General features: G+C 39.3%; 3 protein-coding genes and 1 long non-coding RNA gene across 8 annotated transcripts; all 4 read right to left on the bottom strand.

Annotated features, from left to right (window-relative positions):
- Positions 1 to 2,814: 2,814 nt before the first annotated feature.
- On the bottom strand, positions 2,815 to 66,871 carry lypd6 (LY6/PLAUR domain containing 6). 5 transcript variants are annotated; one of them, XM_067604561.1, is made up of 5 exons: positions 66,587 to 66,871; positions 23,605 to 23,781; positions 11,251 to 11,349; positions 5,410 to 5,540; positions 2,815 to 4,425 (listed from the first exon to the last, which is right to left on the bottom strand). In XM_067604561.1, the coding sequence occupies exons 2-5, from the start codon at positions 23,720 to 23,722 to the stop codon at positions 4,252 to 4,254; spliced, it is 522 nt and encodes a 173-aa protein (XP_067460662.1). In that variant the 5' UTR covers positions 23,723 to 23,781; positions 66,587 to 66,871; the 3' UTR covers positions 2,815 to 4,251. The 5 variants fall into 5 exon arrangements, 3 of the variants coding, with proteins under 3 accessions (XP_067460662.1, XP_067460663.1, XP_067460664.1); XM_067604562.1 differs by lacking the exon at positions 66,587 to 66,871 and adding an exon at positions 25,642 to 25,747; XM_067604563.1 differs by lacking the exon at positions 11,251 to 11,349.
- Positions 66,872 to 72,750: 5,879 nt separating this feature from the next.
- LOC137192170 (uncharacterized) lies at positions 72,751 to 82,851 on the bottom strand. The gene is made up of 4 exons (XR_010930531.1): positions 82,714 to 82,851; positions 79,752 to 79,872; positions 73,008 to 73,160; positions 72,751 to 72,897 (listed from the first exon to the last, which is right to left on the bottom strand). It is a non-coding gene; the product is annotated as an uncharacterized lncRNA (long non-coding RNA).
- A 27,868-nt stretch (positions 82,852 to 110,719) lies between these two features.
- On the bottom strand, positions 110,720 to 111,658 carry LOC137192068 (olfactory receptor 6N2-like). The gene has a single exon (XM_067602604.1). The coding sequence runs from the start codon at positions 111,656 to 111,658 to the stop codon at positions 110,720 to 110,722; it is 939 nt and encodes a 312-aa protein (XP_067458705.1).
- An 8,905-nt stretch (positions 111,659 to 120,563) lies between these two features.
- Positions 120,564 to 121,490, bottom strand: LOC137192067 (olfactory receptor 11A1-like). Its single transcript, XM_067602603.1, has one exon. It carries the CDS (start codon positions 121,488 to 121,490, stop codon positions 120,564 to 120,566), a length of 927 nt encoding a protein of 308 aa, XP_067458704.1.
- Positions 121,491 to 124,281: the final 2,791 nt, after the last annotated feature.

The following is a 124,281-nucleotide window of genomic DNA, read 5'->3' as shown; positions in this document are numbered from 1 at the left end:
AGCAGCTGGCACAAAATAGCATGCAACACAGATTGATTTTCAAAGTAACACTAATACGTTTATGCACTAGTGCTACTTTCACATCCTTTGTACAAAAGTTTGCCAGAAGCCAGTAAAGGCAACTTGTGAAACATCTTTTAGCTTAGAGTTAATACAAAAGCCTGAACCTGTTAAATATTGCCTGATACAATAAGATGTATCAGGTATTAGCCCTTGAACTACTCTGGCAGACTGTTGACAGAACAAACTGGACAATTTTTAAAACAATGTGTCTATCAATCATAATGATAAACCGTTTTCCTCTGGAATCCTGGTTTGAACAAAGTGAGATGAGAAAAAGAGAGTGTGCGAGACAGTGACAGTGAAACAGTGAGAAGGGAAGTGGGCAGCCTCCTCTGTGTCTTGGGCCACCAGCCTAAACAAATTTCAAAGCCTCCAGCACAATAACACTGTAAATGCAGATACAGCATTTTCTCACTAGCATACCGCTGAGTGATGGATGAGAGATTTGTCATGTGTATTCCAAACACAGAACTCTGGGACTGCAGTGGAAAACATTAAGGGCTCTAATTTTATGAATTAAAGGTGTAAAGCACTCATTCCATATCCTCTGGTCCATAGCATGGGTTGGTGTTTGAGATATGTGAGTGCAGGTGCAGTATAATTATAATATGTAATACTTTAACAGAAAAGTACTTACAACATTTAGGAATGGAAGCGTCTCCTAAGAAAACAGCTATTTAGTGGCTAGAATGTAGCTTATTCTAAACCAAGCACATGTAACTTTTGCTGGACAGCCACAAGTGGTAATTACAGATTTACAGGTATTAATGAAGAAAATCCATAAAATCCTCTCTCTAGCTCAATGTCACACAGCAGTAGCCTATCTAAAGTTTGCTAGCATTAGCCATCATGAGCAACTGGTTATACCAGACTAAGGCTGTTGCTTGCTTATGAATTCAACTTTCCAAGAAGACGGTTATTTCTTTTTTCATAATGTACATAGTCTAGTTTTAAGGTAGACAATGCCAAAGTAATATGAAGTTAACACAGTTGGTTAACATTTTTACAGAGATGCTGACATAGCTCTTTCAGTTGTTCTCTGTTTATCATGAGGCATATGACAATCACAGCTACACTTTCATAGAGACAGGCAGAGCCACAGTAACAGCCTACAGTAGTGGCCCCTGGAATTCTAAAATTAGGGCACAAATGAGTTGTGAGATGAAAATGATGGTGGTGCTGGAAGAAAAGGTCAGGACTAATCCTCCGGTGATTGAGGATATCTATCAATTTAATGGAAATTCAGTCATTCTTTTTCAATGAACCAAAGAATTGATAAAGGGGAAATTTTGATCTGATGGTGGTCCTATGACAAAGGTCACAGGAATATGTGCTTTCTGGCTTTGAACAAATACATTTATGCAATTATATGCATAGGAATTAAGGTCCTGATGAGTTTTAAAAGTAAACACAACAGACTAAATTATGATTTGAATTGTGGGAATTCTGTCAGCATTATGAAAATGAAAATGATTTAATTACATATTTAAGTTAAGAAAGATTGGTGACAACTTGATAATCAAGAGGGGTTTGTCCATCATGGGTTGCTATCAAGTAATGTCATGGACAGCTGTCATATCATTGGTTGCCCATTGAAAGGTCACTGACAAACAAGGTTGAATTTGAAATTGCTTTGACTTTGAGTGGCAGTGCAGTAATATCTGAGCATGCCCATGCTAGCGCTGCCACAACAGCAAGTGTACACTGAAAAGTGGCCACTAAAATTTGACTATGTATATTGTGTTACTCGACATAAAGAGGTAATGTTACAATAAATGATGCTGGTTTTTGAGATGTATATACACCTGGTACTATTTTAAAGCAGAAATTGTCAGCGTGATCACAATCATGAAAACTTAAATGGTAGCTTGTAAAAATATGATTTCTGTTATGTGTTTAATGCTTAAATTCTTTCAGCATCTGTGCATTGATTACACAATAGCTCTATAGTGTTTTAGCAGGGTTTTTTTATGTTGTTGTTCCATGCTAGTACATGATAGCAGAAGTTGCATGTTTGCCCCTTAGGGAGGTGAGTGACCAAGGCAATGGAAATTGCAAAAAAAAATTTTTATGTAGACACGGAAAAAGAGGGTCTAGTTTAATTCTAAATATGCTGCACATTGGAATAGAATGTATTGTATTTCTTAATCATAATACTAATGTTTGAATAAGTGAGACTGTCCTCCAAAGAAAAACAACAGGATCAGTCATTTACTTTCAATTGGCAGCGCCCTCTAGCAGCCATAGTAAATATGACACAGACAGATATACTTTTCAACAGTGATTTGTAATAGTTTTGGATGGCACAACCTAAAACCTGCTGACAGGGGCTTCAGATCAGAGAATGTGTGTCATTCTGGAGTGCATGGACTTGCACCACATTTTGTTGTTTAAATGTTAAGTCTTGTTACACAATTTGTCAAATTAACGGTTAGTATTGTTCTCATGAGTATATGAACTTTCTACAACAACAGCTCTGCATCATGGCCCTTGATGTTTCACATCAACATCTGTAACCTACAGCTAACATTTCATACTTCCACTTTTTTCACAAGAACAGTTGATATAAAAATAAATACTATGTATATGTATATATGCATTCAGTGACATACATCATGGATTATAGACTCACACATGCAACATCAAATCCTAAATACTTAAAAAAGACTATATACTTGCATGGACAATGTTCTTCAGTTCTTCCATTACCAGTCTTTAAAGCTGCATTAGTGATTTTTTGCCAGTATGGGGCAGAAGAAATCCAAAAGAAGCTGACAGACACACAGCACTGACATATTATTGCATTGTAAAGTTGGTTAATAATTCTCTGTGGATTCGTCACAACGAGCCTTTTGATCCAATTCTGATATAACAAGTGTTGAGTTATGAGTTATATATGCAGCTGCATGCCACATTTACACTCTGTTTAGACAGGCTTTACTGATTAAGGTCAGTAGGGTCATTTTAAAGCAAGACTATGTAACCTTTAAACAGTGGCTCATTTTATTTCCCAAGATTCTCTTGAGTCAATTGCTTTAATGACATAATTATTAGGTGTCCTAATACAGTATGCAGAAAACAACAAACATGTGGGTGTGCTGTGTATACTTCTAATTTTACTTTGGTGATAAAACCATTTAAATGTTTACCTGCATACCTGCTGAAATGTATGTCAACAGTAGAACAAGTGTAGAAGAGTCATTGTCAGTGAGCTGACTCAGTAATGTCAATTACATATTAATATTAAGTATCAAAAGCTGGCCATACCAGGCCACGTAAAGCTGTAGCAGTTAAACTTCTATATAGTATATATACTATATATAACTCCTGTATTTGACTGAGCAAGAGCATGGTTTAATACTTTGAATGTGAATGATTTTAACATTTCATTTACAAGGAGAAAAAAGTGTAATTTCCTCTTTCAACGCTGACATAGTCTTGATTTAATATTGCATGTGCTATTGCAGTAGCCACAATTTTAACCATAACAGCATTTTTTTTACTGTATTTTACCTTTTACCTCAATAAATGATTAATAAAAATAATTTATATTCCTTGTAGCATTGGTGGAAATCTTTGTCTTTCTACTTTTCTGCCAACGTTCAGCCCATTAATACCTTGGGCCTTAACAAGTATCTTGTAGGAAGACAGCAGAAAATGAAATGAGTCAAAATAAAGTACTTCCATGTATCAGAAGATTGATCGGTTAACTTGTAACTATTATTTCCTCATGGATCATTTCCTGTTAAATAGAAAATGATGTTCTAACTTTTGTTGCAAAGAGGTACCAACTTTTCTGTATTTTGCCAAGCACCTTCTACCGATCTTCTACATTGTGACAGTAATATATTTGGAACAACATTATTTATGACTGCCGTCTGGCTGGTTGGACAAACATGTAGCAACACAAAAAGTGTAGTAAATAAAATCATTCTTTAGGTAACAAACTAAACAACATGTTAAGATGTTTTATTCCCCATGGTCAACAGTGATAATCTCATCTATTAAAGTCACTACACTGTGCAATGTTAAGTGCCTATTCTTTTGATAACAGATTTCAAATGTGTTTGGACCTGACAGGAAAAGAAACTGTCCAAACTGTCTTATGTCGGAGTACAATCCAAGTGGTTCACTGACACGCTATAACTTTCCAGTATACCTTGATGAAGTTGACTGTGCCTTCACTTTTCAAACGCCACTTGAGACAATGAAGGAACCAATGATGAGAGAAAAAGTTAGTGCGTAGCTTTGTAAAAGTCCAACAGTGTTGCTGAGTGGTGAGGTGGTGGTTAAGATGGCATCTGTTTCATTCCATGGTACTGGTAGGTTACAGATATTTCCCTCACAGCAGGCTATGCAAACCTTGACAGAGAGACACACATTAAAAACAATATGAGATCTCAATTAGTGAACGATTTAATCTCAGATCATCATATTGATTTATTTTGTCTTACTGAAACCTAGCTGTGTCATGAAGAATATTTCAGCCTAAATGAATCCACTCCCCCCAGTCATATTAATACTCATATTTCTCGAGACACTGGCCGAGGAGGTGGAGTTGCAACCCTTTTCAACTCAAGCCTAATCATCTACCCTAGATCTAAATTCAATCATAACTCATTCAAAAGCCTTGTTCTTAGTCTCTCTCAGCCAACCTGGAAAACTTTACAGCCAGTTCTATGTGTTATAATGTACCGTTTTATCAAACTTAGTCCTTAGTACAGATAAAGTAATTATAGTGGGTGATGTTAATATTCATGTGGATGTTGATAATGATTGTCTTGGCACTACGTTGATCTCATTATTAGACTCAATTGGCTTCTCTCAGTGTGTAAATAATCCCACTCACTGTTTTAACCAGACCCTAGACCTTGTTCTGACTTATGGAATTGAAATTGAACCTTTAATAATTTTTCCACAAAATCCTATTTTATCAGACCATTACTTAATAACTTTTGAATTCCTATCACTGGATTACACGCCATCAGACAAAAATGTCTTCATTAGATGTCTATCTGATAGTGCTGTAGCTAAATTTACGGAAGCAATTCCATCAGTACTGAATTCAATGCCATGTCTCAATACTACAGAGGACTCTTATGTTAACTTTAGTCCCTCCCAAACTGATAATCTTGTTGATAGTGCTGCAGGCTCATTAAGAATAACACTCGACTCCATCGCCCCTTTAAGAAGGATGATAATAAAACATAAGAGGTTAGTTCCATGGTATAACTCCCAAACCTGCAAACTAAAGCAAATATCGTGAAAATTTGAAAGGATATGGCGTTCCACCAAAGTGGAAGAATCTAATATTCTTGGCTTGTACAGATTTTCCCGGCACCCCACCTTGTTTCCTTCATGATCCATTTCAGTGCATCCTGCCGAAAGACAGTCCTCCAGGGCCACACAGCGTTTAGTCACAGATACACTGTCTCCCTCCACATCTATTGTGTGGCGTGTGTAGCAGTATTTGGCCTCTGAAAAAAATGGAAATTCAGCTTCAAACATTTGCAGAGATAACCACAACACTTGGAGTTATACCTACAGGAGTATAAGAGTAGTAGTTCTGAGATTGCTTCTCTTAACCCCCCCTTCTCTAATACTCCCCTGTGGAATTTGAGCTGGACTGTGTTGAATTAGTCACATACAATCTAAAAAGCTCCATGTCCTCAGTGTCAATGTGGTGATGTGGAAAACCACAAAAAACATGGAAATAGTTAGTTAGCCTATACAACATTATACTGGTTGAGCTCTCTATCTCAAACTAAGATTGATATTTTTTCAAGCAAAGAATGTTCTTTTATGAGTGAAGCCAGCAGGTACTTGGTCACTGCTGGACAGATTTATAGCTTTTTCTTAATGACTAGGACACACGGACTAGCTTTGATTAGTTCCTGTAGAGCATTAATCTGAGGTAAACTCAACTGTAATCATTGGAGGCTACTGTAAATTGAGGGGCTGTATGCTTAAGTCTTCATAGCTCAGAGAAACATCAAGCAGCCAGCAGCATTCATAAACGTAATGATATAGAATCTTCTGGGTAGCAAGAATGTCAAATCCAAATAAAAATGTGTACAATGTGTGCACTGTGCAATGTACTGACACAAACACCACGGGGTACCACTGATGGCGCTATGTGGTGCTCTATTAGTGTATAACGGCAAACATATACGTGCACTTGCACAGGGTGATGTGGTACAAATTCCTGTTGACAGTTTTACACTATTCCACTGACCCAACACCTTAAATAACTAGCCAGCAAAAAGCAGGAACACATAAGAATGCCAACAGTGAAACTTCTTTTACAAGAAAACTCCAGTGTACCAAAGCCAGACTGTACATTTTGCTGAACAGTATCCACTCTGGCCACAAAAGACAAGTGTGGTAAAGTGGTAGATGCTGAAACATTGTACAACCGTAGTACAAGTAGAGAAGATGAAGTCAATGAAATGATGAAATGACTGTACAGTAGTAGTTGACAGTTGTCAGTTATAACAGTATCTAAAGTTTGCAAATGTAACCCAGATTACATCTAGACCAATAAATAGGCATACATAGCAATTGAAAACAATACATAAATACATGCAAATAAATCATCCCTGACAATAAATAATCTGTCTTAAAAATATATTAAAATCATATAGTGTTGATTTCATATGTGATATAATACATTTTAAAGGATGGGTTCACAATTTTTCAAGTGTGTCTTAAAACAACAGCCAGTTGCCCATATGGACATTGAAACATGTTTTTCTTGCTGTAATCATTCCTCCTGTTCATACTGACCATTAGATAATCCCTTCATAATGCACTTACGATGTGAGTGATGGGGGACAGAAATGTGCAAAAATGTATTTAAAGGTTTGTCTGAAGCTAATACGACATGTCAGCTGTCCAAATGAGTCAAATAAAGCAGATATCTTTCAATGTTACAGTCTTCTTAGTGCCAAACTCCATCTTTTTGTTACTATACTTCCACTGCAGCTCAACAGGGAAACACTGTCTGAGGAAACAAAGACGGAATTTGATGCTAAAAAGGCTTTAAATATGACAGATATCTGCTTGATATTACTAACTCAGACTGCTGAAACCTCATAGAGACAGACAGAGAGCACTTTTCACAGCTGATAGGGCGAGTACAGTTTATTCTTATACAGTCAGGTACTGAAAATAATGGACAAAAAGCCTGTCCAGATATATACAAAGACAAGACAGTAACAGAGTAACTAGGATATGGGGGTAGATTTATTTCATAATGATTTGTGTGAACAGATCCGCAACACCTTCCACACATACAAAAAAGATTTGTAAACTCACAAAAATATTTTCGGATCGCACGTGATTACCTGCTGACAGCGTCATTTCCAAATTTCAAAGTAAGAGCACGCAGTCTTTCTATGAGCTATTTTTTATTTTTGTTTTTTTAATAATCAGTGATAAGTAACGTGCATTCATTGTTTTATGTTAATGTCATGCAGTGATTATTAGTGTGTGTTTATTTATTCTATGTATATTATCTAGCTCACACTTTCGTAGACATCTCTGTTTGAGTATGAAAGGCACGAGGATGCTTGTGGGCAACGTTCAGTTCTCTAAAGCGGTGGCTTAGCTGCTTCTTCAGTTGGCAATTATATACATATATAAATATACATATATAATATACAACAAATAAACACATACATGCACAACTGCATGCTCTTACTTTGAAATGCGGAAATGATGTCATCAGCAGGCGATCACATACTATCCAAAAATGGCCGAGTGATACGAGTGAATTTTCGTTTGGACCTGTGGAAAATTTGTTTCAAAACTCTGTGTGTGTAGAAAGCAAATCCACAAGCGTAGAACTGAGATCCACAAATGTTTTTTCGATTCACAAATAAAAACTGAGTTCACAAATGCCTGTTGGAAAGTTTTAAATATTAGGAAGATATTCACAAATGCTTTTAATTTATTTGCAAATTAATTTAATGTATTCACAGATATTTTTTATTTCTGAAATTTGTTTATGTATTTGCAGATCTGTTTTATATTTGCAAAATATTTTTGTGAGTTTACAAATCTTTTTTTGTATTTGTGGAAAGTGTTTTATATTTACAGATTACACATTTACACCAAGCGGCAACCTCTGGGGCTGTAAAATGAAGCCAATGCGGAAGTGCTAAAAACTGCAGTTCCTTGAATGGCCACTTGAGGCTCCAAAAGCGAGTCAATCCCCATAGACCCCCATGTTAAAATGTCCAATTTTACAGCAGAAATAAACATGTTTACAGCCTGGTACAAAAAACGGTTTTGGTCTCTATAGCTAATTTCCCCTTTCATAACAACTGTACGGGGGGTGAATTTTTTTTATAACTCACCCGTTTAAATTTCATTAAGCCGTAAAGTAATGCATAATGAAGGACATGGCTGCTTTGAGTGACACGTCCGCCAGCCACTAGGTGGCTTGTTTCAGCCATTCGGCCTGCCTCTTTGCCCATTTTTGATTGGCTGGGAGTTAGGCAGCGTCATGCACTGCCAAGATGGAGACGGCCGGAGCGGCTCACTTTGAGCTTCAAAACCACTCGGGTGACGTCACTGTAACTACGTCCATATTTTTATACAGTCTATGATTTACACACAGATTGTCGATCTGTTTACACAAATCACTATGAAACAAATCTATCTCCATACTAGGAGCATGGGGAATGGGGAATGGCAACTGTAAAAATACAACATTGTAGATCTAAATTTGGACAATCAGCCTGCTCCATAAAGGGCTGTCAACTTTGGAGCACATTACCAACTGAAATCAAATTAATTCCAGATATATAATCTTTTACTACAAAGGTTAAGTGCTGGCTAAAAGCAAACCAGAGCTGTACCCATTTTTAGCTAATTGTATTGTATTGTTAAAGCTATAATATATAACTATTCCGCATTAAAATTTCTGAAAACAACTGGACCTATGTTATATATTTTGTTGAGTTGTGTACTTACATTATCCCAAATATTTCCAACAATTTTTAAAAACAGGGAAATCCTAATTTTAATCAAGGTAACTGTCTGTTTTATTTGGTCACCTGTCAATGGTGTCATACCCCTCTACCGAAGAGTATATGCACAAAAGATACATGTGTCGACACTGTGGTTGTCTGCCACAAAGTGTATATGCAGACAAGACAATACATCGGCATTGTGGTTGTCTGCAAGAAACTGTCTTAAATTGACTTTTATTCAGCCGTATTATTAAGCCGTATTTTTACGATAAACTTTTTAGGTCTTGGTCATTTTTGAATATATCTTTTAACTGGATGAAGGATTTTAGTCATTGGACGTCTGGATCTTAAGTTATCATAGAAATAAGCTGAGCGAATGTTAGCAGCAGCTCGGCTGACAGCCCCTCTCAGACGTCCTCTGTCTGCCAAACGGCGTCGGAGAAACACTGATTTTTTTTACATGAAACTGCTTTATTCAGTGTTTTTACCCGTTTTAATCCCTGTGCACGCTTGTTATTGAGAGGAGGAGACCTCTGTGGATAATTTGGCTCCCAGTAAAAACCTGCTAAACATCTGGATCTTAAGTTGTCAGAGAAACAAGCTGAGCAAACGTTAGCAGCAGCTCGGCTCGCAGCCCCTCCAGACGTCCTGTGTCCACCAAACAGCGTTGGAGAAACACTGATTTTTTATTTTTTTTTTTACATGAAACTGCTTTATTCAGTGTTTTTACCTGTTTTAATCACGGGTTCTGTTTGTTTTGGAGAGGAGGGGACCACTGCGGATAATTCAGCTCCCAGTAAAAACATCCTGAACAATGAACACCGAAGTAATCCTAACCTGGAGAAGCTGGTTGTTTAAAAATTAAGGAAACAACTCCCATCATCCCTTGCTTCTTCACATCATCAATCTTTTTGTTATTGTTTTGACTGAGAGTCCTAGTGGCAGACTTTACATATTGTGCATTTAATTGTTTTGTTTTTTTCAAACTGTACATCACAAACAATAGTTTTTAGTATGTGTATTTCATCTACATCTGTAGTGTATTGTGGTTTTATGATAATGAAAGCTGTATGTTTTAATTACACTGTACATGTAAAGCCCAACTAGGTACAAAAGTTCAAAAATAGCAATAGCTATAAACTCTCTGTGCAGCACATCAGTTTCATGCTCTATATTGGAATTATGTTAAATTGCAATGTCCCTATCAAATAAATAAATTAAAACTTCAAACAGAGTCAAGGAAGTTACACGCACAGACATGCAATCATTTTCCATTCAGGCTCTTTTTACAGATTTTTCAGCGGAATGTATTCTGTGATTTAAACGTCTATTACAAAAACTGCATACCTTTCAATTAAACAGCTGTTCTGTTTTTACTTTCATGTGTGTTCTCTGTAACTAGCAATGCAAAGGTTTTTGAGATGCAGGTTGTCTGTGCAGCTCAGGTTGGGTCTGTCTCTTCCACCACATGGCTCACAGCCCTGTATGCACTTTTGTCTTCTTAAAGGCTCAGTTTTTCAATTCTGCAGCTTAAAAAAACTTAGTTCTGGGTTCTTTACCCTGTTGGTAGTTTATTCCACCACATAGCAGCTTTTAGACATTTTTCTGTTGTTGTTGTTGTTGCAAAGGGAAGTGACAAGGAGGCACCTTCACTCAATACAAAGTCAATGGAGAGCAATGAATTGTTTTCCCCTCCAGGCTGAGCGGGACTTCATTGTGCTCTGTCTCTATATAAGCTTCAGATAAACTTTTAAATGCATTTTTGCACAAAATGACTGTGTGGACACACTGGATTTTAGCCCCTATCTCTTACATTGAAAGCACATTTGAGGGGGATCTTTTAATAGCCAGTATGAACTGGAGGAATGATTACAGCAAGGAAAACCACTTTCACTGTTCAGATGGACACCTGACTGTTGTTTTATTACACACTTGAAAAACTGTGAACCTATCCTTTAAGTGAGGTTCAAAAAATTTGTTGACAATCCTTTTTGTTTGAACACGACCCTTCCTTTAATATCCTCACTCTCCAGCTCCTGGGTTATGCAAACATTAGCAACCATAAGATAATGGCCATATAATATAATATTTTATAATTCAAGAATGTAATACCACTTATCTCAAAAATTACATAGTCTTATTTAAGATATTTTAAAAAAATGTGTGTAGTGCATATTTTACTCCTCAAATGTCGACAGAAGAATCTTACCAAATGGGCAGTACACGTCCGGTGCCCAGCGATTACACTCAAAGTTATCTTGTGAATCTTCACAGGTAAAACACTTGAATCCACCAGGAAATGGAGTGGCTGAAAAAAGAAAAAGTAAACAAAACCTTCTAAACAGACAGCACTATCATACTTGAAACTCAAAATTGGTTTTAAGCTTTGTCAGCAAAAGTTTTTATTGCCTCATATCACAACAGGAATATCAGCTTGTCTTTGATAAACTTGGCTTTGATGTCTGCCATGTGGATGTCGATTGGCAGCTGTGATTGACAATTGGCTCAACTGCTGCTCTCCCTGGCTCCGGGACTCACACTGAGACTATTGTCGCAATATGTCACAAAGTTTAACGTTACTTGATAACTATACTTGCCCTGTTAGTTAGCTAATGTTAGCCCAAGTGTGCAGCGATCAGTGTTCCCAGTAAGTTAGCATTAGCTTAAGTCTGAAGTAGCGGGCATGTTTCCAGAGCGGGAAAGGCAACAACCCGCACTCCTTATATGGAACGTCCTGGTTCCAAACGGAAAAGATGGCGCCTACCATAAGCCGCAACTCTGGGCTTCAAATCGGCTCCAATGCAAACCAACCAGTGACGTCACACCTCACTACGTCCATCTTTGTATAATCTATGGTCTTCACACTTTATTGATCCCCAGGTGAGAATTTATATTTTACAGCAAAACAAGAGACTAAGGGACTGTTCATTATTTATTTATTTATGAGAGGGAGAGGGGTGGTGCAAACAGGGCCAAATAATATTTTAGGCACTGAGGAGGGACTTGTGTTTTTTATTTTGGCTTAAGAGAGGGACATATAATTTTAAATGGTTGCATTTTGTATTTATTTTAAATATATGTTTTCTTTTCAGAATATGTGTTTTACCACTGTATGGTGACGGGACTCACAAAAAGTTTCTGAGGATATAAACCATTCAAACCTGCCTCTTTGGTTTGTGTGAATGTGAGGGGTTAAATGGAAGAAACCCCTTTTGTCAGCTTATCAGAATTTTGTGCCTCTACAGTTGCTGTGAAGAAATGCTGCTTTCAGCTCTGTGATTGGTGATCCAGCTATAATTCTATCTTTCTTTAAAATGGGCGGGCTTTGTTGTTGCTACTTTATGACAAGTTCAGTCGGCTGTGTGCTGTGAATGGGTCCACACAATTACATGCTGTGGTGCACCGAGTTGGCAGAGTCTTCACACCATCTGATAGTTATCGTAAATGGTAAGTGGTAAATGGACAGTCACATTCACCTATTCACACACATTCATACGCTGAATGGGTACAGAGGCTACCATGCAGGGTCCCACCTTGCCCATCAGAGGAAATCTAATCATTCACACACATTCACACACTGATGGCACAGCCATCAGAAGCAATTTGGGATTAAGTATCTTGCCCAAGGACACATCAACATGTGGACTGGAGGAGCTGGGAATCGGACTGCCGATCTTCCGATTAGTGGACAACCCGCTCTACCTCCAGAGCCACAGCCGCCCCCGTAGCTATGCCAGTAGATATGCCAGATCCGCCACCAAATTTCATCAGTGACAGCAGCATTAACATCATCACGACTACATGGCTTACACAAAAACAAACAAGTCAAGGGAGATTGATAAAACAGAGAACTGATGAATGTTATTCTGGCTTACATAAAATCATATTGTGAACATTACAGTCCATACTGGCAATTATTTGTCAGCTCAGAAAGCTACCATAGCTTTTGCCCTGTAGTCCGACATTATTGTTTGTTGTACCGGCACACTGAAATGGAGTGGACCCGGTCACAAGCCAGCAGGGAAAAAAATTATATTCAAGCTGGGGGTAATGGTTAGTGAGGATTATCCATGCCTTTTTCAGGATTAACTTTTAATGGAGTTAATTGGCAAAGGAACTCCTACACCAGAGCTAATTTGGCGCAGAAAACCAAGGCTTTCTTCAACTCCAGGTTTTCGTTTCAAGTAACTTTCGTTAATGCAACCATCAAAGGTAAAAGGGTAAGGGGTTTTTAAAATCTAATAATGGCTGCGGTACCAGCTGATATTATTCTGGCCACTGGCAGAGTCGTAGGCTTATTGAATTTTGCTGGTATGTGTGGTAGGACGACTGGCTGTCATACACTCATATTCTGCTGAAGTGCACACACAGCTTGTGTGATGATGTGATTGTTTATAAGGAGGATTTGCATTTTGCTTAAGAAATTATTTGTTTGTTTTGGTGATAACTCTTACTCCTGGCTGCACTGGCTGGACTATTTTTGTTTCAGAGCTGGAATTGTCATAGGTAACTTTGCAGAAATGTTACTGTAGGAGAGGCAACAGTAAGCTGGACTGGTAGTTTTTTTTCCCCGACAAGGGAAGGGAGGTCAGAGGGCCAAGGTTTAAGTAATGGTTGGAAAAGGTCAGCTTCCTTTTTACTTTTTCCAATCCTACCTAACTTTGGTGTGAATATAATAAAATATGGTTATTTATGGTGGAGGGAGGGTCATGCATCTTCCCCCAGACACTCAGGGAGCCTCAAGGGAAAATATTTGTAGCTCCAGAGAGGGTCAAGATAAAAATAAAAAACAAAGTCATACCCCAGCCATCCCCTCCCTCTAATAAATAACAAACAGTCCCTAAGACATAACAAAACAGATCAATCTGTCAATTGCAATTGATCTGATTTTTATGTGAGTTCCAAGTCAGTCATACAGCATTTCATTTCATTTGTAGGGTGATTTGTGAATTTCCACCGATCAGAATTCTATAGTCATATTTAAGCATATCATATCACCATCTATATATGTAAGAAGAAAGAAAGAGACAATATGATATGACACAATACAATACAACTATATTGTCAGTTTGCAGTGAAATTAACCTCTTTAAGAGGTTTACACACAGATTAAACATACAGTTACACATATGACACTTTTCATAGACATACAAAACACATCAAATGACAATCATACATATCACATCATGTCTTCTGGATTCAGATCTCGGCAGCACACTGATCTTGGTTTAACAACAGGATAGACTGATGCATAAAATAATTCTTCAGTCTGTTGTGTTTAAATTGAGGGACTCTAAATCACCTATTAGAGGGCAAAAGTTGGTATTTTTCGGATTAAAACATGCAAGGAGTCAGAAGAGATACGATTAGCAAGTCTAAGCATGCTCTTGTTGTGAGCTATTTGAAAGGAGTGTGCCACAGGTTGGCCAATAATCTTTGCGCAATTCGGATTTGATGATATAGTTTAGTTTTAAGTTTCACAGGCCGTACTGCAGTATAGCATGAGACTCTGAATAACTTATAACTTATAAAACAAAAATAATCTGGCTACTGGCTCCATAGATCTGAGTCTACAAAGAAAGTAAATGCCTGCTGTATCTTCTTACAAATAAATTCTATATGAAGAGTCCATGATAGGGTGGCATCTTAACATAACATCCAGGTACAGTGGAAACCGCTTATAGTGATAACATCTGTCCAGGTTAAATTGATAAGCAGATGGATATTATAACTAATTTTTTTTTCTTTTTCTTTATTTCTTATACAGATTATCATCTAACTGACATTTTTATGTTTATTACATGAATATAAAGTAATGAAATGGGCAGCTTTGGTACTACCTGAATTTTATTAACTGTTTTAAAATACAGAACAGCTGTTTCAAACGCTTGTTGTTTCGCTGCTGCATCTCATTGGCTTGTTTTTGTCAGTTTGTTATAAGCTTCAAGGAGAATACATTTTTCATCGAGAGACTTTCTTTTTCCCATCATGATTTCAATGTGCACGCAGCACCAGCCTCAGGTAGCCAGCCGGAAGCAGACAGGTGTGTTTAGGCTGCGGGGATGGGGGCCGCAGTGGCCCGCAGCGAGAAAGTTGAACTGGAATCAACTTTTGGAGAAACGCAACCCATAATGCTGTGGTGGCCAATCACAGCACGCCATCAGACTGAATAGAGCTTTAACCCTGCCATGAGGGAGGACAAAAATATTACTAGGAAGAGGGGAAGACATTTCTCTTCATTTGAGAGAAAGAGAGAGAGAAAGCAGTGGTCGAGCAAGCTAGAGAGTGGATGAGGAGAGGGAGCAGTGGTAGCAAGAAAGTTGGTGAATGAGAGGAATAAAACATTATTTTCTGATTGTTTCATGGCAGTTACAAATAAACATGCCCACAACCACACCCCGCATCTCCGCAGGTTTGTGCGGAAGTGTGGGGTGTGGTTGTGGGAATGCCGCAAACTCTGATAATGGTGCCGCAGCCTCTATTGTGTATCATGGGAGTAAAATAGAATTACCGTAGTTTTAAGAGAATTATTGAAACAGCGTTTGTATAGAAATGATTCTGTCCCGGGCTTTTTAATCTATAGAAGAAGTTGATCACTGTAACCGTGATCAGTATCAACGGTTTCCACTGTATTTGTATGAAGAGACTTGCTTAATTTCTACATTGTGGATTGTCACTGGAGGCGACAATCAGGAGGTCATGATAGTCATCTCCATGATCCAAGTCTTGCACAGTATAGAGTCTACAACCTTCTGCTAATTGTGCCGTAGCCTGCTAACCTGCAGCAGTTACATCCTGATTGCTTCAGTGCAGAGTCTGAGCAGAAGAAGGAGAATGTTCATGCAGACCATGTGCTGGGATCAAAAGGCATCACTGTTTGCTTTCCAATTTGGCACTATAGCATCAATCTGATTGGGCCCCCTCCTCCAGACAAAACCTCCTCCCATGTGACAGCTGAAGGTCTGCAGGTCAGACAAAACTTATCTCAGCAAAGCCTGTCAATCAGTGTGATCTCTCTGTGACCAGACTATGACCCCTTCCACCCTGTACTAAAGACTAACAGCTGTAAACTCATGGATATCAGCCCGTATGGCTACCAGGGTGACAACACAACACACATAACTATTTCACTTGCAGGTATGTAGAATGCACAACAAATGACACACATCTGCAGTATCCATACATGGATGGACATGGAGGAAGGTTATGTATGTATTTTTTCTTTTTGTTGACTGTGGGGCAGTGGGATTTTTTTTTTGGCACAGCAGGGAAGGGCCTTTTACATTTTTCTCATCCCAGATTTATATTCTATTTCATCCAATAACTGGTCAGTATGATGGCTTTTGTGTGCACCACGATGTGGTATGGCCACATGCAGAGGACAACAATCCTGTACACCTTATATCTGAGGTGGCGTTCTTTCTGGGTTTATGGAAACTCATTTCTGAAGACCAGACTAATGACTCCTCTAACTAGTTCACGATCTGTAGAAAGCTGGGTTGTAGCAACTCACTGAGTCTTGGAATTTATTAATCCTCTGACAGCTGACATACGGAAATACGGAAACCAGGAATCTAAGGGTTACAATGTTCTAGAAAAAAATCATGTTTACATACCCAGAAAATTATTTTTTTTAAAGGTAAATAAGGTGTTTTGTTTGGATTTCAAAAAGGTCTCATATCTCCAAAAGCTTTTTGGTAAACATGGAAAACAAAAAATTGTTATTAGTGGGTTTTTTTCTCTAAAAACAGCAGTGCCTCCTTTTTAAAGTGTGCTTGTCTGCAACTGAAGAGGAACAGAGAAAACTAAGTTTATGATGCTAAAAGTAGCTTAACAAACAGAGCCTACAGCCATTTTCAGGTAAAACACAGCCTCAGCTGCGCCTCTCCCCCTGTGACTGCGGAAAATTGCATCAAGACTGCATTTGCCCAAGTGCTGGCTTTGTGCCAGCAGGAAGATAGGGCCTTATGTTAGTGTGAGGGCATTAAGTTCAGACTGCCATGTTAAAAGTATCACAGAAATACAGGTCAGACCTGGTAACATTGCTGTCATGACCAACATGTTAAATTTCCATTACATTTATGTAATTAGCTACAGGTCTGAAGGCTGTCACTTTAATAACATCATTAAAGTGGAGGAGATGAACAAAACTTATAAATTCAGCTTTTCTTTTGTACGAAAAAAATACAGGGGTTTGCTTTGTGTAAAAGTAGCAGTTATGATTTAGCAGCAGTAATACTGTATGACTTCATAGTAATTTAGATGGTGACTATGGAATGGAGTTGACTAAAGACATCAAAAGGGTGAAAGAAAAAAATAAAGAAACATTTTGTCTGAATCACAGAGACAGCCAAAAGACAGTCATTAATCAGCTTTTTTACACAGATGTATGTCCAGCATTCCAGTTAACCAATAAATAAACATGAACATGAACTAATAAACTCAAGATAAATGTCTGGTCTGGCTGACTATGAATGAAATACTGGACTATGAATAATAACAAAGGTGAAAAACTGTTTCATAAAATAGTTAAGCAAATATCTGTGGTAAAAACAAAACAAAAAACAAAACATGTTCTTCAGCTAGAGGGAGTACACTTATCTCTTCTTAATGGGATACATCAATAAAGAGTCCTGTTTTTTTTACTCAGGACCTCTAACATCCTATATGACACTTTGCTGTCCAATGTCCAGAGATGTCAAACTCTGTGTTCTCTGCAGAGCCATCAGGGTCCATCAAGGGGGCACAGGTCCACAGACAGAAAAACACAGGTCAGATTAACTGTAATGCAATGCAAGGATTCCACATACCATACTTCAAAGTAATAGACCCAGGCTCTGACTGAGACTGTGTGTGTGTGTGTGTGTGTGTGTGTGTGTGTTTGTGTTAGGACTGCAGGGAATGCAGAAAGCTGCACTAGCTGCAGTTTATTCTGCCTCATACACAGACACCCTGAGAGCTCCTAGCTGCCAGTCACCACTGAACAAAGACTATGTCTAATTTCTTAAACTTATGAATCACAAACAGTGTGTGAGTATGACATAGAGACTGGAGACAGAGACAGAGTGAGCTCTCCATGGGGCCCATTACAGGAGTCTTATAATAACAGTGCTTCTCTAATGGCAGCTAATATCAGAGGTTGAAAGTGAAGGAATTGGTCAAATGTTGGGTCATGGCCCCCCAGGGATCAGACAGCGCTAACACAGGCAGCACGCCAGTCCCCACTAAAACTATTGTGTTGTAGATTCTGCCTACAAGGGGCAAGTCATGTCACAACACATGGTAAAACATACCACACACATACAGTGCCAACAAATTCATATGTACACACACACACTAATAACATAACAAACATAAAAATGAGTGAAACTTTTCACAGACAACTGAAAAACCTCTTGCATTCACACTTGTGAAACCACGCAATAACACTTGTCACATCATGCACATACACCAGTAAGATCATGCATGTAGCAGTGAAAGATTCACACAGTGATTCACCACTTTGATCCCTTGGCTGTTTTGCTTGGTTTTCACTCTTTATTGATAATTATATGTATTAGCTAACCATGTGATTTTGTTAATTTCAGAATAAGTCTATTTCCACAGGTTTCCAACACACATTAATGGATAGAGGAGAGTGTCAAGGGGCATAAGCAGTGTGCAAAATACAGGAACCTTCAATTAGCATGCAGGATCCACTGAAAAGAACAAAATATATATTTTGGGGGGTAAAATTAAGCTAACTATTTTGTTTTTGCCTATATTCTAAATTTGCAATTAATTTGCATATAGAAATGTTTCAAGATGAGGAGCAGCACAGAAAACTTGACAGCTTGTCTACACAGAAAGTTTTTCAGCTGTGTTTTTCAGCCATCTGTCTGACGGAAGAGATACGCTCCTATTGTAATCAACACAGCAGCTACAAAGCTGCATATTGCCTTTCTATTCACTCGTGCTTTATGTGTGAAACTTCTACCCAAAGCATATTTTTACACTTCAAGTCTATTTTCTTTTGTTTTGCAAATGGGACTATAGTGATTGTATGAAATATAAATTAGGGTCATATGTATTGTATCTGCGTATCACCATATGTGAATGTGTGAAAACATTTTGTATGAACACATTCAAATGTGTGAATATAAAACAAACAACAAAAAAAACGTGAAAACTTTTGATCAAATTAATTCAAATATTTTAATGTGTAAAAAATATCTGAACAAATAGATTTAATTTTTGAATCTGCAAGGAGATCTGTAGCTGTGCATGACATTTGTGAACAAATGAAAAAGATTGCACAAATAATTTCTAATGTGTGAGTGCATAAAGCAGATTTACACAAAGGTTTGCAGTTACAAAAAAGGTTTGCAGTTGCACATCTATCTGTTTGTGGGTGAAAAAAAGTTCACACAGAACTCAACTGTATGTGTGAATCCAAGTTTACAGCTACAAATCAAATCTACAAGTACAAATCACACCTACAAGTACTACATTTGACGTTTCCTCCTGAATAGCCAATTGGGATGCTCTGAAATGCAGGGGTGTGTCTGCTGAAGGCACTGAAAGCACGCTCCAACTGGACAGCCTCTGAACTTCTAAACTTAACAATGCTCATGCCGAACTCCCATATGAAAATACACATTTTAAAATAGGCCTTTTTTTTTTTAGGTGTGGGACAAGCAACATAGATATTTTAAAAATAAAGTAATGTTGGGAGCCACTGTTTGATTTGGCACCCATTTTGTAGGTAAATGTGGGCTTATTTCAGTAAAAATGTAAATTAAATGACTAGTTAATCCGCAATCCATCATCAATCATTGTTATGTTAAATTGTGTTGTTTTCCCAAAGGAATTCAGTGTTAAATGTACAATATGTAATTTCTGCCACTAGGGGTCTCTCAATCAAAACAATCACAAAAGAGTGTGATGATGGTGTGAGGTAGCGTGGGATCATGGGAGTTGTTGTCTTCATTGTTAAACAACCAGCTTCTCCAGTATAGGATTACTTCAGTGATCATCATTCAGATTGTTTTTACTGGGAGCCGAATTATCTGCAGAGGTCTCCTCCTCTCCAGAACAAACAGATCCAGTGATTAAAACAGGTAAAAACACTGAATAAAGCAGTTTCATGTTAAAAATCAGAGTTTCTCTGACGCTATTCGGTGGACACAGGACGTCCGGTGGGGGCTGTTAGATGAACTGCAATAACAAAAGACAGAGTTTGATGATGTTGTGAAGTAGCAAGGGATGATGGGAGTTGTTTCCATAATTTTTAAACAACCAGCTTCTCCAGGTTAGGATTACTTCGGTGTTCATTGTTCAGGATGTTTTTACTGGGAGCTGAATTATCCGCAGTGGTCCCCTCCTCTCCAAAACAAACAGAACCCGTGATTAAAACAGGTAAAAACACTGAATAAAGCAGTTTCATGTAAAAAAAAAAAAATTCTCTCGTTTCTCCGACGCCGTTTGGCAGACAGAGGACGACTGAGAGGGGCTGCGAGCCGAGCTGCTGCTAACATTCGCTCAGCTTGTTTCTTTGATAACTTAAGATCCAGTCATCCAATGACTAAAATCCTTCATCCAGTTGACAGTTTCAATCAGGCAACCGCAACGTCAATGTATTATTCTGTATGCATATACTCTTTGGTAGAGGCCATTGTAGCAGACAACCACAATGCTGACACATGCATCTTGTGCACATATACTCTTTGGTAGAGGGAGTATGATGCCGTTGACAGGTGACCAAATGAAACAGCTGTTGATTAAAATTACTGATTTCTCTGGGTTTGAAAATTGTTGGAAACATTTTGGATAATGTAAGTACACAACTCAACAAAATATATAACAGCTGTTTTTAGACAGTTTAATGCAGAATAGTTACATATTATAGTTTTAATGTTTCTCTGCTGAAGAGTCTGCTGGCAGCTTCATTTTGGCTGTCAGCCTTGAAGCAAAAGCCTCTCACGCCATGCTTTTTTGGTGAAGTGCTGCCCGGCAAATGCTCTCCCTCTTTTTTTTTTTTCTTCGGACTTCTACAATCCTTTTTTTTTCTTTTTGTACTTTATTTAAGGCTTTCAATTTAACAATGACGAAACCAATTGAGAGGATGTACAAAACGATACCAAAAAAAAAAAAAAAGACAATACCAAGAGGGATACAAACCGGACAAAACAAAAAGGCTACAAGACAGTTTACAAGATAACATATATAGTCTTCCAAAGATGTTGTCACTATGTGTACAAATTAAGTGTAGGATAAGTGATTAACATGAAGACACATATGACAGTGACAGCACAAACGGGAGGCAGAAAGGACCAGACAGTAACCCATGAAAACAATAACATGAGGGAAAAAAAAAAAAAAAATATATATATATATATATATATATATATGTATAAATTTAAATAGATAAATAAAATTTAGGCTTAAAAATAGATATATGTATGTGTGTGTGTGTGTGTGCACGCGTGAGTGTCTGTGTGTGTGTTAGTCGGTAAGATATAGAGGGAAGGGAGGAGATGGGAGGAAAGAGAGGAAGGAAGGAGAAGAAAAAACAAAAAGCTGCAATGTTGTTGTGGGGGGTCTCTGGTTGGGCTTCAGGGTGGAACCAAGATGAGTTAGGACAGAGTTTTATAATTATTATTATTTATTTTTTTTTTTTAAAATTTTTCTTCTCGCCCTCTACACACCTGTCCACCAACCTCATTTTATAATTTGTTTGGATGTCTGTCTGTCTCCTGTTCTCTCCTTCCCTCTCTTCTTTGCTCTTATTGCTCTCTCCTGCTTTAGGCCGCCCCCAGACCTGTAGGAGGTTGCTGGTCTGTTGCAGGTCAGATACCCTCTAGAACAGCCCCCACCCCTATAGGAGGGGTTGGGTCTGAGGAGTAACTTTCTTTTTGAAGGTGGGTTTGATGGGGAACAGGCCCTAGACACTAGGCTGTCCGAACCAGCCAGGACCCCCAAGCCACCATAGCCACCTGGGCCCAGTAAGATGGGGAAATAAAACTTAGGAAAAGATGGATATATGAGCGTGCAAACCAGTTAGTAAATAAAATAAATAAATAAATATATATATATATATATATATATATATATTGCTGTGGAGGGAACATAATGTGTGTGTGTATATATATATACACACACACACACACACACACACACACACACATATATATATATATATATATATGTGTGTGTGTGTGTGTGTGTGTGTATATATATATATACATATATGTGTGTGTGTGTGTGTGTGTGTGTGTGTGTGTGTATATTTGAGTCTAGTTTGCATTGTTAGTTTCTGATTGACACTGTGGGTGTATGTGATGTGCTGTTGTGTGAAGCTTTGTATTTTGTGTTTTGTATGGTGTGTTCTATGTGGGGTTTTTTGTTGTTTTGTTTTGTCTTTTTGTTTTTTGTTTTTTTGCTTTGTACTGTTTGTTGTTGTGTTGTTGTATGTTTTGATTGTAGGGGACAACGGATGCAAATTAGCTTTGAGCTAAACTAAAAATCTCATGTTAAAAATCAAAGTAAGCTCTCTACGGACAAGCGTCATTAACGAATATCTTACTTTGTAAAATGTCCAGTGTAACCGGTAACACCGGTGTTGTCATGAGTTTATTAGTCGGTGGGAAGATTTCCTCATCGTGGCATCCCTCCCACCCAGTCAGTTTGGAGCATGGATCTATAAAGAGAACTGGATACAGCGTCGGAGGCGGGGCCCCGTTCATTCCTATGAAAGTTGCTCAGTGGTGCATGAAGCAAAAAAAAAGTCCCTGGATCTTCCGCATTGTGCGGCCCATAGAGCATGCGCACTAGTGACTTTCGCTGGCTGAGTCGGTTTAGCCCTCCGGCTAACTTGAATGGGGATAAAACAATTCAATCATATGGCTCTTCTAGGCTTCTGAAATGTGATCGGACTGAATGGATTTAATTCTGATAATTAGACAAATCATTTCGTGGGGGTTGTGACGCTCAAAAAAATGTATCTGCTGATTAACAGACCTCTCTTTCACAATGTAAGTCTATGGGAAAAAGTCTTTTTGGGCCAGTGTGCCTCATGTGACGTGGTAATTACACGGTTTGGCCGCTATGTCAAATTTGCTTCAAAGCTTGGTGCTCTTCCTGTATCCAGTTCTCTTTATACATCCATGGTTTGGAGTGGGCTGGCTTGCTCTGTACTCCTGTGATTCAACAAGCCATTCATATTTGATGCCCCTTCTTACATAACATGGGGCAGGGTTAGGCTAAGCCAAGATAAGGGAAAAAAATTTGCCCATATCATGGGGGACCAATTTACAAATCACCTTCCATGTATGTTGTCAAAATACAACTATTAATGTGATTCAATGTGTTATCAATAATATTATCAGTAATGTCATTCACATGTCACTGAATGTAATGTGAAATTTTGGAGAAACATCATTAGGCTGTGTGTCTGCTGACAACTAACACTGTAGTGAGGTAGAGCAAAGAGAAACAGATGCCACACAAGAAAACTCCTCCAGACAAATTTATATACACAACATATTAATAACATGTTATGTGCTGTTGGAAAGTGGACACTTACTTGAGGGGTGGAGGTAGATGATATCTTGTTCAGTAAAGTCTCTGGTGTGGACGGCTTTCAGAAGATCCAGGATGACGGTCAGCACCAGGACCCAGGCCACTGTAGGCCAGTGCTCCATTGCTGGTTACTATGGTTTCACACATGCAGCTTTCTGCTCGATGAATGTCAACCAGATACCTGTGATGTGAAACATGAAAACCAGAAAATCTTTAGGTTATGGCTGAATCATGCATGAATGTAGGCTGAATGTATGCTATATAGTCTTTGTATAGAAATATCGAATAGAGTAATTCATTGGAGTTTTCTGAAGTGAGACCTTGTGCATATTTACAATCTTGATATCCATCTTTGGTGTACCTGGTCATTGTTGTCAAACAGCATAGCAGGCACTATGACTCCTTTCTGTCTCTGTTCAGACATTTTGACTATTGTTGCTCATGCTTAGCACTTACTTACTGTGTAAGGTTTGTAAAAGTATGGCAGAGGTGTTGTATCGGATTGCATTAGATTGCACAGGTGTTTCTAATAAAGTTCTCAGAGAGGGTACAAACTTAATGGCAATAGCCCATTTTGCAAATACTGCCATCTTGGATTTTGATGTGCTGATGACATAGGTGGCAGGATTGATTGTGGGATAGTTTGGGAGCATCACAACAAAAGCAAGTCATCTATGACATATGACTATTACCATCTGTTCTCTCATTGGCAATGAAAAAAACGATTAATACATGTAAATTGCTTCACAATTCTACATATAGAACCTTTAACAAGAAACATCATCGTCAGTCCCATATCACCCCAATTCTTGCCTCCCTTCACTGGTTTCCAGTAAAACATAGAATTGACTTTAAAATTTTACTAATTACGTAGAAGGCCTTGCATGGCCTGGCCCCTGAATATATATATCAGAGTTGTTGAGCCCCTATTCTAGCTGTCAGCCTCTACGATCATCTGATCAAGGCCTTTTATCTGTTCCTCGTTCCTATTTTAAATCCAGAGGTGTCCGTGCTTTAACTGTTGTTGCTCCTAAACTGTGGAACAGCTTTCCCCATTCCGTCAGATCTGCTGAATCTGTGTTTTTTTAAGCAGATGCTGAAAACTGATTTCAATAGGTTAGCCTTTTTATCAATACTCTGTTTGCCTTTAGTTTTGATTATCATAGCTGTGTGCTTATTTCTTGTCTATGTATCAGGCATATGTATGTGTATGTATATGTGTATGTATGTATACTTGCATTTGTATGTGTGTATTTTATCCTATATGTGAAGCACTTTGTAACTGTGTGTTTTAAAAAGTGCTATATAAAGTTATTATATAAAATAATGTGTGTGTGTATATATAATTATTATATATTATAAATTACTGTTATTATATATAAAGTTGTGTTCTATATTTTAGATATAATATAGATATCTCACATTAAAATATATAACATTATCAAGCCTATTTTTATTTTTCTGTTCCATCCAGACCACACAGACCCAAGTGGCGAGTTAATCTCACAAGGTTACACGAGACTGTAATGTAACATCTCTGCGCACCATCATGCCATTTTCATATCTGGATACAGATACAGCAAGACTGCGAGAGAGCATGGCAGAGAGATAAAATGACACTGTATGCCACAACTTTTAAAGGTAAATTAAGTCAACATTTGAAAGGCATGGCATTATTTCATATATATATATATATTTATAAATAAAATGCCACATTTTGCCAGCTAAATTAGCTAATTTATATAATGTGGTCAGGAGACAAACAATGTGCGCTGTTAGGTAACGTTGATGTTAGTCTTCCAAAACCACATTGCACTTTCAAAGTTGAATATGTGATGTGTTTGGAGGAATAGTAAATGATAGCCAGCATTAACTTAGAAGCTATCATTAGCTTACATTAAGTAACATGCGGCTAATGCTAACTTGTTAGCAAGAAGCCTCCACCTTTCACGGCAACTAAGTTAGCTAGATATAATGCTGGTTAATGCTATGCATCCCTTTGTAATGTTGAGCAGATTTCACCAAAAGTTTACTGCGATACCTTTGTTAGGAATTTAATGTAGCTAATGTCAGCAAAGCTACTGTTAGCTACACTACCATTTAGTGACTGATTCGGTTAGTTGAGGCTCCTCAGACAGGTGTTACAAATCAACTGGTTTTCCCGTTAACTGGTTACCTTTGTGTAAACATCAGGCGTTTCTCATGGCGACAGTAGATGTTCCAACCACAGAGAGGAAACATAGCTGACCTTGCAAATGCCTGATTATGATTTTATATCACTCATAATTTCATAGACTAGGCTATCCATCTGATTTAATTAGGTTATTGATGGTTTATGGAAAATATGATACAACACGTTCAACTCACAATAAGAAAGCAGGGTGCTGAATCCTTAAAGTAGTGAAAATGAATAAAAAAGGCTAGGACAGCAAATCTAGTTTACTTATTTTTAATTGCTAGAAGGAGGTTTCGGGCAAGACGCCCTTCTTCAGCATGTGTTCTGGTAATTTACACAATCAACATAGGTGGGATTAATTATAGACATCCACAACTGGCACAATAGGTCCATCCCAGCAGAGGGAGCTACAAACATATAACGTAGAGTCATGACATATTATAGGAATACAGTAATAAACAAAAAGGAAAAACAAATTCTGTTCAGTTCAAATACAAGCAAATAAAATCACCTTATTCATGTAGTAGATTCTTGACATAAAGCAAATCACAGAGAATTATATTCAGTTCATAAGAAACAATTTTTAGAGCGAACTGCCTCACAATATGAATAAATTTTGTTTATATCTTTTATTTGTTGGTAAATGTATAATCACAATATTACACTCAAGGGTGTGCTTTACACCTGGGACACAGTGGATGCGTGAACCTCAGCAGTGCGTGTGCTTCGCTGAACTGCTGTGTCTCTCACGCTTGAAGCATCCACACTGGAAGCGTGTCTGCTGTGGCACTTCTGCCACTGGCAGACCAACCTTTCTATCGCTTTCCCTATCTATTTCTGCTGAGAACCGCGTGCATCACGCGGAAAAAATAGGCGAGACCTCGAATCTCTAGATGAATCGACGCAGCAGCCTTGTGTGAGACGCATGTCTCACACAGGCTGTGTGTCTGCTCTAACCTGTTAGCATGGGCGCCGAAATGAAAAGCAAGAGGTTCCGCGATGCACACGCGCTGCTCACGCATCCAGTGTGTCCCAGGCGTTACCTTATTGTTGGCACTTCAGTGATGTTTACCGCATCACTGTCGTGCCAACAATAAGGGTAAAGCACACCCTCTCGTGTAATATTGCTTAAGTAATGTCTCTCCATACCCCCTACACTTAAAATTATCACACTTTAGCATTTGACTCAAAAGAATCATCCAAATTACAATGACATGTGTCTGATCCTCAGTAGTTTACTGTATGGTAGACTTCTTTTTAATGCGGGTGAGTGAAAACTGCTAAAATGTAAAAAAGTATTACTGTCAGTTTTCTTTTTTTATACTTCAGTTTAGGCTATGTAGAAGTTCCCACTTTTTCACCAAAACATCCAAAAAAATACGTTCAAGATCAAAACACAATGTGAAATTAATGGATTTCTTCCTTCCTTGAGTTAAGTGACTTTAGTGAAACTGTGGGATCAGAAACATTCTTAATCATATTTTGATGTATTTTCTTCAAACTAAAAGCTCTCCACCTGGGGTTCAACACCAGATGTTAAATCTAAAGGAAAACGTACAGTGCACTGTGCTACACCACTGAGCCATGCAGCTTGGAGAACAACTCATACACTCAAACACATAGCCAATTTGGAGCAAAAACAACTACATATTATCTTTGGGGTTTGAAATACCTCTGGTAGATTAACTTGTGACCACTGTTATTGCATTGATCGCAGCCACACAAGCCCAATTTGTTGCACCTGTGAAGTTAAACATTTTTTGAAGATCAGAGGTTTTAATGTGTTATAATGTATTATGTTGTCTTTCTGATGACATACCTCTGGTGAAGTCACAAAGAAAGTTGCATTAATAAAACTCTTCATGTCTTCATTGAGTGATTTAATTGCTGCCCCCAAACTATGGAAAACAATTTCATTTACTTCAGTTTACCTTCACTAAATGCATATCCATAAACTTGTATCAAAGGAAGGTCAGCATCAGGGTTACTAATGAGCGAGTCAGGATAGAGTAGTTCTCTTGACTAGTAGAGGACCAGGAGTCTAATCTGTGCAAATCAACCAATGCGCCTGCTTGTCAACAAGACAGGTTGTGTATGAGGACAGCAAACATGTGGATTGAGCACTGAGTTTAACATTTTTAAAACCGGATTTCTCTGATTATAATATAATTGAATGCACAATTGTGTACAGAGTAGAATGAAAATGAAACACAATCTATTAGGAATGCATGATAATATCGGCACATCATTGGTATCGGCCAATAAATGAAATATCGGCATCAGCCAGAAATTAACATTTCTGCCGACTATGAGAGGCCAATTTGTTGCTTTCTCCTCCACCGCCTTACTGTGCTTCCCTCCACGGACTGTTTCATCTTGACGGTCCCGGTGCTTACTCCGCAGGCTCCACATCACTCAGCTGCCCGTTAGACCTTCTGCTTCTTCCCACTTTAACATGAATAGAAAACTGGATCCAGATGGAGAGCCAGGGCTACTGTTAGCTGAGAGGCTAGCGGAGCGTTAGCCGCAGCATGGCCAGAGGGAAGCACAGCCAGCTAGCCTCCACTTGCCTCCCAGCTAACGTTAACCCCTGGCTCTCCATGTGGATCCAACCAGAGCTCCCAGCCCCGGTTTGTTATTGAGGTTAAAGTGGGAAGAAGAAGCTGGTCTGACGGGCAGTTTGAGTGAAGCCTGCAGAAGAAGCACCGGAACCGTCAGTGTGAAACAGTCAGCGAAGGAGCTGCTATGTTTGGCTGCAAAGATAGGAAACACCTCGGCTGACAGGCCCCTCTTCTCATTTCTCAGTTTGCACATCCTCCATTCCTTTCCTCACCTCCTCTCCTCACATCTTGGTCCCTCCCACCTGAGATGCGAGCGGAGTAGGCAAGGAAGAGACACGAGGAAAGAGAAGTCGAGGCAACAAGCATTTAACAAAATGAGACATCTGGAGTTGTCATGTCATAAATATAACATGCGGTACAGCTGCATCATCTGTCCATTGTTTTGTTATAGCCTACCGCTGTATTTTATGATCTCTGACAGATGAGCATAAGAGTGTTCAAGAATGATATGATAAGAATGTATGGATGTCATACATTGTTATATTTTATTTAACGAATGCGCGCACACACAAATATATATATCCTTTATATATTTTATTATGTGAAGCACTTAAAAGCAGGAGGATGGAGGACAGAGGGGAGACTAGGAGGCACAAAATAGAAAAATGAAAAGAGCCCAAGATGTCTCACTCCGTTTGAAAAAAAACAAACATTGTTTTTGGTTTATAATGGTGGTTGGCAATTAGCATATTAGGTGCATTACCGCCACCTTCTGCTCCGGAATGTGGACCTGAGATTAAATCCTACACTAATAAACTCAAAGAAAACTTGTTACTGCTCGACCCACTTGGCAGGTTCATTTAAGTTTTAATGCTGAGCTTCTGAACTCCAGTCTTCCTCAGTTCTTCCTTCATATATTGTGTTTCTTGATCATACTTAGTACTTGCATGCATAATAGTCTCCTCAGCCAGCTGGAGAAAAAATATGTGCATGTATCGGCAGCGGCATTGGCAACTGGCAAAAAATCCAATATTGTGCATCCCTACAATCTATAGTTTATTCTGTGTTGAAAAATAGGACAAAACAAAGTTGCAATTTCAACGATGATTCCCCTTTCAAAATCGAAACAAAATTCCAACAGTGATTCAGTGTTGACACAAGACCTTAATTAACCCATGTTGAAAAGTAAGACGTTGAAACAATGTCGTGATATCAACGTTGATTCACCTTTCAAAATTGAAACAAAATTCAATGCTCATTCAACCATGATCCACGACATTGATTCACCCATGAATTAACATTGAAATGCCGGCTGGGATTTGTTGAAATAATAATTTGACAATTAATTAAAGAATTAAGACATTCCCATGGTGGGAGATTACTTCATCCTTGTTTACTCCAGAGAAAAGAGGGATGGTCTCTCACAGGCAAAGTCCAGAATAAAAACAGGAACAGAGCAGTGACTGAGACCAGTTTCATCTATCACCCTGCAGGTAAAGTAAGGCCATACTGGCCCACTTCGAACATTGGCTCATTCAACAGCCAGGATACACAGGAGAGCTTGTCCCGTAGACAACACACTGCTCTGACATGGAAGAAAAAATGGAGCCATCTGCAACATTTGTCACATGCACTTGACTTTGGCCCTTTGTGTGGTTTTCTCCTGCACAGCCAGATGCATTGAAGGGCCTGCTGAAATCTGGACAGGCTCATTGTCAATGAGCTAACTCAATGAGTAACTCACAAAGAGCTATCTAAATACTCCATACAGGTTCATACACTGTGCAAATAAGCTGAGTCCCACGTGTCTCAGTCATACATAAATATTTATCTCTAAAGCTCCCTGGGTAATTGGAATTGGAACAGTGCCAGCTGACTCCACATGAGGAGTGAGAGTCAGAAAGAACCCTGCAAATCAAATATATCACAGTGTACAGGGGTATGCTTCATAATGCTAGATATTTTAAAATCACAGAAATAGAACCTAAGGCATCCAGAAAGCTTGACAAACCTGGCAGTGTAAATACATCATTAGGGGCTGAAGTTAAACTATTCTGAAGAGACACACATGTACTAATCCATGGATCGATTCATAACAGCCATGCACATATAGTATATGATATAAGTATATGACAAGTCATGAGAAAACTAGGCATTAAAATACTAGCCATTAAAAACAGGCATTAAAATACCTCTGGAGAAAATCAATCAATCAATCAATCAATTTTTGTTTACATAGCGCCAAGTCACAACAAAAGAGCAGGTCTAGACCATACTCTTCAATTTACAGAGACCCAACAATTCCCCCATGAGTAAGCACTAGGCGACAGCAATAAATTTCCCTTTAATGGGTAGAAACCTCAAGCAGAACCTGGCTCTTGGTGGGCGGCCATCTGCCTTGACCAGTTGGGTTGAGAGAAAACAGAAAACAGAAATGCCAACAAAAGGCAAACACAAAACATAAGCAATATGTTGTAAAAGAGACACTATAGGAGAGAAAAAAAAAATCCAGATATCATGTCACAACCCACCTATAGATGGCTCGCATCCCACATAAAAAATGATGTTTAAATTTGGTGACTGGAAGGCTTCCATTAAATCTGTGCCATTATAGAGTAGATATTCTAATTTATGAACATTTGCCTCCTTGATTTAATGTAGATTCTAAAGCATTCAATTTGTCCAAAATAATCAGAAGAGGAAGTTAATGCAGCGCTGAAAAAACGAGTTCACACATGGTTGACAACTAAAACACACTGCTTGATGGGAGCATCTAATAAGATCCCACTCTATTGGCCTCTACTGCCCCATACTCAATGACCCATAAGACAGAACAAATACTTTGACAATACAAGACCCAACTGAAAGAGAAGCAAAGGCTTCATTCCAAGTTGGGAGGAAAGCTTCTCTAGAGCTGGATAAACTGAGGATTTGCAGCTAATAAGTAGCAGAGGGGACTAGACCAGAACAACAGCAGAGACCATGGTTTAGAAACAACACAGCTAAGTACACAACATTGCATGAATGAAGAGACACCGCATCCCTACTGTTGACTGAGCCCTTTGTCTCCAAACCGAAAAAAAAGGTTAATAACAATCACTTTAAACAGAGGTTCTTGGTTAGAGTCCAACTGGATGCTTGGGCCCCTGTTCCCAGTAATCCATCCTTACTACTTCAGTGTCTAGGCAAAGCTGAATTACCAAGTGGGCAAAGTTGGCCCCAAGGTTCACTATGTGGCAATTCATGTGTGGCTTGGAATCAGAAAATAGCTGCTACAGTGACCAGAAGTGGTAATTACAGGATGTTTGTTCATTTTAAAATGTAGTGTGACTGCAGTAAAAGAATCATTAGCCATACCATACCAAGAGAGGCAATAGCATTGACTGCAGCCTGACAGCTGAGGGATGCCATTTGCTGAAAATTTGTTCCTTAATAAAATCACATCTCTGTCCAACCAGAACACACTGACATCATACACACACTGTAAAAATAAGCCTACCCTTTACAAAGATGAATGTTTCTCTATGACCTGTTAAGGATCAGCATCAGTAAATCCACTTTGAAATCGTGGAAAAAAGATGCTCTTTGTAACTTGAGATCTTGGATCAGAACCATCACATTTCTGACTTTTTCTACGGTAAAAGTACCCCAGTCAATGTTGTTACAGCAACCTCTATGTCTGCATGTACACTGGAAGTGTTGAGAAGCAAACACAATATGTTGCTATAATGAAAAAGAAACAAAATTTTCTCTTGTAAGAACGTGACTTTGAAACTTGTTATCAATCAGATACAAAATATATGTCAAACAGTAAGAGTGATAAAATAATTAAATAAAATGGTGTTTTTGTATTTTCTTTGTTTGGCATTGTCAATACATTTTATGACGTCACCAAGACTCAGAATGTCCCATCAACATGGTTCTTATATCCCAGGAACTGTGACAGCCTTCTCTAGCCATTCATATATGGACGTTTGTGCTGTATTGAAAACCTCTGGTCATCAAAACAAAAACTTACATTTCAATTTCCATTTTTTTGTTTTTCTCCATAAAAAGTATCCTAAAACATCAATAATACTGTGGAAACTGCTTATAGTGATCACGTCTGTCCGGGTCAAATTGATCCACTATAAGCAGATGATTATTATAACAGTTTTTTTTTCTTTTTCTTTATTTCTCATGCAGATTACCATCTAATTGACATTTGTATATTTATTACATGAATATAACGTAATGAAACAGGCAGCTTTGCTATTTACCTAATTTTATAGACTGTTTCAAAATACAGTACAGATGTTTCAAATACTGGGTGTTTCGCTGCTGCATCACACTCATTTTTTGCAGTTTGTCATAAGCTTCAAGGAGACTACGTTTTTCATTTAGAGACTTTCTTTTTCCTGTCATTTCAATGTGCACACAGCACCAGCCTCAGGTAACCTGCTGGAAGCAGATGGGTTGTGCATTTAGGCTGGGGGACTGAGGGCTGGGGGCCACGGTGGCCCACTGCGAGAAAGTTGAACCAGAATCAACCTTTGGAGAAACACAACCCCTAATCCTGCAGTGGCCAACCACAGCTGGTAATCAGGTTGATTAGAGCTGTACAACCCCGCCATGAGGGAGTACAAAAACATTACTAGGAGGGGGTGACATTGACATTTCTCTTCGTTTGATAACATTAAAAGTTAAGTTAGGCTTTGTTGTTGGCTTCCTGACTCATTTTATAAAAGACGAGAGAGAGAGAGAGAGAGAGAGAGAGAAGCAGTGGTTGTGCGAGCTAGAGAGTGGATGAGGAGAGCGAGCACTGTTAGCAAGAAAGCTGGTGAATGAGAGAATTAAAACGTTATTTTTTGGTTGTTTCATGGTGGTTACAAATAAACACGCTCACACCTCCGCAGAAACCTGCACTGGTGCACCCCAACACCTGATAATGGTGCAGCAGCCGATAATTGCATATCATACGTGTATCATGGGAGTAAGTTTAAAAAAAATGATTAATTACTGTAGTTTTACATTTTTTTCCATATCTTTTCATGTATGAAAATACCAAAAATGAAAACTGTAAGTGGACTACTTGATTACTATAAGCGAATTAATGAAACAGCATTTGTATAGGAACAATTGTGCGAGCTTTTTGATCCATACAAGCAATTGATCACCACCATGATCACTGTAAGTGTTTTCCAATGTACTTCCCAGATGCATGATAGCATTTCTGAATAGCCTAACTTGCAAAAAATGCATGTATGGAAAGTACACATACCATGAGCTGAAAAATTAAAAACAAGCAAAGATTTGGGTTAGAACTAAAATGGAGTATTGAACTGAGCAAGGTTTCATTTATTACTTGTGAATTCAGGTTCAACTATTTTCAAGAGTGACGATGTGTTCATTCTCCTTTCAAAAGTTACACAGAGTTGCTCTAAGAAAGTTAATGTAACTGTTAACTAATGACATATTTTGCAGTGACTTTCCTGGGAAGCAAGAAAGCCCCGATGAGCTCTGTGTACAATTATTTTAAACCACAAAGCAGGAAAGAAAGGTTTTTAAACAAGTAGAAGAGCCTTGTGACCTTCTAACCTGTGCTTGATTATCTTTTCTTTTGCTTTTACTCTATTAAGGCAATTTCTGCCTCTTCTTAATGAGACACACTGTGGGGAAGAGCTATCACAAAAAGTTGGAAATCCAGTCATGTTGAAAAGCAGTCATTCACAAAAACAGCAACAAACCCACAGGCTGCAGAGTCACAGCCTCTTGTAATGGGCTACTTTTTGACCAGGCACTCTGTGGCCATGCTGGAATCCATCAAGTTTCCTCCTTGAGATTCTTATCACAGCTGAGGTTGACAATGTATTCACATTTATCTCTGTTGGGAACTATGCTGAATTACAATGTCATAATTAGCCAACAGAACTATTGTCATGCCCAGAAATATTTCAAATGAACTTTAATCCGATATTTTCACTCTCTTAACCAGTCTAAAAACTTTTTAATAAATACTAAATCATACTAAGTAAAATGTGCAGCAATGCATACAAATGAAGGATGACTACATTTTGGGTTACAGTTAGGGTTAACATAACTATATGTCAGTAGAGGCAGCAAAGGTTGCATCAAACTTAATTACATGTTGATTTAATGCCCCACCTAGGGCATAAAACTATGTAGATTCATGACTAAAACTGTGTACACAAAAAGCCAGAAATAAGTCGAAAGCTCTAGAGCAAGCTAGTAAGTGATCATTGAAACTATTTTGTCACAGATTCATCTTTGTTTAACTGTCTCGGTTTTGTGCTCATCCCTGCTTAATTCTAGTAAGGCTCTCATGAGGAAGGTGGTTGTACATTTATAATTGGTAGTCTGTTGTATTTATACGGGCTGTAAAGTGTTTGTCGATTCTAGTCCAGACTGTTCACCCCTGCATCCAAAGAGACACTGTTTTTCTTGTGAAGGTGGGTTTTCTGTAGTCTGTTTAGAATACCTATGACCCTATCACCAAGACAAAGCATTAGTATTAACATCCTCTTGCAGAGCTGGCCATTCTCCTCTGCAGCATCATGTGGGGCAACTCGTGGTTCAGCTGTGGTAAAATACAACCAGATCAGTGTTACAGTATAAGTATCCCAATGAGAAGGCTGAAGACGGTTTTCAGAGAACAAGAGGAGAATCAGCTCTGGCAGCTGTTTAACCTCTGCCACATCCTTTCAACCCAGAGGAGAACAGTTTCTATATGAGGAGAGAGGTAAAAGACACCGACATCTCATTGACATGGACACGGGTCTGGTTTCAGCGGTACAGGTGTCCTCACATTGGACTACGGACACAGATGGATACTATCTATAGTAGGTTTTCTTATGCAAATACTGCTTGGAGCTTAAAAACCTGATTTTTTACCAGGGATGGGCAAATATACGACATGTATTGAATTGAATGTATTGTAAAACACATTCGTTCTTTTCATACACTTTAAATGTATGAAAAGAACTTAACATAATAGATTTGTCTTCTACAGCGACTTAAGTCATTTATTATTAAAGGATCATACCAGTTCTTTGGCTAGTTTTAGCCCATTAACTACAGCTGGCCAACCCCTTAAAAATGTTGCAGTGCTTTATCTCATATCGTTGCCAGCATACACTGGTTTTCATTCATTGTCATGCAATATAAATATCAAGTAGGTGCCTGTTGAAACTTGCTTGACATGTTTAATTCTTTCACATTTTCTGTGAAAACTACGTTATTGCTGTGTGGTGATCCAGTGCACACGTGTAAAATGAATCCATAACCATGCAACAATAATATGTTACATGTATTAACATGTAATACATTAACATGTATTAAAATTGTATAAAATATCATGCACTGGAAAACAGTATAAAGTATACATGATTTATAGTTAGGCTTAAAACTTGCAAAAACACTGGTATGGTCCTTTAATTGATTACAGTGTGTGAATTATGTGATTGACATAAAATCTATGGGTCTTGTCCATCTATACTACATTACAAGTCCAGCACAGTTACATGTATTTGGATTACTTCTTAATTTTTTTTTCCATTGCCAACAGCCATTCATGTATGAGGACCACAAGGTTCACAAAAATAGTAATAGAGCATTTCTTTAATTAATAACTAATTGTACAATGAAAATAGGAATTAATAAATTACTTTAAAATCAATTAATTAATTCATATAGAAATAGATTAAATTACAAAGTAATTCGTTATTTAATATTTTAATGAGCAATAAAAAGAGGAAAATTAAAAGAATTTACAAATGAAATAATTATCCATCAATAAATTGTTAAAATTAAGAAGGGATTTACAAAAACAAATTTAAAATAGTCAATAAGTACATAATTTAAAAGTACATTAATGGATTCCTAAATAAATAATGGAATTTCAAAATCAATTTGAAAAAGCAGTTTTAAAAAGTGAAATAAATAACTGAATTTACAAACTGAATTAAGAATACAGCTTTTAATCAGTAATTTAAATGTGCAATTCCCTCTCCCATTTGCATTTCCATTTCCCTGCTGCTTGTCCTTTTCCTATTAGCTATTGGATTTGCTGAGCCATTTAGCTTCTCCTTTTAGCCACTGCTAAAACAATGCATATCAGTCTCCCCCGGAAGACTGCCTTCCTGTTTGTATGTAAGGTTGTCACGTTATGTCCGTGGTTTGATTGTTTGTAGTGATACTCAGGTTTTATTCTAAGAAATGTGGACTAGCTATATTGTGTGTATGTAAATAACATAAGTCTAATTGATGATTAGCGCCAATCACAAACTCGTAATCTGAAATGGAGTGGAAACGTTAGCCAGCTAACGGTAGTTCTCCTGAATCAGCCGGTTCATCTCAGCAACTTACAGAAAAAAGGCACTGGGTGCCTTGAATCTGTACAGGGCACAATGAAATCAGAAGACTATCAAGGCATCTTGGAGCGAAACATACAGCCCAGTGTCAGAAAGCTGTGTCTTAGTCGCAAGTCATGTGTCTTCCAGCGGGATAATGACCCCAAACATACATCCAAAAGCACCCAAGATTGGATGAGAAGAAAACGTTGGACTGTTCTGAAGTGGCCTGCTATGAGTAGTGATCTAAATCCCAATGAACATTTGTGGAAAGAGCTGAAACTTGCAGTTGTGAGATGGCACCCATCAAACCTGAAAGAACTGGAACAGTTTGCTCAAGAAGAGTGGGCCAAACTACCAGTGGAGAAGTGTGGAAACCTTATTCAGAGTTAAAGAAAGCGCCTAACTGCAGTTATTGCCTCAAAAGGCTGTGCTACAAAATATTAAGTTAAGGGTACCAATATTTTGGTCATGCCATTTTAATTTGTTTTACTGTATTAAATAATATACAGTTGTAAATTCAAAAGCAAAGTTTCAGTTATATTCAACGTGAAATAAAGAATGATGGATATCATATACTTCTGTCAGTTCCAACTTAATACAGAGAAAAATGTAGTTTTTTTAAAAAAGGGTTGAAGGATACCAGTATTTTCAGCCACGTCTTTGTACTTGGTCATGCATCCCTGTTTAGTCACTGCTCAACAAAAAAAGCCTTCAACATGCATGTTGCCACTGTTCTGAACACCACCTGAAGTCCTCCTGAGGTTCACCTCCTGTGACAGTGTCTGACAGAAAGTGGGTTTCACAACACAAACACAGTACCATCCAGGTTGCTTGTATGGACAGAGACAGCAACTTCTACCCTGAACCCAAACGAGATCCAGCAACAGCTTCTTCCCAGTAACAATCAGATTAGTTGCTAAGGACATTCATACTGTTGTGAAATCCAGTTCATTCATGATATTACAGTCTTCATGTACTATGCTACAGATTCATACAATTTGCATAGGCTTTGATGTCTGTATGTGTTTATAATCAGAAGTGATCAGTCGGTGGGGAAGCGTTATGATAAAGATTTTTTTTAGCCTAGCAACAGATGTGAAATGATATTACATAAATATAGTAATTTGTTATCACCCAGGTTAATCATTAGGTAATCTATTTCTCATTGGGTAATTTATCACATATCGATGTTTCGCAACAGTATGAATGTCCTTAGCAACTACTCTGATTGCTGCTGGGAAGAAGCTGTTGCTGGATCTGGTTCAGGCTCAAGGTAGAAATTGCTGTCCCTGTGCATACAAGCCTCCTGGATGGTGCTGTGTTTGTGTTGTGTTGGCGACCACATGCATGTTAAAGTCTGTTGTTGTTGAGTAGTGACTAAACAGGGATGCATGTATATATATACAGTGCTGTTTGAAAGTTTGTGAACCCTTTGGAGTTTTCTGTATTTCTGCATAGATATGACCTAAAACATGATCAGATATTTACACAAGTCCTAAAACTAGATAAAGGGAACCCAATTAAACAAATGAGACAAAAAAAATGTTTTTTTCATTTTTTTCATTTATTTATTGAGGAAAATTATCCAGTCTTACATATTTGTGGGAGGCAAATGTATGTGAACCCTTGCTTTCAGTAATTGGTGTGACCCCCTTTTACAGCAATAACTTCAACCAAACGTTTCCAGTAACTGTTTATCAGCTCTGCACATTGGCTTGGAGGAATTTTAGCCCATTTCTCCTTACAGAACAGCCTCAACTCAGGGATGTTGGTGGGCTTTTCAACATGAACTACATGCTTCAGGTCCTTCCACAGCATTTCTTTAAGATTAAGGTCAGGACTTTGACTCGGCCATTCCAAAACATTATCTTTCTTCTGCTTTAACCATTCTTTTGGTAGAACAACTTGTGTGTTCAGTGTTGTTGTCTTACTGCATGACACACTTTCTGTTGAACTTCAGTTCACAGACAGATACCATAACATTTTCCTGTAGAATTTGCTGGTACGATTCAGAACTCATAGCTCCATCGATGATTGCAAGCTGTCCTGGTTCAGAGGCAGCAAAGCAGCCCAAACCATGATACTACCACCACCATCTTTCACAGATGGGTTAAGGTTCTTTTGCTGGAATGCAGTGTTTGCTCATTGTAATCATAACGCTTCTCATTCAAGACAAAAAGTTTTGTCAGTTTTGGTCTCATCCATTCACAGACCGTTGTTCTAATCACCTTCTGGCTTATCCATGTGGTCTTGAGCGAACCATAAACGGCAGAAATGTTCTTTTTTGGAGAGAAGTGGGTTTCTCCTTGCAACTCCATGCACATCATTGATGTTCAATGTTCTCCTGATGGTGGACTCATTAACATCGACTGTAGCCACTACAAGAGAGACCTTTAGTTTTCTCGACGTTACCCTGGGGTCCGTTGTGGCCTCCCGGACTATTACACACATACTCTTGCTGTGATCTTTGTTGTTCGACCACTCCTGGGGAGGGTAACAATGGTGTTGAATGTCCTCCATTTGTACATGACTGGTGGAGTCCAAACCCTTTAGAAATGATTTTGTAACCCTTTCCAACCTGGTGTGTATCAGCAACTCTTCTTCTAAAATCCTCAGAAATAGCCTTTGTTTGAGCCATGATACACTTCCACTAACCTGTGTAGTGAAGCTCAGAGTTTGACAGTGAAGACCCAAATTTCTCTTCTTTAAATAAGGTAGGGCCTCCCAGACTCACACATGATTGTCATCCCATTGATTGAAACAACTGACTGTAATTTCCCCTTCAAATGAACTGATAATCCTAGGGGTTCACATACTTTTGCCATGCACACATATGTAACATTGGATCATTTTCCTCAATAAATAAGTGAACAAGTGTAAGGTTTTTGTCTCATTTGTTTAACTAATGTCTCTTTATCTAGTTTTAGGACTTGAATGGAAATCTGATCACATTTTAGGTCATATTTATGCAGAAATAGAACAAATTCTAAAGGGTTCACAAACTTTCAAGCAGCACTGTGTATATATATATATATATATATAAATTTACTCCTGTAGTTATTGATTTATTTTAATTTACCATTATCAATGTGTTCCATGTAAATATAATTTTGATAACAGTAAAAAATAGAAAGAAATTAATGACAGATTTGTCCACATTAGTCTTTTTCAGATCTTTCCCAATGTTTCAAACAGTCATACAGTAAAATTAGGTGGTCTGACCATGAAACACTTATGATATTTACCATTTAAAGACATAATTATTATTATTGTTTTTATAAATTCATTTATTTTTACTTAACCATTCTTTAACCTGGAAAGCCTCACTAAGATGACACTGACAATCTTTTTCAGCAGTGTCCTGGCCCAGAGTGACAATGACCATTACTATTAACTAATGGTCACTATTAAATATTATTAGGATCTCTTCTTTTAATACCTGCATTTTCTTAACTTTGTCATTTTTGATAAACATTATATAGTGTGTAAAGTGTGTAAAGATCACTGGATGTTATTCACACTACTAATCAAGGCAGACAATTGACAGATTCAAGACATTTATTGGGCTTATAATTCAATACATTTGATCAAATCATACATGACAGAGCCAATATGACTGACTTGTTGATGAATACACAAAGTAAATACAGACATGGCAAACAAAAAGTCTGAGTGACTGTAGTCCTGCCAGAGCTGGGGGCTGAGGCTGCAGTCTGACCAGGGAAGGGATGTATGGAGGTCTGAGGTCAAGGAGAGGATGACCAGAAAAGTCTGGACAGATGCTGGAGGGACAGAAGTCAGTATGGCTGATTGTGTAATAATGACCATAAAGTGTCTGTTTATATACCGACAGCAATAAGGGCCAATCCCATTTCTTTATTTTCATTTTACCCCTCTTTTTTGAGTGCCCCTCACCCCTTGGAACAGAGTTACAAGGGGTAGTGGTTGAAATATTCCCCTATGAAATGGGACAACGCTTCAAGACCTTGAAAGTCATCATTATCAGCAACCCGTGCTCCTACCCTGCCAGTGTGCACTGATATTAGAGGAGTGGTAACACGCAGCAACTTTGCTGCTGGACTTAAGGTAAATTTCAGGCGTCATATTCCATCAAAAGGGGAAAATGCGACATGTAAATATGCCAAAATGCGGCACTGTCATGCACAAGTCAACCTTAAAACAATGTTATAACGTTAGCTATTTAGCTAGAGACATGAGCATACTAACAACACACACACGACTAGCGATTTTTTGTTATGTTTGTAATGAAGAAAAGGTCTATATTACATTGAAATGACATTAGACCAAAATGATCCGATGGTTATCATAATTTTTAAATCTTCATTTAGGATTTATTCATGAGATTTCTCATGACGCTCAGTTTGGAGTGTGCCTCTGAAAAACCTCCGTTTGCAGGGCCATATAGCCCTGGCACTTCACCCTTCCCCTCTATCTCAACAAGAACCAGGACATCCTTACCCCTACATATGAATGTGTTAAACGGAGGAAAAGGGGCAAGTGGTAGGGGAAAAGGGTGTATTGGGATTGGGACTAAAAGTTACATTCCTCACCATGTTGCACTGATGCACTGAAGGACTGGAAAGATGAGACCAGTCCAAGGAAACACCATTCACTGTGATCACAGAGAACCTTTCAGTTCAGATCGGGCTGGGTGTCTGGTGACTGTAAAGAAAATATGCACAACCCAGTGAGTGCTCATCAGTACAGATCAGCTGTGGAAAAAGCATGATGCTGAACTGAAACTATGTCCTCACCCAGTGTACTATCCTCATCCTGGATGCTGTTTCTGCAGCTCCATCTGCAACTACTTCATCCTGCTGTCTGTCACTCTGCTTTTACCAAGAAAAAAAATATAATCTCAGATATAAAATACATTAATACATTAACAACCATGTCAATCTGCTCAACATGCTGCCTCATATTTCTTCAGCAGCTGAATGAACGTTAACTGCACTGATTCAGAGACAGGCAGAAATTAAGAAATCTGGCTTTACTGAACCTGCAGGTCTGTGTAACACTTGTCAGGTGAATTTTCCACATAAAAAATGAAAAATAGAAAATCGAATTCAATTTTCTAAAATTGTATTTTTTGTTCGTCAGATCAATGTATAATTATTCTAACTTTCTATTTGTGGAAAGTTGGATATTAAAATGGAAAATGGAAAAGAGAGGGCGAGGTCTAAGCACCCGACTCATCTTACATCTGACTGGCTGGCGGGGGAAAACGGGTTAGGGGAACGAGAGAGAAAAGAGGAAAAAATGGGATTACGTTTTTTAATTCACATGAAAAATGGAAAAACAAAATAATGCATTTCTTTATCCTGTTATCAAAGAAATCGAACACAGCTTTGGACGGAGGGTTCACAGACTGGGAGGCAGCAATGCCCTTCCTGTGCCTAGTCTGCCGGAAAATAGAGAACGTCAGCTGAGTAGGTGGTCCTTCAGTGTGGTCCAGGATGCATTGCATTTACACTGCTAAGTGACTGTGGTCACACGTGGCCCAGACCACCTCCGAATGTGGTCTGAGTGATCGGATCTCAGTGTGTCTTCAATGTGTCTTGGGTGTGTTCACACCTGTACTTAAAGCTGTCCACTTGTGATCGGACCACCATAGACGCATGTTAATGCCAGGTGTAAACAGGGTCAGAGTGATAACAACTACTACCATAGTAAAGTCTGTGGGCACAGATTATGAATCAAAGAGCACAGTTTATAAACCGTGCGCACAGATCTCTAAACAGAGAGTACAGATTTACACATGGATCTTTTTTTTCCCTCAGGTGACCCCTTGGGGGCTCCGTATGTTCTAGGCTCCTGTTTCTGATGTCCACAAAGTCCAGCTGGATTCTTCCCTATTCAGAGCTGTTCTGATGCTGTTGCTTTGGTCTGAATCTGTGAGTTTACCACGGTCCAAACCCAAAATAGGCCTAGAATCACTGCTCTAGAGGGTTGTAGGGGGGCTGGAGGCAATCCCAGTTGCTTTTGGAATTCTGTATTAACAGCAGCTGTAGCAGTGAGCGACAGCATAGCATGTGAACACAGCACTGATGGCTTAAATATGCTGCCAGGTTAAAAGGGTGCATGTTGCAGTGAGAGGAGTATGCCATGTGAGTGAAGCAGTTACTCGAGCTGGGCTGCCTGAACTGGCTTTGCTTCATTTGTTAACTTGGGGTTGAGTGGAGTTTTGCCTGCTTGTACCCAGGACATACCTGAAAAGATCATGGTTTTAGTGTCAGGAGGAAAATCAACACACAAATAGGACTACAAATTGTGCTGTTGCTTACCTTTAAATATATTTATTTCCACAAATAACATCATTCTTTCAGCTAAATAGGCTGACTACACTGGACACAGCTCAGTTGTCATTGCCCTAGGCCAGTTCCAACACCTGGACATCCAATGTTGTGACTAAGACTACATATACACTAAACAGTCTTATTTCTAAAACTTTGTTTTCATGTGAAAATGACTTGCTTCCTCCTGGAATACTATGTCATGTATGGATTCACATGAGTAGCCAGTAGTCAAGGGGTGTGATGAAGGTTTATTTGAGCCAAACTTGATAGGGCTGTGGGCGGTATATCGGATAAATAAGGCTGGGAACCACTGTTGTAAAGCACTGTCTGCTTGGTACATCGCTGTCTAAGTTTCTTATTTGTTAAGTTATGATGATGAAAATGATGGATATTATTACTGCTACACTTTATGTGCAACTTTGTTGTCCATTGTTTATTCTTCAGTTCAATGCATTGTTTTGGTTTTTTTTCCAACTAACTGTTAGCGTTGCTGTAATAGTACATCATGGCAGATATCCTGTTAATCTGAGGAGAACAGTGCTTTGAAAGAATGTAGGACGGTGACTAACTCCAAACATATGCAGGTGTCAAAGAAACGGATATTTGACATCTGGCCAATGAGCACCAGTAAATTTAAATTTAGTTTAGTACCAGTAAATGTGACTGAATGTAAAACAGCAGGTGTGTACACAGAGAAATAATGTATTGCAGCATTGTGAGAAGACGTTCTTTCAGCTGCGCCACAGAGACATCTCCTCTCACACATTTCTATACACAGAAAACTATTTATGTCCAAACAGTTAACATGTTGCAGGTGACATTACATTACATCAAACTTAGAAATGCAAAGGCAAAGACATGATGATTGAAAGAATGTGTGTATTAGTTCACACATGCGCAAAGTTACTACTGTCTACTACTATGTACTATCTGTATCTGCTTATGTCACAAAAATATCTGTGTTCAGATTATAGGCCATACTAGCTCTTGAGGCCCCATTGCATTTTTTAAAGGGGATTGTGCATGCAATGGGAGGAGGTGCAAATTAAAATAAATTCATTGTCTATTGTGAAATGTCTGTTTAAACACAGTGCTGCAGGCCTCATGAGGATCACCAGGTAAAAATAACACCTCTGGAATATCCGTCAGCTTTATCCTGCACTGCACAACAAGGAAAAGTGTCTGAGTATTGAACTTAAAACTTTCTACACCTCCTTGTTTAGGCTATTCATTTACATTCTGGCACATCTGCATCATGAAAAGTCATTCTGCTTTGCTGTACAGTCAACAATCACCTTGAATACTTTGACCTGAAGACGAAGTCTGAATCTGATGATTTTGAGAAAAGAGATCTGATGAAGTTTATAGCGCACCTATTTATATGATTTCTACATGGATTTATAGATGTCTGTCCTTGATGGACATCAGAGATCCTGACACCACTGCGAAGAGTGGTGTCACTGGTTGCAGCAAGGTGCAGCAAGATGATGTGTGTTTAGATATGACAGAGTTTTGACTCTGAGAAGAAACTGTATTACGTTTGTGGTAAATTGTGCCAATCAGGGACAGCATGGGGTGGTGGTGGTGGACTGTAAAAATTCCTCCAATCTGTGGGGCATAAAGTACTCTGGCCAGATTCACAGTGATGGAAAGAGGGAGAGAGGAGGGCTGACAAATCATATTGAGGCATTTCCAGTTGTGAATAATACAGTGTAGTGTAGACAGACAGTGTACAGTGGGTGAGAGTGTAAACAATCACACCCACTGTAATACTCAGCTCATTTAAGATTATTTGGCCAACATTCGGGCTGTATTGCAAAGCTCCACATATTCACACAGAACGTGGATCTTTGTCCTCTAACAAATCCAATCAGTAGTTTGCTACAACCGCAGCCAAAAAGCCCAGCATGGTCAATGAGACAAAAGTGGCGGAACAATACGGGACAATGTGTGGATGTACAACAATCCATCACCTCCTGTTGTTTCAAATGTGGTTAACTGTGCTGCTGTTTCACAACACTACACATTCAGTTCTGATCTGCATCAAGAGGCCGGCTGGCTGGAAACCTACATGCTCAGTTGGTTAATCCAGGCACTTCCTTTTGAAGTACTCCATCATTTTAATCCTCAATTTAGACTGGAAGATAGGAAGTTTGAAAGTAAGTAAGCACTGCCATGTTTCCATATGGTTGGGATACCATACCAAGCAAAGCTGTAAGTAAAAACCTATATCCATTCAACATGAACACACAGCAAAAAGGGTTGTTGATGACATCTTTTTGCTTCACACAAACAGCAGTAAACAAACTATGGCCAAAAAAAATCCTTCCTGTGGTTCACAGATAAGAAAGCCTTTAATACGCAGCAGCAGGAAATGTCCAGTTTGTATTAACAATAACTTGCAAATACAAGAACGCATCAGGAAACAGCGAGGCTTCAATTTGTTCAATTAAACTGTCTGTGGGGATTGATTTTTTTATTTTAATTTTAATACAGATATGAAATTTTGTGAACGCATCCTTTGAGACTTAAAGGGCTCTCCAGTGATTTACTATGTCACTTCTATAAAGTTTGGTGATTCACAAGAAATAGATTAAGCAGAGCCTTTACTCCCTAAGTTTCAAGATCCAGAAACACTGGATCCTACATTCCTCACTAATCAACCACATCTTTCAAACTGACGACCCAGTTAGTAACACAGGCTTCTGTTATAGATTTCTAAATTCTCAAAAATCACTCTGACATCATTTCATCTTTTGTCTCTCAATACTTTCTTCCTGAACCCACTGACGACATAAATCTTTTCATAATGGCTCACTTCAGCCCCTTTCACACATGAACTACAACCATGAAGCTATCCAGATGTTACCTAGAGGAACTATGTGTAAATGCAAATGTCCGAACAAGTTGGACCGGACATTACGTGGACTCTGACAGAGGGTCATTTTCCAGAAAATTCACAGTGAGTGAGCAGGCCTGTTGATGATGTTTCTATCATGTGGCTGGTGCTGGATAAATGCAGCACATCAGCTAAGCTGCATTGTTTTCACTGGGCCTGAATGTTCCACTGTGAAGCTAGTGCTAATGGAAGAGACGACTTCCTGAGATTTCTCATAAAATAATAGCGGTTTTATTTCTGGTGAAAAGCTTAAAAACGCTGAATTACACAGTATACTTTGTACCTCATGTCCTGCCTCCTGCATGCTCTACCCAAGCACTGCCCCCTCCCCTGAATTCATTTCCCTTCATTTCTTTGCCTTTCTACCAACTACACAGGTCCAATATAAAAAGGCATAATCAGACACGCTGCATAAAGCCCAAAGCTTTTGCTCTGTATCGGACCAGCAAAACCGGAAACCGATCCAAATCTACACAACTGTATTATTATTGCACAAAAAGGGAAAGAAATGATTGTTAATTATTTTACCTTTATTCACAGAAAAATATGAATGTTGCTTCAGTATGTTCTACTCCCACAACTACCACTATGACTAATGCATGAATTATTCATGTTGTAGAAGTGCTGAACTTCAAATGAGATCATCAAAGCAGAACTCTCCAGAGGCTGTAGAGAAATCAGCTTCTCTGCCCTCTGACAGGTTGAAGACCTTGGCTGACTGCTAACATAGGTCACTGTAGGCATGTAAAAACATGTGAGGATTTATGCAGATACTTAGTAATTCACCAACAGACAGAAAGCTTGTGAAAATAGTAAAGGGAGAAAAAAATTGGTTACTCTGCTACTTTTCATCATACAAAGAACATTTATGAATGCATTAATTACATTATCAGATCTCATCTAAACATGAAAATTTAAACTCTCTATGATTTCAAAGTGTTCTCAGAGTCTCACAAAGATTTTGAAAATGTTTGAGATTGTGTTTGCAGGTCAACACAATCTCAAACATTTGCATGATGAGCAGAATTCTACTTTCAGTAGATTCCACAGAAAGGACAATTCAGCATGGGAACAAGTCACAATAAATGGGAATGTTTACATTAGTTCAATATTTAGAGAATGTCACTAAATGAAGGAACAGACTAAATGACACGGATGTGTAAATGACACGTCTAACCCTGACATGTGAGGACAGGAAAGCAAAAGATGGCTGACAGCAGGATCCAGACTATATCACATGGAGGAGCATGTGTCCTGCAGCATGAACACATCACATACATCTACATATGCTTAGCTTCTAGATACACATACTGAGACCAGATCATTTCAGCAAGTAAGTAATTGGTATATGATCAAGCGTGTAGGTTTGGTTTCAGGAGTGTGTGTGTAGGGCTGGGTGATATGACCAAAATCTCATATCCTGACAATGATACCTGATATAGCTCATTTTAATTCAATGAATAAATAGTTGCTCTGTGCACCCTTCCCTCTCCACGCTGTCTGTCCATCCTTTGTGCAGATTAAATTAAATTGCTCTTCTTGGCTTTTAACTCCAGAAGCTTTTATTGCACTTACAGTAACATAACAAGAGTAGTTGCTGTCAGCTCGAGTACTTCACCTGCTTCACTGTCTCTCCTGTGTGTGCTGCACGCACACCAAGGGCTCAGCCCCACCCACGGTGAACCATAGAGAGCAGAGGAGAGCAGCGTGACCATAAATGACAGCAAAAAGCAGCAAAGACTCTCACACTGAGCTGAAATTAAATGAGTACACATACATTTGGTAAGTTACATAAATAAAGACAGTCTCTACTGCGTTTTGCTGTCATTTATGGTCGCCGTCTCGCTGCTTCTCTGCTCTTTCTCATCAAAACAAAACAACACAACCAAAAAAAACCAATAAAAAAAATTCAACCTAACAAACACAGAGAAGGTGGCAACAAAAAAGGGAAAAAGGTCCCATAACTAGCCGCTGCTTGAAAAGCTTGTTTCTGTGAGTGCAGGTCAATAACTGAAGTGGATTCAGAAAAGTGTATTAATGTGTGTTGATCAACTCCTATCTCCTTCTTCATATTGATTTTGGCAGCTGTACAGTAAGAGGAGATTGTTTAGAGATTTTAGTGAGGACATTATGAAACTGGAAAAGTAGGGGGACATAAGTTGAATTTTGACAAGTGAGGAGCCATACCTTTTCTTCTCCTTTTCCCAAATTAACAGCTACCTTACTGTATGGCACTTAAAGGGATAAATGAGACCATATAACGCACCAGCAATGCTGACTGACTATGTGACTAATAAAAATAAAACAATTAGTTTTTCCTACTTCTTGTTTACAATATGATGACGTTGATAGGTCAGAATTTTTGAGTGGCAGTGCATTTCACAAATGCCAGATTGTGTGCAGCCCCTCCTCTTTCACTCAGTGTACAGCCTGCACATTGCACAGAGGAACAGAAGCCTACTGTCCGCTAGCTAGCTGCTTTTAATGTAGGTTAAGATAAAAAACACGGTGAAACAAAGCAGTCATAAAAAGACATTGTGAGGAGCTGAAGGAGGAGAATTCAGCTCAAGTTCAGCCATTATTCTGAACCCAGACATCTACCCCTGCGCCAGTTTCTCCTCAACAGGTGCCAAGTAGTAACACCATGTATGTGGCTGCTAATTCAGGAGCAACAACCTGTATTGTTAAAAGATTGTTAATAGAAACTGATAAAACAGATAAAAACTGATAAAAACTGGCATCAGTGCATCAATGATTACATACAGACTGAACTCATTGGCCCTGCTCTCCTTTGAAAGAAAACTGACTGAATCATTGGACTATAATGAAATAATTTCAGTGCTGAACACCAAGCTCCGGTGTCTCCTGCTGTGATCATCAAAAGTAAGCTCAGCTTTATCTCTGGGGAACACCCCCAACTCCAGGAGTGATGTCCATTAGGAAATGTGCGTCATGTAGTAGGTGGATGTGACTCCCTTCACTGAGACCTGCTGATAGACATAACAGAGGAGCAGAAGAGAGAGACTGAGATATTGATGTAACTGACCTGTGTACTGGTATTTGACATGGTTCTTCCCGAAAACTAATAATTTTTAAAATATTTGTATGAAACAAATATTCGACAAACAACAACAGACAAATTTAAAAAACCCACTATTTGTACTTTGTCAAATACTGTATTTATATTCAGGCACACCCCTAGTGTATATGTGCCCGCCGTGCCCAGGTGTGCCTGTGCCATCTAAATCTCAAGTTAGCACACCCAGCACAATCATAGCAGCCTGTCACAGGCTGTCAGACAGGCTGTGATCTCAAGTGATCACTGTGATTCAGCCAACGCACTGTAACGTTAATGCTACATCAGTGGCTACACAAAGTTTCTAATGTATTATTTGAAAAAAGTTGAGGAAGAGGAAACTCTTCTGTCTCTGACTGAGTCCACCAGACTCATCAGCCCACAACAAGATCAGTCCAGCCACTTGCTCCCTGGCGGTATAGTGCTTTCTCCTGGTCAGCCTGATGCGGGTTCACCCATAGCGGTGTGAAGTAGGGGTGCTGTACCCTCCAGGTGGCTGGCAACCTATAGGCCCATTTGTGTTGTTGCAATGATTATTGGGGAGGGGGTGTTTAATGGCACCACCGGTAGGTTCACCCACTGATTTCTGTGCCGTTTCTGAACCACATTCACAGCCAAATTTGTATATATTTCCCTGCACAGTCAAGAATGGAAAATCAATCATCACAGTGGTATGGATAGTTTTTTTTTTAAAATTTGTTCAAATGGAGTGTAAGGCCGCAGTTTTGTGTAAAATGTGTAGATTTGGTTTTTCGTGAGCTGATTGGCACTGAAGCACCTATGGCTGTAGGCTATAATGAACGATGCACTAGGGATGTTACATGTGTGATTTCTGTCTAAGTTAACACCTCTGCTGTCTGGGTTTATGTTTAGTTGCCACTTGGTGCAATTAAATAGTTAATTAACAGTGCTGAGTGCTGTAGAGTCGATGAGCAGACGGTCTTGCCGGTGCAAATATACTGTATTTTAGACTGGACGGGCTATGAAAGACTGCCTTTTGTCTGTATTGTTGTGTACAGCCTTTATAGACCAATGCTCTGTTGGTCAAGCATGTTGGATCGGCAGTGTTTTGCTGTTATTGCCTTTGTGATGCGGAACATTGCAAAGTAAACTGGTCGCTCATTTTTAAGTTGGCTATATTTGCCCTTTTTTCCTCTTCTAACTTTTCACTAATCAGTTTTTCTGGGAAAAGATGGCCCACCCACTTTTAGTATCGGCCCTCCCAAAATGCAATTTCTGCCTATGCCACTGTTCTGGAGGGAAATGGAACACCATTTTCCCTAAAGATATTCCCTCATTTTGTGTTTTTTGATGGGTGAAATCTCCCCTAGGTGTTCAACTGGGTTGATATCTGGTGACTGTGAAGGCCATAGCATATGATTCAGATCATTTTCATACTCATCAAACCATTCGGTGACCCCTTGAGCCCTGCCGATGGGGCATTGTCATCCTGGAAGAGACCACTCCCATCAGGATAGAAATGTTTCATCATAGGATAAAGGTGACTCAGAACAACTTTGTGTTGATTTGAAGTGATCCTTCCCTCTAAGGGGACAAGTGAACCCAAACCATGCCAGCAAAATGCCACTCAAAGCATAACAGAACCACCAGATCCCCTCACTGTAGGGGTCAAGCATTCAGACCTGTACCAGTTTTTCCTTTAGTTTGTCAACCATCTGTATGTTACTGAAAATAAAATGCAGAAACAGAAAATACTGAAATCCACTGACCAGGAAAAACTGTATGCTCGATCTCAATCAAAGAGCCTTTTCTCTGGAAGTTGGATGAGTTCATATTTAGATTATATGATGGCCTTGTGTTCTTGTTTAACAAGTTCTATTGGCCAAATGTATGATTCAAAGCATATCATAATTAAGGTTAATGGGTCATTTTGTGTCTGTCCCATGTGAAGATTTTCTTTTAGAGTTATGTTTGATGTTTGAAGTTACATAACAGAAGACAGTTCATCACTCTGAACATGTATTTTATTATGTTGTATGTGATTTTGCATACATTTGCTTTATCAGGATGTATATCCATCCCAGAAATACAGTGCTGCTTGAAAGTTTGTGAACCCTTTAGAATTTTCTGTATTTCTGCATAAATGTGACCTAAAACATGATCAGATATTTACACAAGTCCTAAAACTAGATAAAGGGAACCCAATTAAAAAAATGAGACAAAAAAGTCATTTTTTTCATTTATTTATTGAGGAAAATTATCCAGTCTTACACATTTGTTGGAGGCAAAAGTATGTGAACCCTTGCTTTCAGTAACTGGTGTGACCCCCTTTTACAGCAATAATTTCAACCAAACGTGTCCAGAAACTGTTTATCAGCTCTGCACATCAGCTTGGAGGAATTTTAGCCCTTTCCTCCTTACAGAAGAGTCTCAACTCAGGGATGTTGGTTTCAACATGAACTACATGCTTCAGGTCCGTCAACAGCATTTATTTAGGATTAAGGTCAGGACTTTGACTCGGCCATTCCTACATATTCTGCTTTAACCATTCTTTGGTAGAACAACTTGTGTGTTTAGTGTTGTTGTCTTACTGCATGACACACTTTCTGTTGAACTTCAGTTCACAGACAGATACCATAACATTTTCCTGTAGAATTTGCTGGTACGATTCAGAACTCATAGCTCCATCAATGATTGCAAGCTGTCCTGGTTTAGAGGCAGCAAAGCAGCCCATGATACTACCACCACCATCTTTCACAGATGGGTTAAGGTTCTTTTGCTGGAATGTAGTGTTTGCTCATTGCCAAACATAACGCTTCTCATTCAAGACAAAAAGTTCAATTTTGGTCTCATCCATTCACAGACCGTTGTTCTAATCACCTTCTGGCTTATCCATGTGGTCTTGAGCGAACCATAAACGGCAGAAATGTTCTTTATGGAGAGTAGTGGGTTTCTCCTTGCAACTCCATGCACACCATTGATGTTCAATGTTCTCCTGATGGTGGACTCATTAACATCAACTGTAGCTACTGCAAGAGAGACCTTTAGTTTCCTAGACGTTACCCTGGGGTCCGTTGTGGCCTCCTGGACTATTACACGCCTGCTCTTGGTGTGATTTTTGTTGTTCAACCGATTTCTCTTCTTTAAATAAGGTAGGGCCTCCCAGACTCACACATGATTGTCATCCCATTGATTGAAACAACTGACTGTAATTTCCCCTTCAAATGAATTGATAATCCTAGGGGTTCACATACTTTTGCCACGCACAAATATGAAACATTCTGGGCCGTAAAGTATACCCCCGCAGCCCAAAATCACTACTATATTTGGAATCGTAAATCCTGTCAGACGTGAAGAAGGATGCAGTATGTTAACAGGTGGGTTCCTGCATAGTTGACAGTGTTTAGCTACTATACAGTTATCAAACATTTTGGAGAGATGAACAGTTATTAAACAGCCTTACTGTGTGAAGTTAGTTAGCCTGTATGTTATGCTGAGTTTTTTTTCAGAATAATATAATGTTATAAGGCTTTCATATAGCCTAACCTACAGGGAATTGGCTACTGCCACACAAGTGTCATAAATACAGGATAGGCTATTTCATAAATAAAAACAAAAGCTATAATAAAAATGTTAACGGAATGTTAAAAATTCAGCTTCAGCACCAGGACAGGGAGAGCGCAGGCCCGCAGCTTTACCAGCCAGTCAGGGGGGAGAGCCCCATGCATCCCGCAGCTTCAGCAGGACAAGTGACTTTAAAATCTTTACAGCAATACAACATCCTCTTTCCTTAGACCTTGGATTTAAGGAAGTAAGTTTGTGGAGGTCGGGATAGTGGATGGACGTGTAGCACCTCCGACATTTATGTATACACATATAATATGTATACACAGTTGACGCAATTTTTATTGCTCTGTATTGAAATGTTTTGTTAGAAAAAATAAATTGCTTATAAAAGGGAAAAGCTTGTTGTTTCCTCACAGTACGGTTCTGTAAGTAGTATTTGATTATTAAATCCTGCACTCTGCGACAATGTGTAATGAGGAGGAGTCAAATGCGCAGGACCATGGACAGGTCCTGTATCTTTACAGACACAGGGTCAGCACCTTACTCGCTGTGCTGTGTTGTGCCTCAAACCCCCCCCCACCCTTAAAAAAAATCTATGGCGCTGGAAACATTGGATCATTTTCCTCAATAAATAAATGAACAAGTGTAGGGTTTTGTTGTGTAGTTGTTTAACTGATGTCTCTTTATCTAGTTTTAGGACTTGAATGGAAATCTGATCACGTTTTAGGTCATATTTTTGCAGCAAATTCTGAAATTCTGAACTTTCAAGCAGCACTGTATATTATTACTAATATTGTGATACTGATTCCAACCACCGTCCAGCTCTGTTTACTGATACACAGCTCTGTGAGCAAGTGAACCACACAGCTGCACTAACAAATAAATTGCAGCCAAACCTTCCAGTGAATGAAACAAACAATGACAGTGTGCATCATCATCAACAGCTCTAGGTTAACATTTTAGGTGAACCTAACTTCACAAGTGCTTCTTTGTTCATGTGTTAGTTATGAAACTATATTATTTGGGATAGGGATGTCAACAGTAAACGGTTACTCGGTTAACCACCGAGAATTATTTTGGACGGTTATGCATGTTGGTCTATCAGTTAATTTGCATACACATTCCGCTAACAGCTAGACAATTACATGTTCACAACATCAGATATTCTTTCCTAACTTTCAACTTGTGCATAGAAAGACAGAGAATATATATGCTTTATCTTAAACAAAAAGAATAACAAAATATTGAATTATTTATGACAAATGACTGTTAACAACAACCCAAATCTGCTGAGAAGAGATATTTTCAAATGTTTAAGTTTCTTTCATCCTTCAAAAGATATAAATTAGAACTAGGATTAGATAAGACTCAAACTCAGGTATAATTTGGTCTCTTCTACTCTTTGCTCATTCAGCTTCACAACGTATAATTTTATTAGACATCACTTCATTGTTTTTAAGATTTTTTTAATTAAATAAATAAACAGTATATATATACACAAGAAAGATTTTGTTGTAGTGATGTCACAGTGTCCTCAGATCCTTGGTGAGTACAATGTTATTATTTATGATAGAATCAATGGTCACAACTAAAATAAGTTTTAAAAAACAAAAACAATCCTTTAAAACAGACAAAAAGGACTATATAATTGCAAAATGTACTGAGGTCACAACAGAAAATCTTCTCCTTACAGCCCCCAAATTAACATCACTGTGGTTATGTTCAGATGCGTACACTCACACACACACACACACAACTATGCCTCCCAGTGTTGAAGTGTGTATGACATGTTTCTAGAGTGAGTGGAGCATTGCCCGAACATAAAGCTCATGCTGCAGTCATTCATCCGTGTGAGCTTGTACAAACTTTGCTGAATAATTCACAGCCAGCAATAGCTGGCTGTCAGGCAGTGGGGGCCCCTCATCCTTTTGTCACATCACCACAGACAGAAATATAGCCTTGACTTCATCATCTCTTAATTAAACAAGCCAAAGAGGCACTGCCCTGGTTCCGCTGAGATGTGAATGATGTGACATGTGGGGTTAAAACTAACCAAGCCATAGATACAGGAGTCAGCTCAGTCCATGTCTGCTTCTGATAGCTTTTGTATAAAACTGTATGCACACAAAATTACTATCATGAAGTTGTGTTTACACCTGATAAAATATACAAATCTACAATTAATCTCATAAATATATTAAAGTAGCAGCATTACTAACACAAAGATGTATCATCACAACTGTATAACAAAGCGTGGAGGGGAGAGACAAATGTAATGAATGTGATAATCTAAAGATATTATTGTGAAGCAGTCAATTCATATTTATACGCACCTCAACACCAAAACACCAATCAACTGCTAGCCTGCTGCTAATGTGACTACACATGTCTGCATGGACCATTCTTATATTATTTCACTCCTGCCTACTTAACCAGAAAAGCCACAATAACTAGTAACTTCCTAATGGTGCGGTAAGGTTGATTGTTTTAGTTTAGTTAAGGAAAATTCATTACATCTTCTCTTCTGATTTTTTTTTATTTGTGAACAAAAATGCATTATCCTGTTATAGAACATGCACCAAATTTAGCCGATGATGCAGAACAAGAATTGTGGGAACAATTTTCCTGATAGTGGCACTACAGCAAGGGTCAGCAACATTTTTTTCCAGAGGACCATACTGACTTAAAGTAAGCGAGGTTCCACATATTGGACAATTGAATTGAAACATTGTGCTGAATTATGTTTAACTACATGAATTTGGTAGACATGACAGATTGGTTTACAATATACTATTTGCTAGCCCAGAAGGCCTGGCTCCTTTTTTCAAAAAACAAGATTCAAGATTTAGTTTGTCATTTTTTTGTGTATTTGCATACACAAAATAACAAAACGCTGCTCCTCCCAGCCCATAGCAGTGCAACAACAATAGAAAGGATGAAGACTTACTGTATATCTAAAAATTCCCTTTGAAAAAATGATTTAAAAAAAACCCATATAAATCCCAAGAGAAAAAAACAAAACAAAGAACGAGCAGTTAGCAGCACAGTGCATAAAAGTGCATTTAGAGAGAAAAGTACATGTCTCAGTTTGATGTAAATGGTAAATGGACTGTACTTGTATAGCGCCTTTCTAGTCTTCCAACCACTTAAAGCGCTTTTTACACTACGAATCACATTCACCCATTCACACACATTCATACGCTGAATGGGTACAGGGGCTACCATGCAAGGTCCCAACCTGCCCATCAGAGGAAATCTAATCATTCATACACATTCACACACTGAGCAATTCAGGGTTAAGTGTCTTGCCCAAGGACACATCGACATGTGGACTGGAGGAGCCGGGAATCGAACCGCCGATCTTCCCAATAATGGACCACCCGCTCTACCTCCTGAGCCACAGCTGACCGCTCTTGCATGTCAACAAGTGACCAGCACTGATAGGAGTTATTTAATCCATTTTGCTGTCCAGAGAACATTAGGCAACATGAATGTCCTGTCAAACTGCTTTCGATGTTTCCTCTCTGGTGCAGCTCCAGGCAAGGCCGTGGTCTCCTCTGGGTCCACTGGGCGTAGCAGACCAAACGCACTCTCAGCCAGTATTTCTTGTAGCAAAAGTCTTTGTTACAAATGTCCAAAACAAACTGATGATCCTAGACATATTTCCCTTGCACTCCACATGATGGCACAGACACAGACGTAGACATGGACAAAGACACGGCGGTCACGCAGCCATTACACCAGTTCATGGAGAGAGAGAATACCACCAACAAGGACCCCTTAATTTCTCTTCTCGTCTTCACAAAATAACTCTTTTGTTGGCTTTCTCAGTTCAGTTTGTCCTTTGGAATGTTGGTAACAGTGGCAAGTAGCAGTTGACAGCTAGCTAGTTGTTTTGATTTTAAAAAATATATCCAAAGATGATATTTCCTCTTCTGCTCTTGCTGATTAATGCTGTTACCTCTTCTTTAATCTTTTCTGAAGATTATTTGAAGGTTATTTTGCAAAATGTCCAACGTTTTAGGCCCAAGTTTGAGATGTATTCAGGAGCCCATCTCCAGTGCAGCCACTCTCTCCCATAGAACAAGAACTCTGTTAGAAAATGCTGACTTTTTTACAGTATGTGTCAATCTGGTGTACTCTGAGGTTACAATGAAAAGATTACTTACATAAAACAATTCATTTATACGCAGTATTAACTTTTAAATTAGCCTACATCTTGCCAATTGTCTGATATGTACCACTGCATATGTCACTGATGAAACACATTGCATTATGTTATAAATTTGGACTCAAGGCAGGCTTATCAGAGTATATACCTGCATCAGTGAATGAAGAAAATGTTAATATTCACAGACACTAATTGTGAACAAATACATGGTCATATTCATGAATATATACATTAACTTAACTCAAATCATTTCTGTTCTGTTATTACTTGTCTAACTGTGTGAGACTGTTTTTACCTGTGTAGCTAACTCAAACTTTAAATACCATTGCAGTGCAGACCTGCATCACTGTATGAAGAAAAGATTAGGCTAATATTTACTATTTATGAACAAACACATCATCTTATACATTAATTGATTTTCTGTTCTGTTTTATTAGTTTAACTAACTAACCTATGAGAATGAATTATGATTTAGCCTAACGGCCAATATGCACCAGGCATGGATGCGGCGCGACACATCTGTTGCAACATCACAGCAGAGCACGTCCATTATCATAAACTGAAACTGCTACACTGACCACGGAAGCTGCACCTACCTGCGTGGGCATCGCATTGCTCATCTCTTTTTTTGCATGGCTAATCTTGTACAAGAGGTGTAATACATACCCAGGCACACAAAATTCTATTTTGATAAAAGATATTTGTATATCCATGACCCTGTAGTTAAAACGATCTAGTTAATTAATTCAGTACCAGTTAATATAGTCTATGCTCCCAAACCCTGCATAGCCAACTGCATTATCACTTTTTCATGTGTCCTACTAAGCAGAGAGCAGAGACTCATCTTCAGTGTTTGACAAATATTAGCAAAATAATTGATGACAGAACACGAAGAATTGCACTGATTTGTTTGTTTATTTGTTAGGATCCCCATTAGCTGTGCCCTAAAGTAAAAAAATGTCACTCCTAGTGCAAAAGGTTTTATCTTAGTTGGATGGGATGAATGTGGGATTTTTTGTGATGGGGTGGCTAAAATTTAGTATTAATTTCTGAATCATTATAAAGTAATGTTGAGTATTATGGGGAGGGAGGTATAGATAGATAGATACATAAATATAGGTTGAATTATACTTTTATAGAGCAGCAGCAGAAGGAAACAGAAAGTGCTTTGAGTTTGCAGATGGCAGAGAATCTTTGCTGGCAGTGTTTATGGATGTCAGTGTGGATGTCAGTGATGTGTTGTTCATCCTTATGTTGTGCCATCTTGAACAGCCTTCAAGACTTTCCATTTCTGAATTGAGACGAGTCATCTGGCATTGTAGTGTGCTGACACTATCCAAGTGAAAAGTGGCAGATCTTCCTCTATCTCCTTGATAGTGTTGCTATGTGATGTTGATGTTGTCTCAAGCGTTTAAATGGACGTTTGCATATCTTTTTTAGCCGCAGCTATTTCTTCTCTTAAATCCGTATATACACACTTGATACGGCTGTCGATGACAGCATATATGTCACTCTTGATTTGGGCCATCTCGCTCTGCAGTGCTGTGATGGCACTGCTGTTGGGCGGATCCTCTTCCTCATTCATCTCGTCAGGCATCTCTTGGCGTTGTTCGCTTTGTTCACTTTTCTTGTTTCTAGACTTCCCCATATTGAATTCTTCTCTCTGAATTGCGTATATTTAGTTCTTTATGTTAATTGCGTTTCAAAAGTACTTTGGGGTTGGGTATAGATGTGTTTTTGTATATTTAAAATGTTAATTTGTCAGAGCTATTGGGAAGCGTGTATTACCCCTCTATTGCTCAACAGATGTACTCTGCTAAATGAAGCGGAGGAGCAAACTCCAGCAGTAACAAATGAGACCGTCTGACCAACACACACTGCTTAAACCAACTTTGGTGCAAAGAAAATAAATCCTCAAAAACTCTACACCTGCTCTATGTCTTGGACAACAATGGCTTGGAGAAATGACATTAATAACACAGAGGAGCACTCCCCCTCCCACTCATAAGAATTTTGTTATTCTTGTACAGGGAGGAGACCGTAAGACGCTTTCAAATTAATTAATTCATTAATTAATACAGGTAACTTTTTAAAATGAAAAGGCTGCGGACCATTTATCTTAAGTGCCAGTTATGTTTCATATTGCATTTCAGTGGACTAAGGACACCAGTGAATAGTTTGGCAAACAGTATACTGGAGCAAGAGACTGAAAATAGTGCCCCTTTTCTATACATTGGATCGAGAATTGGTTTTCAACCAAGAATCGATTCTGAATCAAATTGAACAACCAAGTATGACAATCAAATCATGACATTCCCAAAGATTCACACCCCTAAATTGGTTCATTTGAAAAACAAAAACTCTAACAAGATAAATGTTGAACAATATAGTGTTAAATCTACAGAGTGAGAACAGATTGGTGCACCACACAGGGTGGCAGTGTCTAACTCTGAGGGCACTTCAAGGGTGGCATCACAAACATTTCTGCATCCATAATATTTTTGAGAGATTGTTCCATTACTGGCTCCGTTGAGTGATGAGAACATACTGTAGACACAATCCTTCCTATAGCTCCTGCCAATTGTTGGTTCTGGAGTGAAAACATCCAGAGCTGTCACAGGGTAAGACAAACGTGCACACAGTAAAGCACACATTTAAAGTGCTATACAGTATATACCAGTGGCAGGCAAATAGCCGCCCGTGGGCCAAATCTGGCCCTCCAGAAAATATAACCCTAACCCTCAACACAAGCTGAAGTTTTGACTTTAATAATGTGCATGAAAACCTTTACATAATTCTTCACAAATCTACTGCAGGTAACATAATAAACACAAAGGTCTTGTAAATCCCAATCATATATTACTTCTATTATATTGTCACCACAGGAGGAGACACATTAAAACCATGGTTGCACAGTGCATGGTGCTGAAATTATATCTAATAAACCTTCCAGAAATTAAATTTTAATGTGTGAATTTCAATTGCGTTTTAATTCCACAACTTTAGCCTATTCAACCATAACAGGTTTATTTTTCATGAACACAAAATAGTTTTTTTCCTAAGGCAGCAGCAACAACAACAACAGCAACAACAACAACAACAGTACTTCCAGTCAACCATGACTAAAACAGACCACTGTGTGTGTCAAACAGTATTATTATTGATTTAAAATTAAGGGGACTCAAAGGCAATTATATAGAGGTGGGCCTTTAGCCTGGAATAAAAGCAGTGATAGGTGGAAAAGATCTGACAGTGAGGGCATGTCTCAGCTCATCACTTGCTGCTGTTAAAGCCCAAACAAAATATAACAACAGTTTTATTCCTCCAGCTTCCATAAATAACCTATTCCTCAATGTTAATAACTGCTCTTCGTAAACATACCTAAATACAATCCCTAAATTAAGCTAACTGTGCAGAAAAACACAGAAGGACATCAGTGGGTGGGTACATCAGTCTCTACAGTGATTGTTACAAAGAAAAAATCCAATTCTCCCCCAACGCTGAGACAGAGCAGCTAATGAGGAGGGAAAGTCAGCCTGAATGACGCTAGCATCATGCCAGGATCCTTTCACCCACGTGCTGCAAAGAATTTTGTAAGGCAGCTTTTTATTGACTTCTATTCAGCTTTTAACTGTATCCAGCCTCACATTTTTGCAACATACCAGCATCCACAACATTGACCATTGACTTAATATGACTTTTTAACTGATAGATCTCAGAACGTGAGAGTCAATGGCATCTTATCTAATGTCCTTTTATCTTCTACTGGCCTCCCTCAGGGATGTGTCCTCTCACCACTTTAATTTGTTTTATAAAGTTATGAGTGTCAGTGTCATCCTCCTATACCTCCTGCTTTTCACGGCCAGGCTGTTGAATTTGCCCGACAGTACAAGTATCTGGGTACAACAATTGACAACGAATTAACATTGATGCGGTCTGTGGAAAGGCCCACCAGTGTATGTACTTTTATCGAAAGCTCAGAAGTTTTAATGTTGACACCTCTTTTATGAAAATGTTTTATTCTTGTATTATTGAGTGTGTTTTAAGCTTTTCTTTTATCTGCTGGTTTGGGTCACTCACCCTGAAAAACAGGAATAGGTTGGAAGGCATTGTAAGAATGTGCAGTAAAATCGCTGGCACAAATCTTGAGGAACTCTCCCTATTGTACAGAATCAGAGCCACAAAGAAGGCCCAGTCAGTCCTGGCTGATCGTAGTCACCCCCTGTTCAGTGAGTACAAGTTGCTTCCATCTGGTCGCAGATATATTCTGCCTAGATGCAGAACCACCAGACTTAAAAACTCATTTGTCCTTGCTACCATTGGCTTTTTTAAATATATTATGTAAATATTTGTCTTTTTTGTGTAATTTGTTTGAGTGTAAGTTGATGTGTGTTGTTGATTGTATTTATTTACTACTGGCTGTGCAACAAATTGCCCCTTGGGCCCCTTTACATTGACCTTGCACTTGGTGAGGAGAATGGCCTGGACGCACACACCTGGGAGTGTCCACTCCCACAGCCTTCAGTCACAGATGTGTATCCCCTCTCCATCACACAGCTCAATAATGGGAAGTGTTTACAGCTACAGAGGTCGAAAACAGCTTCACAAGCTTCACAGGCCACGGATCATTTTTCAGCCCTGCCACTGTCAAAGCTCCAGACATCATCCATCACACAGCAGGGTCAGTGGCACCCAGGCCCTATCCATCAGTGCCACACTAATACAATCAACATATAGAAGCACAATCTAGAGGGCACTGGATGTAGTATAATAGTGAAATAAATATACATTTAACCAAACAATTCAAAATAAAGGTCAATGTCTCCTCAAAGCTTATTGGTTTATTTTTATATGCCTTGGAGTTTTCTGTCTCCACCACAATACAATGGAGGTGAATGGAATTTAATTTGTTCTGCTCACAGCATTAAAAGTATACATTTAAAGAAAACTCCAATGCCCTGAGATAACTTTTGTTTTGATTTGGTGCTATATAAATAAATCGAATTGAAAAAAAAAAAAGAAAAGCTTTTTTTACCAAAAATACCAAACACCAGCTTCATAAAACAGTGAAAAAGTATTGTTGTCTATGACAGTGGAAAACCAGACTGCACCTAACTTTTTTTCTCATTTTTGAAGCCCCATCATCAGTTCCCAGAGCCCAAAGTGATGACCTCAAACTTCATATTTAGTTTCAATCACAGTCTACAAACTCAGTAATTCAGTTTACCATGACAGTCAAGCAGTACATCCTCCTATTGAAAAGGCTGGAACCAGTAAATGTTTGATCATTTTATGGGATAAATGACATAAAAGATTTCTTGATTATTGAAATTGTCAATAATTAATTTTTTGCAGGTTAAGAATCAATTTACCAATTATTTCAGCACTGGGGAGTTACCAAAATCATGTCCAGTAAAATTAATATAAATGTTCTGTGAATTACACGTGCCTTTATCATTTGAATTTATCACAAGTCAAATGTCCAAAAACCACATGTGCCAGGTGTTTTAGTGGGAATTACCTGCAAAATATGTTTCACTTGTGATGTTTTAGTAACACTGTCTATCAAGGAGAAGAAGAAAGAACTTTTGTTTATATAAAATACAACATTTAAAAATCAGACACACCTAATTAAAAGGGGAAGTGCTCAAGCATTCGCTGCCAGTTTCAGTACTGAGTTTCGGTGCTCAGAACACATGGTCCAATGGGACTGCAGAACAGTACAAGTCAGAACTAATAGATTCCTCTACACAGGGAACACACAAGTTTATATAAAGAACTCCTCAAAGTAAACCCATTGATTCTCCCATCCAGCAACAGCAGAGCTACCCACAGAACCTACACAACTTCCTGCAGAAACTCTTTTCTTTCTTTGTAGTCTCTATTTAGTCATTTTCGGCAGCTATTGTCATGCTGATGGGACAGAAGCACAAAGGCCAACACATCATGTGATGATGAGCAGCAGCCACACAACAGAAGGACTTCACAGCAAATTAAAGCTGCTGTGATTCTCCTCTTCAAATCAGACAGAGGGTTCAGAAGCGAGGTCTGCTTCTGGCATGGCATACACACAGACACACAAACACACACACACAAACAATGTAACAGTGCGATAATTTAATATTTATTTTCTGTTAGTCCATTATATACAGCACATTGCTATAGAGTACATTTCCCTGAGAGTACATTTCCCTGAAAATTTAATAATCTAGCAAGTGAAACCTGACAAATGAAGGTATTTCATTGACATTAATATCATCTCATGGTATATATCGTCATATTGCTCAACATGTTTTTGTTCAATTTATTCTATGAAAAAGTGAAAAATATTATCCATTATTTCCAGCATCCAAGGTGACTCAAATGTCTTCAATTCACCTTCGTACTTCACCAAGGTACTCAGTTCACAATTACATAAAAAAAGAAACTCAGCCAATCTGCAAATTGTCAAATGTTTGAGTTTGCAGCAGCTTTTCTCTAGAATTGTGATACAATTTGCAATGTTTTGTGTGCTATAAAAAAAAGCACATGTGACTTATCACATGTGAAGTGCTGCCCCAAATTTCTACTGTTTGATAAGAGTCCAGGCCTGAACACTTCTACATGTCAATATTGAGTCATAGTGATGGCACCACCTACTGACAACAGGAAATCAATCATCCTATTTACATGAAATTTACATGGTGTGGTTTACACATAATAGACAGCAACAGACAGAAGTGATAAGTTATCTCTTACAGGCAATGTCCAATATTCATGAATATCCATGTCAGTTGCTTTCTGGTTAATGTATTGCTGCATTACTATTTCACTTATGTAGTATTTTCCACAGGAAACAGGAAGTGAGGCCTAAATGATACTTAGTTCATCAAATGCATACACAATTTCTAACACGTCACTTCCAGCACCACATACTCCACACAGGAAATAATATTTGCATACTGTCAACCGGCTGTTACATGTGATGTACTTTTATGACCTCTGCCCAGCAGGTTGAACACATCCAATTCAAATTTGTTCAGAAAACAGTAATAGCACCACCTACTGGCAACAGGAAGTTATAGGCCCCATACTTTTACTAACTACTCTTAGCGGGTCAACCAGATCCACCTAAAATTTGGTCAGCTAAGTTCTAATACCTTGATGATGCTAAATAGAGAAGCTTTTGAGTCTTCATCAAAAGCTGTTGCCATGGCGATGCATTGTTCACCATGAAACAGGAAGCTGTTTTTGAGGGGCTAGGGATACTTAAAAACTCACAAGTCTTGGCACATGTGTCAGAAGAGGTGTATTTAGTTGTCTAATATTGGGTGTGGAAAAATGACTCCAGGGCACCCCCTAGAAAATTTTAAAGTCAAAGCCCCCACCTTTAAATTTGACGTAGATGAATGAAATTTTGGTAGGCACATGTATCATGTCCAGACACACAAAAAAGCCTTTTGGAGCTATACCCTCAGTCCAACAGGAAGTCTGCCATTTTGAATTAACTTCGCAGTTTTTGCATAGTTTTTGCCATTTGCAGGCATTGTATTTTAATGAACTCCTCCTAGAGATTTGACCCAACCGACTTCAAATTTGGTCAGTGTCATCTAAAGACCTTTGCCATGAAAAGTTATAAAATCTTGAGTTTTCATTGAACGTTGTTGCTGTGGCCATGTGGCAAACTTCGATGTTTTGCCATGAAGCAGGAAGTTGTTGTAACTTGCATGTATATCACCCAACCTGCACCAAATTTTTCATGTTTGATAAGAGTCCCAGCCTGAACACATCGATTGAGTCATCTCTATAGCACCACCTACTAACAACAGGAGGTCAGCCTTATATGACAAACATCATCCGATTAACATGGAATTTACATGGTGTGGTCTATGTGTGATATACATTAAGATGTTGTATGATTAGTGTTTGTTCTATAGTGCCACATAGTGGACACAGCAAGTGATATTTATCTCCTTCGTGCAACGTCCAATAAGACTTCAGGCCTGAAAACATCTACATACCCGCAATAAAACCCTTCAACTGCAGCGCAACCCAACATGCACAAAGGTGCAAGGGCCCAATCATCACTGCTTGCAGCTTTAATTTTTAATGTATTTTCCGAACATGAGAACCATGGGCTCAAAGTTATATAAAAATACTGTACTTGAGTTCAATTTATAAGCCTTTATTAAATAAACTTTCACCTCAACATTAGCACCAAATAAAATCTGCAATTAAAATAAATCCATTAACATAAAAATATAGTTTCAATTCCAAAGTGCCCATTTTTATGTTGGAGGCAGATTATGTCCATCTTTGCTGTCTGAAGGCCATCAACTTGTACTCTTCTGAACAACTGAATGCAAACCAAAGGTACAGTGCAGGTTACCAAGTTACCATGACACCAAATGCCACAATTGATCCAAATCACAAATGGTCTGTTAATTTGGCCATTTCATGCAGAATAGTTGCGGTAATTTTGAAAAATTGCAAGCTCTTGCAAGATTTCTTGAATGTGCTGCAACCAGTGGGACCAGTTTTGCACTTCTGTTTGAAAGAATACTTAGATTTTGATCTCAACTGTTACTTTTCTGTCAGTCAACTAACAAATTAATTGTTTCCTTATTATACATAATATACATTTTATTTTTAGGACTTCCAGCCTAAACAGAGCCCGTGGTGACCAGAGCTTAGACCATCAGAATCAGGTTGCCATTTTTTGATCAAATAAAATAACAAATAAAAACATGTAAATTGTACAAACACCTTTTTTCATTTAATAAAAGAAACAAACGTTTTAATCTTGAATGTTGTCCTCAGCAGCTCTACAAGAAAAATACTCCAATGTAGAGGATCTATCTGATCAAAGTCAACAACATTATGAATCTGACCAGACATCTGATGCCAAAGTTCAATTTTTGACTCTCTGTACAACAGACACATTCTGTGGATATCACTGATACTAATCCACAGGCTCCCTCAGTGCAGGCCTGCGATGCAAGTGGCAGGTGCACATGGATCTCCATGCAGGATAGCAAGACACATGTGTCTCCATGCCCCAACTTCTGGCAGACACACACACTCTAACACAAACCCTTGCAGCAGCAGAGAGACTGTAGAACAAAGCCTTCATGACGTGGGGGTGTTGCCCCTGTTTTTTTCTAGCTGCACCAATTCTCAAGTCATTTGTCTGCGGCTGCATGACATGTTGTGCTGGGTGAGGCAACCATCCACCTGCTACTCACTCTCACACACTGTGTGGTGTTTGTACTGTGGAGAGTGGGGCTGTAAAAATTGAAGCTGCATGCGTGACATACTGAAACATGAAGTTAAGAGCTAAGAGGGCCAGCTGACAAGTCTGAATGTACATAAACACTATCGTTCCTCCTAAGATTAAAAAATAATGAACGAAAAGACTAAATTGAGAGAAAAAAAATGAGTAATTCATGAGCTGTGGGGCTATTTATTACAGCAGAACCTTCTTTGTCCATGAGTCCTTGTCAAAACGAAATTATATGTTCTTTTTTTAATAGCCTACAAGCAAATCTGCAACCTTTAAATGTTTTTATTTTATTTAATTTTATTCCTTGAGGAACCCAAAAAGGAAGAAAGGGACTGGCTGTCATATTTTTTCCCTCACCAGTGAATAATTTCCTTATTGTTATGAGCTCGATCTGTTTGATGGAGCTGGTGAGAAGGTCAAAGTGGGTCACACAGCAGCATTTTCGAGGAATATCAGGAAACAAACGCACCTCTAGACAAGCTGTTAACATCACTCTGGGTACTTGCGCACAAATTGTTTTCCACTCGGATGATTTTAGAAGTGGTTGGTATTTGAGTTTTCTCCACAGTCAGGTTCCCTCTTAAACTGTAACCTAGTATTGATCCCGGACCGTGTTGTGGATGCAGTTAGAATCAAAGTACTTACTTGGACAGAGAGGTTCCAGCTGTCAAACTCTGTCAGGATCCAGAGGCGGTGAAGAAACAGCCGTCCACTCCCCCCGTGTGTTGCTTGTCAAGATTATAGTCCCATTGGCAGATTGGTCACACTCAGACACGGCGTCTCTTGTTGGAACGGAGGAAAGGCTTTCTCCATTGACGGCAGAAGACGGTGATGAAGTGAAGCTCCGCTCCTATCAGAGGTCGCCGCACAGGCCGCTTCTCATTGGCCGGGACAGCCCGGTGGGCGGTGGCTCCGGCGGCCGCACCTCCTGGTCTGAAGACGAGGAGGAGGGAAATGTGCAGACACAATTCATTACATATCAGAAGACACTGATTTAAGTCTGTATACTTAGAAGGGTAACAACAACAACAACATAATAATAATAATAATAATAATAATAATAACAAGAATAATAATCTTTATCACAAACTTATTATAGCCTAATATTTTGTAGTATATCTCTCCCTAATAAAAATCCATTTGATATTTTAAATAAATTGCTCTATTTTTAAAATACATCCTGTATTATCTGCTTATCCTTTATTAAACAATTACCAGCAACATTTAGTAGACTTAAACACATTTGGAACCTATTTAACTCACATAGTCTTGAAAGCCATTAACAATAATTACACTAAATTAACAAGTAACTAAAATTATCTTTAAAAGTAGCCCAACAATTCAATAAGGAGGCCAAGAAAGACAAACAAACAAACAAACAAACAAACAAACAAACAAACAAACAAACAAAAAACAAACAAAAAAACAGAAGAGAAGAGGAATAAAAGCCAGATATTCAAATGCTTAAGCACAGATATTTCATTCATTGAACTGGATTTGAATTTCGAGTGTCATACACTCAAAGGCCAGAGCACACAGGAAGGAGAGCAAGCACAGAACATGGTACTGTAGCTACATGTATAGGGAAGATGCTTGTAACTCTGTAAGCCTGTACCATCAAACGTCAGTAAAGTTCATCGTCCCGAGGGCTGCCTTACGTATACGTGCATTTCACAGGCCTTTGATTTGGAATTATGCACACAAACAGTTTTGGAGATAACTTAATGTGTGTGTTTTGACAGGGACAGACATAAAAAAAGCTTTTGGTGATCTGGTCAGGAAAGTTATGTAGAGAACTATTTGTTAGTTTGGAACAATATATCAAACTGTGATTTTTATGGTTTTAAAACCTTAAAAAAATATTCATATCTGGGGCAAGACATCCCCTAGTGGTTTGGGCCAAAATTCCTCTTGGGCATCTTCTGCTACTACCGTGAGCTCTGAAAAAAAGGTTCTATCATATTTCTGTGAAAAGATAGAAAATCAACTCATGTTCTTATAGTGCCAAGACAGTCTGCATGCAGGCCCCCTCTGTAGGGACGCTTCCAGTGCAGGCTGACAGTGAATTCACTGTCAGGACAGGAAATGCTGCAAAAATAAAACAAAATGCACAAGACCATACCTCCACTGTCAGGAGAAAAGACCACAGAACAATTGGCTGTCACTGCACATACATGTTGCAGTTTAATGTGATTTTTGTCAATGACAGGCTATATATTAAATAATTCTGCCAATGCAGTAATGTTATGGTATCCTATGAATTCTTTAAATGTAGCGATATATATCTGTCAACATATCATGTAAAGTGATTGACTCTGCCAATATAATGATACATACTGATTCAATAATTAAAGGCTATCAATGTAGCAGTATTATTTAAATCTTGAATGTATTGATTTACTCTGTCAATGTATCACATGGTGATAACTGTCAATATAGCAATACTTATTGAATGATTCATAAACAAATATAGCCTATAGCTCATTGATTCAACAAACAGCCTCTCTTCCCCTCTCACAGACACAAACACATGCACTATTCTCCTTTTATTCACAACGTCTGAGTCATCATTTCTTTTTGAAGACAGACAGACAATTTAACTGTCATCAGGTGAATTTAACTTGAAAAGCTGACAATCGATAGACTAGTTGATCACACTGTTTTTGATTATATTTACAACCTTTAAAGACTCTCGCCTATACATATCTATTGATATATGAGAAGTTTACCAAAAGAGCTTAATATTAATATAGCATAAATGGAAAAGTTTGCTTTATGTATGTGAAACTGACTTAATGAGCTAAAGCCAGTGTTGGTGTAATAGATAGCCTAACTAGATAACATTCAATAGTTACAGTTATTTAGATGTACACAAACTGATAACATAACGGCACAACTAGTATGGAGCAAAACATTCAGACTATTTGTTGTTTTGGATGATAATTTGTTGTGCAGAGAAAGCTTCAAATAATGAGTAGAACAGGAGTTGTTCAAACTGAACATTTTACTCGTCCATATGGAGCAGTTTTACAGAAAAGACAGTAAACAACGGACTTTGCACACAGATATGTAAAGCTGGGACAAAGCACAGGGCTTACTGTGTGTTTGCTAACTGCTAACTACATTTTGGATTTAGATACAAATAAAGGTGAATAAAGAATAAACCATAATTTATCACATTTGAATGTGAGAATGATTGATGAAATTCAAATATTTTTTATTTATTTGATAGTTTCAGGCTTTAGGCCTTTTAAGCTAAACCTTCTTTAGGTGGCCTAACATTTAAATTAGTTGACCTTTAAAAAATGTTTTTATTTTACTCAGTATAAATCAGAAATCCTAAAAAACATAAATCTGAAATTTAAAAAAAAACTTAAAACAACAGAAATATGTGCTTGATTAGTGGGATTCTTTGTGTAAATTATGCATACACACGCACACACACACACACACACACACACACACACACACACACACACGCACAAATAAGCTACTGGGTCATCAACTAGGTCAAGATGCCCTGCTATAACAACTACATATAGTACTCTACCATTACCCCTAAAACCAGGTTAGTAAATGCACAATCATCCCTGACTATATAATGCTTACTAATGCTTCAGTTAGTCCTCCAAGCAAATGACCATGTTACTCTTAAGTCAGTTTATCATGTTAAATGTTGCAATTGTATGAAACCGGTCCAATGCAACAAACTCATAACTGCATAATCACCATTTTCTCTTATGAATAACATTGGGTTGGAATTTGAGATGTTTAAACTGTCACAAATCATTACTCCATTTCCAAATCATGCCTGTTCCTCTCTTTTTCATTAACAGCAAGGAAAGTCGAAGCAAAGCAAAATGAAAAATCAGTTTTTCCACTGTAACTCTGGCACAACTGATTGGATTGGGCTGATTTTTGGCTGCGGACTAAATGGTGTGGTGTATCTCATGTAGACTTCACAGCATGTCACCAATACTTTTGTCCCTGCCCTCCCATACAAGTTGATGTGTTGCTCAGACAGCAAAGATGGACAGAATCTACTTCAAAAATGAAATGAAACTATATTTTTATGTTAATGCATTTATTTTAATGGCATTATTGACTGATTTTATTTGGTGCTAATGTTGAGCTGAAAGTTTATTTAATAAAGGCTTTTAAATGTAACTCAAGTACAGTATTTTCTTTTTTATATAACTTTGAGCCCATAGTTCTCATGTTTAGAAAATACATTAAAAATTAGCACTGAAATATAGTTGTCTCTGTGATATGCAGTACATTTTTATCCAAGAAAGTGATTAAATATGACTCTCCATCAGTAGTAAAAAAATTAAATAATGGCATTATTTTCCTTTGCTTGAGATTTTTTCTAATTTCTGCAACTTTGCCACAAAAAGAGCACATAAAACATTACAAATTGTATTGTAAATTTTGAGAAAAGCCACTGCAAAATCAAGCATTTTTGGCCACAATAATAATAATAAAAAAATTCTGGAGCGACTAGTAGATGACTAGCTAGCTATATTCACATAAACCAGTGATGTCAAAACTTTATAGGTTCTGTTCCATAAGTAAGAAAACCTCATTCAAAATGTTGTAATTTTTGCTGTAGGACTGTTACACTCACTTTGTTAAGTTTTAATATTTTTTCAGGCGAGAAAGTGTTAGATTCCCAATATGTGGTCAATTTATCCAAATAATGCCTGGTTGTAAATCTGCTGCAGCATTTTTGGAGATGTGAGGAGCCACTGGCTGGGACCAGCCGGTCATCTCAGCTGCTAGCAGCCTGACTCCTGAGATGATCGGATGGTCAACGTCCGTCGACATCCCAGGTAGAACATGATCCGATGAACTGATCTGTGCAGCTCTTTGGTGATTTACTGCTGGCTCTAATGTCTCACCAGCATTTTGATAAATAATATAATATAATATAATATAATATAATATAATATAATATAATATAATACATGTTATGACCGGCTCACAGGCCACAACAAAGGAGGGAGATGCACGCCCAAACTCAGCGATGACACACTGAAATTTATTAAAGTAAATAACAATAATTGCAATGGGATGTGGAAGTCAGTATCAGTGGTGTTTGAAAGTGTATGAATGTGTTGTCTAATGTGAGGTGCGTGTTGTCAGTGAAAAACAACCACAGCCTGGTAAGTGGAGGAAGGATCAGAGAGGGACTGGAATCAGGGCAGGCGAGCTTAAATACATTCTGGGGCACTCGCCAGGTGTTCCCAGTTAGTACTCAAGTGACAGTCTGCTCCACCCATCCAAGGACCTGCAACATACAGACATAAACCACAGGACTAAAGGCAACAGAGACAACAGGCTCTGGGCTCTAATTCCTTTTGGAAGATAAATGTTGGTCTCACAGATGAAATCCTACAATTGTAGCTGCCACATTAGTTTGTCTGAATGTAAAGTGAAACTTCATGTTTCTACTGGACAGAACAACAGTGCTCTGTATTCACAGATATCACAACATTTCAATAAATATAAATATAATAAAATGAACACATCAGTCTATATTCAATTTTGTTTCATTTTATTAAGCATCCTCCGGTATTTGGAAGTTTGTACTCCTGAGTTGAACTTGCCAAGTCCTCAGCACACCAACATGACCATAGCTGTGGGAAGTCAGGGGGCTGGAGGTGCTGCAGCACCCCCACAGCAAGGTGCAGCACCCCCACCTCCAGGTGGCTGGCAACCTATAGACCCATTTGCGTTGCTGCAATAATTAATTTTTTTCTGTCGTGTCCGTACTGATCCGGCAAAAATAGACCCTGCACTTAAAGATAGTGGAGCCTGACTGGAACACAACGCAGTCACTTACTGTGGATTACACTCCATCTCTACCGGTCCCTGTAGGCTATACTGCTTTTTAAATTGTTTAAGCAGCAAAACAAAGAATAGTAGATATCAACTTGACAAGACAGAGGAAACTCGCCAGGGGAAAGAGAATTAAACTTTTAGCTTCTGAAATAATATTTTTAGACAGTTCGGAGCTCAGGATTTGTCAGGCGAATTTATCACTGCTTTACTACAAACGACGTTATTTGGATAAACTGACCATACATTGTTAATCTACATGCTTACTTTCTTGCCTGAAAAATATTAAAACTTAATAAAGTGATATTAACATTGCTACAGCGAAAATTACAACAGCTTTCAGCCTGCTTTAAATCTCTGCTATTGTTGCCGATTGGTGCTAAATGCATTCTGGGATATCTGGCTGTATACTTTAGTGTGAACAGTCTGCTAGTAATGGCATATTTAATTGTTCATTTAGTACGCAGTATGCAGTATCCACTCATTGAGTATGTAGTAGGCAGTATGTTAGTATGTGATTTCACACCCACACACTGCGTAACAACAATTGAAGTAGTCAGTATGGGAGTGAATCATCTCATCTGGGGAATGAATGTGATAAAGCCGTTGCTTTTCTGGGGAGATGACGATGGGAAGTAGGACACTGCTGCACACTTATGGGTTGATGGTAAATGGATTTTACTTACACAATGCTTTCCAATTTGACTCTCATACCCATTCACACACCCTGATGGTGATGATGCTGACGTGCAAGACCCTGGCCTTGTCATCAGGAGCAATCTTGAGTTTAGTATCATGCTCAAGAACACTTTGACATGCGGACAGAAGGAGCCTGGGATTGAACCAGTACCTTCATTCTGGGTAATGTGAGAAACCACTTAAGTATAGAATACAGAGCAGATTCAAAGAAAGTGGGTAACACATAAAAATCACAGATCAATGAAATTGAAAAGTATGTGTACATTTTATTTATGAGGATGTGTGGTAAGTCTTTATAATGTCTCCCATGCAGGTGCCTTTTTGAACAAACTAAATCTGTGGTAAAGTAATATAGCTGCAGTGGGAGGGGAGCAGCGTAGGTTACCCTGGTCCTCAGTCATTTATCAGCAGCCTTCCTGTCAATCAAAGGAGACAAATGGGCGTAGTTAGGATGACTGGACTTCTCTTTCATTGATCTATGACACAAAAAAAATCACAGATCAATGAAATTGAAAGGTATGTGTACATTTTATTTGTGAGGATGTCTGGTAAGTCTTTATAATGTCTCCCATGCAGGTGGCTTGTTGAACAAACTAAATCTGTGGTAAAGTAATATAGCTGCAGTGGGAGGGCAGCAGCGTAGGTTACTCTGGTCCTCAGTCCTTTATCAGCAGCCTTCCTGTCAATCAAAGGAGACAATGGGCATAGTTAGGATGACTGGACTTCTACAGAGGCCCATTCACTTGGCGGTGGACATCAACACTGCAGTCATACAGTCAGATTCAAGCCAGAGCTTCACTTAAAGGCTGACCTGAGTGCATTTTCAGGATGTCTTCAGTTTAGACATTACAACCATTATCAGGACACATGAGCTTCCACATAAGCCTTCGGACTATCTGAGGGGCTGACTCTGGATTTCCAGGTGAAGTAATATAGTTAAGACATGACTGCTGCTTTCTCTGACAAACTTCATCCCATTGGGAATTCCAGCATAAACAATGTGCTTAACAACAAACAAACAATGTGATTAATGGGACAAACAACATACTAATGGTATAGGCTACTGACCTTCTTAAAGGATTTGGCTAGTGATTTTCTATATTTTTCTTACTGTCAACAAATCTCACATGCAGTGCCAAACCAACAATGACCTGATCTACATACAAGTATTGTGTGTGTATTCAAAGCTTGATATCTTTTATTCCTTTGTGCTGTAGACCTCCGTTGTTGCCCCAAAACTATTAAAAACATGTCAGCAAGCAATACTGTTGCACTGTTACTTCACCACAAAGAGTTTTGGGCATGGTAGTTTGTTAAGAGTTTGTTTAAGCTAATTGCCCAATCCAACTCCTGTCAGGACACAAAAATGGAGAAGAAAAAGCACATAAATATTACACTCAAAAACTGTACAAGTAAAAGAGGAAGTGATGTAATTCAGCCAGGACTGGAGGAGGATAATCGTTGCACCACTGAGGCAAGTAAATAATAAATTGCAGTAGTAATGCTGACAGAAAATGAAGGCATGGATGATTTGCTCAACCATGTTGGGGAGCATTGGTTTGACTCTGCAAATATTTCTTCTGTGTAAACTGCAAGGCCGAACAGACTTTTAAAGTGCTGATTGAAGTTGAGATGTCTGTCAGCTGTCAATAGTCCAAGTTAGAGGCTGATAATGTTACAAATATGATCCAGACCAGAATTTAAGTTCAGTAATTGTAGCGAGCCATATACTCAGCCACCTGGACACAATGTATTACGCCAAACCAGGGGTTTGATTTTTGAATAAAAGATAATATAAACTAAGCATTTGTTTTGCAGGAGAAGAGATTTTGATATATTAATACAGAAAAAAAATGTGTTTTGGATGGGTCATTAATGAGGTGTAGACTTAAAAAATGTAACTTACAAAATGTATATGAAGTTTTTTTTATTTTTTACTTAAACAAACACAGTAACACTGCTATAAAATAACTGTCAGATATGTAGAATTTGAGTAGTTTTAGTGGGAAAGGTCCACAATCACAGTTGAATCCATGTAGGGATGCTCTGTGTGTGTGTGAGTGTGTTTGTGCCCTGCAGCTTGTGAGTGTTGCAGCCATCAGAGGGCTCCAGGAGGAGGAGGCTGACACCTCAGCACCACCAGCCCCTGTCAACTCTTCAACAGGCACAGCAGGTTTAGGCTAAGTGAAGCCTTCTGTATCCAAAACATTGAGAGATTCACATTTGCTACATATTTCTAGTGGACATACCTCTGGACAGATAAAGTCAACAAAACAGACAGGATGGAACTTATTTTCATTGAAATTCTTTATGTGCATTGAAGGACAGATTGAGGCTCATCTCACATGCTGTACATGTCATTTAATATGAACACAGAGTTTGTTGCAGCAGCTGATGTAGCCACATCTTTCACTGACACGGGTTGTTTTATTGCTCTACATTGTTGTGGTTATGGTAGTTAACAATATCTGTAATCATTACTTCTAAACTGATGTGACAATAACGAGTTTTGCCTGTTGGCAACTTGGATTATGCTTCTCATGTAATGTATTATACATATCTAACACATTATATTGCATACAAACAGTGGCATAGCACAAAAATCTGAGACATTGTACATTACAAGTATCATAAATTGGATAACATTATGTAATACTTATACAATAAACCAGACTACTTCATGTTAGTGTTGCAAATCTCATTTTAGTGTATGAGATTGTAAGTATTGCAAATGACTGCTTACAATGACTTTTAGTAGCCAAAGTATGAGCTCACCTAACCCCTTCAGGAAAGTTGAGTGAATGTCCAAAATCTCAATTTAGTTAATGAGTAATTTCAGACCATAGACTGTAAAAAATAATGGACGTTGTCACCATGACATTAAGCATTGGCTTGTGGACTCTGGTTTTGAAGCCTCGAGTTTGCATTTTGACTGTTGCCATCTTGGGTTTTTTGGAGTTGGAAGTGGCCATATTTGTATGGGAGGGCGGCGTTGACCCTAACGCTAGCTGCTAGCTTGGTTAGCACGGTGCATTTACAGTCTATGGTTAACTGTGATAATGCTTATACTTCAACAAAAAATATGCTTAAAAATAAGCATTAAAACAAAATGTACTTACCTGTAAAAACTGAATATCCGACTCCATCAAGGGTGTTTTAGTACTACCAAATGTAGGTCTGGGCGATATGACCAAAATCTCATATCCCAATATAGGTAATTTCATATCCTGATCATGATACCTATCCGGATACAGCACATTTTAATTCAATAAGTAAATAGTTGGTCTGTGAACCCCTTCCTCCCCCCATGGTCTGTCCATCCTTTGTGCGGATTAAATTAAATTACTCTTCTTGGCTTTTTACTCCCGAAGCTTTAATTGCACTTACAGTAACATAACAAGTGTAGTTGTCGTCAACTCAAGTACTTCACCTGCTTCACTGTCTCTCCTGTGTGTGCTGCACGCACACCGAGGGCTCAGCCCCGCCGGTGGTGAACCATAGAGAGCAGAGGAGAGTAACTTGACCATAAATGACAGCAAAAAGCAGCACCGACTCTCACACTGAGCTGAAATTAAACAAGTGCAAATACATTTGGTAAATAACATAAATAAAGACAGTCTCTACTGCGTTCTGCTGTCATTTGTGGTCGCCGTCTCGCTGCTTCTCTGCTCTTTCTCAGCGCAGGTGGGGCTGACCCTCCACGTGTGCAGCGCAACAGAAGAGACAGACAGTGGTGGAGAGTTGATGACGACTAAACTCGTTATGTTACTGTAAGTGCAATAAAAGCCAAGAAGAGTAATTTATTAATGTAATCCACGCAAAAGATGGACAGACTACACACAGCGGTCCTGTTGTAAAAAGCATTTAAGAAAACACACTAAGCTTAGCGCTGTAAAAACCACACATGATTCCACCCTAAATAGGCACACTTGATTTCACACTACTATGGGATGTGTGCATTAAACTATCCGAGACAGTCATGTATGCCCCCATACCTATCAGCTGTCTTTCCCCCAGTTTGCACTGATTCCCACCAATATATTACTGCTGCTGCCTTTAAGATCTATAAAAAGTCACACAAATAACCACAGGAATAGACAAGGACAATAATAGACAAGACTAAACACAAAAACACTTATTGACCACATAACTGTCTGGTGAAACGAGACCCTCCCCCGGGGTCTAGGCTTGTGGCACTGGTCCAACATGGCCCAGTGTGTTAAACGCTCCCATGCAGAGCTGGGAAGCAGCAGGGCACTCCTAGTGTTCCCCGGTCCCTAACTATCCTCAGCCCTACCACAGGAACATCTCCCCCTGTTCTAGCTGTCTTCGCTGCCGGCAGCCCTAGACAACTACGAATGGCACCCACCCCCTAACGTGAGTGCAATACCAGTGGCTTGGCTGGGCAAACTACTCGCAACATCTATCAAGCTCTGCTCCCCAGAACACCCTCCCACTCTCTCGGCTCTCCTTTACCAGTTTGCCACCTCCGCAATCAAGGCCAGCTGAGAACAATCAGCTCACAGAGTCTCTGTCAGCAGCAACAGTTCAGATCAGGTGAAACCTGTTAGTCTTTAATTAGTTGTCAGCACCGTCACAGAACATTACAATCCAACTTCACTGCACTATTTTTTACATCTGTTATTGCTCTGATGAAGGCTGATGAAGCAGTGGAGGTTGAATATGTTTTGGACACTTAAATGTACATGTGCAAAGAGGTCTGAGGATCCCGAATGCGCAATAGATCGACACAGCCAGCAGGTTGACCCATTGGATCCAAATACTGTTAAGGGTGCAGCATTTTCAGAGCTACCCAGGGCCTCCCGAGAATGCAGGAAAATGCGTCTCTCTTAATTTTGCTGACCACTCAGTTTCTCACAGAAATGCAGTTATAGGTGAGAACATTCTGCTTTACCATGGAAGGGAGATTACAGGTGTAATGTAACTTCAGTAGGCTACATTGGAAACCACCACCTACAGTGTCTGGTGCACTCTGACTCTGATTACAGGGGCTGACTTTAACATTAGGCAAAGTAGCCAAGTGCCTGGTGCCCCCAATCAAGAAGGGCCCCTAATAGCTCTATTCATGGATTTATTCATTATGATGTTTTGGTATAAAACATTTAACATAATTTTACTGTTCTAACTATATACACTTTCTCTAATAATTTACAAAATGCCTTTGTCTCTTTGTCAATGCCCCCTATTGTAAACAGCTGCCTTGTTGTTTCTCTGCAGCTCTCAGTCCAGTATCATGTTTTGTTGCAGCTAACAGTGTAACATCACATAGTGTAGGCTATAATATCTTCTTCTCTAACATTTCTGTGACTGTCACATGATTGCCTCTCCTATGAGTCATGGAGCACTTTGCTTTGCTTTAGAAAGACTTTTTTTTGCATCTAACTTCATGTCAAAGCCTCTTTATTTCTGTCATTTGTCTCAGGTCCTCTATTACTCACACTCCTGAACTTATTATGTTTTGTCTGCTGATTTCTGACAGAAGATTTGCAGAGTGAAATTCTTGTTTTATTCTTTGGTAACATTTTTGTGTTGGGCATTGATTATGCTAATGATCAGACAAACGCGCACCTCCTCATGATAGGATGACATTCATCAGGCTGAAATCAGCGATTTATGTCAAGTTCCGCCTGTTACGAGAATTTGTTGAATCTGACTTGGAACACTCACAGGAACGTCACAGAAAAAAGTTGGAAAGTTTAAGGATAAGAACATGAAAATGTTTTTCCATGAGTCCCATTGTTTTGGTTTAATACACAGTCAGCAGAGTCTTGAAGCACAAGACATGACGTGGTAACTAACATTGAAGTTTTTACAGTTACAATGCAGATTTAGGTATCACATACAAAATATATCATCAACATATAGAATATAAAGAAATTTTATACATTGAACTATCCAGCAATATGCAGTATAATGTAATGAAAAATAGCTTCAGTGTCCAGTAGTCCAGTGCAGGGCTGCTGTGGCCAAAATGCCTGCAGCCAAAACGCACTGCCCCCATTCAAATGAATGGGAGGAGTGGCGTTTTCACCGCACTGCCTGATTTGGTCTGAATACAGCCTAACACTTTGAATCAGTTGCACAGCTTATAAAGGGCTCTATAATGCACCACATGACCATATGGTTGGAGCTGTCAGAGAGGTGTCCCTGTTACAACCGTGGTTGTATTTTGTTGTTCATGTGTTCTCTCCAACAGTGAAAATGTAAAGACATGATGTGTGATAGATGTGTGCCTGAGTGAGAGTGTATGCAAATAGGTGTGTACCAGACCGCAATGACACCTGCAGGTCACTGGCTGAGGTGTATAGGGAGGCAAGATGGCAACAGTGCTGATCCTTGTTAGATCTGTTTTGTTTGTTTTGTTGGCCTTTGACCATCATCAAGCCAAATCTGATTCTTGTAATTATTATAAATGTACTATTATGGATATTACTCCATCAAATTAAATTAATAGCATTAGATATGGAGAGAGAGCTTAATTCTTGTTGATGACTCGAATCTGACTTGTTTAACTTGACTCGGGACTTGAGATTGACCCGTGGCTCTGGCTGACTGACACACTGCAAAGCTGATATCAACCAGTCCTCTTCTGTTTTTGTCCTGTATTTGTTAAAGGCTTCACTGGGTGTTTCCTCCTCTTTGAAGCTCAGGCTCAAAGGGATCAAATCCCTTTTTAAAAAAAAGCAAAGTCTGTCTGAAACACTGCGGGCAATTAGCACTGTGAACTCTGACCTTGGAGTGGAATGTTAATCTCTGATTGGCTGTTGGTGTGTCAACACAGCCGGATGGTAACACATGTAGACACAGGAACCAGGGCTCTGTACCAAAGACATGCACTCAAATAAATATTCTTAAAGTGACTACAAATGTTTTCAAGTTACCCAGTGACTGTCATATGATGTATAATCATTGATCTAAAACACAGAAACACTGCAGAGACAACTACTACTTATAGGCAGAGAAAATATAACCTCCCAAAAGCTAAAAGCTCACGCAGTTATTGATGGACTGCACTATAGAGTGCTTTACAATGTGCCTCTCATTTACTCACACATTGATGCAAGGAGCTGGCCTAACCATCAGGAGCAGTTGGGGTTCAGCGTCTTGCTACCCTGCTCACTATATCTACATGTGCTATGATCTTCACAGCCCTCATATAACCTGATATGTTACTGGCCTGTATTATCTAGAGTAGACTGCATGCTGGTTGGAAACAGAGTTGAGGAGTTAGTGATGTGGATGTGAGCACCTGTTGTTTTGACAGCACTTTCTTCATGTTCCATTCTACAAGAAGGCTGCTGGTACACTCCCACTGGATCACATGTGGGTGTTATGGCTTCTCAAGGGGCTGTGCTGAACTCAGATGAGGCCTGTATTGTGACAAATGCAGAGTATGAGAGAGAAGATCCATTATACATGTAGACACACACTTTCACACCTAAACGTATAAACAATCACATATACAGTGCTGCTTGAAAGTCTGTGAACCCTTTAGAATTTTCTGTATTTCTGCATAAATATGACCTAAAACGTGATCAGATATTTACACAAGTCCTAAAACTAGATAAAGTAAATCCAATTAAACAAATGAGAAAAAAAAATCTTTTTCATTTATTTATTGAGGAAAATTATCCAATCATACTTATTTGTGTGAGGCAAAAGTATCAGCGCTTTCAGTAACAGGTGTGACCCCCTTTTGCAGCAATAACTTTCCGGTAACTGTTTATCAGCCCTGCACATCAGCTTGGAGCTTTAGCCCATTCCTCCTTACAGAACAGTCTCAACTCAGGGATGTTGGTGGGCTTCTTTGCATGAACTGCCTGCTTCAGGTCCTTCCACAGCATTTCTATAGGATTAAGGTCAGGACTTTGACTCAGCTATTCCAAAACATTATCTTTCTCCTGCTCTAATCATTCTTTGGTAGAACGACTTGTGTGTTCTACGAACGACTTGCGTTGTCTTGCAGCATGACCCACTTTCTGTTGAGCTTCAGTTCACAGACGGATACCTTGACATTTTCCTGTAGATTCTGCTGGTACAACTCAGAACTCATAGCTCCTTAAATGATTGCAAGCTGTCCTGGTTCAGAGGCAGCAAAGCAGCCCAAACCATGATACTACCACCACCGTGTTTCACAGATGGGATAGGGTTCTTTTGCTGGAATGCAGTGTTTGCTCATCAATTGTGCTCTCATCTATCCACAGAACATTTTTCCATTCACCCTCTTTTTGGAGAGTAGTGGGTTTCTCCTTGCAACTCTGCCATGCACATCATTGATGTTCAATGTTCTCCTGATGGTGGACTCATGAAAATTGACTGTAGCCACTGTAAGAGAGGCCTTTAGTTTCCTAGATGTTACCCAGGGGTCCCTTGTGGCCTCCCGGAGTATTACATGTCTCCTCTTGGTGTGATTTTTGATGTCCGACCACTCCTGTGGAGGGTAACAATGGTGTTGGATGTCTTCCATTTATACACAATCTGCCTGACAATCGACTGGTGGAGTCCAAACTCTTTAGAAATGGTTTTGTAACCCTTTCCAGCTTGGTGAGCATCAACAACTCTTCTTCTAAGGTCCTCGGAAATATCCTTTGTTTGAGCCATGATACACTTCCACAAACCTGTGTTGTGAAGCTCAGACTTTGATAGTGAGGACCCAGATTTCTCTTCTTAAATAAGGCAGGGCCTCCCAGACTCTCACTTAATTGTCAACACCTGACTCTAATTTCCCCTTCAAATGACTTGATAATCCTAGAGGTTCACATACTTTTGCCACGCACAAATATGTAACTTGGATCATTTTCCTCAATAAATAAGATTTATGTCTCATTTGTTTAACTGATGTCTCTTTATCTAGTTTAAGGACTTGAATGGAAATCTGATCACATTTTAGGTCATATTTATCCAGAAATAGAGCAAATTCTAAAGGGTTCACAAACTTTCAAGCAGCACTGTAATACATATACACAGACTGTGTTTCTAACATGCCTGTTCACCTGGCTGCTCATAATTCTTGGCTGACTTGTAAGTCGCTTTTCATAAATGCATTTACCAAATGACAAAAAATGTTTAAAAAAAAAAAGTAAAATGTTTCTTTCCCCATCAGACTTTGTTGAGTTTGAGGCTGACAAATTATTGTGAAATCCCAATACTCCAATAAAGGTTACCGTTGGCCATCCACAGCCAAATATATACTAAGGTGAGGACACTCTTACACAAATCCATCTAATTATTCATTGTAAAACACAATAATCAGACACTTCAGACATAAGTGCATTCCTGAGTGAGAAGTGTCGTATTTCTAATGTCTACATGAATGTCTGTTGCATGAAATTTCTTATTCTGTCGTTCATATGATCTGTCCAATCCTACCCAATCCTTTCTATCCTAACCACAGACTTCATATAAAGACGGACATAGCAGGGTGTGGCGTCATCTATTGTTTTGCATTGGAGCTGGTTTGAAGGCCAGAGTTCCAGCTTATGGTCGGCGCAATCTTTTCTGTTTGGAGCCAGGACCTCCCAAATAAGTAGTGTGGGGTGTTGCCTTTCATGGTCTGGAAACACACCCTGCTATGTTGGAAACACAGAGCAACACACGCTTGGGCTATCATTAGATAGTCTAGCTAAATTATGCAAACACAGTAGGTATCCTTATCAAATAACATTAATTTTACCAAAATATTCCAACAATAGACCGACTCAGTGTGAGTCTCGGAGCCAGGGGGAGCAGCAGGTGAGCCAACTGTCAATCACAGCTGTCAATCAATGCCAACACAGCAGACATCACACCTACTATACATCTTCAAATCCTATTAAAAGTGCAATAATTTCCAAAATGACTACTAGCACACTGATTACAGGGCCAAAATTTAGCGAATAAGAACATAATGACTCAATGAAAAGAATTATTGTCTTAGTGTGGCAGAGTGGTGCCATAAGTTGCCTCAACAACGCCACCGAGGGAATTTCACCCCCGGAAATTATTAAATTGAGAGTTAGCTACAAGCAAATAAGCAAGACACAGGTTCAATAATAAATTCCACTTGGGCAGAGGACGTGTTCAATTAAAAATAATTTATTAAACAAAATATGAGCAAAAGAAACAAACAAAAGGTAATTCGCTAAAAATGTCAGCCATCAGGGCGTAACCCAAGAATTAATGGCACAGGAAGGTGAACCAAAAAAGGGGTTGGAAACAGGGCTGGAGCTTACCAAGGCAGCAGGGATCAAACCAAGGCAGGGGAATTCATAACAAAAGAAAAACCACCCCTGACACAGCAAACCAGCAAACAAAATCGGGGGTGCGAAGGAAACCCACCACCGATGGAGTGGACTGCTGCCTGGGTCCCCAGCACCTGTCAAGTAAAAGAAAAGAAAATTAATATACAGCAAACAACAACAATACAAAAGCCCTGGTGGTGACACTACAATCTGACACAATTACATAGGCCCCAAATTAATATTTACAGAATAATGAAACACCCAAATAACCCAGATTGTTTTCATTCTTAACACAAATCAAAGAAGACAATAACTAACTAAGTAAGGGGAGTAACTATGTCAGAAAAATAAAATACACGCAAACAATAAGAAAACGACCAATCTAAAAAGGATTACAGACTGAGCGGCCAGAGCTGCACGCAGGAGTCACCACGCAGCTCTTTCAGCAGGACAGCTGAGCCGCAAGGTCACCTCTACTCCCACTTATCCTGGGTTACCAGTGGCTCTGTGAACCTAACCCCCATGTGGACTGGGCCAACGGGGCCATTCTAGGGTGGAGTCAACATTGCCATGCTTTCTGCCTGAACTGTTCTGCTACCTCTCCCAGTATTCCTGAAACTGAGTAACCTATCTAAAGTTTCATCTGACTACCTTGACCTTAAGGAAGTTTTAAACAAAGCCCGGGCCACTTTCTTACCACCACATTGTCCCTACAATTGCGCAGTTGACCTCCCTGGTACCTTTCCTCCCAAGGGCCATCTGTACGCTCTGTCTGCACCTGAAACTAAAGCCAGGGATAAGTACATTGGAGAGTCAGTGTCCTTTCTGGGGTTCATGGTCTCCCCTGGCAATATCCAAATTGATCCCTTAGAAGTCAAGCCTATCATCGACTGGCCCACTCTTGAGTCCCCTAAGCAGGTCCAACATTTCCTTGGCTTCACCAACTTCTACAGACTATTCATCCGTGGTTATAGCACCATCACTGCCCCCCTGAATTCCCTAACCTCCTCCAAGGTCTGTTTTGAATGGTCCAAACAGGCTGACAAGGCTTTCCGGACCTCAAGCACTGGTTTATGTCTGCCCCCATTCACACCATCCCTGTTACCTGCTGTCAGTTTGTAGTCGAGGTAGAAGCTTCTAATGTGAGGATGGGGACTGTCGTCTCTCAATGGTCAGCCCACGACCAGAGGGCTCATCCCTGTGCATTCTTCTCCTGTAAGCTTTCTTCAGGCAAGAGAAATTACAACATAGGGAACAGGGAGCTGCTGGCAGTCAAGTTGGCCATAGAGAAGTGAGGGCACTGGCTGTAGGAGGCGGAGCACCTGTTTGTGGTCTGGACCGACCACAAAAACTTGGAGTACATCCAAACTGCCAAGCACCTCAACTCCTGCCAAGCCAGATGGGCCCTGTTCTTCAGCTGGTTGTTTTACCCACTCTTGCCTGATGCCTGTCCCAACAGTTCCAAATGTAACTAAAATGGCCGCCATGGCCCGTAGGAATGTCATAGAGAGATCAAACCAAAACTCAATTATTCATCTCATCAAGACCTACAAATCATATGCTGACACCCTTAACCTAAATCCAACAAGAAGTCCGCAATTAGCCTTTCAAAATAAGACTTTGCCCCAATTTTGGCCCCCTAACAAACGCTATCTCCTCCGAGGGTGTTAATGGTATTGGCTTCAAACTTTAATGGGTGACTTATGACACTATGCTGAAAAAAAGTTGTTAAAAACTTTGTAATAGATCAAACAGTTTGGATTTTATAAGCCCTGAAAGTTGCAGTGCCACATCACACCTTACAATGTATAACAATGGGGAGGCAATCTATGGGCATGAACTTTGTGTCAAACAGAGGCTTCTGACGTCTAAACTATAAGCCTGACCACTTTCAAACCTGTATCAATGGATTCGCAACGAAATTTCCTACTAAAAAACATGATTTGGCCAAAGTAATGGGATTTATGAGGATATTTCACCAGAAGTGTACTCTAAAATCCCCCTCTTCAACTGATCCTGGTGATGTCACTCCCTCAGTGCTGTAAAACATTCCACAATACACGCTCATTATAAAATCGCAGGAGGAGCAAGAAAAGACTTTAAAACTCACACTCTAATATCTCAAAAACAGTAAAAGATAGAAAAACATGTAAATTCAAGATTTGTAGGTCAAAGTCATGTGACTCATTTAAAGTTCAAATGAAGTTTGTATTTAAAACTATGTGGAAGCAGTAAATGTTCAAAAAGGTGTGGGTTCGCTCACACTCTCCATTCAAATGTATGAGTATTTTTCTGTGTCCAGCTGCAGGTACTTATTGTCTCTACACACCTGACAGTACACATGTCAATCAAACTTTGACCAGGTCATGTGGGTTAAAAGTCTTTCCTTTTCTAAAAATAGACTTGATGAAAATTAGGAAAATAATTTGTTTTACACACAAACTCGTCAAGAGTTTTCAATTTACCAATTGAAATTGAAGTGAAAGGGCCCAAAACTTGCCTAATTTTGATGACACAGGTGTGAGCAAGACAGACATGTCACCCTGCAGAAAATTCTGATTGTGTCAATCAAACTTTCAAAGTAAAAGCACACCACACTTGTAAGAAATATGACTCATTTTTAAAAGGCAATATGATCTGATCCCAATGGGCCAGAGTGCGAGGTCCCGACCAACGCTGCTTGCAGCTTTAATTTCATCTGCAGTGGCAATCCATTTTGTCTGTATGATAGCAGAAACACATTCTTAGCTGTCTCTGCCTCCACCAATATTATTAGTACATGGACTACTCTTTTTCTAAATTTGAAAAATCAATCTTAAAATTTTACATTCTATCTATACATTCTGTCTTGCCTTTAATTTCAGATGAAACTGATTCAGGGCTGGAGAAAGCTGCACCTCCCTCATTTTCTCCAAAGGCATTTCTTCAGTGCATAACAGGGCAAGGCCATGTTCCTGTCTTGCAGAAAGAGAAGAGACGTTTTAAAGTAAATGTAAAGTTCAATCATCACCTCAAGTCACAATCTGGAGAACATAGGATATGCTATCCACCTGTTGCAGCTTGCAGTAGCACCATCACATACCCTGCTCAACACATGAGATCATATAAAAATTTCAAAGTAGTTCTGGTGGAGGCATTCCATCTGGGACAAGAATTGTTAAGGGTGTAGATGAATAAGGTTGTGGCAGGTTTGGTAGTGAAAGTAAATTAATTTGTTGGATGTTAAAATGGATGGTTTTAATGAAATTTTGTGTACAAACTTGTTTATTGGTGGATCTATTTTAATTTCAGTGGTTCAAGTTTAATGAACTGTAATGTTCAATATTGTCATTCAGTGTATCTCCAATAGTTGTGAAAATTTTAAGAACGCTGCCACAGATGAAAAACACACATTTTAAAACAGTCTGTCAGGAAAGAACACAGCTGTTCTAAACAAAAGGATGGTTTTTAAATTCTACAAACTTTGACTTGGCTTTTTCATATGTCTACATGTATGTGGCACAGCAATTGGTGTTCAGACTTACCAACATGACAGTTGCTCACTGAAAGATTTGAAGAGAACGACAGTTAATGCCACAACCTTGGGAGTTGGATAGGTCTGTAGGGTCCACAGTAGCTTGAAGGTCTGTCATATCTTGCTCACTCGGGCATGGGAAATTCTGGAACAACAACCCCAGATCCTGGTAGGAACTCATCACAGTAAAGGGCACTCTCCCCGTCTAGGTCAAGTTCTTGCAGATCCCAGGATTCAAATAGCAGTTTAAATCAAGCATAAATTTACAGTGTAATATTCAAAGAATGTACTGCCTGAATTAATGTACGTTCAACAGAGATAATTGCAGAAAAGGATGCACCTCAACATTCTAAATGCCTAAACACACTGGAAGTGATAGATTTGCATCAGATTTGAAATTCCAATACCACAGAACCAACACAGGTTTTTCATTTTGCTCTTTGTATTAACTGCTGTACATGTTGGATGTAATGAATGAATGAAAAGGAGAAATGCAGAGGAGGAAAATGAAACTGAAACTAAGAGCATCTGTGTCCACAGTAAATAATCTGTTGACTGTTTGATGGTTATTTATTTGTGCTTTAAAACGTAACTTCCGTGAAAAAAATCAGAATATAACCTTTTACTTCTCTCATTCAGAGGTTTGGTTCTCACTACCGCTCAGTCCCCTTACTCGACCACTGCCGCGCTGTGTCTTTCTCTCTCTCACTTGCTCGCTGGTGCTCAGCTGGCTTGCGCTTGAGAAAACTGGGTCCTCATTTGACGCTCCAAAATCAAAACAAGGTCAGAGTTGGGGCGTCAAGACAGTTTGACGGGCCTCATAACGCTGTTAGTGCGTGTTCGGCCATTAAAAACAATATGCGTACTTCAAAACACACGCATCAGACACTTCCAGTGCATTTAGGCCTAAGCCTCATCTGTGCTGTTTTGCAGCAGGCCCAACTGCCACAACTGTTGAGGGGTCATGTTTCCTACTGAGCGGAGTGGGTAATGGTTCCATCCCTCACTAAAGGTGTGAAGGTCGCTGTGGAGACGGAGGAGGAACACACCAGGAAGATGTGCAGTGTGTTTGAGATGTCCAATAGTCCCTCTTCTTCAAGATAGGACATCTTAAGCTAGTTGCTGCAGTCCACACATCATGCCAAATCCATTCAATTCTGTCATGGAAAAATGGAAAACAAGCAGTATGTCACTTTTTGAGTTACAGACAGTGTAAAGGGTAAAGGGGCACTTAAACGTACCATAATAGTCACAGGCCTAAGAAAACACCAGGTTGCACATCCACTATTAGAGGACAAAATATGCCAAAATGTTGATTCATAGGACTAAAAATTAAAAAGACTCACAGGGCTTAATTTGAATGATTACAGTACAATTTCAGACCAGAAGCTTGACACTTTTGTGCCTTAAATCGAAGCTCAGATTTACCATACTGACTGCAGGTTAGTCATGGGAAGACTGAGGTCCTTAGGCCACAGGGGATAGTGTAGCAGAATGAAGACAGCTATACACAGTGTATGTAGCAGAGATTCTTGATTGTGTGTCAGTGAGAAGCACCCCTTTACTTTTAACACAAATGAACAGGCAGTTTTTAATTAATTTCAATTAATCATAAATGAGGTCTTGATTGACATACAACTGCACACATACACAGAAAAATTAATGACTGTCAATGCTGACTCAAGGTTAATGTTACCTTGCTAAACATTTGATTATATTTACCTCTGATTGTGGACTCTTTTTCCAGAAATAAAACTTGTTCCTCACACAGTAAACATGAAACGAGTAATGTCGACGTTCTCCGCACCTTGATCACCACTGACCTTAGCACATATGTGAAAAAGTTATTCTAAAAGTTATAAAGGTATATTATTACAGTTCTGATACAGTAGAGCATCAGTATGACTTGCATGTAATCAGTGTGGGCGCTAGAACAAATATCCAGGGGGGGCTAGAGGCTTACAGCGGAGGGGCACCAAATTACTGGCAAGTGTCAACGTAGTCGTGCATCGTGAAAGTTAAACCAAATCACAAAAATAGTGCATTCTCTTCACTGTTGTAATAATCTAACAAAAAACACAATGAGAAATCACTTAGGTGTAAATAAAGGCATGGACAAGCACGTTTTACTGAAATGTTTAACTCAAAACGCACGTAAGGAAATGATAACACATAATAACACATAACGAGGTCACAGCAAATAAATGTTGAATAAAAAGAAAATATTAGATTTGCATATACCAAATAATTATGCCAGTCAGTGGCCAGTATGAACAGGATAACAAGTGAACTTTTACATAAGCCTGTGTAGGCCTAAACATTAAGCATCAAATGCACTCTCATTAGAACAGCTGTAGTCTATGACTGGAGGCGCTGAACTTACGCAGCACAAGGTCCTTCCATTTGTCTCTCAGCACCCTCGTTAGGTCTCGTTCAAAAGCCAGCTGTACTAGCTTGAGAGTTCGTCATTGTCCGTCTGTGGTCGGTAAAAATGTTCTTGAGAACTGAGAACGAGTTCTCACACATGTTGGTGGAGGCACCTAATGTCAGCAAAAGTTTGAGGGCAAGCAAAACAGTGGGCATGGTCCCAAGTACTCCATGTTGTTCTGAGAGGAGTCTTGACACGGTCATCTTCTTCTGATCATCCTCTTTCACTCTAGCAACGTATTGCTTTGCAACGACACACTCTGTCTCCACAATGATGGATTTGATCAGCTCCATAAGGGGTTGCACTGCTCTCACATCCAAGAAAGTGTCACTCTCTGGATCAAGAGCGACAAGTGCAGCCGCCAACTTGGAGTTGCGTTCACTGAAGCGCACTTCCATTTCACTGAGGACGTGGTCCAACACACTGAAATACAGCCTGCGCAACTCGACCTTATCCATTGTGTTGCCTCCAGTTGTTTCTTCGACCACATACTCAGCCAGCAGCTTATTTGCCTGTCGACTTCGTTTTGCTGGGACAGCAGGCACGGCAGGTGTGAAGTTATCCCAGAATGCGCAGAATTCTTCCTCAGTTCTGAGATTTCGGACACACTGGGTCGCTGATTTTACAAGCGCTATTCCAGTGGAAAGGTCAGTGTCCTCTACCTACAGGATTTTGTTTGCTTGGTCGAGCTACATAAGCACCTACAGGATATAGGGCAATATTTTAGTAATATTTGTTAAGTTAAGCCTACTAATTCACAAGCAGGCAAAGGCCTGGCGCTATAGGCACACAAACAATTAGCAAATGCAGCCTACAGTTTGAAGCGCTATCAGTGGTGCTGAACAGACAGCTCCGCCTGTGTTCAGCACCACTGACAGTGCTTCAAACTGTGCGCTGACGCACAAACCAGGGTTTCCGCCAGTGTGTTGCGAACCTGGCGTCCCTCATAGGGCCTAAGCATCAGGGAATTTTTTAAATGTATTCTAGGATGTTTTCTAAACTAAAATGTGTTACGAGTAGCGTAGCTCCTTTAAGGATTAGCTGCCAACGGTCAGTGGCGAACACAGATGCGGGGACGAGCCAGAGGATGGGAGAGTTTCCTTCCTGATGTTTAAATCCAGCAAAGACATGAATAATCCACTTCCTCCATCCCCCATATTATCAAATGTCTCAACTTTACCCCTCAATGGCAACTGATTGGCAACCAGGAACTCCACAACGTCAACGAAAGAGGAAACGTAATATCGATTTCTTTTAATTTGATCTGTATTTAGTGGAGTGAAGATTTCTTTACCCTTTTCGGACCGGCTCTCTCTTTCTCTACATAGTGTAACATGCCAGGTGTTCCTTAGATGTGGCGTGCCTGTGGAAGCCTTTATTGGTTTCTGTGACGTGTTTCCAGTCATGGAAACCTTTTGTGGTGAAGGCTGAGTCAAAACGGCTCCCCTGACCAAGATGAGCAGTTCGGCAGCTAAACTTGTGGCAGGAGTAGCAGAAGGCGCATCCGCTTTCACGGAGTTCTCCAGCCAATCCCTCCTCTGGTACAAGGCAGTAAGAAAAGATCTCTTCTTACTCAGGCTCATGGGGTAGGTGTGGAGACTAACCTGTTTAGGCCCATTTTCTCTTAAATCATCCACAGCAGTTGTTGTGTCAGGCTCAACAACACCGTCAGACCGGCAGGATGTAGCATCAAAGCTCGGAGGACTAACATTAGAAGTAGCCGGTGACAGTGACTCCAAGGACTCAAAAAAAGTGTCATCTTTGTCAATCTTTGGCTGTAAATTTGTTGCTTTGGAGGCAATCAACCACTTTCTTAGATCCATGTTTGGCTGCGGTGAACATATTCAGCTATCTAACCTAAACTAACCTTCCCCAATGATGACAAATTTTTAATTTTTAAAACTTGAATTTCCCGCTCAACTTGTGTAGCCAGTATGGGGCATCTCAGCTTTGATTTCAGAAACTTGAGTCTCAAACTCCTGATCTGACATTGTACTGTAAGACCCTGACAAGGAAATTCCAAATTCCACCATTCAAGGGAATACTCTAATTTGTCCTTTTGAATGATGAATTTGGGTCACCCCCTTGCCCCTTGAACTGCCTGTATCTCAACAGATGGAATATGTTGCTCATTTTCCAGGTTGCCAGGTTGTGAAAAATCCCTCCTTTCTATACCACCGCAAATCATTAATAAAGCATTAAATGATTCAGATTGTCTGTGCCATGTGGCTACTATTATACTGTTTGCAGCTATTATAGTAAAAAGTACAGGCGCTCATGTATAAATTAACCAGCTTTTTATTCCAAAAGTTAAAGGGGTTGAGAATGGATGAGCCCGGTAAAAGAGTACTGGTATGGGACACTCTAAGAAGTAAAGCGAATGTGCCCACAAGGAGCAGGGATCATTTCATTGGTCAAAACTACACCTGGCCTTCTATTGGTTGGGGGATTTTGACAGGGTTGTTGCACAAAAAACTCCGAGAGCAGAAGAGAAATCTGAGAGCAGAAGTTTCACAAGCACAGGAACGAGGAAATCTGTGCAAGCAACAATATATCTGAGTGCAAGCATACAGTTTGAGCAGAAACAGAGCAAATCTAAGTGCAAGCAGAGGTTACCTGAATGTGAGGGCAGGGTTTCGAGTCCACCAGGGCTTAGGGCTGTCCCACTGTCAAACTGTCACTGTCACTGTCAAGTGCATGAGGGCGCTCCAGCAGACATTTTGAGCCCTTTATGCACAATATGTAATTTCTGCCACTAGGGGTCTCTCAATCACAACAATAACAAAAGACGGAGTTTGATGACATTGTGAAGTAGCGTGGGATCATGGGAGTTGTTGTCTTTATGTAGTGATGGAGATTTCATACAGGTCTGATATAAGTATTAATCTCCAAAATGGGTCACCACAAACACAGGTAAGAGTCCAAAATAAAGAGGACGAGAGGCCAACAGCCCAAACAATAAAGCATTTATTCACTATGAATGAATGAATGAATGAATGTTTTAGCTACAGCTCAAGGATTGCACAGTGCCCATCAGAAATATTGCACAAGGCCCGGTTTAAATAATAACCAAATAATAAAGAAACAAAGAAAACAAAAGGGAAAAATAATTAAAACAAAAAGCCTGTTACTCTAACCAAACTCTTGATGTGGGAAAAAACAATGACAGTCAAAATTGCCATAAAAAACAGTCCTATAAAGATAGACATAGTATTAGGCTACAGTCAGGCATATTTAAAATGAATGTTTTTCATAAAATTACCAACTCACTATGTCATATCTTTAATTAATCTAGATAGCACCCAGATGCACGGTGTGCTTATTGTCGTGATGACTAATACTAAAAAAGGAAAATAAAATACTAAATGTCACATAGGTTGATACACATATTCGCAGTCTGATAAATATACATGTACACAATTTAGGATCATAATCCCACTTCAGGTTTACTCCTGGTGTCTATTAGCAGATGATTGGAAGCTATAATAAAATAAAACTCATATCAATTATCTGCATATTTTACAACCCACTGAGGAGATTCAATTTGTGTAACATCGCAGGAGAGCTGGCCTATTGTTAATTTCAGCGTGCATCTACGGCTTTATCCACTCTTTATCCACTCTCCCCTCATGGGCTATTTTCAGAGTTCTACAGGAATATATTCATTTCTTACTTTAGCAACATTTTACATGCTCTCTCATATTATATGATATGGATAGTATTTTACATATATAGCATACAGCAAGCAAATGTTTGGCGTCCCTCGTACAGTGTCTACCTTACTGCAATTCCTCGTTCCGCACACAAGTAAGAGAGAGAGAGCGCTCACTTCCTGTGTCCCCTATATAGCCTTCCCAAGGGTCCTAAAGACATCCCCATGACATTTATTGTTAAACAACCAGCTTTTCCAGGTTAGGATTACTTCAGTGTTTATCGTTCAGGATGTTTTTACTGGGAGACAAATTATCCACAGAGGTCCTCTCCTCTCCAGAACAAACAGATCTGGTGATTAAAACAGGTAAAAACACTGAATAAAGCAGTTTAACATAAAAAATGTGTGTCTCTGACGCTGTTCGGCAGGCACAGGACGTATGATGGGGCTGTGAGCCGAGCTGCTGCTAATGTTTCCTCAGCTTGTTTCTCTGACAAGTTAAGATACAGACATTCAGCAGGGTTTTACCAGGAGCAGAATTATCCACAGAGGTCTCCTCCTCTCCAAAACAAACGTACACAGGGATTAAAACCAGTAAAAACCCTGAATAAAGCAGTTTCACGTAAAAAATCAGAGTTTCTGCTCAGCTTATTTCTCTGATAACTTAAGATCCAGACATCTGATGACCAAAATCCTTCATCTGGTTAAAAGATATAGTTAAAAACCACCAAGTTTATTGTAAAAATGCGGTTTAAAACTGAATAAAAGTCAGTTTCTGGAGGACAACCACAACGCCGATGTATTATGTTGTAGGTGTATACTCTTTGGTAGATGCCACTATGGCAGACAACCACAACGCTGAAGCATGTATCTTGTGCATGGATACTCTTTGGTAGAGGGGTTTGACACCATTGACAGAAGACCAAATGCAATGGACTGTTACCTTGATTAAAAAATTGATGAAAATTGAAAATTGTTGGAAACATTTGGGATAATGTAAGTACACAACTCAACAAAATACATAACATTGGTCTGGTTGTTTTTGGACATTTTATTGCAGAATAGTTACATATTATACAGTAAGCAAACTGGCATATGGGTATTCAGCCTGGCATAGTGGGTGCACTGGTATGCCTACATTTACAAGAAACACTACATTAACAAGGATTTAAGATACATAAAAACACATGAAATCTGAGGAATGTAAGCATAGGTTTTATTACACATCTAGTTTGTTCATCAACCATTTCTTTTAATTTTTGCTTAACCCTTTCATGCATAAGTTATGATAACCTCAGTCAGGATTTTTTTCCTTGGTGTTTTTATTCCCCTTTAGGCATGAAAAAAAAAGAACTTAATTTTTTTTAAACCTGCATTTTTTTAGGAGTTTTTCACATGTCCACTCAGGTGGACCATCAAAACCCATGCATATCTAAGAAAATGGCTTTTGAATAGCTGTCCACTGTAGTGACCACTATTCATGAAAGGGTTAATGACACTGTTTTGACAAAAATTAGTAAATTGATTATTTGACAATTACCTCTTGTCCACTCTGTAAGGCAAGAGCCTTGAAGACGTTCAAATCAGGCAGTCGGTCCCTTACTTGACTGTCAGGCATATCATTATTTTATAGGTTGGATATTACTATCTGTTTTACACTTTGTTTAATCTGCTTTTTGAGTGAGTGGTTTTACTATTTTTGTCTTTTTCTGTTTTTGTGATCTCATTAGACAAATTCCAATCAGTCATGTTGATATGGCAGTAAAATATTGAATAAAAAGTCCCAAACCCACAATCATATGCAACATGTTTTGGTGTCATCAAGGTAGCGTGATATGTCACAAACTGCTGTCCCACTCCTATTTAAACCATTTCGAGCCCTTGTAGCCTCTCACACTCAAGCACTTACCAGGTGATGTCAATTAAGTCCGTGAGGGCCATGCTCTCAAACTGATTTACAACACCCTTGGATAAAGATGGGAAAAAAGTTGCATAATCTGCTGGCTACGATAACTGTCCAGTGGTGTACAGACTGCCTACTCAGTGAGCCACAGGTGTACACCAGCGTGGTAATGGTGTGGACCCATTCACAGTGCACAGGGGGCTGAACTAGTCATAAAGTAGCGACAACAAAGCCCACCCATTCAGCAGGAAAGTATTGATTGGTCAATTTTAATGTCATTTCAAATTACTCAGCCCTCTATAAAATGATAGCTGGACCACCAATCACAGAGCTGAAAGCATTTTCTTCCTGGCAACTGTGGAGTCTTACAAATTTGTGTTGTGCAAACATGACCTCATGTATTAAACATTCGAAATGCTTAAAAGAAACATAAGGCCTCAAGGCAAATGAGGATCTAAAGTATCAACTTGTTTAGAAAGAGCCGCTGCTTTAAAGTGTCTTCAATCGCTTTTAATTAAGAGGACAAAAAGCCTATTTCAGGCCTATTGTTGAAATCAGTGGAGCCAAGCATTGAGCTGGGGATTCTGTGGGACTGTACTTGAATACCTAATCTGATGTGATGATTAAAGGTTGGCTTCTGTCCCACACTGCTTTTGTAAAGGCAAGATTAAATAAATGAACTGTATTATTTGAACAAGGGTTCTAGCTAAATGAGAGCAGATGCCTGCATAATTTGGACAGCCAGGTTAAAAACATGAAAAAAAGAGCAAAAGGATCAGCTGTTTGAACAGGAAAGCTGTCACTAGAAGCAATTCAATTCAAAGACAGCAAAACATAGCCACAAAGAGAAGACAAATATTGCATTATACAGAATAAGAAAGGTGGTCAAATCACCAGTCTAAAATCAAAATCCTGAAAATCAAACCAAACTGTGATATGGCACATTTTAAGATTTTTGGCCATATGGGAGCAAGCTTTGAAAACTCTGCACTGATACATCATCACCTTTTAAGTTGATATGATATGGTCAACTTATTTGCAAAAAGTTAAAAATTAACATATAAACATAAACATATAATTGAATTGAATTGAATTGAATTGAATTGAGTTGAATTGAATTGAATTGAATTATTTATTCAAGTGTCCTGCACCTTTCTGGTGCCCAGCCCACATGGGCTTACAAGTCACTAGACAAAAATAACCAAGATAGCCACATGACATATCATAATGTACAGTTCAACAAATTCAAAAATAAAGCATTTCACAACACCGTTTACATGGAAGAAATGTCCCATGATGATGGATACAATGTTCTCTGTCTTAGCTACCGAGCATCTCCTATAAATCTCGCCAAAATAAACATTTCCATATTAAAAAGCCAACTCAACACATCAGCATTGGACAACCAAAACAAATCAGGGTTTTTTAATTCTATCTTTTCAAACAGACTATTCCTCAAGTCATTGTACAAAGGGCAATGAAATACAAAATGAAATTCATCCTCAACAATACCAAGATCACAAAAAACACATTATATAAAATGGACTCATCATCTGACCTGCTCCACAGACACATGAACATATTCCAAGACTCCAAAGAGTCTGCTTTTTGTTCATGGCAATAGAGCTCGGAGAGAAACTGCTCTGGAAGTCTAGAGATGAGGACAAAGGGGAACAGTTCAGCCCAGACTTACATACGATGGTAATTCCTGCGCTTGAAGACTGAGACTGTGACACTCAGTTGAAATCCCAGAGTGAGCGATGAAGTTCTGATAGAAAAGATGAGTGAGGCTACCAGTCAGTGTTAGTGTTAGTGGCAGTTTAACTACTAGTTTAACTACATTTCTCAGTAGCGTGGTGGTAGTGTCGCTGTTTTCTGAGTAAAATTGCGTTATCATTAGCAAAGCTCTTTTATTGATATAGAGGTGTGGTAATGTCCACATGAGCTACATTTTCCAATCAAGCATTTCTGAAGCTCAAGCGCAGTGGAGCTTTCTGCTGCAGTCTGAAATAAAACTGCTGAGGATCAATATGTGACACCACCGCCAAACGCAGACGAACTGTGTATGTGTAGCCAAAGGAAGCACTTCCGTATGACGTTGACATCATGTACCAATCCTTGGGCTGTTGCCTACGATGTCTCTGCTGCAAGAATACATACACACCAGCTGGAATTTACCTGATGGCAACATGGCAGAGAGAACCTGCAACAATGAGGAAAGAGAGGAATTGATCCCGAAGAAGTCCCCATGGCCGTACCTTGACAAATACGAGAGTTTAACCGAAACAGCAAAGAAAAATGATGTGTTTAGGTGCTTACTGTCCAATCCAAATAAGAAACTGCTCTCAACTTCATCTAACACTAATTTAAGAACACACATTTGGGTGATTCCCGAAAATGCACACAATTCAGCACTCCAGAAGAGTAGAGAGGACATCTCTGAGAGAGATTCACTCATCTCCTCCCTCAGAGAAAGTGTCCAAAGCAAGAGCATGCAGGCCGACACCATCGAACGCTTCTGGAAGGAGGAGTGTATCAAGGTCACAGCCAGATGTCATGCAGAAAAAGCCATACTGTTAGCTTCTGCCCAGCTGAGAGAGGAGGCACTTCTGCACAGCCAGAAGATGGAACAAAAAGAACATGGAAACAAGTGGATGAAAGAAGAGAACCCACAAGAAAATGAGGACAAGAAACATAAGAAAGCAAGACAAAAACGGGAGAAGGAGGAAAAGAAACAAAGAGCAAAAGAAGAGAAGAAGAAAGAAAAAGAGGAGAAAATGGAAAAGCGGAGGCCGAACAACAAGCAGAACCCCTTCACCTCTCCACCCTTCCTCATAGGAAGCAGCTACATGTAAACATACACACAACACGGATGCAATGCAAACAGGAACTGCTAATAGAGAACTCAGCATACATTTAATGGTGTAAATTAGCCAAAATGTAAACTAATATTGGCTGAAAACTGGGAGAAAAGACAATACCAGTCCAGACCTGTAATTGATGTTACAACAGCCCATTTCATGAGCTTTTATTGGGTCTTTCTCTCCTAATGGTTTTATGTTTTTCTGTCCACATTGGTTCCCAAAAGGCCAATACGGTATGATAGTGTTAGCATTTTTCCATGTCATTGTTCCAACAGTGATTTAAAAGACATGTTTCTGACCTGTCACCCACATTACAAGTCACTCAGAAAAATCTGCCACTGGTGGTGAACTTATATTCAAGTTTCAAGATCCAACACTGAATTATTATTATCATTAGGGACCGAGCCCAAAAGGCAGAGGACTACTAACTAAATTAAAGCTGCGAGCAGCGTTGGACTCATATGAATTTTGTGATTTTGGGAAAACATTTTCAACTTTTGTTTGCAACAATTTATCTAACCAATTTATATTAAAATCTCCAAAAAGAGAGATTGAGAGCGACAATTTGGCAGTTTAAGCAATTAATCTAAATCATGATAAAAAGAGATGTCATGTGATGGTGAATTGTACAGGATTACAATGTTAAAATTCATATTGGAGGACAATACTACATTTAAGGCTAAAAATCCTAAAGGTGTGTCCAGTTTGATTTCATTGCATTTAAAAGTGTCTCTGACATAGAACAATACTCCCCCTCCCCTGCCAGATGATCTATCCTTTCTGTAACAACCATAGCTGGGAACATCAGTCATGCTGGTTGCAATATTACCGTTAAGCCAGGTTTCACTCAGAGCTAGGAAGTCTAGATTAGAGTCTGTCAGAAGATGATGAATTTGATCTCCTTTTGATATGATACTCCGAATGTTCAGGTGTCCACCCAGAATACCTTTAGGTTTTGACATAGAGTCCCATATCACCTTTGCATGATTTACAGTCTGGAAAAATCTAAATTCATTTTGTTTTCATGCTGATCAAATACCTCTTTCATAGTGTAGTTTATGAATCCTGTTTTTTGCACGCATCACGCGCTCTGGTGCCTTGGATCGCCTGTATAAGTATGGCTGTTCACGCTCACCAGACAGTTCATGTCCCTCTGATTGGAAACCCGTGTCGACAGGTGCACTGAGGTCTTGCTGGCCAGTCGCAACATGAAGCGCGTCTGGCACAAGCACCTCGGGCAGGCCCAGCAGTGAGTCCGTCCCCCCCAGGCAATCCACGCACAGCCCCAGGTTGCGCCGCTCCAACCAAGCCCACCGCCCCGGCAAAGGATGCTGCTCCAGTGAGGCCCGTGTCTAGCTGCCCTCCGGTCAGTCCACCCGCTGGTACATGCTCCAGTGAGTGGTTTGTTGATGGGCCAGGGTTTAATTGTACATCGCCGGATAATAAGATCAGGATCAGTAGTATACTGGGAAAATGCCATTTTCCTCCTCTACGAGTGTTTTGTTTGTTTGATGTGCCGAGGGCATGTCCATTTTGTGATCGAGTAGATTACAAAGTATCTATGTCCGAGGAAATTCAATCTTGGGCACCTGGCAGGACTTGGTTAAGGCTACTGGGTAGCGGCTTCACGGGGCAGCCAGCCAGGATGGACCACCATCAGCAGCCATGTACCAGAAGGCCACGTATCTCATCCTACAAAGAGCCCAGATCGACAGCTTCCCAGACAATTACGCCCTCCTGCGAGCAGGTAAGCCAGTGCCTGCTTCCAGTCATCTTATCACCTTATCCCCTGAGTTTGATACAGCTTCAGGACTTATCAGAGTGGGTGGCAGGCTGCACCGGGCAGAGGAGCTCGACCCCTCAGCAGTTCATCCGGTTATATTGGACCCTCACCACCAAGTTACAATGCAGCTGATCAGAGACTTTGACTTCGTGCCGAAAATGGAGAGCTAAGCCTTCAGCACCATTCATGGCTGATTTGCCATCCACACGTCTCTGCCTATTCAAACCACCATTCCACTCTACTGGCATGGACTGTTTCGGTCCCTTTCAGATGAAAATAGGATGCCGGACAGAGAAGCGGTGGGGCCTCCTTTTCAAATGTCTTATGAGCCGAGCTGTGTATCTGGACCTTCTGACTGCTCTTTACTCTGATGCCTTCCTCATGGCTCTCCGGAGGTTCACTGCTCGCTGTGGTACCCCTACCAAACTTTATTCAGATCAGGGCACCAACTTTCATGGGGCTGAAAGGGAGTTGGCCACAGTCTTCGCAGAAATGCACCCCAGAGATGCTCCTCGCTAAACACCACCGGATTGAGTTCCACTTTAATCCACTGGCTGCACCACACTTCGAGGGAGCATTGGGCCATCATTGGATCTCAGATAGTCATGGAGAAGGTCCGTCAGACACTCCTAATAGAGGTTGTAGGCATCTTGAGTTTGAAGCCTTTCGGCTACGTCTCCTCATTGCTGACCTGGATCCTATTACACTAAATCACTTTCTCATTGGGCAGCCTGGTAGCTTTCTACTACTCCCGTGGTCTACCCACAGTCAGAATACTTGAGCAGAAGGCGCTGGAGGCAGAGACAGACCCTGACCAACCACTTCTGGTCTACGTTTTACCTACAAGTATTACCTACCAAGTCTACAACCATGGCAGAAATGGCAGGCGGCAACAGATGACGTCACTGTGAACACTGTCGTCATGCTAGCCGATCCTCAACTGCCGTGGGCTCTCTGGTCTATCGGCCGTGTCGTCAAGGTGATTCCCAGCCCAGAGTAGATCAGAGCAGCAGAGGTGAGGGTTGGGGATAAAATTTACACACGCCCTGTCACACAACTTATTATACTCCCTGAACTCCCTGATGACAGCACCCCAGCCTAACCATATATCTCTGCCGGCTCTGCAGGAAGCACATTTGCTACACAACTGTGGGGGTGGCTGTAATAAAGTCTGAGACTGGTTAGGTGGACTTCTCCCCTGGTGACACGCACATGTGCACCAACCAAAGCTTGAATCCTCAACTTAAACTCTGGAAGAAGAAGAAGAACTCTTGAAACTGGACCTCTACCTGCTTACTGAGAGCAATACTGCAAAGTCAAAGATAAGTCCGCCTAAAGACTCTCTCAGAGCTGCCTGAAATGGCTTGACTCCTTCAACAACACACCTACGAAGACATGCCCACAGTCCAGGCTCTGTCCCTGCAACATCGTTGGTGACGCTACACCAAACAATGATGGACTTGTCAAGATGATGCCTCTACCACAATAAACACCTGCCTGCCAACAGTAGAGCATAACATGGCTTTGTGATCAAGGGTTGATGTCAAATAATGTCAAAGATAATGTAAAAGATAATTTATTTAGAGAAGTTGAATTAGCTTTCCCTCAACATTCCCCATTGCAATACATTAAGCCTCGAGTCACACACCTCAAGCCATTCTTGCTGAGTAATTTCTTTATTATTTTTATTACCATTTCAAGACCTTATTTATTTATTTATTTATTTATTTATTTATTTTACTTTCTTTTTATTCATTATTTTCTTTATTGTCTTGTGCTTTATCATGTATCCTCAAAACGTTTAGCTATTAATAAATGTCTTCATTTGTCCTAAAAGTGTTTGGTTGTTTCTTTGAGCTGCAGTAAACAGAGGTCACTGTTTGGGACAAGAATTTGCAATTATGAGATGGATTCATTGATTAAATTGAACAAGGGTTAGTGCTCCGTCCTGGCACTAACAAATCGTAACCAAAAAGGAGGTGGTACCCACAATAACAAGGTAATTCAATAATGAAGTATCAATACTCCAACACTTAGCTCAAAACACTTTCCAAGTAGCTTGCCCAACACTGCTGCTAGTCAAGCCATCAAGCATCAGTCAAGCCACCTAAATTTGAACAGTCAGGCCACCTAGAACACTCAGGTGCCTCTGAGAAGTGAAATAGACACAAATGATGAAACAGAGACAAAAGGGGTTGTGACAGTCTCCACAAAGAAAAACAAAACAAGGACAGTGTAAAGGGCCTGATCCAGAGTCTGCTAAGCTTGTTGAGGGCCTCAAGGTGGATGTTCTTGTGTGTGTGTGTGTGTGTGTGTAGAGATGGTTCAGTGAGACACTAGAGGAAACAAAGTCAGGCCCAGTACAGATTCACAGGCATCACCAGCTGCAACATGGGCTAGAGGATGTCAGGTATATCAAGAAGCTCAGGTCAATGACATGTACTGTAGACACTGCTAGTCCATTTTGGACTCCCTTTGTTTCACTGGCGCCATGCCTTGTTATCAGGCTTCAAGACTGCATGCAGGCCTGCCTTTGTCTCATGCACATGGAATATGAGGCCCAATAGTGTCATCTAAAGGCCTTTGTGGTGAAAAGTTATCAAAATCTTAAGTTTTCAGTGAATGCCCTTGACGTGGCAATGTGTCAAATTTCAATGTTTTGCCATGAAACAGGAAGTTGTTGTAACTCGAAAGTATATCATCCAATCTGCACCAAATTTATCATGCTTGATGAGGGTTCTCACCTGAACACATCTATGTGTCAATATTGAGTCATACTCACAGCATCACCTACTGGCAATAGGAAGTTGTCTAATATTCAGGAAAATGTATATCCATATCTGCTGCCCTCTAGTGAATGCTGCATCATGTTGCTCCTCAATAACAGCACTTTGACTGCATTGCGTCCCGATGTGTACAAAGGTGCAAGGGCCCAATCATTGCTGCTTGCAGCTTTAAGTCCTCTTCCTCTTCTTCTCTTTTCTCCCAACATAATTGCACATATGTCAGAAGTCGTGAAAAATTTAATATTTTATGGGTCTTGGGCATGAGTGTGGCAAAATGGCTCAAGGGCGCCCATACAAAATTTGAAACTAAAAGAACATACCCACCCTTAAATTTGACATAGATGAATGAAATTTGGTAGGCACATGTGTCTTGTCCAGATGCACAAAAAATTCTCTTAGAACTATACTCTAAGTACACCAAGAAGTCAGCCATTTTGAATTTAACAGAATGTATTTAATACAATAATCTCAAAATCAACATGGTATAATTAATTAAAATAGAAGAAAAGACATTACTTATATTGAATGATTTCAAAGGTTCTATATGTAGAATTGTGAAGCAATTCCATGTTTTAATAGTTTTTTATTGCCAATGAGTGAATTTGTAGTAATGTAACGTAAAAAATAAGACCTTCCCCAACTGTCTTGGTTGCTTGTAACAGCCTGTGGACTGATTTCTATGTGAAGGCCCGAGCTGGATTTTCCACAAAAATTCAATGGAAGTCACGTTTTTGCACACTTCTGAGTGCCTTGCCTCTCACTCGCTAACGTCAACAAACGACCAGCATAACAACACAACAACACAACAAAAACGGTGCTAGAAACACCCTACAGATATTAGCTCTCCAGCTAATGAAACAGCTAGCTGCCTCCATCAACCAATACACATTTCAGAACAAAAAACAGACATCACCTGCAATACAGCTTATTTAACAGCCACAAGTGTCACTAATAGGAGGGAATTTCTGATTCCTACTCATAAAACCTTTAAGTAGTGATAAATAGTTTCAAGTTTAAGTTTCAAGTTTATTTTGTTTATATAACACTTTAAAAGCAAACAGGTTTTGCACCAAAGTGCTTCACAAAGACGGGCGTATGTATACACATATAAGCATAAAGACATATATGTGCATAACAGATAGTTGTGAAAAATAGAGCAAGAGTAAAATCGAAACACGTTTACGCACAAATTAAAACCCAAAAATCTGTAAAAAAAAATCTATAAAACTTTCTATAAAGTTTTATAGAAATAAAACAGATTAAAAACAGTTAAAAGTCAGAGAATAATGTGAGTCTTAAGGTGCATCTTAAAAGCATCAGACTCAGCCTGTCTAATGGTCTCTGGCAGGCTATTCCAGAGCCAAGGAGCCACTACAGAAGAAGCCCTGTCCCCGGCGGAATTTTGAAGTTTATCCTGTAATGAACGGGGAGCCACTGTAAGGATGCAAGGATAGGGGTGATGTGGTCTCATTTCTTGGACCTTGTTAATAAGTGGGCAGCAGCATTTTGGATAAGTTGTAAATGAGAAATGGTAGCCTGAGAGATGCCTAGGCACAGGAAATTACAGTAGTCCAGCCTGGATGATATTAGTGCATGAATAATTCTTTCTAGGTCAGATTGTGAGAGGAAATGCCTAATTTTGGAAATGGTTCTGAGTTAGAATAAGCTGGACCTGACAATGGAATTTACCTGTTTGCTGAAATTTTGGTCACTATCAAGTATAACACCCAGGTTCTTAGCATGTGGTCTGATGTAGGTGGTGAGCTGATTGAGGTTCTGGGTAATAGCAGTGGTATGATGTGGGGGGCCAAAGAGTATGATCTCTGTCTTGTCCTCATTTAATTGAAGGAAGTTATGAGCCAACCAGTCTTTAATGTCTTGGAGACAGTTTTGTAATTTTGTTACATCAGCCTGATTTCGGGATTTGACGAGGAGGTAGATTTGAGTATCATCTGCGTAACAGTGAAAAGAGATGTTATGAGTTTGGATGATTCTTCCTAATGGGAGCATGTAAAGACAGAAAAGAAGACCTAAAACTGAACCCTGCGAAACCCCACATGAAATATTTGCAGGTGTGGAGGATGAGCTGCTGATGGAAACAGTGAATTGTCTGTTTGAAATGTAAGAGTGGAACCAATCAAAGGCAGATCCAAAGAGGCTGACCCAGCGTTGCAAGTGATCCAGGAGAATTGTGTGGTCAACAGTGTCAAAGGCTGCACTGAGATCTAGAAGAATTAAGATGGAGCATTTACCGGCATCCACAGCACAGACGAGGTCATTAGTCACTCTTAGTAGAGCTGTCTCTGTGCTGTGGTGTTTGCGGAACCCAGACTGGAATTTCTCAAAAATATTGTTTTGGTTTAAAAAGGACAGAATCTGATTAAAAACAATCTTTTCTAAAACCTTAGATAAAAAAAGGAAGCTTAGAAATTGGCCTAAAACGGTTTGGAATAGCCGGGTCAAGACCAGGCTTCTTAAGGAGTGGCTGAACTATGGCATGTTTAAAACAAGACAGGACTGTGTCTGTGGCTAGAGAACTGTTAAAAATCATCACTCTGCAAGGACCAACTGCTCCAAATGACTGTTTTAGGAGCTTTGTTGGAATTATATCAAGCTGACAGCTAGTGGGCTTCATGCCTGCAATTATGCGACCAAGCAGGGGTAAACAGACAGGGTGGAAATTATTAAAAACAGAAGGGTCCTCAATAGCCAGTGAGAAATTTTTGATAGGGTGTGAAATATTTGACCTAATGCTGTCAATTTTGTTTATAAAGAAGTCCTTAAACTGCTCACAGCTGATTTGGGAGGAATTGGGTGCAGCAAGCAGAGGGGTTAACGAAAGAGTTCATGGTGCTAAACAGGATGCTGGAGTTATGACTGCTCTTGGTGATGATATCTGAAAGGTTTTTTGCTTTGGCATCTTTAACAGAGGATTGGTATTTAATGAGAAGGTCTTTATAGATTTCATAGGAGACATGTAGTGGAGCGCGTGGATTCGTTCAGCCAGGGGTCAAGGGGCAATAGAGTCTAGGATAGACAGACAAGACTTATGGAAAAGATCTATTAGTTCATTTATGTTTAAACAGGTAGAGGAGGATTCAATAACTGGAACTGTGGAATCAGCACTAGAAACAGGATGGATGTGATAGAGTTGATTATATGGGAGCGAGTTGCTGAGTGTCAGATAAAATAACCTTATGGTCAGACACACAGGTGTCATGTAGAACACAATCGCTAAGTGCAAGCCCAAAGAAAAGGACTAAGTCCAGAGTATGATTTTTAACATGTGTTGGGCAGGTCACAGATTGCACTAGGTTAGAAGAGTCAATAACATACAAAAAATCTGTAGCCAATGTATTGGTAGGACAGCAGACATGAATATTAAAATCACCTAAAATTAAAAGCCTGTCATATCTTGACATGACAACAGAAAGGAGCTCAGAAAATTCACTAAGAAAGGCTCTGTTCTGATTTGGTGGTCTACAGACTATAACACACAATACAGGTAATTTACCATTAGTACAAAACCCAGAGATTCAAAACTAGGGAAAGCACCGAAGGAAGCAGGAGAGCAAGTTAAAATATTCCAAAAGATTACGGCAACACCACCACCGCGACCAGAAAGTCTTGGGTGATGGAGATATTCATAACCTGGGGACATGGCTTCTACTAGTGCAATGATATCTGTATTTAGCCACGTTTCCGTGACGAAAAACATATCCAGCTTATTAGAGGAGTTAATGTCTTGACATATAAATGTTTTATTTGATAGGGACCTCACATTCAGTAGGGCAACTCTTGTTGGGGTTTGAAGAGGTAAACTGCTCTCTGGGCTGTTATAAAAATAAGTTGGGCAGGAGGGGGAGCCAGTGGCACAGACTGGTGGTGAAGGAGGTAAAGGAGAAGATAATGGGGGCGAAGAGAAACAATTAATCATAATGTTTTCCTCCGACTGCCTGTTGCTAATCCTGACAGGGATTTTAAAAGTGTCATTTGATGGTCCGAGTCCAGTAGAAAGTGTACCGCTGTAAGCGGTAGAACAATTATGGTAGGGACCAGGACCAGGGGAATATCAATGACTGACATGGTCAGCACTTGACCGGTGGGTGGACATGGGAGCATGAGGATGGTTGATGTTGTTAGCCAGGTTGGCAAAAAGTGTACGCATGCCAGCATTGTTCTGATGGAGACCATCTGCTCTGAAAAGATGTCCATGTTCCCAGAAGAGATTGAAATTGTCAGTGAAGTGAACACTGTTGGAGTCGCATGCAGACGAGAGCCAGGTGTTGAGGCTGAGCAGTCTACTGAAATGCCCCACTCCGCAGCCGAAAGAGGGAGTTGGTCCTGATATGTAGATACTACTACAGGACTGTTTAAGGACGTTGAAAAGATGGGTGAAGTCCTGTTTTAACAGTTCGGACTGCTGTTTTTTATATTTCATTCATACCCACATGTATACAATTTTATTGACTTCAGAGTAGAATTTTATCATGTCTGGGACTTTATCATGTCCTGCACGGTTGCACTAGGGAAAAAGAGAGTATGAGCTCTGTTGATTCTCACATTTCTAACAAGCGAGTCACCAATAATGAGCGTGGATGGACGAGTCAACACCAGTGAGACTGTGAGTAGCACTGGTGTAAAAAGAGGTATGGAGCAGCGGGCCCTGGTGAGATAAGAGTGCTCTGGTATGGCTGGTGGTGGGTTCGGAGGTGATAGAGAGCAGTGGGACCCACGGAAAGGCAGGGGAGAAAGAGGAGGAGGCTAGGATTTGGCAGCCAGAGGAGGGAAATTATGCAGGTCGAGGATGTCATATCTGTTCTCCAGCTGGATGTTATGATGAGGAGGAGCACGAGAGGGACGCCTCCCTCGCCTGTTGCAAGCACTGATCAGGGACCAGGGCTCGTGATGGGATGCAGTGGAGCTGACCAGGGCTTTAGGCTTAGCCCAGGAATCATCAGGGACAGTGACCAGAGAAGGATCATCAGCAACAGTACAGCGAATGGTGACATCAAACTCGGGAGGAGAGGCAATTTCAGTGGCCTCAACGGCAGGGCAGGGAGCAGCAACCTCAGGCACTCGGGCACAGTTGTGCACGACTGAAGATGATGGTGTCCATAAGCATCTCAGCGTCCTGGATCTGGCACAGCATTGATATTCTTCCTTCCAGCTCTGCAGTCTTATCGGCGAGGCTTGTGCAGCTGATACAGCCAGATGGGGAGGTGAGTGGATCCATGGAGGGGGGATGAGGTGGCTGGGGAACAGAAATAAGAAAGGGGGCCAGTACAGGGCTAAAAGTGCATAGAGGTTTAGCAACTAGTTGTGGATGGTAACAACCGCTGACAGGGAGGTCACGGGCACTTACACGCAGGGGCTCTGACCCAGAGCAGCAAGCAGGAAAACTTACCTACACAGGTCCAACAAGTGGACTCTGCAGCTGCAGAGATTAGGCTTTAGTTTGCAGACTGTAGCTCGTCTTGACCTGGTATCTGCGGTCCCATTTGTGATAGTTAGCCCCATGACTAAAAACTTTCACCTTGATCAAAATATATAGGTAAAACAGTATCTAAATTATTATTAATTAATTATTAATTATTATTATTAATATAAATTATTCACAGGTAGTGATGGGCAGTGCGTGCGCACCTTACTTCACAGTGCCAGATGTCCTTGGGACATATCTGCAGACTGATGTAATGTTTCTCTGTGGATACACCATGTACACTCGACTTCCTCCTGGCTGAGTGGGTCGCTGTGCGGCTGTAGAGCCGACTGATCACTCCTTCATTGTTTCAGCTATTCCCCACTCTGGTGAACTCCCGGGTGAGCAGTGTATGAGGAGAGATGTAAGTCAGCTGCATGATCCTGTCTGGGGCTTTAATGTTCCAGAAGACCATAAAATATGGTCCATGGCTGAAAAAGTCATGCTGTCACTTTTTCCGTCTCTTGGAGTAGGTAAAGTGATGCCGAGGATGGAGACTATGAACTACAGGTTCTCTGGGTTCGTAAACACCATGCTGGCTATGTGGCGGGCTGAACGAGAGGAGTTGTGAGGCCTTAGGACAGTTGCCCTTCAGAACCGCATTGTGTTAGATCAGCTCACTGCAGCCACTGGAGGTGTGTGTGCACTCGTAGGTGCCGCATGCTGCACATACATTCCTGCTAATGATGACGAGGGAGGAACCATTCAGCAGGCAATTGCTTATCTGACCTCATTGCGTGATGCTGTTGATCATGATTCAAAATTTGGCAGGTCCTGGTTCATAACCGGTCCATGGTATGCTGTCTTTTTCAAATTGTTAGCTCCAATCACTCCATTTCTGATTCTGATCCTTGTAATTGCTTGTTGCATCATTCCCATTATCAAGGCACTGATCAAGAAGACTGTGGCTATAGTCATGCACCGGGAAGCGAGATACCAAGAGCAAATTCTACTTCTGGATCTGTGATGTAATGTTACAAAAGAAGGATTCTTTATGACGTTAATATTGAAAATCGTGAGAAGTGATATTGACTGATGATTCTGATGGAAATGTTGTGACCTACAAATGTAATGTATTTAACCATTTAATACAATTATGTTGTATGTTATAATCGAAAATGTCGTAATTATTGATGAAGGCATTATTAATCATTATTAATCATTAGTAATTAATTACTAACTTAGAGATAGCTACTGTTAGTTGATTTCATTATGATTGTAGTATTTAATCATGATCAACAGCATCACGCAATGAGGTCAGATTAGCAATTGCCTGCTGAATGGTTCCTCCCTCGTCATCATTAGCAGGAATGTATGTGCAGCATGAGGCACCTATGAGTGCACACACACGTCCAGTGGCTGCAGTGACCTGATTCAACATGTGTGCAAACACGAGAGAAGAAAATCCCATGGCCCACCATAGCAGAGGCTCCTCACTCCCGCTATGCAGGGAAGAAATTACCCAAAGCCAAATGTGCCGCATGGCAACATCAGAACCTCAAAACAAGTCAGAGTATCCTGGAAAGGAAATCCATATTCCAGTAAGAAAATCTGCTGCTGAAAATCAATTTCAGTTTGATATTCTGCCTATAAATCAATTTAACTGAAAGGTTGGTGACAAATCTTAAGCATGAATAATACTCTCTCTCAACCATACCCACGTCACCCCAAAACCCCAAATATAAAAGATATGAAAAGATGGAAGAAATGACCTCTCTCTACTATCTACATTTGCAGATTTGTCCTTTCATTATAAATAAAATGACCACAACATGGTCAAGGACATGAGGGCACATGAGGGCACAACTCACCATTGTGGTGATCTTTTCATAGTTAAAAGTTTGAATGCTATTTTAGTTTAATTCGATTGGTTATGATATTCTGGATATAATATGGAATATTTATGTCCCTGTATGATTCTAACATTATCAGGATTCTGATGGTCTGGGCAGGAGAGTCTTTGACTCCTCAACATCCCAGACAATCCCTGTCATCTCTGTACTGAGGTGGAGGGACTCTCAGTAGCCTATCTGACTTTTATTTATGGATGTTTTTTAATGTCATATATTTACTGTATATTATACAACTTGCAGTGCACACTTGGCCCACAACAGGCCTGTATTTAAAAATATATAAACACAATTTAGTTATTAGCTGAATAGCTCTGTGTTAAAAATATAATTTACATCTTTCCTTTGATTTCCTTTATTTTGTAGAGTGCACTATAGTATTTTGTATAATACCTACAGAAGATTCTATTTCAAATCTGCTTTTGCATGAACATTTGGAAGGGATTTAGAGAAAAACCTCAATTCTCTCAATCGGTAGCTGCACTTTAGAAGTGTGGTTCACCTGCAAAATATTACCAAAAAGATACACTGACTCAATCATATCATTAACTGAATCTGTTGCAGCTTATTTATTTTGTAGCTCCATACTTTATACTCCTTTAAGAGGCCATGCAGTCACTTTTTCAACAGAGCACAGGTGGGCCCAATTTTTTGACAGCTGTCATTCAGCATCAAATAACTGGCTCTATAGCCAATACCTACCAAAACATATAAATACTGTGCATCCACATTAGGCTCATAAAGATTTGTTAAAAGTGTAAAATCAGTTTGGAAATTCACTCAAATCCATGAATTATTGGCTAATGCTTTACTTGGCCTCTGTTTGCATGCTTTCAGGCCAGTGAGCTACATGCTAAGGGTCTGTGGTTCCCTCTGTGTGTGTACTGCAGCTGCACACTGCACATAAACTGCTGACAGTTACATACATGATAATGAAATAATTATTTAACAGCAGTGGCTGTGGTTTATTTTATTATTTTTATTTTTTGCCATTAATTAAAACTAAATTTTGATTCAGATGGCACAAACTTAGGGCACCAGTTTATTGTAAGTAAAAAAACATTACTAGTTTGAATACACTATTTCTAAATGAGCACCTAAAACACAATAATGGAATAAAGAATGATCTGTGCAACACAGGCATGTGCTCTTTTGTTCAAGGCTGTTAAAATCTAAAAGATTAGCCCAGAGATGTAGTCTATTTTCAACATTTAAAATGTTCACCTTCAGTTTATGGCTATTATAAATGTAATCAATAAACCAGACATTCACATATGACATCCATATATGATGTTAATAAGAATAACATAAAACCATATCTTTACAAGGGTCTTTTTTCTGTTATTAATTTAAGAGCTGTGTTTTGGATCATATCTATTTTAGGTATATTTGCATGTATATAGCCGTTAAAAGTTTGGACACACCTTCCAATTCCAATTAATTCCAATTCCATAAGCAACAATGTCAGAAAATACTCATAATTTAGATTTAGTTGTCTACATAAGGATTATGGGTTGTGCCTTTAAAGACAAAATTAAAAGGAAACTTGATCACATGGTAGAACAAAAATGTGTTGGATTTTTTAATGATGTCAGAACATTGATCAGTCATTAAACTGTTGAAGTTCATTATAGTCTATTGAGCGCATTTGTCTTAGAAAAAATAATCAAATTTGAACTATCCTACATTATTATTATTATTACAGAAGAAATGTCATTTGTTTGTACATTTGTTTTCAGTGTTCATATATCAGATCTTTGGCTTGACAGAACAACTTCTTGAGTTCTTTAGAAATTTCTTTCATTTTTAGTCCATACATTATTGGATTAAAGAGAGGATGATACATTACTATTTGTAATGTCATTATTAAACGTACAGTTTTTGGAAAATCTGATTCCAGCTGAATTGTAATGACATCATATGCACATAAACAGGAGAAGTTAATTAAAACAATCAGATGGGGTAAACAGGTCTGTGCAGCTTTTTTCCTGACTTCTCTACCACTTCGATAGGATATAATAAATATCCTTGTGTATGTAAAAAGTATGAAGAGCACAGGGAGAAGTGCAACATTAAGCAAAATTACCATATCGTGTATAATTTGTGCTCTTGAGACCACACATCGAAGTTTGTAAACTGTATTATTACAAAAAATTGCTTTCAAAGTAAAGCTACACAGTTTTTTATTGGCACTCAATCCAACTGGCACTGCAACCTGAGAGGCAGGCAGAAGCCAAGCTAAAACCAAGAAAATACTGACAGTAGATTTTCTCATGATAATTGGATATTGCAGAGGTTTGCATATAGACACATACCTGTCATAAGCCATAGCTGACAACAGTAAAAATTCTGAACCGCCTAAAGAGTAAAACATATGAAATTGGAAGAGACAGGCTGAATAAGATATGATCTGTTTTTCAGACAAAAAGTCAATCAAAAGCTTTGGGTAGATAGCAGTGCTCAAAAGAACAGAGTTGACTAACAAAGCTGCAATAAAAATGTACATAGGCTCATGAAGGTTTTGCTGTGTCCAGATAAGGTACACAATGGTGGAATTACTACAGATTATTAGAATATATACAGTAAAAATAATCAAAAAATAAACATATCTGTACTTGTCCACTTCTACATGCCCACCAAGAGTTATATATGTTACATTTAATTCATCATCCATTAAGGTTGTCAAAAACTATACAAATAAAAGAGACAGATTTTTAGATAAAGTATTAACTGAGAATAGAACTGTCAGTGAAATATTTCACCTGCACTGGAGAGTCTCCACAGATACTTGACTTTGAAACACACTTAGAGTGTGCTCATCTCCAGAATTTAGAAAGTGAACCGTTTGAGTCTGTGAAATGTTTTTTTTTATCAGATTGCTTCACTCTCCATGGATCTCATTAAACTCGCAGGGCTTCCTGAGCCCTGATGCGCATACCACATAACCGCAATGTACCTGATGTGATTCCACCCGGAGACCTTTGTTGCATGTCATACCCCTCTCTCCCCCCTTGTTTCCTGTGTGTTCTCTCTACTATCATCTATCCAAAAAAAAGACAAAAATGCTCCACTGTAACACATAACAGTAATGTAATTACTTTTTTCAGTAACATGTAGTGTAAGATTACATTTTGAAATTCTGTAATTACATTACTAATCTCAGTAACGCTCTGTAATGCTTTTACGCTTGGGTTTTGGCATGCTCGCTGTCTTACCGGGATTAATGGAGGGTTGATATCAGTGTGGTCTCTGCGATCAGCTGAAAGTGTTCTCATGATGTGTTCTCATATGTGCTGCAGCTGCTTGCATACCAGTGCTGTTGTTTATTTTGCGCAAACAATTAATATATGACAATTAATCCATTTAAACTCCACAGTTCTACTCCTCCTCTGCATATTTGAAAAGTCCTCATTTATGCTTTTAAGTATATACAATATCCTTAAATAAACAGATACAAAATCATGCTTGGAAATTTGCTGATAAGTGTTTGAAATGCGCACAAGTTATCCACACTATGCCAGCTGTGTGTAAAGTAAGCAGGACTCTTTTAAAATGTTTTCACCAACATGTTTTATTTGTTCACAGCTTATAGGATGTTGATGTATGCCTACTCTGTTTAGGAAGGAGTGCGCATGGCACAGGACGTCCTGTTATCAGAAGCTGCTTTACACACTGATTATATGGATACACGTCCATGCACAGAACTGCATACTGCACGTATTTTGATATTTGACTGTAAGTTGCAGAACTGAAAACTCATTGTAATGATCCTCTTGACACAACTGAAAAGATATTTTGATTTTCTAACCTGAATTTGAACTTTTATTTAACAAAAATGTCTGGAAAGAATTGTTACTTCAAATTATTTTATTGTTAAACTTGGAATCTGTGAGTAACAGCTTTCCAGTCTGATGTTTAGAAAATGCAGAACATGAATTACTGTAGATCCTGACGGATCCTGTCACCTCGTTTGAAGATTTAACCCTTTTACCATCAACAAGATGCGTTTGAATGATTTATTAAGAAAAACAATTGATGTACATGGTTCTTCTGCTTGCTGACTGCATTGTGGGGGAGCTTATGGAGAATCCACCGTAGCATCCAGGCAACAACGGACCCCCCAAAACCTCCAGTTACCTAAGATAAAATTGAGCAGATCTGAGATCTTTGAGATCTGAATGAGTGTAGCAATGATACAAGAGCCCATGAGTTGTATGAAGTGCTTTGGAATGCCATTATGGGAGGCTGAAGTGGCGGCTCTGATCCTGAAGGAGTGACAGCGAAATGTGGAAATGCTGGTGGAGCCAGAAATGAGTAGCCACTTGTCCAGATTCAAGATGAAGAGAGGATCTGTCAATGATAAACTCTGGGATTCGGAAATTGCAAGTATTTTGTGTTGGTATCAGAAGAACTCAGCAGAAATGGAACTTTGAAGTAAAATTGGGTATGGCTGACTGGATTGATCGGTTTTAGTTTGTTTGAGGTGGTCAAGTCAATTTTATTTAAATTGCACCAAATCACTACTAAGTTATCTCATGACGCGTTACATGTAGAGCAGGTCAAGACCATACTCCTAATTGACAGAGACCCAACATTCCCCCATGAGCAAGCATTTGGCGACAACAGCAAGGAAAAACTCCCCTTAAACGGGAAGAAACCTCGAACAGAACCAGGCTCTAGGTGGGCAGCCATCTGCCTTGAGTGGTTGGGTTGAGAGAAAGAGAGAGATGGTGTCATCTGAGAAATAAGATAAACCTGAAAAGCAGCTTGGGTTGCAGTGAAGAGTTGAGATGGTGAATTCAGAGCATATGAGAAAATTGAAGAATGCAAGTGAGAACATGACTTCTAAATTACGAGCAGCATGAGGAATGCAATATCTGGAGCAGATGGTGTGGTTACTGAAGTGACATTTGATTAGTTGTATTATTAACCTGTAACCCAGTGCACATAATGATAAACGTTACTGATGTGATGTTAGATTAGTTGTAATAGTATTTGGCAACCTTGCACGTCTAATAGCGGACGTTACTGAAGTGACTTTAGATTAGTTGTATAATAACTATTGAATTAAGAGTGGAATTAGAACAGCACACCTAGTCAACTGATTTTAATTTTAATTGCCACATGGATGTTTTGGGCCAGGTGCCCTTCCTCAGCATGTATACTGGCAATCAAGACAATCCACAACAGGTGGACTTAATTATAAACATCCACAACTGACACAACAAGTTCATCCCGGCAGAGGGAACTACACATATGAATCACACATATAATCACAATATGAATGACTTTTTTTTTTTGATCATATTTATTAATATTTTTTTGATTGGCTTTATTATTATTATTATTATTATTATTATTATTATTATTATTATTATTATTATTATTATTATTATTGGGGAGAGGTGTCTGCTAATACATGGCTCTTTTGTAGAGGGAGACATGTCGAACGTGCTCTCTGAGTTGCTCTTTGCTCTTAATGGATTGAATGGGAGATTCCTTTAATGGACTCAGGATATTTTCTTCATGTGATTCGTACATAGTTCTCTGTGATGTGGCACATGATTGAGATTTGTTCTTTTGTTTTTTGTTTGTCTTGAACTGGACATAAGTCATTTTTTTCAATTTAATATTTTTTCAATTTCTTTCAATTTATTATTTTTTGATTATGATGATTCAAATGTGTAGCTCCCTCTGCCGGGATGAACTTGTTGTGTCAGGTGTGGATGTCTATAATTTAGTCCACCTGTTGTGGATTGTGTTGATTGCCAGTATACACACTGAGGGAGGGCACCTGGCCCGAAACGTCCGCGTGGCAATTAAAATTAAAATCAGTTGACTAGGTGTGCTGGCCTAATTCCACTCTTTATTCAATTTTAACATCTTAAGGATTCAGCACCCAGCTTTTTCGATTGTGGGTTGAGCGCATTGTATTATATAATTTGTATAGTAACTAGCAACCCAATGCACGTAACAATAGACCTTACTGAGGTGACATTAATTAATAACTGGCTACCTGGTGCCAGTAGCTATGAATATTATTAAAGAGATGTTAGATTTGTTGTATTAGTAACTGGCAACCTGGTGTCAGTATCTAAATGTTACTAAGTGATGTTAGAGGTGGATGGATGTTACTAAAGTGACGTTATAGTAAACATAGTACAAAAAGTAAGGAAATTTGTGTTTGGTAGATTATTCCTTTGTTGTAACAATGCTTCTTGGCAATAAATCTTATACTGCTGGAAAGCCTGTTTATTTCCCTTTTAAATGGTGCCACATTTGTAAGGAACATGCATTTGTGGGATGAGCAGCAGAGCTGAGTCTGTCAGTTGCGCCCATGAAAAATATGCCAATTCTTCTCTGCCAATGCCAAACAGCTTATTCTGCCATTGAATCTTGTTTGGTGTTTGCTGGATTGGCTGATTGAAGTTTGAAGAAACAAGACATACTGGCAATTTAACAGTTTATTCATTTAACAAACAGGAGCCTCAGTAGCGTGTGGAAGAACCATACACAGCCACAACAGCCTGGCACCTCCTCCTCATCCTGGTCACCAGCCTGGTCACACACTGCTGTGGGATGGCATCCCATTCTTCAACCAGCATAGGGGAGCATGAGTGGAGGTGCCCATGAGGCCGGTCTGTGCACCACTGAGTGCAGTGGCTCCGCTGTGACACTCAGCTTTGGTCTAACTGTTATATGGTGGCTGGAGAAGAACCAGTTTCAAACAAATCTTCATCCGAATGGGATGTGTTGATCTGCAGTTCATGATCCATTCAGTTCAATTCAATTTTATTTGTATAGCGCCAAATCACAACAAAAGTCATCTCAGGGCACTTTTCACATAGAGCAGGTCTAGACCGTACCCTTTAATTTACCCAACAATTCCCCCATGAGCAAGCACTTGGAGAGAGCGGTAAGGAAAATTCCCCTTTAACAGGAAGAAACCTCAAGCAGAACCCAGCTGTTGGTGGGTGGCCATCTGCTTTGACTGGTTGGGTTGAGAGAGAAAGACACAGAGAAGCAAAATAACAACAATAATAAGAAATAATAAGAAAAGTGACTGGCAACAATAGCAGCAATGGCCGGAGAAGGAGATCAACAGGACCACGAAGGCTCAGCCTGGGTCTTGGGGTCTCCTGCAAGATGAGAAAGCACAAAAAACTCCAGGGAAGAAGTGAGGTTAGTAACAAGTATTAATAGTAAATGAATGCATACAGATGGAGAGGAGGAGGAGGAGAGAGGAGCTCAGTGCATCATGGGAGAAAGCTCTGCCTCCCATTCTACTTTTGGAGACTGTTGGAACCACAAGTAAGCCTGTATTCTGGGAGCGCAGTGTTCTAGTGGGATAAGGTACTACTTCCATGGTGAGTTGACTTTTTAAAATCAAATCCCGGTGTTTGTCCAAGGTTTTGATAATGCAATCATGCAATTAGGTGTGGAGTACAGTTTGTCAAGAAATCTAAGACAAAACAGCTAATATCTGGTGGTAGCTTGAGCTTGTTTCTGAGAAGCTAGACTGAGACTGCATGCATGTGAAGTGCAGAATACAAGAGCGGAAGAGGAGGAGAGGGTTAGGTGGTATTTATAGGAATGCTGGAATCGACGTAGTTGAGGTGTGGTCCTGCTCCTGAAACTTCGCTGAATAAGCTTCAATATTAGTAAGAAAATTCCTTAAAAATAATTCAAACCCTGGGGTAGATTGTAGAAGGGGGGTTTAGAGCATCTCAGCCGTTGAGAGGCTCATAAAGCACAGGCATGTCCGCTTCATTCCTGCTCCTGAGATCACTCCTGTACACATTGGGCCTCATTCACTATATGTACATAGAAAATTATAGATCAGATGAGATCAGAGAGAGATCAGATTCATGATATGTCCACAATTTTGTTCTTACCACTGTGCTTATGTTAGTGAATCAGAATCATTCATGCACCACAGTCTCTGCAGTGCAGTCTCAAAACAAGAAACAGACACAGTAGGATATCAGTAGCCAGTGGGTAAAATGAGCCACCCCCTGTGTCTAGGTAAGGAAGTGTAGTTCACATTACTCAACCCATCTTGAACTCAAGCACATGGAAAGAGTGGTAAACAAAACAGAGCAAAAAAAGAAGATTTTTGTCATGCCAAGTGAATTCATCATGTTTGTAGAAGGACAACTGCTTGTTCTTTAATTGTGTTAACTAATCTTTGATTCCTACGAAGAAGAGAAAGACTTGCCTGGATTCCAAAGTTGATAAGAGTGGACCCTCGGCTTGCAGAGCTAACCTCTGTAACCCTCTACTCTAAGTGGGGGTTGATCAGTGATGCTCAACAGACTCAGAAAGACCTCCTAAGGAACCATCTCTGATCAACAATTTGAATTATGGCCTGAATTAAAAGCATAAACTGACCTTAAGGCCACTTGGACCAGAGAAAAACAACTTTCACCTTGGATGGAACATAGACTTTCTTATCTCACCAAAGCCATAAATTCTAACCCACATTCCTGAGGACTTTTGTGAAGCCTCTCTGCATATCTGAGCCAAACCTGAAATTCATGTAAATTCAATGTCTAATCATTTTGCAAGTTATATGTTATTTGTCATGTAAATACAAGACGAATGGTATACCTTTCACAGTTGTGTGACTATCTACTAAAGAGATATTGGACTTTGATTTGATTACCTTTGTACTACATGTAACAATACTGCCCTCTAGTGACAAGAGTTAAATTCCCTTATGTTAAGAGTTAATGAATGTTGGACCAAAAGTGATGGTGTCCATGACCTTCTCAGCCTCCTGGATCTGGCATATTCCTCCTTCCAGCTCTCCCATCTTATCAGCCAGGTGGGCACAGCTGACGGATGGGGAGATGAGTGGAGCAATTGATTGTGGATGTGGTCAAGGAGGTCACAAGCACTTAGATGCCGGACCTCTAACCTGGAGCCCAAAGCCATGATATGGTTTTAGCAGAGGTGACGGGGTTGTGCTAGCTTTGGCAGGCTGTCCGGATCAGGAAACATACAACTTAAAATACAAATGCTTGATGACTAAAATCTTTCACCTTGTTAATACATAAATAAAAACAACCAGGGTCTAAAAGTGTAGCATAAGACATGACTTATAAACTGGATAAAAATGTCAATTTATGACAGAGCTTCTGACAAGCACACACATTGCCAAAACATGCGCCTCGGTATGATGAAAATATAGCACACAACAGGAGATTGTCAGATGCATTCTAACCTGCTGGAAATACTCTGTTTGCTTTAGGCAAGGGGTGGTGCCTCAGTAGTGCGTGCAGGAGGCAGCAAAAAGTACACTGTGGTTGTAATTCAGCGTTTAAGCTTTTCACCAGAAATAAAACAGATTTTACAAGAAATCAGAGGAAGTCGTCTATCCCATTGGTACTAACTTCACAGTGAAGCATTCAGGCCCAGTCAAAACAATGAAGCTTTGCTGGCCTGCTGTGTTTATCCAGAGCCAGTCGCATGATAGAAACATCATCAACATGCCAAATCACTCGATTTGAATTCACTGGAGAATTCACTGCTTTATTCTCACATGGGCTCAATCAGACATTACTCAGACTTTGTACTAGGAAGTTGGCAGGGTAAAGTCCGGTCCAACTGATTCAGACATTTGTGACATTAGCGAGAGAGAGCAGCAGTGAGAGAGGGAATGAATTGGTAGTGTGAAAGCCGGTGAATAAGAGGAATAAAACGCTATTTTCTGATTGTTTCACAGTGGTTACAAATAAACATGCCCACAACCCCTACCCAAATCTAGCGTTGCAGAGGGCATCTCCACAAGTGCGTCCCTCCACAGGGTTGTGCGGAGGTGCACTGCAATGCCTGATTTGGTCTGAATAAGGCGTAAGACAGCCTGTCCCTCTCCCTTCCTTCCTCCCCTTCTGAAGCTGTCCATCTTTTGAAAGATGTAGCACCTTCAACCTTTGAGCTTTAGCTTTATATATGCTTTTTAACCCCCAGAATATGAATGTAAAGGATAGGTTCACAATTTTTCAAGTCTGCCTTAAAACAACAACAACAACATCAGGTGCCCATATGAACACTGAAAGAAGTTTTCCTCGCTGTAATCATTCCTCCTGTTCATACTGGATATTAAAAGATCCCCTTCAAATGTGCTTTCAATGTAAGTGATGGAGGCCAAAATCCACAGTGTGTCCACACAGTCATTTTGTGCAAAAAATGCATTGCAATTAAAAGTTGATCTGAGGCTTATATGACATTTCAGCAGTCTGAGTTAGTCATATCAAGTGGATATCTGACACATTTACAGTCTTCAAATTTCCTCTGTGTTTCTTTGGACAGGGTTTCCTGTTGAGCTGCGGTTGAAGTATAGTAACAAAAAGAGGGACTTTGGAACTCAAAAGACTGTAATATTTAAAGATATCTACTTGATTTGACCCATTTGGATAGCTAAAGCTCATATTAGCTCCAGATAAACCTTTAAATATATTTTTGCACAGAAGGAGGCTTGTGGATTTTGGCCCCCATCACTTACATTGTAAATGCATTGTAATGCATTATCAGTATGAACAGGAGGAATGAGTATGGCAAGAAAAACCTGTTTCAATGTTCATTTGGGCACCTGACTATTGCTTTAAGACAGACTTGAAAAATTGTCAACCCGTCCTTTAATGTTTTTTGTTCATTCTTCATTTCATTCCATTTTTCATTTCAGACTACTGTCATTATTACGTTGTTGGTACATTGCAGTTGTTATGCAGCCCAAACAGTGATCATGGGAAGTGGTACCTTCTGTTGAAACGTGGCTACAGTATTACTGCTGGATTGCAATACTGCTTGCTCTCAGTCCAAATCACCTACCAAACAAGAAAAATGGAAAAAACAGAAAAAACCTATTTACTCAGGGCAAATACAAATGCTTTGGGTCAAAATGGGAGTAAAGCTGTTACACAGACAGTGTAGACAGCTGATTTGATTATAATGGAAGCATATCTCGGGTGTCTGGTTGTGGTGACTAATGGAGAACCCATACCGTATAATTGTAAAATCCCCGGTCTGATTTGGATCCTGGGGACATTTGTTGCATGTCCCCTTCTCTCCCCTTGATTCCAGTGGCTGAAATACATATACAACGTAGCCCAGTATCACATCTCCATAGCTGATTATCACAGAAATGTTCTGACTGGGCTTTATTTGGTCGCATTAGCAACTGTCTTGAAACCCAGCCAAACCTTTCAAACAAGGCAAAGGAAAAAAAACAACCAAACTTTTACACATAAGGAAAATGGGAGAAACCATGGGAGAGGAAATTCAAGAGACATCCTCTCTCTACATACAGCTAGCGTGCCCATGACTGACTAACAAAGCTGCAGTTGACATTTACAAAAACATATGTTTGAATAACTGCAGAGTATTGATCATTACACTGTTAAAGCTGGAGATATTCATGACATATTGTAAAGAGGGTCTTTATAGCATAGAAACAAATCCTTATATTAAATACCCTCTAAGTATCAGAATATACACATCTCTGCATTATCACAAAAGAAATGACTATACATTAGCATCATTTACATCACTATTACTGTAATATCACTTTTAATGGATTAGATCTCTTTTGATTGACAGAACAATCTCTTGAGGTGTTTAGTAATTTCTTTCATTTTTAGTCCATAGATAATTGGATTAAAGAGAGGATGATAAAGAACAAATTGTAATGTCATTATTAAACGTGCAGTTTTTGTAAAATCAGATTCCAGTCTAACTATACTGACATCATATGCACACAAACAGGCAAAGCTGATTAAAACCAGAAGATGGGGTAAACAAGTCTGTGCAGCTTTTTTCCTGACTTGTCCACAACTTCTGTAGGATATTATAAATATCTTTGTGTATGTAAAAAGTATGAAGAGCACAGGGAAAAGTGCAATGTTCATCAGAGCAACAACACCAAATATAGATCGTGCTCTTGAATTCACACAGTGGAGATTGTAAATGGCGTTGTTACAAAAAATTCCTTTTACAGTTAGGCTACAGAGTTTCATATCAGCACTCAGTATTACTGGCACTGCAATCTGAGAAGCAGGCACAAGCCAAGCTAAAATCAGGAAAATGCTGACAGTGTTTTTTCTCATGATAGTTGGATAATGCAAAGGTTTACATATAGACACATACCTGTCATAAGCCATGGCTGACAACAATAAGAATTCTGAACCACTTAAAGAGTAAAATAGAAAAAATTGAAAGAGACAGGCTGAATAAGATATAATCTGTTTTTCAGATAAAAAGTCAATTAACATCTTTGGGTACATAGCAGTGCTTACAACAAGAGAGTTCAGTAGCAAGGCTGCAATGAAAATGTACATAGGCTCATGAAGGTTTTTGTGAATCCAGATAAGGCATATAATTGTGGAATTACAGCATATTATAAGAATGTATACTGTAAACATGATCAGAAAATAAAGATATCTGTATTTGTGCACGTCCACATGCCCACCAAAAGTTATATATGTTACATTTAATTCATAATCCATTAATGTTGTCAAAAACTAAATGTTCAGTCATAAAACGGGTAATTACATAACTAGTATGAATACATATTTAAAAAGAATTTGAATAATAATACTAACATCAAACCTGTACTGGAGTGTATTATTCATTCATAGGTTCCCGACCTTGTTTATGTTCATCTTCAAAATATAGAAAGTGAACCGTTTAAGTCTATGGAGGGTGTTTATTAGATTGCTTCACCCTCCAAGGATCTCATTAAGCTTTCCATCAAACGAACTACTAATATGTAAAGAACTTCATCACCTCAGGCCTGAACTATAGGCATTGTTTGACCTATTTTACTCAGGCATGTACCCCATTATACAAGGTTACACCATATTACATTAATGTTCATCACCATGGAAATGGGCTGATATTTTCTGCTCCACTCTTTTCCCCTAGTGCTTTTTTACTTGAGATAGAAGAAAAGTTTGTTTGTTGGGCCAGATGTATGACTCTAGAAATAGTAACAAGGAACACTTGAAGCAGTACCAAAGAACAATATTCAAAAGTCCTGTATGTGCACAAGCTTCATCAAAGTGCAATGCAATCTTTCCTCAAACTACACTAAAGATATGGTGATTTCATCAATCAATCAATCAAGTAAACTGAGATGGTGGCACTCTGGGTATGGGGAGGAGAAACCCATGTTCAGCAGTGTATGCCATTCAGGTACAGACGACGAGAACTGCGAAAGTGGAAGCAGCATGTTAGCAAAGCAGCAGCACTTTCAGTCCTTTATTTGTGTCTACAGGCGCAGAACTGAGTATAGGTCATCCACATTTCAGCAATGCTCAGAGCTCAACACAATCACTATAGTTATATAAAGAAAGAAAATAGACTTGAAGCTTAAAAATATGCTTCGGGTTGCATGTGTGAAGTGCAAGCTCATACACGGGATGTGTAGACACCTGTATTGGTACCGTCAGATTAAAAAACACATCTGAAACGAAAGGTTCTCAGGAACACCACAAAATGTTGATGACTGAAATAGTAGGACAGAACCTACTGTCCATGAATCACATCAGAGATGCATTGATGAAACCATGACACAAGAGGTGAGAGATACTAAGCAGTAACCCCAATGAGAAAACAAGTTTTCCAGTGGATCAGCTGTTGGCTGACTGGTGGAAGGATTAAAAGGCAGTGGTATTTGCAATGCTTCGAATCTAAGCCCAGTCATATGAGCCACTGCTGAACCCTTCTCATGTTAAGGAACACCAGAACCACTTGGTCATCTGATCCCATATGGCCAAAAAGGCAAAAGAAGGACCACTGTTGCAGTCCATGAATGTAGTATATGGGCTCTAAAAGCATGCACGAATAGTAGAGGAGTTCTTCATCGAGAGAATGGCCGCTTGGCTAGGTTGTTGATTACTCCTGGTTCTGTAGATAGCAAACAAACTTGATCAAGCACAGCAAGATGATGTGGTGCATGCTAATACCCTGTGGATATTCGCTATTAACCACTAGTTAGCAGCTAACTAACTGGGCCTACCAGCCTCATTAGTTAGCAGCTATGCTGGCTGGATAGCCTAATCTGCCTAGCCAGCATATTTCCTGACTGTGTGAGGCTAAAGGCTAGGCGCTAGACGCAGATTCTTATTCAATACTGGGTCAGTTCTGCATTGTTGCTACTGTACTGTTTAAAACTACCTTGATTATAGTGTCAAAGATATAATCTTTCCAGGGCTCATGTACAGTATTTGTTGATGTTTATATTTAACTTATGTTTGCTGTTTCATGCACTGCTATCCCTACTGGACTGTTATATCATTGGCTGCAATTCACATTCCAACATGCTGGTCGCAGTGTTTTTTTATTTTTATGTATTTCCCTTTTTTGTGTATGTCCGCACATATTTCTCAGGATAATGCTGGATTTGGTTTTGTTTGTTGATTCGATGTTTCATTGGCAATGAAAATCTTAAATCTCAGGCTTCCTCTAATAACGCTCAAACAATATGTACAGAAAAGAGAAACACGCAATTAAAAGTGAGAATAAGAATCTAAGACATAAAATAGTGCAGAAGTTAAAATATAGTAATAAATTAAAGCTGCAAGCAGCGACAAACAGGCCCTTGCGCCTCATACATCAGAGGGAACAGCAGCCGTGGTATTACTGCTGGAGGTTGGTTGACACCACTCTGAATACTGAGGATTATTGGACACTGCATAAATTGGTAAAATAATTCCTGTGAGCAGTACATGGCACTGGAGATGACATATTGGAAATTGTGTATACATTTAGGCTTCACCTCCTATTGCCCGTAGACAATACTACATAAGTGAAATGTTAATGCATCAATACATTTACCAGAAGGAAAATGACAGGAATATACATTTTAATGAATATTGGACATTGCATGTGGGAGATAACTATAACTTCCAGTGTCCACTATGTGGCAAAAGAGAACATATATCATGTGTAGACCACACCATGTAAATTTCATGTAAATTGGATGATGTTTGTCATATAAGGCTGATTTCCTGTTGCCAGTAGGTGACACTATGTCTATGACTAAATATTGATATGTAGATGTGTTCAGGCCTAGACTCTTATCAAACATAAGACATTTGGGGGCAGATTAGACAATGTAAAGAGGAGTTACAACAACTTCCTGTTTAATGCCCCAAACATGTTTTGGGCAAAATTCACCAGCACGCCACGCCAAGGGTGTTCCATGAAATATGAAAAGCTTTGTAATAATTGCAAAGGTCTTTAGATATAACTTATCAAATTTGAAGTCGCTTGGGATAAACCTCTAGGAGGAGT

This window comes from Thunnus thynnus, chromosome 11, assembly GCF_963924715.1.
Source record: "Thunnus thynnus chromosome 11, fThuThy2.1, whole genome shotgun sequence".
NCBI classification, from domain to species: domain Eukaryota; kingdom Metazoa; phylum Chordata; class Actinopteri; order Scombriformes; family Scombridae; genus Thunnus; species Thunnus thynnus.
The sequence above is the reverse complement of the archived record's forward strand: the minus strand, read 5'-3'. Positions and strand labels throughout refer to the sequence as shown.

Excerpts from the sequence above, each read along its gene's own strand:
- lypd6 (XM_067604561.1), bottom strand. The coding sequence starts at position 23,722 with ATGGAGCACTGGCCTACAGTGGCCTGGGTCCTGGTGCTGACCGTCATC. Across the intron at positions 11,350-23,604 it reads CATCTACCTCCACCCCTCAA|CCACTCCATTTCCTGGTGGA; the intron begins GTAAGTGTCCAC and ends TTCTTTTTTCAG. Across the intron at positions 4,426-5,409 it reads TGGATCATGAAGGAAACAAG|GTTTGCATAGCCTGCTGTGA; the intron begins GTGGGGTGCCGG and ends CTCTCTGTCAAG.
- LOC137192068 (XM_067602604.1), bottom strand. The coding sequence starts at position 111,658 with ATGGATGATGAATTAAATGTAACATATATAACTCTTGGTGGGCATGTA.
- LOC137192067 (XM_067602603.1), bottom strand. The coding sequence starts at position 121,490 with ATGGATTATGAATTAAATGTAACATATATAACTTTTGGTGGGCATGTG.